The sequence below is a fragment of the Neomonachus schauinslandi genome, chromosome 7 (assembly GCF_002201575.2).
Source record: "Neomonachus schauinslandi chromosome 7, ASM220157v2, whole genome shotgun sequence".
Taxonomy (NCBI): domain Eukaryota; kingdom Metazoa; phylum Chordata; class Mammalia; order Carnivora; family Phocidae; genus Neomonachus; species Neomonachus schauinslandi.
The window spans coordinates 109,531,717-109,674,040 of record NC_058409.1 but is presented as its reverse complement, the minus strand read 5'-3'; the positions used below and the strand labels follow the sequence as shown (position 1 = coordinate 109,674,040).

The window sequence follows — 142,324 nt, the reverse complement described above, 5'->3', positions numbered from 1 at the left end:
TGCACTCTGCAGGTCCTTTGGGATTTCACCGGTTGACCTTCCTTGTGTGGTAAACCCTCGAAATCACATGTAAACCTTTCCCTGAAGGTTATGCATGCACACGCAGTCAAAATTCAAGCAGGAAATGTGGATAGTTAAAAGCAAAACCTCCTTATCCATCCCACAGTTGTGTTCTCCTTGCCTGGAGGTAACCATGGTTACCGATCTGTTTTGTGACTTTCCTCTTCCACCTTTTTTTTTTTTAAACTACAAAAGGGAGTCCACATTATACACTGCTCTGCACCTTTTCTCAGTGAACTGTCTTGAAAACTCAGATGAGCACAGATCACTCTGCTCCATCCTTTTTGTCAGCTGCGTAGTGTTCTTTTGTAAGGATATACCGTAACTTGTTTAACTCGTCTCCTGGTTGGTGGAGATTTATGTTGTTTCAACTCTGATTGCTACACTGTGGGGGTCAGTGTCCCGGCACAGGCCTTTGCCTGATCTAAGTGGGTGAGTTTCTAGCAGTGGAATTCTTGGGCCTACAGATACCCGATGTTTCAGTTTAGACAGCTGGTTCCAGATTGCCCTCCACAGGGTTTGGGCTGGTTGATGCTCCCACCAGCAGAAGCTCAATGCCGTCTGTGAGTATATGTGGAATGGGGGAATGAGCAGTTTTCTGGGGAGAAGCCTTCAGCTTTTGTCAGGTTCTCAAAGGAGTCCAGACCTCAAAAGTTACTGAAAGCAGTTGCCCCTGATTCAGGCTGAGGGTGTTGGAAGCTGGGAGCTGAGATGTCATGGAGCATGTGAAGTCCAGCTTCACTCACCTATCTTGGGGTCCTTGCCTTGGCGCTGCAGCTCCTGGGGGCTGACAAGACCCAGCTGGAAAATCGGAGCCTATTGAGCTGGGAAGGGTCTTAGGTCAGGGAAAGTTCTGAGCAGAAAGGCCCTTGGTGACTATCAAGTGCAGCTCTGGGAAAACTGAGGCCCAGAGCAGGGAGGGATTCTCCTGTGGTCACAGAGCAAGTCAGTATTCTGACTTCTGGTCCAGGAGCCTTTTCCTTCTTTCCCACTGCCTGCAAGTTCCCCAGGGCGGCATGAAACATTTAGTAAGCACCTACTGTGTGCTGGGCACGAGAATGTGTTCAGTCCCACATTGTGGCTTCTGCTGACAGGAATCCGACTGGGTTTGAATCCCAGCCCCAGCAGTTAGTGCTTGTGGGTCCTTTAGATCCCTAATATCTCTGATTCAGCTTCCTGGTCCATAAGGTGAAGCTGATAATAGCGGTTATCTCAAAGGCTGTTAAGAGGAGTCCAGCAGATAATGCATGGAGAGCACTTAGAACGGTGCCTGGCACAGCAGTTGCTCAATAAATACTATCTAAGTAATAGTCCTGGCGGTAGTACTACCAAGAGGAATTCTCAGTGTGGGGACTCTGGAGAGCGATCAAACCCCAGAGAGGCAGAGAGCGACCCCTGCTGGCCACAGGGTGTTTCTCTCCCGTGCCTCAGACTGCCTTTCCTCCTACGTCTGTTGAGCACTTCAGGCATTGTGCTAGGTGCACGGGAAACAGACTCACCCTCTAGACTCCCAGCATACCCACAGAGTTCAAAAAGGCCCTGAGAAGTGATCCAGATGCCCAGTTTTCATGGGTCCCAGAGAGTCCACCGGTGGACTGACCAGGACCCATGGACCTCTGTATATCCGTGCGTCTCTCTGAGGTCAGCAGCTTCTGTCTTATCCCTTGAGAAACTCCTGAGTCCAAAACGGTTCATAACTAGTCCTTTAGTGTTCTTGCTGCCATTATGCCAATGGAGAAACCAAGGCCTGGAGAGGGAAAGGACTCGCTCAAGGTCTCATAGTGAGTGGGGCTGAGCTGGGCCAGAACCAGGTCCCTCCCACCGGCTCAAGGATCTTTTGCTGTCCATGTCAGAGAATCACAGAGCTGTGTGTGTTGGTCTGGGGTCTAGGTGGGGTGGTGGGAATCCTCAGCTTCTAAGGGAGTGAGGAGTGGCCTTTTCTCTGGTGCCTGAGCCTTTGGCACTCCTTGCTGGGGTGACCTGGGGGGCATATCCCTTGAGGGAAGATTGGTGCTATAGCAACAACCCATCATGCTTCCCGACTTGTTCTCAGTCTTGCTGGGACAGGATCCCTGGTGGAATTTCCAGGGATGCTCGGCTCCCAGCTCTCTTGCTGGGATGCACCATGCACCTACCCTCTGGGTGCAGAAGTGTAACAGCGTCTCAGCAATTTTTATAGAAAACTTAGAAAAGCTAGACAAACTTTGGTATTCTTCCACCTGTGTAAAAACAGTCAGGTGTGTTGGAGGTGGTACGTACATACATTCTTGTGTGATCGATCCGAAAACCTCAGGATTGGGTCACAAGAAGGTGGTTAATAGTCATTGCCTCTGGGAAGGAAGAAGGGGACACCTCAGGCAGGAGGGAGACTTGCTTCTCATTGTCCACCCCTTAGTATTTGTGGTATATATTTTTACACCATTTACAAGTATTACTTTTTTAATTTAAGAAATTAACTTTTAATGGAACAGTATGAATAAGCAAAAAGAACAAAAGGGAAATCAGCTGGAATCCCATACCAAAGAATCATTGTGGTGCCCGACTTTCCAGATTGTGTGTGTGCACACACGTGTGTACTATAAGTGTATGCAGAGTGTCCCAATAAACTGTTCATGTCATATCTTAACAGTAGAGTGGGAAGACAGTCCCCAAGATCTGTGTGGGTTTCTCAAAGGCACAGGGCGTTAGTAACTCTGAAAACGATTTACATTTTATGGGGATGTTTAGATTGTTAGACAATCTGCTTTCTATACTTAATGTAATGGGAACATATTCATGAAATGCCCTCCCTGTATTCTTACCATAGTTCTGTGATGACCCGGGGTCAGGGCGTGCGCCATCCCAAGAAGCTGCTAGCTCTGGGCTCAGACTTCTCCCCGAGCCACGTTTCTCCGTGTCCCCCAGCAGAGCACAGCCCCAGCTCCTCTCCTCTCTGCTTCTCCCACAGCTGCAGAAACTCCTCCTCGCCACGTCCTACCCGACCTCAAGCTCCGATACCCAGAAGGAAGGGACCGCCTGGCGCCAGGCAGGCCTCAGGTCTAGGAATCAGCGGCCCTGTGTCAAGGTATTTGTGCACGTGTCCCCAAATCCACCCAGGCCCCCAGGTGGCCTCTGAGGGGTGCAACCTTCAGCTCTTATTAGGGGGTATTGAGTTCAGTCACCTTCCATTTACCCTCCTTGTGCCTCACATAGCCCTTGTAGCTGGTGCGCTGGGTACTTCTTGAGGCCCAGGCCAGTTTGGGGTTCTGGAAAGAGCATTGGACTTTCTCCTACATCTCAGTGTTTGAGGCACCGTGTTAGACATTGGGTTAGAGCAGGGACAGGAAGATGTGGCCTGCTCTTAGCGAGCTTATTCTAATGGGTGACACACAGAAACCTCAGATCCTCGCTGGAGACCACAGTAAAGAGTTTGGATTTCTTCAGGGTGGAAGCCATGGGAGAGTCCCAGGCTCTGTTGTGAACACCAAGGAGCGAAGCAAATCCCTTTTCCTCCTTGGACTCCATCTTCCAAGATTTTCAAAGAGGTTTCACTGGTGATTCCTGGCATTCCCGTGACTCAGAGCCTGCACTCGGTCCTTCGCCTTGGGTCCCTGGACACTCCTGCAGGACACTATTGCACACAATCCCATGCCCTCGGGGCAGAAACAGGGTTTTTTTTTTGTTTGTTTTTTTAACAGTTTTATGGAGGTTTCACTTATATATCATAAAAGGTACTTATTTCGAAAGAACAATTCGATGATTTGTAGTAAAGGGACAGGGTTGTGCAGCCATGACCACAATTTAGTTTTAGAACATTGCCGTCATCCCAGAAAGCTCCCCAGCACCCCCATGTACAGTTAATCCCTCTCCCCACACCCAGGCGACCACTAATGTGCTTCCTGGTGCCATTACTGAAGGGTATAGTGCAGGGGAGCGGGGTGGTCACAGCAGGGCTGCGGCAGTGAACCGGGAAGGGGTGAAATCCGTGGCTGGGAGGCCTGTTAGGAGGCTGGTCATTCCTTTGCTCCTCATGACCTGAGCGCTGCTAGATGCCACGTGGGCCCCAGCCGGTGGCCACAGGCGTGGGGCAGAGTGGATGGGGGCAGTGCGGGCCTCCCTCCTCATTCGGCCTTCTTTCTCTCTCTAGGTGGACGGCACCCAAGACAAGAAGGCCCCCACGATGCAGTCTCAGAGTCGGAGTTGTACAGAGCTGCATAAGCACCTCACTTCGGGGCCATCCTGCCCCCAGACTAAAGCCCGCTCCCCAGACAGGGGCTTGCAGCCACCACCCTCCCTGAGTCCCCAGCTCCCAGCCAAGGAGGAGGAGGAAGCTGGTGAGGACTGCCCGAGCCCCCAGCCGGCTCCAGCCTCGCCCCAGGACTCCCCAGCCCCGGGCAGGGCAGGCCCCGGCGCCCAGGGGTCCCAGGAGGACATGCAGGAGATAGTGAAGCTCATTCGCTACATGCACACCTACTGCCTTCCCCAGAGGAAGCTGCCCCCACAGGCCCCAGAGCCAGCCCCCCAGCCCTGCGGCAGCCCCTCCAAGCAGGTCAAACCCCGGCCCCGGTCCCAACACCCTTCCAAAGGCTCCTGGGCTGAGTTCTCCATCCTGAGGGAACTTCTGGCTCAAGATGTCCTCTGTGATGTCAGCAAACCTTACCGCCTGGCCACACCTGTCTACGCCTCCCTCACACCCCGGCCCAGGCCCAGGCCCCCCAAAGACAGCCAGGCCTCCCCTGGCCACCCGTCCCCCGTGGAGGAGGTGAGGATCACAGCTTCGCCCAGGAGCACCGGGCCCAGACCCAGCCTGCGCCCACTGCGGCTTGAGGTGAAAGGACATGCCGGCCGGTCAGCCAGGCTGCAGCGGGAGGAGGAAGAGGAGGAGGAGGAAGAGGAGGAGGAGGAAGAGGAGGAGGAGGAGGAGGAGTGGGGCCGGAAAAGACCGGGCCGAGGCCTGCCGTGGACCAAGCTGGGGAGGAAGCTGGAGAACGCGGTGTGCCCCGTGCGGCGTTCCAGGAGACTGAACCCGGAGCTGGGTCCCTGGCTGGCATTATCCGATGAGTCTCTGGTCCCTGCGGAGCCCCAAGGAGCTCTGCCCTCGCTGCGCCTGGCTCCCGAGGCCTACGACATGGCGGGGGCACTGGGCAGCCCCACGGATGAGGACAGTGGCCAAGACCAGCAGCTCCCACGGGGACCCCAGATCCCGGCTCTGGAGAGCCCCTGTGAGAGTGGGTGTGGGGACACAGATGAGGACCCCAGCTGCCCACGGCTCCCTTCCAGAGGTAGTCGGAGTTGGTGGTCTGCAAGAGAGGGGGCAGGGATGGGGCGTGGCGTACCCCACTGCGCTGGGAGCCAGGAGCCCTGTGCTGGGCAAGTCCCTTCCCCTCTCCAGCTCTCAACTTCCCTTTCTGTGCAATGGGCTAGTTGGGCGGATCTTCAGGAATCACCCACCCATCTCTGAGTTTCTCATCACGCATGGGCCAGGCACCACTTAATGAACACGGAGCGAGATGCCTGCCTTCGTGGGGCTTATGTGTCAGTGGGGCAGACAGGCAATCACAAAGTAAATAAAAAAGGAAGATAATTACAAATTGTGCTAAGTGCTCTAAAGAAGACGTCCTGGGTGATGATGTGACGAAAGGAGTGAGTCTGTAAATCCAGCTCCCTAATGACGTTGAATTTTAAATGGTAACAGTAGTGGTGGTGATTATAACAGGTATCTATCGTATGCTTGCTGTGCCAGGCGCTGGTCTAAAACTTGACACAGCTTAACCCCACTGACTCCCCACGGGGGCCTGTGTGGTAGGTGTGGGCATAATCTCCATCGTCAGACACAGAAACTGAGGCACAGAGGTATCGAGCGACCCGTCCAGCTAGTGAGTCCGTCCATCTGTCCACCTGTGCCTGGGCCCCCCAGCCCCTGGCCCTCCCCGGGGCCCCCCCCCCCCCCCCCCGCCCCGCACTGTACTACACTGTTTGGCCAGAAGGGGTCACCTGCTCTTTCCGAAACCTCCCGTAGCCCTCCCGCTGCTAATGTTGCTGAGACCCTGGGAAGGAAGGTGGCTTTGAGTTGTCCCTGCCCTTCCCTAAAAATGACAGAGGCTTTTGGGTCACATGCCTGCAGGGAGCCCTGCTTGGCACCAGTGGGAGTTCGGGGTTTCCTCCAGAGGGAAACGTCTGCTAGTGATGCCGTGTTGGGGAATCTTATTTTTTTCTTTTTCATCTTCTTTTCAGACTCTCCCAGGTGCCTCATGCTGGCCTTGTCACAAAGGTAGATTTTTGGAAATCACTGGTTTATTATTCCATGAGTCTTTGTCCTGTTGGGTATGTGTATCGGGGGTGGGGGCTTGAGTGGGTGGTCAGCCTCTGTGCCTGCCCCGTCCCATGCCCCCACCCTCATTGCCATGTGGGGCCCTCGGTAGCTGGGGTCCCTTAGAAGGGAGGTCTCTGCAGGCCCAGGAAAAGTGGGGAATTAAGGTTTCAGGCCATTTCATAAGCTGTCCTCTCCAGGACGGGGGAGGGGGGTGGAATTCTTTTCTCCGCAGGGGAAAGCTGATAATGCTGTGTGGCTTTGGCAAGTCTCCTCCCCACTCTGGGCCTCAGGTGCTCCTTCTGTAAAATAAGGAGGGTGTTGGAGGGTGATGATGCTTGCCCTCTCTCCATCCTCCAGAAAATGTCTCCTGTGTCTCCTGCCAGAGCTGTAGGCTGCTTTGAATTCCTCTAAGCCAGGATGGGGGTTTCCCAGAAAATTCTCCCCGGGACCCACGTCTGTGGGCAGCAGAACCAGGGTCTATCACAGTGTCCCGTTGCCCTCCTTGCATGGTGGGGAAGTGGAGCCTGCTGCTGATTGGCCTCTTTCCTTTCTGTCCTCCCCGCCCCCACCAGTGACCCTCCTTTCGGCAGGAAGAGCTTTGAGCAGAACTTGACGGTGGAGCTCTGTGGCACCGCAGGTGAGCCCGGGGCTCGGCTGGTAGGGTGCCCTTGGGGGAGCCGACACGACTCCTGGCCACGAGTCCCCACACGGAGCGGCCCCCTCGAGCCCTCCCTGCCACTGCTACGCAGGCTGCAGGGCCCCGAAGGTGCACAGTGAGGGTGTCGTAAGGGATCGGCTGCAAACGATCCGCACATGAGCTGAGGGCGGGGTTAGGAAAGGGACACACATCTCCCCCCGAAGGAGCCCGCCATCTTCTGTAGGAGACAGACTCACGCCATGACGAGTCCTGTTCCAGGCACATGCGTTCAAAGTGTGTGCCAGAGCTCTGGGAGCACGCAGGAGGGGGCGGGCGGGGACCGGAGTGTGGCCCGGGAAGATTTGCAAGGCCTCCAGAGCAGGGGGCTTATGAGCCGGGCTTGCCGGAGGAGCAGAAGCTGGGGAGATGAAGGAGGCGGGCAGGAGGTCCCTGGTGGGCAGGATTGATGGGAGCAGAGGCACGTGGGGTGAAATCACAGGTGCCCCTGGGAAGGCTGGTCACCTGGAGTCGCTGCGTAACAAAAGGGGGGCGGGCAGGAAGGAGCCATCACAGAAGGCCGAGAGGAATGCCGGGCTGAGGGTTTGATCTCCATCCTGGAGGCTTCAGGAGCCCCTGAAAGGGAGAGATCGCGGGTGTTCAGCAAGTGCCCTTGGGTGCACTGGGGAGGAGGGAGGCCAAGGTCAGATGCGGGAAGCATTGATGGCACTGTGGCGGCCCGGTCCAGGTGGGAGGTTTGACCTGTGGCGCCTGCCTCCTTCCCACTCAGGGGACCTCGGAGCCAGTTGAGAGAGCTTGTTGAGTGACTGGATGTAGAACAGGAGGGGATATCTCAAATGACCTGAAGGTTTGGGCTTCTGTGCTCAGGCTACAGAGGGATGGCAGGGGGATTTCGTCACATGCCCACTCAAGATTGGCCGTGGACTGTGTGCGGAGTCCCGGGCCACATTCAGGCTCAGCCAGCCGTGCAGCGATTGGTTAGTGACGCCTGCCATTCGTTGGGCTGGGAGAATGGTGGTACCTGGTCTGCTTATTTGCCATCCCAGACTAGAGTCTCTGTCCATTGGAGAAGTGATCTGTCTCCGCCTCACAGGGTTCTCCTCTTGCTTGGCTAGGACTCACCCCACCCACCACACCTCCCTACAAGCCCACAGAGGAGGACCCCTTCAAGCCAGACATCAAACACAGCCCGGGCGAGGACAGAGCTCCCAGCCTCCCCAGCTTGGAGGGCCTCCAGCTCGGGGCCGCCCCCGTGGCTGCCCACAAGCTGCCAAAGAAGCACCCAGAACGGAGCGAGCTCCTGTCCCACCTGCGGCATGGTACAGCCCAGCCAGCCTCCCAGACTGGTCAGAAGCGCCCCTTCTCCTGTTCCTTCGGAGACCATGATTACTGCCAGGTGCTCAAGCCAGAAGGTGCCCTGCAGAGGAAGGTGCTGAGGTCCTGGGAGCCGTCTGGGGTCCACCTTGAGGACTGGCCCCAACAAGGGGCCCCACGGGCTGCGGGGCAGGCCTCCGACAGGGAGGAAGACAGAAGCTGTGACGGTGGTGCCCCCACCAAGGACAGCATGCTCCTGAGAGACCACGAGATCCGCGCCAGCCTCACCAAGCACTTCGGGCTCCTGGAGACCGCCCTGGAGGACGAAGACCTGGCCTCCTGTAAGAGTGCTGAGTATGACACAGTCTTTGAGGACAGCAACAGTAGTAGTGGTGAGAGCAGCTTCCTCCTGGAGGAGGACGAGGACGAGGACGATGAAGAGGACGACTCAGGGCTCAGCCCCCCTCGCTCTGACCACTGCCCCTACCAGAGACCCCCAAGCAAGGCCAGTCGGCAGCCCTGCTCCCGCAGCCGCTCCAGCTCTGGCTCCACCTGCTGCTCCTGGTCACCAGCCACCCGGAGGACCTTCAGGTATGGATGGGTGGCCTCAAGAGGGACAGTGGGCAGCTGAGGACCGCAGTTCCCAGGGTGCCAAGGGAGGGAGGAGCCCTGAAGCCGGGGCTGTGTCTCCCCATGTGGCCCACGTCTGGTCCGAGGCCCTGGAGGTTCTCCCTGGGGGAGTTGTGGGCAAGTTCTGGAAGCAAGCAAGGCCTGCTATGTGATGGTCAGGAGCCACCCAAATCTCTTGGCCCTGGGAGAGGAAGAAAGCCCACTTCCTGGCCATTCGTGGCCTTTATGTCTAAATGAACGTGTCCGTTACTCATCTGTGTTTTCTGCTTTTATATTTGTAAATCGGACCCAGTTTAGTATCTATGTGACATCTACACGTGAAAGAAAGATTAGCAGAATTCTAATCTGCGTTCTAAAAAAAAAAATAATACCTGGACTTAAAGCAGGGATAAGGTTTATTCCCATTTCTTGGTGCTGCTGAGCTGTGCAGGACTTCTAGCAGCCAGCCGTCCCCCTGGTTGCTGCTGACCTTTAGGGATAGATGGTGTATCATGAGCCTGTGTGTTCCTACCATCTTGGCTCACTGAACTGGTCTGAAAGAAGGTGCCGGTCCAAAAGTCCACGGGGAGCTGGGCAGAAAGAATGGAGGTTTGGCATATGTTGGTGGAGACAGGTTGCTTCTCTCCCTGATCACACCAGGACCTGATTCTTCACCTGAGGGAGGCCTGAGGAGGGTCAGTGCAGGTCCCAAACCCTCTGCCTGAGATGCACGTGAATGACCACTAGATGGTGCTCTCGGGTCTGGAGCTGGGCAGCGGCCACGCGGCGCTCGTTACCCTGTGATGACTGGACCCCACCCGCCCAGCGTCTGAATCTGTGCGTCTGGGGGTGGTGGTGGAGAATCTGCATTTCTAACTAGTTCCCAGTGATGATGATGTCTCCAGAGTGCCAGACTCTGAGACCCAGAATTCAGGTAATAGAAAAATATCTTTTCTTAGAAAAACTCAGCTTCATATATCTATACCAGTAGCTCTTATCTGTTTGAAAATCTGATTAAAGCAAACACTCCTCTTCCCCTTAAAATGTACATGGACCTCTAACTGGGCATTCAATTTTAGGGGGTTTGTAGACTCCAGACACTAAGGTTAAGAAGCCCTGCACTACCTGTTACTCAAAATGAGTTCCTTCTCGATTTCTCTAAAAGCCCTTCTATGTAATAAGCCAGGATGATTGGTCGGACCTCTCTGAGCCCTCTTTCCGGCTCCAGTCTCCTGGCATGCGCATTAGGCAGTTTCCTCTGCAACATTTCGTACCTCAGAAGCTACTAAGGCTCTTCCTTTAGAAATACATCCCCCAAGGCTGGAACTGGAGCTTCCTGGCCTCCATTCCCTCCTGACCAGTTCAGGGCTGTTGGGGGGAAGGCCTGCATTCATGCACTTGCCTGCAGAGAGTTGGGAGCCTCTCTAGAAACTCCCATGGATTCTCCTTTTCCTCCTCTAGAAACTCCATGGATTCTCCTTTTCCTCCTCTAGAAACTCCATGGATTCTCCTTTTCCTCCTCTAGAAACTCCCATGGATTCTCCTATTCCTCTTCTTGCTTTTGGGCCAAGTTCAGGGCTGGCTTTTTCTGCTCCCTAGAGAAAATTAATTGGTTAATTCAATTCTTGCTCAGCTGACAGAACTTGGCGCCTGGTAAATCTGGTAAACTGGTCATCCGTCTTCTCCAAACCCACATTTTTTCACCCATGCTTCCAATACCAAACATTGGTCCACAAGTGTTTTGTTTTTTTGGTTTTTTTTAAAGATTTTATTTATTTATTTGACAGAGAGAGACACAGCGAGAGAGGGAACACAGGCAGGGGGAGTGGGAGAGGGAGAAGCAGGCTTCCTGCCGAGCAGGGAGCCCGATGCGGGGCTCGATCCCAGGACCCTGGGATCATGACCTGAGCCGAAGGCAGACGCTTAACGACTGAGCCACCCAGGCGCCCTGGTCCACAAGTGTTTTGAGCTGGTTTAAAATAACAAACCCCATAGTACCTTCTGGTCACTCTCAGCTCTTCAGGTGGGAAACTGCCAATCTGTTGCAAAGGGATGATGATACTGTTATTTATAGCACTTCATTTATTTATTTATTTTTCAATTTTTATTTTTATTTTTTTATTGGAGAGAGAGAGGGCAGGGCAGAGGGAGAGAGAGATTCCCAAGCAGGCTCCATGCCCAGTGCGGAGCCTTACTCGGGGTTCAATCTTGTGACTCTGAGATCATGACCTGAGCCAAAATCAAGAGTCGGACGCTTAGATGACTGAACTACCCAGAACGCATTTATAGCACTTTATAGCACTTTAAAGTTTGCAAGTCATATCCCCTTCTGTGACCCTATTTAGCTTCACAGATGCACTTGGAGGGCACATCTGCTTCTTATCCCCATTTTATAGATGAGGTTGCTGAGGCTCTTAAGAGGTGCAACAGAAAAGCAAGCAAGCAATTATTGAGCAGGTCTTGAGCTCAGCATTTTCTAATTTGCGCCTCACAAATGGCCAAGGAGGCTGTACAGTCAGTTCTCCCTGTCTTATAGTCGAAGAACTGGAACTAAAGGGATGTAAATAACTAGCCCAAGGTCACCCAGCAGGGAGGTGGTAGGGCCAGGATTCAAACGCAGGCCGTCTGACCAGAGAGCCGATGTGCTTATCCTATGTGCTGAATTTCCCGAGGACGCAGATGGAACGGGCAGAGCCAGGACTCCTCGCCAGCCGCGCATGCCACGCTCCTTCTACTCCAGCATCTGGCTCCCTGGAGGAGGACAGGCGAGAGGATGCGGGCATGTGGCGCCCAGGAGGGTCCTGGGACTGCGCGCCCGGGCTGAAGAGCCTCATAGCCGGACTGGCCGTGGGGGCTGTGACCGCCGGGCTTGCCTCTTGGCTGGGCACCAAGCGCTAGAGAGCAGTGGGTCTAGGATGAGCAGCTCTCCTTCTAGCTCTGGCTACCCCACGTTCTAGCTTTAGGCACATCCCATACTGAACCTGAGCCTTGGGGTTTTCCTTTGGAAAATGGGGAAACGTAAGACCTCATAGGTTGCTTTTCCCCCATCAGATCAAATGCAGTAATGAAGCGAAAGAGCCCTCATGGCATAAAAAGGCGCTGATTAGCGACACGGTGATTCCCAGCAATCCAGTCCCAGAAGCTGTGGCCAGAGCCATGTGTCCGATGGTGCAGACCCGCACGCAGTCCCGGGCTGTCGCTGCTGGGGGCGAAGCTGGGCTTCTGCAGGCGCCCTTGTGAGCGAGTTCGAAAGAAGCGTCCCTTGCTTCCTGGGGCAGCTGCACCCGCCCACCCTGCCGTGGTCCCTCCTGAGAGTGAGTGCCTCTGCTTTGCTTGTTCACTGACAGATGTGAGAGCAGAGGGCCGTGTTCAGACGGAACGCCAAGCGTCCGGCATGCCAGGAAGCGGCGGGAAAAGGCCATTGTAAGTGATCTGGGGCCCCGGAGCCCGGAGTGAGTGGGGAAGAGCAGGGGCATCAGGATGTGCCAGGACTTCCTAGACCTGAAGCCCTTTGAGGCTGGCTGTGGCCTGCAGAAGATAATTCCATTTCTCTGACTTCAGAAAGCACCAGGGTCCCCAAAGGGCACCAGAGGTGGCATCGTGCAAAGTGTGGCCTAGGGACTGGCTGTGAGGCACGGAGCCGGTGGTGATTTTAGGGCTGAGCATTGGAGGCTCGACAGGGCCAAGAGGGCAGGCTGTGTGTGTGTGTGTGTGTGGTGGGGGGGCAGCGGGGAGCAGAGCTGGGCCAACCAGGCCACAGAGCAGCCCTGCTGCCACCTTCTGTGTGACCTTGGGCAGGTCTCCCAGCTTCCCTGAGCCTCAGTTTACTCATCCATACATAAGGGAGTTGGGCCTTGTCCTTCCTAAGGGTCCCCCAGCTTGATCAGGGCTAAGGGATCAGGAGAGCCTGCTCCCTGCTTCCCACTGACCTCCCTCATCCTCCCCCAGAGTTAGTCTCTGGGCCCAGGCTGTGCCAGGAAGCTGCAGAGGAGAGCTGGAACCAGCCCCTCCACGTCACTAGAAGGAAGGGAAGGGAAAGTAAGACGGGGCGCAGACAGACAGACTTGAGCTTGATTGCTTTCCCCCGTGACGGGTGCTCCGGGGCAGGGACGGCGGGGTGGGTACATGAGGTGTGCACACCCCAGAGGTGCACAGCTGTCAGCAAGCAGGTCCTGACCAGCACGGGCTGTGCCTGGAGCGTCTTTCTGGAATGCATGTGTGACCATTCAGCGGTTGTGACGTGTTTGGCATGAGCGAGACGGACAAGGTTCCCCCCAATTCCTGTGGCTGGGGCAGAAGGGGGAGAAGGGCAGCAGACTCATAAACAAGGAATAATCACTGTAATCAGAGGTGGGGAGGGGCGCGGTGGCAGTAATCATGGCAGGCTAAAGTCTCCGAAATCAACAGTCGTGTGTTGACTGTCGGGGAAGATGTATTCATAGGGCGGTCTGGGAAGGACATCGGCAAGGAGCTAGATGCTGATGGATGAAAGGGGCCACCAGGCAGTTTCAGGAGGACCGTGGGGCCAAAGCAGCAAAGAACCTTACCAGTTGAAGGAGCCGCCAGGAGCCTGGGGGAGGGCGTTCCTTCACTGAGCAGAACCCTGTTCCCCTGCGATTGGCAGCGGAGGCCTACCGTGGCCCCTGGGCTGACCTTCCCTCCCTGTCCTCTGTGAGATGAGAATGGAACGGCTCCAGAATCACTGGCCTGAACCTGTTCCCAGAGAAAGCCTGTCCAAACCAGACCCTGTCGTTTGACCCACCGGAGCACAGGTTTCCAGGAACGCAGCTGGAGTTGACCCAGCAGGTCAAAGCAGCTCTTCCAGCAGCAGGGCCTTGAACTGGATCCAGTCACAGATTGGAGAGGAGAGGAGGGGACATTACAGCCTGGGTTTCTCCCCACCCCTCCCTCTGCTGGGCTGTTCGAGGGACCCAGCTCGCCTGATGTGACCTCTTAAGTCACAGTGTCTCCACGCTGGCCTGGCACAGCTGGGGATGATGGTGGCTCCAAGCCCCATGGCCTGCATCCCTTTGCCCTCCTCCCAGCCCACCGTGACCACAACGACCTGGCTCCCCATCCTTGCCCATGACCATCTTGGCAACTTGCCTTTCTACCACAACCTCCCCCACGACCAGAAAAAGTCCCGGGCTCAGAACACAGCTGTGGAAATAGGCAGTTACATTAATGATGAACCCTTCTCTCGTCTCTGTCCCTTCTCGGCTCCTTTCCTTCAAGCGAGCAGTTGCTTCCTTTGGGAACCATTCCCCATCCGACACTCGGCGGCCCCTCCGGCAACAAGGCAGGTCTTCTGGGATAGGGATCGTCATCGTCCTCTCTGACTCCAGCCCCAGCTGGTGTCACCCACTCAGCCAGGTGTCATGGGCTGAGGACGAGGACTCCACAGAAGCCCACCATCAAGGGGGTCCCAGGAAGCCAGGCAGTGACTGGGTCTTTCTGTGTTTCCCTTCTTGAGCAGGGCGAAGGCCGTGTGGTGTATGTTCGAAATCTCTCCAGTGACATGAGCTCCCGAGAGCTGAAGCGGCGCTTCGAAGTGTTTGGTGAGATTGTGGAGTGCCAGGTGCTGACGAGAAGCAGGAGGTGAGTCAGGTCAAGCTATTGCAGAAGAGGGGAGCGGGGAGGGGCAGAGGTCCCAGTCCGGGGCTGGCCACACAGAAGATGCCCGAGAAGATGTGCAGAACAAATCTGATGAAACCTGCAGCCTGGACCTGGAGAGCCAGGCCCCAGAGAAGGTCCAGTAACAGTTGTGGGGCCTAGCAGTAAGCTGGTGGTTTGCTAAGTGCCAGGCAATTCCTGTGCGTTCTCTTCAGCCTTCAGGCATGCCTGTGACCTCTGCGCTCATTCTAGCGCTCTCCCTTTTGGGAGAGCTCAGACCAGTTAAGTGAGCAGCTAGTTAGTAGCAGAGCTGAATCTGCAGCCCACATGTCCGCTTCAGGTTCTCTACCCTGGGGCTGGTACAGGGCAGCAGACAACCCCCGGGGGCTTAACTGCACACTTGTACTGGAACGTCGCTGACCTGCAAGACCCCCGCTACTCACATCCCTCCGTTCCACTGGACCAGCCAGCTTCAGACCTTTTATTCTGCTGGGTGTCTTGGTTTTTCCTCCCTCACCTGGGGAAGCAGTGTTCATCTGTCAGGGGATCTGCAAGAAGAATGGGTTGTGTGTAAATGCACAACTTAGATGTCAAAACTGTCAGTTTCGAGATAATACTAAAGTATCTCCCATTGTATTTGCCAACTAGGTTATTAAGGTTTTTAAATTCTAATTTAACGATCATTTTTAAAAGCTTCATTGAGAAAATAGTTTCTATATAAGGAATCATTACACACTTCATACCCATTAAGGTGGCTACAGAACATCCCAAGTGTTGACAAGGGTGTGGAGAAATCAGAACCCTCGTGCACGTTGGTGGGAATGCAAACTGGGGCAGCCACCATGGAAACCGGTATGGAGGAGCTTCAAAAAATGAAATAGAGAATTACCGTATGATCCAGCAATCCGCTGCTGGGTATATACTTAAAAGAATCGAAAGCAAGATCTTGAAGAGATACTTGCATGCCCATGTATAGGAGCTTTATTCACAATAACCAAGAAGTAGAAACAACCCAAGTGTCCGTTGACTCATGAACGGATAAACAAAATGTAGTCTCTGCATACAGTGGAATATTACTCAGCCTTAGAAAGGAAGGAAATCCTGTCACATGTCTCAAGCATGGATGGACCTTGATAATCATAACCTCATTATGCTCTATGAAATCAGCAGTCTCAGAAGGACAAAGATGGTATGATTCCATTACATGAGTTATCTGGAGTAGTCCAATGCCAGGAAACAGCAAGCAGCAGAGAGAGTGGAGATCCGTTCCCAGCAGCGGGAATATACTGAACACACTACTGAACTATACACTTGTTCTAAAGATGGTACATTTTATGTTTTGTGTTTTTTACCACAATTAAAACAAAAAAGTCATTACACAAGTAAACTGTTTTTTAAGTTCTGTGCAGTATTCAGGGCATCAAATGGAAAGAGCATGCAAAAACAAAGCGAGCAGTCCTGGACGTTTCAAGAGGTGGAGGGGGCCAACTTTGGCCTGGTTCAGAGAGGAGTCAGGAAATGTGATTCAGCTGAGTGTTTATTAGGCACCTGGTGTTGGTAAGCCCGTCCTGAGCGGTAGGGGGACTCCACCGTGTCTCTGCCCTGAGGATTCTACATAGCAGAGGGACTAGCAGCCAGGATTCTTTTTCTTGCTATTTGTAGAGCTGAAGAGCTGAGGGAAGAACTGACTTTAGGAGCCCCTCGCCTCACATCCTTCTCGTGCAGGCTGCCCTCCGATGGCAAAGCGGCTGCCTCCAGCTCTAAGCTTACCTACCTCCTACCGGGGAAAGGAGGGGTCTCCCTCACAGTTCCAGCCAAGAGCTGGAACAGATTCTTTGGGTTTCTGCTTTGGGCAGCAGGCGCATCCTTGGACGGGTCGCTGCGAACACACGGCACCGTTGTCAGAGGAAGGGGAGTGGATGCTGAGCAGGCAGACACGGCGTTGTCTACCACAAAGGACGAGATGTGTACAGAACACCAGCTGTATTAGGGAAGGGGGAGGCCACATTAGCAGCCAAGGAAGTGGTGGCCGAGGCTGGCTTGGAAGGAGGCAGGAGGGCTAGACTGGGGGTAGAGGTGTGGCAAATAAGCTTTCTTGCTGGGAGGCCTGAATTTGAATACCCTGCCCTACCACTTGCCTTTGGGGCAAATTCTGAGCTCCGCAGAGCCGGTTTCCTCATCCCTGACGGGGAGCAAGGTTGAGGAGCGTGGCAGACGTTCTGTGAATCACCTGCTCTTACTATTATTACACAGTAGAGGCCGGCCTAGCGATGGCCATCATCTGTATTTGGGGGGCCATGCGACATGGTTACTGAATCAGTGTGGCTCTCCGCTCATTATCTCATCATGGGTGGTCTGAGAGTGTTGACCAAGCTGGCTCAGTAACGTGCTCCCCCTGACCTCTCCCCACAGAGGCGAGAAGTATGGCTTCATCACCTACCGGTGTTCGGAGCACGCTGCCCTGTCTCTGAGAAATGGCGCTGCCCTGCGGAAACGCAACGAACCCTCCTTCCAGCTGAGCTATGGAGGACTCCAGCACCTCTGCTGGCCCAGACACACTGACTATGGTGAGTGCACAAGGCCCCGCCACACTCCAGTGAGACCTAAAGCCCGCTCTGACCCAGCTCCCGCCCTAAAGCTCTAACGTGCCTACTGGTCAAACTTCGCAGCCTGGAGGCTGCCATCTTGTTTCTCTTTTGGTCTCCGGTCCGTCTTGTCCTGTCTCAAGACTGGTACCAAGAGAGAGATTCGAGGCCCCTGTGGCCTCTTGGAAGGTCCAGTCTTGTGTTCATAGCCAGTTGGCAGAACCATGATTAACTGTCTGTTCTACCTCCCAGGGGCCAATGGCTGCCCTGCTGCTTTTCGGGGGCATTCCATCGTGGCCCCAACAGGCAGCAGGCAGCCTTGTCTGTCAATGGGCCGCAGCGACATAATACTGTCAGCACGCCCTCGCCACTGGGGGACGAGTTAGTGAAGAAGGACAAAGACGTACCGTTTAGGAGAGAGGGATCTATAGAGGAGAGTCTGACCTGTCTCCGTAGCGCAGGTCCAAGGGTGAGGACACGCAGGAGGGTTCCTGGCCAGGCCGTGTTTCGCCTGGCTGCCTGTCCACGGGGCATCCTAGTTTTGTTGGCCACCTTAGGTGACGTCAGCAGTGGTTTACCAGTGGGCAAGAAGCTCTTAGGGAGACAGCTCTGTAGGATATCGGAGCTAGAAAGGAGCTGTGGGGCACGCTAGTTGGGGCCACCACGTTCTGGAAACAGGGCAGCCCCGAGCCGTTGACGACGGGGCAGAGGTAATGCTTGCTGTCTAGTGCTCTCTGAGGCCTTGGGCCACACGCGCTCCACGGGGCTGACCCTGGTGGCAGGTTTCCTGATGGTCCGGCCTTTCTGAGTTGCTCACCGCCTTCCCCTCTCCTTGACTCCTCCACCCCCTGCCCAGATTCCAATTCAGAAGAGGCCCTTCCTGCGTCAGTGAAAAACAAGTACGAAGCCATGGATTTTGACAGCTTACTGAAGGAGGCCCAGCAGAGCCTGCATTGATAACAGCCTTAACCTTCGAGGAATACCTCAATACCTCAGACAAGGCCCTTCCAATATGTTTACGTTTTCAAAGAAATTAAGTATACGAGAAGGCGAGAGCGCGAGCGCGTGAGAGAGCACACGTGAGAGAGAGAGAGAGAGAGAGACTTGAAACTGCTGTCCTTTTAAAAAAAAATAATCAATGTTTACATTGAACAAAGCTGCTTCTGTCTGTGAGTTTCCATGGTGTTGATGCCCCACACTGTGGCGTCCTCGCTTCTGGCGGGCGGCCCTGGGCGCGCCTCCCGGTGCTGGGCCAGCCCCCGTCCCCTCGCTCCCTGACTGGCTCCCCTCGTAGATGTGCAGCCGTGTGCACCATAACAGTTCTTGTCCGTAGTATGTGATGATGAAATTGTTACTCGTGAATAGAATCAGGATTACACACTTGTTTTTCATTGAAGAAAAAAAAAAGTATATCCTTCAAATAACGTATTTATGGCTCAGACGTACTGTGCCTGGGATTATTGTATCGCTTCCTTGATTTTTTAACTATGCACTGTCGTGAGGTGTTTGCCACTGAGCTGCCGTGCTCCCTGGGCCAGGGCGCCCTAGAGGTGCTGGGTGGCTGGCGGGTTGGTCCCCAGGGGAGCGCGGGCTGCAGCCACAAGTCGGAGCAGTGGAGAAGGGCTTCTGGGACTCGCCTGCCAAACTCTGCCCTGTCTCTCACTGAGCACGTATGGGTCCAGTTCCAGTTGGAACCCTCATCTGGTGCCAGCCGGTGCTCGGAGCTTGGGCCTGGCCTGGAGTGCTCGGATCCTGGCAGAGCCTGTAAAGAAGGTGCGGCGAGCCGCCTGATTCTTGTTTTCCAGGCGAGGTGGGCAGTGCCCCAAGAGGGGATGTGACTTGCCCGAGGTCCCATGGCCAGTGACGGGGCGGAGCAGTGACCCAGCCCAGGCCTCCTGATTCCTGGTCCCATGCTCTTGCAATAGCTGGGGTAAAGATGCACAGTTCCAGGGGCCGGTAGAGGTGAAGCCAGCTACGTTGGGCCACAGGCTAGAGGCCTCTGGGCTTACTTGGAGAGTTAAGTCGAAAGCTGGCTCGCCAGCATTAGGCAAGTTTAGGCTCGGGCATGTGTCTTGATCCAGAGGGTTCTGTGGTTTGCCTATACATGTGGACATGCCATCAGAACCTCAGTGACATACCTGGAGTGGCACAGGCAGGTGATCTGGGAGCAGTCATCCTTCCGGGGCCAGCCACCAACCCATTCTCCTCCTACCAGCTTGTCTTGAGGCAGGGGAAGCAGGAGGGGCATGTGGGGGCCAGGGGTGGAGAAGACAATCTTCAAGGTCCTTTCCAACTTAGACAACATTCTAATTGGGCTTTACTTTAAATTTTATGTTCTTGAGTGATGTCAAAACCATGTCCAGCTTGGATGTTCTGCAGGTGCCTTGGGGGGCCATTCGTGAGGGAAAGCATGGCCAGGCAGGGTATGAGCTCGTTACCTCCAACTTCATCTCGTTCGTATGTCAGGGTTCCTTGGGAAATTTTTGTATTAAGAAGAAAAGAAAGAGAAAAAGTCCTGCTTGCTTTAAAAACTTTTGAAATTAACTCAGTAAACTCAACAAGCTAATTTAATCTATTGCTCCTGCCAGGCTTAGAACTTTGAGAATTGGTATTTGATCATTATTATTATTTTTAAGATGATCAGATACCTGAGTAGGTATCCCATGGGCTTGTCCTGGGAGGTGAGCATACTCCAAGCCCGCGGAGAAGAAGGCTGGAGGAAACGGGCTTTAGAAGGAATAGGGAATTTGAGCTCCTGTGTATCAAGTCACTTCCTTCCACCTCCCTGGGCCCCAACTTCCTTTTCTGTGAAATGGACTGGGGGGGAGAAGTAGGCAAGAAGTAGGGACCCTAAGGTCCCTGCCAGCTCTTAGCTTCTGCAAAGGTGGTCTCTAGCTCAAGATGGCAAATACATGGCACATGTACCACTATTGCCACATCCTTGGCCAGTGGCAGACATAACTAATCGACCACAGCACTCATGTTCTTTGAGCTTGGGAGTTCTTTTAGAATTCTCAACACAGTGCTCTGGGCAGCCATTACTAATGGATCAGAGTTTAACTAAACCATCTGACATCCTGGTCTGATCTTTGAAAGGTTTCCATCATATAGAACTAAATGGTGGCTGGGTTTCATGCTGGCCCATCCCTGTCTATAATGTCCTGGTCTATGAGAGAAAATTCCCCTAAAGCCATTCATTGGCACAGGACTCCCAATACTGTGACACACAACCCCCACTTGGGTTCGGAGGGGAGCAAGCGGAATAGCGGACATGAAATGTTTGAGGGAGGTGGGGTTTATGAGGATGAACCACAAAAAAAGGGACTTTTCCACAGCACAGACCTGAACATTGTAAATTCCTTTTACAGCTGTTCACTGCCTAGCACACAGTAGGCACACAATAAATGGTTGTGGAATGCAATAGAATAGAATTTAAATCTGTCTGCTGCCTCCCCTAAGTCCTGATTTGCACCAAGGAGTACACTTAGGGTTCATCCTGTGGAAACCAGTAGGAAGGAACTTGAGATTCAGAGTCTGGAGAGCTGGGTTGAGTTTTGGCTCCACCAAGAGCTCTGTGACCTTGCGAAGTCACAGAATCCCTCCCCCTCTCCTCTGCTCCAGAAGGAGTTGGACTAGAGGTTCTCTAAGCCCCTCCTACTTGTTTCTTCCTTGGTTTGCCCTAGGTCAGAGATTCTCCCCTGGGCAGGTGGTCCGGGAGGGTAAAGAAAGGCAGATTTTTAGTGGAAGACCAGTCTCTCCCTCCCCTCTTCCTGGGGCAGCTGAGGCTGCCCATCACTTCACATGGCTGCAGGACACTCGAAGGTCCTCAGATACCGCCTGTTGAGCAGAGCAGAGATGCGAGCATGGCATTGGGAGGTCCCGTGCCTAAGGTCAGGGCTGGCTGTGGGGGGACAGGATGCTGGCGAAGAGCACCAAGCAGTTTCTGCTTGCCATCCCATCCCTAACAGGCTACAAGTTGGAACACTGACCGAGCCTGCAGACAACCTCTATCCGGAAGACTCATTCGGTGCTGTGTATCACTAACCGAGGAGACTCCACGGTCTCTCCAGGGAAGCTAGTCCACCTTGGTCCCTCGCCCACCACATTGAGGAGTAACTCACAGGGAGCAGCTGCTGCTAGCGACCATGTCATTGTAGCTCTGTCCCAGTGTGTGCTCTGGACGATGTTTACGTGTGATGCCATAAAAGCTGGCAGTAGACTCTCTTGACAGCCGCCCACGCCGGGCACGTTGTGCTGTCCGTCTGTGTGCCGTGCTGGTGTTTCCAGAAATGTCCAGTCCAAGCGCTAAGTGGAATTCTTCATCTCCTTCCTCAGTCGGTACCAGGCTGAATCAGAATCCTCAGTCTTGGGGGTTCTGGTTACCGAAGGAAAATGCATCAAAGAGGTAAAGAATATGAGTGGATGGAGTGCAGAGAAGGCCCCCACCCGCCCCCGCGTAGCCCATCACACCTTGCTTCCAAGTTTTGAGTCAAAGAGCCACCGAGCAGGTGTCCACATCTGCAGCGGGGCCTTGCAGTGTGGCGTGCTGACCGTGTTGGGGAGCTGGGGTGGGGGCGAGGCAGGGCTTGGGGGCAGGAGGAAGAAGGGAGGAGAGCTCTGAGCTGCAGACACTCAGTACCCAAGTCCTGGTGTAGGGAGAGACGCACTAAGAAGGCTGGCATTGCATAGAGCCTGTGCTGGGGCAAGTTTTGAGAGTGGCTTCTTCTAGGCGTCTGCGGCATGCCCGCCGAGGCCACCGAGCGAGTGCTGGGAGGTGGCGGCAGGGAGAGAGTTGGCATGTGGTCCTTCTGCAGGGACAGGGGAGAACCTCACCCCAGGCCTTGGGCTGCGCTGAAATCACAGCTGAGCCTTCAGCTTGAGAGAGGGGCCGTCCCAGCCGCAAAGCAGAACCAGCCCCGGACGGCGGGTTGATCTGACTCCCTGACATCAAAACTGCAGTCTTTTTCTTACCGTGTGAGAGGTGGCAGTTACCCTCAGATAAGACTAAGGGAGGAAATGGGATGTACAATAGCAAATACGGTGAACCTCATGGTTTCGTTGGCCAAAGAAGAGGGACCCCCTCGTCCCTTCCCACCGGGGCAGGAGTTGGTGCAGTGTTTAAGCTGGCCGCCAGGTCCCGGGGGGTATTTGCCCACAGAGGTGGGCTCCGGGGCTGTGCGCGGAGTCCGGAGGTACAGGGTAAATGGAGGGAGAGCTCGGGGGCTGGGAAACCTACAGAAATGCCCTGGGCTGGCTGGGGGAGGACCCCCGGGAGCCAGCCGCAGGGTATCAGGAAGTAGACAGAGCCTGCCTTCGCATTGAACCAATAAAAGCACTTTGAGAAAACCACAACACTTCAGCCTGGCTCCATGTTTCTACGCTGGCAAATGTGGGTCTCCGGCTGTGTGAGGGACTCTCCTAGGGATTGGGCTGGGGTCGGGAGGGGGGCTGGTCGGCAGGGGTGGGGATCGAGATTCCCTTCCTAAATAGTGGCAGAGCCGATCCTAGGGCTAGCCCTTTGCTGGCCCTTTTGTTGGAGGCCCTAGAGAAAGGGAACAGTGAGTTTAGATCTTGGTGCCTCTTTTTCCATATGTATGAAAAGCTAAAACAGCCCGGCTGTCGGAAATGGGTTTACAGAGCAAGTCACCCAACTATAAGCCATCTCAGTGAGAAGCCTGATGTTTCTCACTTGCTGTGTGATCTGGGGCCTCTGTTCCCTTCACTAATGAAGGAGAGCATTGGACAGAATGAGCACCAAGGTCTCTTTCGACCCTGACAGGCTCAGGTTCCCACCCGGGAGCATCGGGAATCCGTCACTCACCTGTGAAACCAATCTCACCCTCTGGCTGCGCCCAGCTCGAGTCCCGGGTGAGAGATCTCTGCAAGGCCACCAACCAGCAGTGGATTCAAACCCACCTGGTCCTGGCCCAGTTCCCTTGTATGAGGCCAGCTCCCCGAGACAGATCAAAGCCATAGTTTCTCACGGGGATGGTGAGAAGTTCGACCCCAGCTTGGCTAGGTGGCGGTCTCGAATCTCACATTAGCCTTGTCATTGTCCCCACCGAGCAGCTTTTAATCCGACCGTTGTGACCGCTTCGCTGTTTCTCTCTTGCTCTCAGACGATACTAGCAATACACTTGTTTTTGTTTTTTGTTTTTTTCAAAACAGCTTAACTTAGGCACTTTTCACACATTTCCTTCAAGTGATTGTAAAACCTCTGGGGCAACAGGAGGCATTGATCACACTGCCTGTGTTTAGGGCAGCTTTTGCTTTTTGTTTCTTTAATAATCCAGCAGTGGTGGCTGAGGCTTCGAGGTCTTGGGGGACAGGTTTTCAGATATTCCGGTTCTTCCGATGCCTTGCATACCAGAAGCCGCACAGAAATCCACGTCCCCGAACCGGAGGCTTGGAGCATATGGTTTTGTAGGTGGTCCGTCCCTGGGCAGAGCAACACCTCAAAGACGTGTTTCTATGGTTAAACCCCCCTCTGTGCTGTATGTTTTGTCAAAGGATCCTGCAAGGAAGCCTAACAGAGCCTCCTTTCCCACTTGGCCAGCCTTGCTCACGGGTGACTTGTGAAGGGATTGGTCAGCTTCCACCGCAGCCCTTTGCCTTATCAACGTCTGGTCGCCCTCTAGTGGCCAAAGACTGTATCCACCAGCTACCCGGATGGAAGGCAAATAAATCCTTTCGGCCACCTTGCTGTCCAACACCAATCCGGGGAATTAAATGTAATGGCCTGAGTGAACTGTCTATGTGTTTAGAACCCAGTGTAACACCAGTCAGAAGACTCCAGAAGCAACCACTTAGTAGACTGAGAAGCACACTATAGTTATTCTTTGGGCAGAGGAGACAGGAGTGGACCCTGTGTCCAGGTGCCCGGGAGGGGTTTACTCTAACTGCAATACTAGCAGCCCAGCTGCTGACCTTGTTAAGTGAACCTCTGCAAGGTGGCCCGCACTGTACCCTCGGGGCGAGCAAAGAGGTTGGGTGTGAGGATTCGGGAGCGGGGGGAGCTGGGGGGCCTGGCCGTGGCCTTTGGTATGGTCCACTGAATAGCCAAACAGGTCTTTTGGTTTGTTTTTGTATTTTGTATTTAAAAATTCTTGTCAAGTGTTTTTGTGTTAGGAATAAAAAGTCATAAACAATTCCCAACTTTGTTCCTTGAGGGGTGTTCTGATTCCGACGGAAACAGGTTGGCGATCTCAAGGGGTGTGTGGTCAGGGCGGTCAGTGGGACAGGGAGGCGGACCACCCGCATTTCCAGATGGTCTCTGGGGAAGGTGACCGTCCAGAAGTCTGGCTCCGTGCAGTCTGCTCTGGAAATTCACCCCCACCTCCTCGTGCCACGGTGTTAATATTGGCTTGGAGCGTCTGCTTCCTCCAGAGGCGGCTGCAAAGGGTGAAACCGACACAAGATCCCTCTCCCCAACCCCAGGTTTCTAAAGAGATGGTGTCTGTAGCTAGCCTTAATCGACTGGGCGAGGTGGTCCCTATGGTCCCTTCCAGCGTTTCCAAATCTTGGACTCAAATCCTTTTCTCTTGGTGTGACCATGCAGCCTAGAGAATTCTGAGCAATAGAGAGCCGGGGCTTTCCCCGGCTCTGTGACAGGGTCAAACCAGGGAGTGGCTGAACTTGTCAGGTTTGGGCATCCCCAGGGGTACTACTGTAGGGGGCATTATCTATTGGGAAGCTCAACAAGGTAACTACAGCCTGGGGTGCATGAGCGCAAGGCTGTGTATGTGTGTGTGTGTGCGCGCACGCCTGTGTTTGTGTATGTGGACTTACATTGATGCATTTCTTGAGAAAGGTGCAAGAATTTCACCTACACAGAGGGACACATCTGCTTTGTTATTTATAATAGAAAGCTAAATTTTAATTTTTTAAAGGACACTGCTAATGATTGAGAATCGAGTTTTTAGTTTTGCTATTTTTTTTAATTGGTAGAGGATTTTTATATATTTTTTCCATTTTGTTGGGTTGTGTCCTTATTTATATAAATACTTTATCTGTAAGAGGCAAGGAAGACACCTTCTTTGCTTTTAATTATTGTGGTTGTCATCGTCCCTATTTTATTTCCGGTGTGATTTATCTGTCTTACCTTCTAAATGAGAAACCGTTTTCCTGTATTTGTACATTGTCAGATTCTATAGTTTCATAGGTAATTTAACCAAATTGCTCTATGTATTATTATTCTGTGAGTATAAAGTTCTATTTTAACGTCTGTAAATACTTCAGAACTGGCTTCTTTCCTCAGACTCCCACTGTGGGGTTATTGTTTACATCACAAAAACTGTAGAATCTCTATGCTCATGTACTGTAAATAGTGAAGTGATCTGCTTATACATAAACTTAACAAATACACTATGGAGATTAAAAAAGAAAATACCACCCACAGCCCCATCTAGGTGTGACTTTATTTGTCGGCGTGCTTGCTGTGAGGGACACCCCGCCCGCTAAGTGGGAAAAGGATTCTGGTTTCGGGGTCACTTTGCCGGAGAAGAGCCTGGTCAAGGTGGGCCCCGCAGCCGCCCCACCCCCAGCCCTCTAAGCTGTCACATTGTCACATTGCATGGCGACCGTGATCGTGAACCAGTCACACTCAGCCTCCCCCAACAGCCATTCCGTGACCAGCTTTTCGCCATGACTTTTCGAAAGTTCTCCTGCTTTCTGCACAAGGACTTCTTTGTCTGGCTACAGCTCCTTTTTCACACGAGCACACTAAATAAACATGCGGAAAGTGATATTTTGACATGTTTTTAAGCAAAAACACCAACTGACAACTGCAAAACAGTTTCTGGTCCAAAAAAAAAAAAAAAAAAAAAAACCACAGACACACAGAAAAAACCGTTTCTGGCCAGAGGATCGGAAGAGCAGACTTGAGCTGTGTGCTGCATGTGGGTGACTGAACGGTTTTCCTTTGCTCACTTAGCCCCAGCGGGAGCAGTGGAGACATGACTCTCTGTCTTGGACGTGTGTGTCATTTCCTTTCAAGCTCTCACGGATTTAGCCTGTATTTTGCCTTAAAGCTGCTTTAGCTTTATTTTCTAGGTGCAGTTGGAGTGCCAGAGCCCCATGGATTCCCCATGTGCCCCCAGAGGGTGGAAACATTGGTGAAGAAAATCATAGATCCATGAGAACAAGTAAAACAAGCCGTTCCATTTTAAGTTCTGTGCAAGCTATTTCCAAGTTGTTGATTTCCTATGTAAACTAGCTCTCGTTTTCAGATGATTTATTTTCGCAGTCTGGAAACGGTTTGGATTTCTGCAGTTGGAGAGAAGCCCATCATGAAATTTCCCGTGCAGATGAATGGGGATGTTTCCGCTGTGCAGCGGGGTACTGCGACTTGAGTTGGTCTTTAGCGAGGTTATCCATGGGACTGATCACTCAGTATCTGTCGCCCCCTTGCTTGATGGTAAAGTCCAGGAAAGCAGGGCTGCTTCTCTATTCATGGCAGGGTGCCCAGCCCAATTGCTCAGGAATTCCTGAATGGACGAGTGAATGGATCCTATCCGTGGCCTGATGACACAGCTAAGGAGGCAGCCAAGCCATGGAGTCACAGAAATCCCTTCAAAGATGCACTCAATGGTGTGGGAGATGTAGAGGCTCAAGACCTGTGTTTGAGACCCAACTCTGCCACTTCTGTATTGTGCAAACTTGCACAAGCCACCCCTTCGGCCCCTGGTTTCCCTGAGTATGAAACAAAATGATCTGCTTAGATGAACTCAGAGGTCCCTTGTGTTCTAAAAAGGCTGATTCTCAGAAGCAGTATGGTGCAGGGAAAATGGTTACAAGCCAGGAGTCTGGTGCCAGGCTGTTTGGCTTTGAGTCTTGACTCCACCACTTACCAGCTGGGTGTCCTCGGGCAGGTTTCTTAACCTCTCTGAGTCTCGTCCTCATGTGATAAATGAGGCTAAGTGATAGTTTCTAACCCGTAGGGTTGTGAGGGTGAAATTAGGTCGTGAACAGTAGTACCTAGGACATCATAGGAGGTGCTTAATCAACAGAAGCTGCTATCCTCATGCACCGTCTTATTGGTGCTAACCATAGCCCTGTGAGAGGCATGGCGGGGACTGGGACTCTCATGTGACAGATGGGGAAGGCTGAGGACTGGGGAGAGCAGAGGCAACCTGCCCAAGGAATGGAGCCAGGACCAGCATCTGTGTGTTCCTGAGTGACACCTCTCCTCTTTACCCTGCCACTTAACCACTAAATGTGGCGTGCTTGGGGACATGTCGCTGTTGAAACGCTCTGAGAGTGTCAATTTCGGGAGAGTTAAAAGATGAGGGTTCCAGACCCAGCTCCCTAGTGACATCCCGACCTGCGAACGTGGGCAAGGCTCCTGCGCCAGGAGCCAGGAGTGATCCTCTATGGCAGTCACAGGGCCATGTGCTCTGTTCTCTGCGACTCGGGGCATCTGGAGGGAAGCGAGGGAACAGTGCCACGAACTTGGCCCAGCTCATGCCTTCACTGGCCTTCATTCCTCATTTATGCAAAAAGGGAGGTTGGAGGAGATCCCTGGTTTACACAGAGTTTGGAGAAACCCTCTGGTCCCCTCCTCCAAGCAAATGCTTTAATACGTTAGCCGCTGCTTTAATACATTCTCTCTGGGAGGAAGAGAAGTTCTAGAGCTATCATCCACCTTGAGAACCAGGGACAGCGGAGCATGAGGCGAACAGGTAAATCCAGACTATGGGACAACTGACAGTGTTTCTGCAACAAGTCGTTGGCAAAGGAAAAAGTGGAAGGAGCGCTTTTGTAGATTAAAAGAGGCTTAAGAGACATAACAGTTAAAGTGTGAAACTCGTTTGGATCAGAGTCAAGCAAACCAACTAATTAGGACACTTTTGCAACATTGGGGGCGAGGCGACGAAGGATAGGCTGGGCTCCCCAGAAGGCAGCTGGGCTCCCCAGAAGGCAGCCTCTGCAGTGGTCTTGGTCTGCAAGGTGCTTATTAAGGAATGCCCATAGGACCAACACCTGCGGAAGGGAAGGGAGTAGGAATGGGCAGAGGGAGAAGCTGAGCTGTGATGGAGCTCCGGGGGCAGCCTTGGTGATCCCAGCAGGAATCCTGGAGCTAGAAGGGCCCTTTGGAATTGTCCCATGAGGGGCCAAGGTGGCTGTGCCTTAACAGGCATGGGTCCATCATTGTGTGTAGGCCATCCTGGGAAAGGGCGTGACCTTGGACAAAGTGTCTCCTTGCAGCTGAGGTCATGTGTGTGGGACAGCACTGAGAGCAGCAGGGACCGCAGGTCCTTTACTCTTCAGGAAAGTGTCTGTGCAGCTCATCACGGCCTCTACCACAACTGGATGTGAGGTGTTAATTTGCTGCATGTGATAATAATGTGGTTATATTAGAAAACACCCAGATGTTTTTAAAGACGTGTAATGGAGGAGTGAAATGGTATGTCTGAAAGGTGCTTGTAAATACTTCAGCTAAAGAGCCTGGGTGGCTCTTTTGGGGAAGAGCATGCAACTCTTGATCTTGGGGTTGTGAGTTCGAGCCCCATGTTGGGTGTAGAGATTACTTCAATCAATAAATACACTTAAAAAAAAAGAAAAAAGACCATCAATTTAATAAAGAAAATACTTCAGCTAAGAGAAAAAAATGCAAAAGAAATGTAAAAGGATGGATGAGCAAATGTGGCAAAATCTTGATATTGGAATCTGGGTGATGAGGAAGGAGGGAGGGATTCGTTGTACAATTCTCTACTTTTGAGGATGCTTGACAATTGTTAAAAGAAAACAAACAATGAAAGTATAAGAACAAAAATGATTCTAAGCAAGCAGGTGAATCTGGCCTTAATGAAATGTTTAATTGATATCTATGCAAGCTAGAATGTTGGTTTTAGCTCAGTAAAATACTCAAAACAAAAAATGTTTGAACACCACTAGATAGGATGTAAGCTAAACTCTCTTTCAGCTTTCAAATCCTATTACTCTTTTACTTCTCAGGCAGGCTTTTGGTTTTCTGCTGGCTTGGGTAGTCTCTTTCCACGAAGGGTGGTGCCATTCCGTTCAGCGGATGCTGGTCAGCATTACTGGATGCAACAGGACTTGGATGCAGGGGCGCCCCCTGCTTGGCCGGAGCTGCCCCCCGGCTGATTTCCTGCCGCTCCTGCAATCAGACAGAAAGAGGACCTGCTAGGTGAGAGGAGGCTACCATGCACTTCCCCTTTGCCCCAGTTTAGACCAAGAGTTGCAAACTCAGGGGCTTTCCACGGCTGACAGATAGTCACACATGTAGAAGGCAAGCCAAGAGAAACCAAGAATGGGAAATAGGGTAAGAATAAGGAAAAGAGCGGCACAATCGTGATGATAAATGGCAACCAGCACTTGTCACCACTGTCTGAGAGACAACAGGGAGTGGTGGAGACTGGGGCAAACTGGAGAGATCCCCTGTCCTGTCTAAAGGGGGCAGTTAAAAGGTGAAAGCCACTCAGCTCCAGCTCACTGTTGTCCTATAAAAATGCAGACTGATGTGGCTGAATACTGATCTTTTATTTTATTTATTTATTTAAATGTTATTTATTTGTTTGTCAGAGAGAGAGAGCACAAGCAGGGGAAGCAGCAGGCAGAGGGAGAAGACTCCCTGCTAAGTGGGGAGCCTGATGTGGTGGGGCTCGATCCCCGGACCCTAGGATCATGACCTGAGCTAAAAGCAGACACTTAACTGACTGAGCCACCCAAGCATCCCGAATTCTGACCTTTGAAAAAAGAAATGCTGGAGATCTGGATTTTTAAAATCTGAAATATCCCAATTTTAAAACATGGACAGCAAATTCACATAAAGAGAATGCAGGCCAAACAAAACATATCTGCAGGCTACACGTTTGCACAGACCTGCCACTAGCCCCAAAGACAATTTGCAAATTAGAAAAGGATTCATCTTCCTCAGGACACTTTACTGCCATTTCTGGAAAATTGTAATAACCATACAAAGCTATGATGACTAGGGGCGCCTGGGTGGCGCAGTCGGTTAAGCCTCTGACTCTTGGTATAGGGCTCAGGTCGTGATCTCAGGAACATGAGATCGAGCCCCACATTGGGCTCCACGCTCAGCGAGGAGTCTGCTTGGGATTCTCTCACCCCCTTTCCCTCTGCCCCTCCCCCTGCTTGCACTCTCTCTCTCTCTTTAAAATAAAATAAATAAATCTTAAAAAAAAAAAAAAACAAAACAAAAAACCAAAAAACCCAAATCTGTGGTGAGTGTCATGTACGGGACACCTCCTGGAGCTTTGCAAAAAGCAGCCCTTGCGAAATACAAACGGTAGCCCCACGTTTGCAGCCACTGGTTTAGAATCTCCCCGTGATGCCAGAGCCGAGCTGGAGCCATGACGGGGTCCATGATAAGAACACGGGTAGAGGGGCAGGTGTGCAGAGGTGGATTTAAAAATCCAGTCTGAGTGGGGTCTGGACTACAAGTCATGTCCTGTGAGGGAACTGGGCTCACACAGCCCGCAAAAGAAATGACCCGAGGGAGGGAGAGAGTGCTGTCAATCGGGAAGAGCTGGAGCAAACAAATCGCATCTGATTCCTGAAGGCGGGACTGTGGCCGCTAGGTGGACATTTCAACAAGGAGAAGAACTGCAGCTCAGGGAAGAGCCTTCTAATAGTGGTACTGAAAGAGGATGTCATGTACGGTAGTGAGCCCCCCGTCACTGGTAGTGTGCAAGCAAAGGCTCACAATGGTATAGCGAGCATTCAAACGCCAGACAGAAGGCCAGAAACACAGCCCCTCAAATTCCTTCAGCCTGTAATTCTAGGTTTTCTCATTGGCCCCTGGGTAGGGCCCTATGTGCCCAGCCTTGGAATTGGAATCTGTCCTGCATCGGCTGGGGGACAGTCGGGAATCCTAACTGGGAGGCTCAGTCCTGGGAACGAGGCTCTTCCACTGACTGTGCCTTGGCCACAGTACTTCCTCTCAGTGAGCCTCAGCACGCCACCGTGTGCAGAATGAGGGCACTCACGGGCTGGGGAGGACTGCGTGGGACCACACGGCTAGGGGCTCTGAGACCAGGCCAGGCACGCTGTGAGTGCTCCGTGTGTCCACACACCTTGCTTGGCTGCCTTTTGCTTCTCCTCCTCCAGGGTCTTCATCTTGGCATCGTATTCATCGGCGAGCGCCTTCCACTCCTTGCGGTTGTTGGTGATCCCATCCAGCATGGGAGTGATCTCCTCGTGGAAGCGGGAGAATTCCTGGAAGAGAGAGAGCCTCTGGCACAGGGGCCACACCCCAGGGTCCAGTGCAGGGGAGAGGCTGGGCTGAGCACGCCCACCACAGGAACAAGCTGCCTGGGGCGGCGGGCTTCCCGTCACCCAGTGGTCTGCGTGCTGATGCTGTGGCGCCTGCAGTCAGCAAGAGCCCATCCATCCCTCTCTTGCTTAAAACCCTCCTGTGGCAGCCCCTTGTCCTTCAGGACGAAGTGCAAACTTCTTCACACAGCTTCCGAACCCCTCCAGGACTGCTGCCCTCGCCCCTTGACCATTTTGAACCCTCTGGGTAAGTAGAGTCCTCTATTAGAAGCTCGCAAAGCCTCTCTTCCACCTCTCACTTCATCGTAATGACTCCCTTTGCCTGTGTCCCCCAGGGGCTGTGGCCTTGGAGAGGGCAGGGACAGCGGCGCCTTGTTCACAGAGGTGGCCCTGGCGCAGCACAGGGTCTGGGGCATAAAGACACCAGGAAACACTTGCTGAGAGAAACTGGGGTTTGTGAAGGGGATTCTTAAGGCCCCTTAACTCCAAGAATAAAAATAATGCCTTGGAGCATAGCACGTTAGAGTTTATGAAGCGCTTTCTCGCCTTTGATCTCCAGAAACTCCTGGGAGGTGGGAAAACAGGATGCCTCCCTCCTAGATTTTCAGGGGAGGAAATCAAGATGCAGGTTGATGGAGTCGATTGGCTCAAGGTGAGAACGGCAAATCTAGGGCCCACTGCGGAGTTCCAGCCAGATCCAGCTGTGCTCAGAGCTCCTGGGTTTGGATCCAGCTCTGCCACAAGCTGTGTAACCGTGGGGCGGTGACCTACAGAGCTCAGCATCAGCCATAAAGTCAGGACAGTACAGTACCTACCTCACAGGGCTGTGATAGCGCATGCAGGGCGTTCAGCCTCGCCTACCTGGTTTCGTAATCCTGCTGATGATAGTGGGGAGCACGGTTACACTGCCCTGTTGCTCTGAGGACCCCAGTTAGCCAAGGTATAACAGAGAAGCACTTGTCCTCCCCAGCACAGCAGAAAGAGCCTAGGACTAGGGATCAGGTACCCTGGCTCTAGTCCTGGCTCAGGGCTGACTCCGGCGATGCTGGCCCTGTCATTTCTTATGTCTGGCCTCTGCCTCCTCAGGTTACACATGACCAAAATAAAAATAACAAACGGGAGGCAGATGGTGGCACAAATCACACGGAGTTGGGAGCAGTGGGTTTTCAGTGGGTTTTCTCCAAGCAAGAGCTCAAAGAAATTCCAGACAATCTTTTGACAACTGGTTTACCTTGATCTATCACATTTCCACCAGCAAGGGAAGTTAGGAGGGTGTGTGTCTGATACGCCTCCCCCTTTCCTGTCTGAAACCACATGTAGTCATCTGTCCCTATGGCATTGAGCAAGTAGAGTGGGTGAAGCTCCAGGCTCCGGCCTGGGTAGATAATCACTCAGGACCCCATAGGGCTGGACTGAGGACCAAATGCCAATGCAGATGAGAAGCTCTTTGTAAACACCCACCGGTCACTTGCCAGGGTTTATGATTCCTGATGGTGTTTGGGAATTCCTGGGTTTAACAAAGACACCTCGCTGGGCCTGAGAAAGCCAAGGACCTACCTTGTAGACAAAGGTGCAAACAAAGTCAATGAAGCCGACCTGAAGCTTGGGGAGTTCATCCGCCTTGTTTCTGTCCATCATGGGCTGTCATGGAGGAGAAAAGGTTAACTGTACCGGGCTCCTCCTGGCATGGTGCATTAAAAGGGACCCACCCTACCTAGGAAGCTTTCTTGTTCAAAACAAAACAAAACAAAAAACCCAACTAAACCTGAACTCATCAAGTTTCCAGATCTGACTAGCGGTTTGCAGGAAACATGGGGATAAAGGAACATATTAAATAACACCATGAGAGTGCAATCAACCCAGTCCAGACTGTGGGAAACTACACAACAGAAGACCCACGGTCTTCAACAAGCAAACACATGGCAAATAAAAAGAAAAAAACAAAAACCAGGAGAAAATCTGCTCTGTCTTGAAAGAGACTCAAGAGACAGGACAACCAGAGGGAGTGTGGTCTGTGACTGGATCCGGATTCGAAAAAATCAAACCTAACTATTTTTCTCACTCAATCAGGGAAAATGAACAGAGATTAGATGATAATACAGCATTATTTCTAATTTTGTGAGCGTCACAATGATATTGGGGTGTATGCGTGCCTGCGCGCCCCACGGGCTTTTCTTATCTCTTAGAGACCCGCACTAAAGTCTTTATGGAAAAAATGATAACATCTGGAATTTACTTTAAAATACTTCAACCAAAAGATAAGAAAATGCCTGAGGGTGGAGGGATAGATAAAACAAGAATGGCTGTCTCTAGTGGTGGTGGTTGAACCTGGCTGATGGGTCTCTGGAGTTCGTTCACTAGACCCTCTACGTGTTAAAATGCAGAGAAGAAAGAAGAGAGATCCAAATCCGTGGCCCCGTGCTACTCAGGTCGGGACGCTCCCTGCTCAGTTGCACTCGGCTTGCACACCCCCCACTGCCTGTGCTCTCCCTTCGGCCCTGCCCAAGCCTCACGTGGGTGCCCCCGCATCCTCAGCACTGCCCCAGGCTTCACCCATCCCCATCTCCATCAATGGCTCTGTCCTCAGAATGTCAGCTCCCTCCTACCCCGCCTCTGCTTCCCAGCCCTGCCCTTGCTCAAGGCCTTAGTGAACCTCTCACTGGGCTCTTCGTCTCGGTGACTGTCCTAGCCAAGCCTACTTTCAGTGTTGATGGGTGCTCAGCTTGCCAAGGTCTTCCCCTTGTACGCTCTGTACTGTTAACACAGGGCCTGGGGAGGTGGCCTCCTAGACTGTTGGAACCGGGAGGAAATCTGTTTTGGGGTCCCCTTGTCCACCTCTACTTAGCTGAGGGAGCCAAGGATACGTACCCAAACTTGAGGAGGGCTTATGATTTAGGACGGCACACATTTGCCGAGCCCACTTCCAGAGTCGCTGCTTAGGTGGGTCTAGGAGGGGGCCTGTGAATTCTCATCTCTAATGTGTTCCCAAGTAATGAGGTTGATGGTGGTATGGGGACCATACTTTGAGAACCAGTGCATTAGGAAAAGGTCATCTCTACGGTAAGATCACACATGCCTATGTCAGGGGGAACATCTGTCTATCAGGATAAGATCATACACACTCAACATCAGGCTGACATCCCCCCCCAACCCCTACTCACAATGGGGTTCTGTTGCAGCACACTGCGCTCAAGGTCACCTTGTTCCCAGAATTCGGCGGCAACCAGCAGAGCTACCTGCAATAGGCAGATCCCGCCCCCCGCCGACAAAGTCAAGCCCCAGCCCAGATCCTCCTACCCCTGCTCCCACCCTTCCTAGGTTTCCAGCTCAGCGAAACTTAACCCCCACCCCTGCCTCGCCTCCCCCTTTGTCGTCATCACTGGAGAGGCACTAAAGTGGTTTCCGTGTCTTGGCGGATGAGGCGAAGGTGGGCTGCTTCTGGAACTGGGAGTCCAAGCCACATCGGCTGCTGTCATGATGCCGGGACTCCCCTCCTCTCAGGTCAGGAGGGCTCCATACCTTACTCTGCACCTCCCAGGGCTTGGTGATGGCTGAGAGATCACAGGCGGTCATCATCATGGCCCTGCACACAAGGACACCATCCATCAGCCCAGAGCTAATTAAGGCTGCAGGTGCTGGTTAATTCCAACTTTCTGTCCTTTTTCTGCACCACATTGCAAGGATGGGGTCACTGCTGCATTGCATCTGGAGGTCGGACTTTGAAGCCAGACAGAGGTTAAAATCCTGCCTCTGTCAATTACCAGCAGATTGGCATGGGGCAATTAAACCAACCTCTGTAAGCCTCAGTTTCCTTATCTGTAATAATAATGGTACTTTCCTCATAAAATGGGTGCAAGATTAGATGAGATAAGGTGTATAAAAAATCTTAGCAGAAGGCCCGGACATAGTATGTGCACAATAAATACTGGCGATAATCGTGAACATCTATTGGGTTTTTCTTACGTGACACGCACTGTTCTAGGTACTTTGAAACATCGATTTCATTTCAGTCTCAGCACCTCTTCAGAGTTCTTTCTCTCCTGTCTAGTGGAGACCAGTGTTTCTCAAGCTTTATCTCATCATCTTCCACCTTCCACATCAAACAGCCTCTATACACATTTTTTCTGTAATCACTCCACCATGAAATCTTAATACCATAGACACACTGTGTATCTGTTTGGAGGGCCACAGGTCACCTTAACACCGAAGGCTTTTTTTTATTTTTGAAAGATTTTATTTATTTATTTGACAGAGAGAGACACAGTGAGAGAGGGAACACAGCAGGGGGAGTGGGAGAGGGAGAAGCAGGCTTCCCGCTGAGCAGGCAGCCCGATGCGGGGCTCGGTCCCAGGACCCTGGGACCATGACCTGAGCTGAAGGCAGATGCTTAACGACTGAGCCACCGAGGCGCCCCTACCTAAGGCTTTTTGCTTCACCTCCAGGAACTGCTTTTTGCCCGGGGTGGGCAGTGATAGCACCCCCATTAAAAATGCATGGTATAAGAAGTACCACGTCAGTCATTTCAGGAAGCCTTGCATGAAGAAGTAGAGGGAGGGATTGGGGACAGAAAGAATGGAAAGATAAACTCTTAAAGCAGTTTCACAATAATAGGAAGAAGGTAAGACAGGTATTATTACCTAGGTAGGTAGAGTAGAAGACAGAGAAGGAGGGGACAGAGACAAAGAACTGGAGGAAGGGGGGAGTTGGAGAGGGTGTTTCAGAGCTGGGGGCACAGCAACATGCACATACGGGGTGGGGATCCAGGCTCGTGTGGTGTGGACATTGCTGGGAAATGGAAACTGTATCCGAGAAGCAGTGGAGAGCTATTGAAGGTCAAGGACCAGGTCATGACCTCTTTCAAGCTGTGCTGCAGGAAAGCAGGCTGGCAGCACCTGGAGGATGGTGCAGAATGGAGGGCGTGGGGAGGAAGGAGAGGATTTGCTGTGGTGATTCCGGGGAGGGCAGCAGGGCCTGACCTGCCGCTGTGTCTGCTGGTCAAGCCGCCTTGGTGGGCTCCACCTGATTTGGTGAGACTTGGTGAGGCAGGTGGGCAGGGGCTGGGGAGAGGGGCTAGTTGGAGAAGGCTGGGGGTCTTGCTATTTGGATGATTTTACAGTTAACCAGCTGTATCTGGCATAATTTATATAAGCTGGTCTGGGAAGCCTTCAGAATTACTCATGGAACAAACTGGTGGTCACCAGAAGAGAGGGGGCTGAGGGAATGTGCAAAAGGGGGGAAGGCGAATGGGAAGCCAGGCTTCTAGTGAGGGATGAATACGTCAGGAGGACGAAAGGCACAGCATAGGGAAGTATTGTCACAGTGTCGGATGGTGACAGACGGGAGCTACGCTTGTGGGGAGCACAGCATGACCTACAGAATGGTCCAATCACTATGGTGGACACCTGAAACCAATGTAGCATTGTGTGTCGACTACACTTCAGTAAAGAGTTATTCATGAAATACTAACAGGTTTAGTTATCTCTCATCAAGTTAACCCTCGAAAATTCGTAGGATTAAGTAAATAAGCTTTCAGAACTGCATACATTTCTTTTGAAACACCTTCATGCTTTGTAATAGCTTCAAAATATGTGCCTCTGCTTCCTCTCAAGTGTCGGAGACCTGCTACCCTCAAATAAACTAAGCAAATGAATGTCTGGCCGTGCACACCGGAGTCCCCGGCTTCCTGTTACCCGTCAGTGTCCACACTTTCAGTCCACGGGTAGGTGTGGCTTCAGGAGAACACTGGATGTTTACTTTCCTTGGCGGGAGAGTTGGTGTGAAAATGACTCCCACAGCTGGGGAAACACACCCGGTGTTTTACAGACAGAGTCTGTGGGCCTGGGAATGGGGGAGCAGGAGAGTGAGGACCTCTGGGCACCAGAAAAGCAAATCCAAAGCCTCGTGCCCTAAAGACAAGGCACTGCATTCACTTCAGCACCATCTCCTTAGGTGCTGTGGGGCCAAGGTGCTACGCTAGGTCTTGGGCATCCAGAGAGTCTGGCAGAGAGCTCACAGGCACTCAGAGAATAGACAGCAAAAAGTTGTCATCACAATATGCTAAGGGAGATGGCAGAAAGAAGTACAAGTTTTAAGAGGGAAAAAAAAAATCCGAAGGTGAGAGCAACTAGCTCAGGTCAGGGGGCATGCAAGAGATGACAGTGGAGCGGGGTCCTGAGGGGTGCATAGGAGTTCTCCGAGAAAGGGTACAGTAAGCAGAGATGCAGTGGAGAGTACGCAGGATGGCCCAGGGCAGAAGGTTGTCCAGGAAGGGACTGTAGGGAGCCTCCATCTCTCCACCCTGTACCCATATGCAGACGACAGGCAAGAGCTGGTTCACAGGCTCCCTGCTGTCAGAGAGCTTACCCACGCACTGGGGAGTCACGCATTTACCACACTAATGGATGTGAATGTGTAAACATTCTCTGGGGGAAAGGAATTCGATTCTCGGAGAACAGGTCTGAACCGTCAGGGAGGGCTCCCTCACCGAAGTGACCGGGACCTGAGGTCTGGAGACAGTGTAGCTGTCCATTTGGTATAGGAGTGGGTGGGCAAACACATTCCCAGCAGAGGGAACATCCAGTGCAAAGGCCCTGGTGGAAGGAAGCCTGGCACATTCAAAGAGCTAGAAGGTTGGAGGAGCTCAGGAAGCAGCAGGAAATGGGGGGAAGACGAGGCCCAGGGGACAGCCAGGGCAGGCCCGCAGAGCCGGGGCGGTACCGGGGGACCGTCTTCATGCCAAGAACAACAGGAAAAGCCTCCGAAGGAGAGTTGCTTCAGAAGCCTGAAGCAATCAGATTTGCATTTTACAGGGTCACCATGGCTTTAGTGGGGAGGGAACAGGAACACCAGCAGTGAGCCCAGCCAGGAAGCCATTGCAGGACCGGGACAAGTGTCCGGATAAGCAAGGTGTTTAAGAAGTAAACTCAACAGGGCGTGGGGATAGATGAGACGTGCATAGTCAGGAAGAGGGAGGTGGTGGCATGGGGGAGGGCAAAAGACAACGGGCTTACCAGGCAGAAGAGAGCAAAAGTCACAAAGACTTTGTATGTGGAGACATGTGAACCTTAGCCTCTGGGTAAGCAAGAGACATCAAGAGGAGGAGGGCATGGAATGAATGGAGAACAGTCTATAAAATGCCATGCAGGGGGGTACCTGGGTGGCTCAATTGGTTAAGCATCTGCCTTCGGCTCAGGTCATGATCCCAAGGCTCTGCACTCAGCTTCTCCCTCTCCTTCCTGCTTCTGCTGTCTCTCGCTATCTCTGTCTCTCTCTCTCTCCAATAAATAAATAAAATCTTAAAAAAAAAAGTTCCAGGCAGGGCTTTGGAATCAGAGCAACTAGATCTCTGCTCTTCTCCTTACTTGCTGTGTCAGGGCAAGTGACTTCATGTCTTTGAGCCTCTGTCTGTTGCTTTGTAAAAGGAGATAATCATATTAGATTGCATCATGAAATTCTGATTTTGTGGGTCAAAAACAATCAAAAGTCAACAATTTCATACGGTTCGATGTAATACATGCGTCCTACGGGCTACTGTGACCATCTCATAAGATGATCCTGTGAGTGCGCACATTGTCCTCATTTTCTTTATCATCACCTTCATCACGTTAACCACGGTCGCCCAGGTGCGCAGGGCTTGCTGATGGAAGCAAGCTGAGCTCCTGCTCACCTGGCCGATCGTCAAGGCAGATCTCTCTTCTGCAAGGCTGTGCGGCTCAGTGGCGCTTCTCCCCGACCACTGGCTGGCCTCTGAAAGCATCCCAGCCCACCCGGCAGGGCATTTAGACACTCCTGGAATTGCACTGGGCCTGGAGGGTGTGGCCTGCCAGGGAGGGCCTAGGGAAGCCTGAGAAAGCTGTGGGTGTGCAGGAGAGGGAGAGGGTGAAGGTTTCCAGTTCCTGATGCTCCAGTTATGCGCATGTGACACTAGGTAAGTCCTCACTCTCTCATTTGCAAAACACTAGGCCAGGGCTGGCAAACTTAATCTATAAAGGGCCAGACAGTAAATAATTTCAGTTTTGCGGACCATGTGGGTTCTGTTTCAACTACTCGACTCTGGCATCGTGACGTGAAAGCAGCCGGAGGTAAGTAAAGGCAGAGGGCCCAGGGCGCAGGATACTTTTAGGGGCCTGTGACAATATTTGAATTTTAATTTATTTTCAAGTCAGAAGAAAAAAATAATATAATAATGATGGAGATGTAAGAGTGAATTCAGCCCGCATTAATTTGTCTTTATACCAGCACAATCATAAAATACCATTTTATTTATTTATTTATTTTAATGGAGGAAGAAGCCACAGAGGCAAAAGTGTCTAGGACCCACCAAAATCATAATGTGACCATCTGTAGAAAAGTAAAATGTTACTTATGGGTATTGAAATGTGAACTTCTTATACTTTTTGTCAGGAAATCTTTTTTTTTTTTTTTAAGAGCTTATTTATTTATTTGACAGAGAGAGACACAGTGAGAGAGGGAACACAAGCAGGGGGAGCGGGAGAGGGAGAAGCAGGCTGCCCACCAAGCAGGGAGCCCGATGCGGGGGCTCGATCCCAGGACCCCGGGATCATGACCTGAGCCGAAGGCAGACGCCTAATGACTGAGCCACCCAGGCGCCCCAGGAAATCTTTTTTTGATTATTTCCCACCCAATCATTTAAAAATGGAATAGGCATTTTCGCTCATGGGTGGTACAAACGCAGGTGGCAGGCCTCACACCCCAGCGCTGGAGGATCCCGAAGCCCCTCCAACTCATGGTCTGGTCAGACTGTGAGGAGCGAAACTGGAAATTAAGTGGAGACGTGTGGGCTTTCGTGAGGAATGGGCAGTCACACCCTCCTTCGAGAGTTACTTTCACACCTCAGCCTGAAGTCACCATCCTGAAGTAGGGTCACCTAAGAACTAGCTATGCAGCTAGAAAAGGCCGGTTGGTTTAGGTTGTGTCAAGGGGTTAGGTGTGGACCTCAGACTGGATGAGGCTCACTGACAGGAGCCCTCCAAGTTCATCGAAGCACGGGGCGGGGGAGGGGAGTGTTGAGTGTTTTCCTAACAGCAACCAATTCTGACACCAACTTCGTGTCCTAGGATTCAATTCTGACACCAACTGTCAGATTCCACAGGCTTAAGGGCTCAGTCCCCACAAGACTGCCCTCACTTCAGACGTCAGTCACAAATACCAGGTCCTCCGGTTACCCACACTCTTGTCCAACTTGGCTACAAAGTCGGGGGTTCCCACAAACATTGCCTTCGGATTCAAAAATTTGCTAGGACAGCTCACAACACTCAGGGAAACGCTTTACTTACAGGATACACTTCAGGAATAGCCAATGGACAAGAGGCACAGGAGAAGGGATGGGGTGGGAGTGGGGCATATGCAGAGTTTCCACGCCCTCTTCAGACGTGTCACATTCCCAGCACCTCGATGTGTTCACCAACCCAGTAGCTCTTCGCACTCTGTTGTTTAGAGATTTCGATTATGTAAGCATGATTGATTAAATCACTGGCCATTGGTGACTAACTCAGTTTCCAGCCCCTCTGTTCTGCACAGAGATTGAGGGTGGGGCTGAAAGTTCCAAGCTTCTAATCATGGCTTGGTCTTCCTGGTGATCAGCCCCCATCCTGAAGCCTTCCAGGAACCCACCCAGAGTCACCTCATTAGAACAAAAGACACTCCTATCACTCCTACCGCTTGGAACATTCCAAGGGTTTTAGAGCTCTGTGTCTGGGAACTGGGCACAAAGAACAAACACATCTTATTAAAGCCCAGTAAGCTCCCAACACCACTATGTGCTGTGAGCAATACTGCACAGCACTCCATGCCCCAGCTCAAATCCCATGATAATCCATCAGGTAGAATTAGGAGGTAGGATCTTTCATGCTCTTTGAGCAGATGAGGAAACTGAGGCACGGAGAGGTGAATTAACCTGCTCAAGGTCACACCAAGCAGTAAGTGAGAGAGCAGGGACTTGAACCCAGGCTGTGGGTGCCAAAGCCCTTCATTGTGTAATAGCCACACTCTCTACCCACGTGGGAAGGTCTAATTATATGTCATTGATGGACCCCAAGACTGCTTTACAGCAGTGGTTTTCAGTCAGGGACTATATTTTGCCCCTAGGGGATATTTGGCAATGTCTGGAGATATTTTTGATTGTCACAACTAAAGAGGAGGCTGCTACTGGCATCTTGTAGGGAGAGACCAGGGATGCTATTAAACATCCTACAATGCACAGGACAGCTCTCCACAGCAGAGTTGTCCCCAGATTTCAGCAGTATAAACACTAACCTTAAGGTTGAGAAACCTGATTTACAGGCATTCAAATGGTCAATGAGTGCCTACGTGAAGAATTTTGAGAAATATTTACACTCTTATGTGTTTTTAAGTTGACATCTTGACAATTTCATCATATGCTTAAATATTTGCAAAGGATCTAATTTATAGCACATTATAAACATTGGCATTTAAAAATGAAATTGTTACATCATTCTCTATATACAAAGGAATCTAAATGGCATAGCAGTTTCATGCCAACCTTTGGCCCATCAACCATTTAAAAATACATAAACAAGCTTTTCTTTTTTTTTAATTAATTAATTAATTAATTAATTATTTGACAGAGAGAGACATAGTGAGAGCAGGAACACAAGCAGGGGGAGTGGGAGAGGGAGAAGCAGGCTTCCCGCAGAGCAGGGAGCCCGACGTGGGGCTCAATCCCAGGACCCTGGGATCATGACCTGAGCCACCCAGGTGCCCCAACAAGCTTTTCTTTAAGAGTTTAAAATTTTACATCCTTCCTTTTATCCATAAGCTTGTATCTCCACTTGACTTCACCCACAGATTTTATCCTAATTTTTTTTTAAAGATTTATTTATTTATATGGGAGAGAGAGAGAGAGGGAGTGTTGGGGGGAAGCAGAGGGAGAGGGAGAGAGAGAATCCCAAGCAGACTCCCCACCGAGCATGGAGTCCAACATGGGGCTTGATCTCATGACCATGAGGTCATGACATGAGCTGAAACCAAGAGTCAGACACTTAACCAACTGAGCCACCCGGGCGCCCCATCCTAATGTTTTATATTTGTGTGTGTGTGTTTACATGTGTATATATGCAAGTACATATATGTATATCAATGATCATTGATCGCCATTTCACACTTACCTGCAACCAAATACGCCCATTAACTGAAATGATATAACTAAAGATTTTTTTCTTTGACCATAGGCCTCCAAGTACTGAAAACTTTTGGGGGGGGCACTTTTTATTATTACACAGTTAACCAATACAACAAAGATATATTGCCTGTTTTTAGAAATAATTATTAAATGCTCAAGGTAAATTTTTTTGGAAATTCATCTCTTAATGAGACAGGATGAGGCTTATTTAAAAAATCAGTTAATGGGCACCTGGGTGGCTCAGTCGGTTAAGCAACTGCCTTTGGCTCAGGTCATGATCCCAGGGTCCTGGGATTGAGCCCCACATGGGGCTCCCTGCTCAGTGGGGAGTCTGCTTCTCCCTCTCCCTCTGTCCCTCCCCCTGCTTGTGTGCTCGCTCTCTCTGTCAGTTGAATAAGTATAATCTTTAAAAAAAAATCAGTTAATGAATGAATATTTCTTATTGCTAGATTAAGATAGGGTTTAGCATGTGTTTTATGCCAGTTTTTTCTTTTTATAGATGCAAGTAATTACAAGCCTTGGGAATGGAAGTTTTGTTACAGCAATGTCACTCAATTCTTCCAAATTAACTGTTAAAAAGTATACTGCGATCATTCTTCTGAATGATTATCAGCTGACAATTCCATTAGGTTCTCCTTCAATTTTGTTTAAGCAAACCTTTGAATCACTCACTTCCTCAATTTTCTGGAAGCATACCATAAAGATTTCACCAAGGCTTCTAATATGACTATTAATTACACCCTGGACACTTTCTCTGTGGCATTCTGGTTTAAGCCAAGATCCTCAGAATGGGTGAGGTCAGTTAAGACATTACTAATTTAAACATATCTTCCAGTGTTATATTTTTTATAAAGTGCTTTCTAACAAGTTTTAACTTTTCATCAAAACTTTGCAGTTGCAGATTTGACTCGTTTAATTTACGGAAATGTTTGCCATGTAACATAATTGGAAATGCCTGTCTGTTACTGTCCAGTAAAGCAAGCAGATCAGACGTGTTTTTGTCAGAAAGAATCCAATTTTATTTTCCAATTCAAATAAGCATGTTAGAATGTATTCCAGTGTCATCCATCTTATTTTTTTATTCTCAGTTCTAAGAAAGGTAGACGCAGGTAGATAGATTGGTATGTAGGTAGAACAGATACATGGTAGCCAGATAGATAGATAGATAGATAGATAGATAGATAGATAGATAGATAGATAATAGATAGATAGATAGATAGATAGATAGATAGATAGATAGATAGATAGACAGATGATAGAAAATGGCACAGATTAAATGTGTGTTGCTACTCTCAGTACTTACTTTGATGCCCCTTTGCCCTGATATCAGGTGGGCATCCCTGGACAATGGTACATTCTCTGAAGGAAGTAAGATTGTTAAATAAAAAATGCCTTAGCTCCTGTTGCCCCACTGTACAATCCAGTACAGAACTCTCTTTCTCTAATGCCTTGTTATGCCTTTTATATATATATACATATATATATATAGAGAGAGAGAGAGAGAGAGAGAGAGAGAAGGCCTGAGTAAGACTTTATTTTGTAAGGAGGGAGAAGAGTAAGGGGACTGACGATGCTTCACCTCCTGGGCTGGGAGTGGGGGTGGGAGGGGTATGTGTACCTCAGTTTGAAGACTTCCAGTTAAAACTCCCTTGGCTTTTGCAGGGATTGAAGTCCTGCCTCTGCCCTTTTTTCTTTCTTTCTTTCTTTTTTTTAAATTAAACATCGTATCTGGGAAATCCTCCCTATCATTCTCTGGAAAGCCTGCCTCACATCCTGTTGTATGAACGTCCTGTGACATAGCTGACCTGTTCCCCCATCAGTGGATACTGGTTTTCAGTCTGTTTGGCGATTACAAATAAGGCTGCGTCAACTAGTGGTGGATACAATTGTACCTCGTTGGCACACGTTGGGGACAGTAGCTGGAGGGCGAATCCTGCCCGTGGGATTGCTGGGTCAGAGGATGGGTATTTACAGCTGGACCCGAACCGCCACCCACAGAGGCTGCATCTATTGACCCTCCCGCTGCAGTGGACGCGATTAGATTACTGCTGCCCCTCATTCTGCCCAGCACCGTGTGCTTGCAAACGTTTTCATCTTGGCTGATTGGAGGGGTGAAAAAATTCTATCTCGCTGCGGTTTTATTTTGCATTTCTCTGATTGTGAGTCAGGTCATCGTCTTTTCATATGTTTGCTTCCCTCTGTAATTCCTCTTCTGGGAAATGTCTGGGAAAAATGAGCCTTTTGCCCATTTTTCTACTGGATTAGTCTTTTTCTTGAATTGTATTAACACTTTATTTACTAAAGAAATGGGCTCTTTTTCTGTCAAAAGTTCTGTTGGATACATTTCCCAGCTTATCACCTGCTTTCTGACTTTAGCTATGCATTCTTACATGTGTTGTGCAGAAATCCCTAATTTTTATGTAGTTAAATTTATCAATCTATTTATGACTTTTGAATTTTATGTCACACTTAGAAAAGCTCCCTCTGAATTTATTCTTTTTAATTCTACTATGCCTTTTTCCCTCTCTTCCTTTTTTTTGGTTTGTTTTCTCATTATTTTAAGATCCTTGATTCATCTGGAACTTATTTTGCTATAGGAGTAAGATAGCGACCCGGCTTTGTGATCACCTATCGTATCATACAAAATATCATTGGTCTTTGTTTCTGGTTCCTGGAACAAAGCTTCTCAAACCCTTGGAATTTCCTGAGTGACAGCAGTGTCCTTCCTAGAAAGCCCACTATGGGTTTAGGCTAATGACCATGATTTAGTGTGGGGTCCCTAGAAAGGCTCAGGGTGGGACTGGACACCAGAAAATCCAAGGAAATTGAGGGCTGGAACTTTCAGCCCCACCCATCAACCTCTGTGAAAGGGTGTGGGTGGGGGAAACTGTAGATTAAGTTCTGTAATGCTCAAACAATGGCGATTTGATGAGCTTCCAGGTTAGTGGAGCACCCACTTGCAGGGAAGGTGGAGCACCCCAGTTCCACAGGGACAGATGCTCCCATGCTAGTGACCCTTCTGAACCTCGCTCTACGTATCTCTTTACTGGGCTGTTCTTCTGCATCCTTTATAATAAACTGGTAGATACTAGGGAATGTTTCTCTGAGTTCTGTGAGCCACTCTAGCAAATTAATAGAACCCAAGGATGGGGTTGTGGAAACCTCCAATTTATAGCCAGGTGGTCAGAAGCAGAAGTAGCAACCTTGACTTGCATTTGGTGTCTGCAGTGTGGCAGTCTTGTGGGACTAGCCCTTAACCTGTGCGTTCTAATGCTATCTCCATATAGACAGTGTCCGAATGGGGTTAAATTTGTAGGACACCCAGTCTGGGTCCACCAAGAAATGGAGGAAAAAAAACCCATCAGACTACCTCACGGTCCCAACATCATTTATGCACTTATCCCTTTCTTCACTGGTATAAAATCCACTTTTTAAAAAAAGTTTTATTTATATCTCTACACCCCACGGGGGCCAAACACACAGCCCCGAGATCAAAAGTTGCATGCTCTTCCGACTGAGCTAGCCAGGTGCCTACAAAATCCACTTTTAACACAGGCATAGTCTTTCGAGCTGCCCCCATTGACCTGTCCTACTCATGTCTAGGACTAAACTGCCTTTAGTTCTGCTCTTCCTACCATTACTCTTGTATTTCAGAATTTTCGGCTATTCTTGCTTACATATTCCTCATAAGAATTTTGGCATTGCTTCCTAATGATCCCTGAAATAAAGTTGATGTTTTCCTTGGACTCACCTTGAATGAATCATTAATTAGGGAGAATAGACAACATTTAATACTAAGTGCCCTTATCCAAGAATAGGGTGTGCTTCTCACTTGTTCGATTTTTCCGCTGCTCCATTTTGAAATGTCCAGTCAGGCAGCGCCTGGTGCTCTTGGGAACAGCCATAGCCTGAGTGCACCCCCTTGCTCAGTGGGGGCAGGTCGCACAGCTCCTCAAGATCAGGGGGTCTGCTTGGTTGGACAACCGCAAGGCTGAGGGAAGGGCAGCTTGCCATTTGCCCCTCTTCCCAGAGCCTGTCCCGGCAGCCACCTCTTCTCTGTTGCAGAGACTTGCAACATTTGTGGTTTAATCACACCTCATCTCCACAGAAGCATCTGGAGATAAAACCTGATAACTTCCTTTGGAATGGGGTCAAGCCTTCTCTTCCCTGACCGTCGATACCTAGGACTCATCACAGGGGAGCCAGGAGACCATTTGGCTTGGGCCACCTAGTCACAAAGGGCCTCAAATTTACACTTCTCACCCCATCATCATTTGAGGTGAATCACACTGAGGCAACTGGAAGAACATATTCATTAAAAACTCAAATGTGAGTCCCATTACCAGACCTCATGCCAGCAAGGCACTAGAAATTTAATATAAATCATGTACCTGATTTGTGAATAGCAGAGCTATATTGTAGGACATTGCCACATATAAAGGAATGCTAAAAAAAATTAAGCCTACATATTTTGAGTGACACATAGGTATCACTCAAATCATAACTGGTGTAATGCTTTGTGTTTTATCAAAATCTTTAAAGCCGTATCACGTTACCACCCAAATTCTGAATCTTATGATAGAAATACTTCAAGTACAGTGCTTTTTGTATCCAGAGAAATAAAACAATATTATCTTACGTTTTAGTGTTAAAATAAAAATTAAACATATACCATAGTTTCTGCAATTCCGTTTGGGCATAACTTCATTGTTTTCAGATGTTGGCAGCCTCTAAAATGGCAAGTGTCCCAGGGCTCCCTTGAGGACAGCAAGGCCTGTCAGCGCAGCATCTCACCTCAGGGACCCCCGGCTTAGGGAAATCAGGGGTTAAGCCCTGTCTTACTCACATAACGATTTCCTTTCGTGTCTGCTCCAGCATCATGTACTGCGTCCACTCCTGTTGGGTTTCATATGTCTTAGACTGATCCACGATCTTTTGGAACATTGTCCTCTTCCTGCAAAACACACCAGTTCGTTAAAGGAGCTCGTCTTAGAATAAGGCAAACCCCGGGGCTTCTAACATTGGCTGTTTCAGACAGAGGCTTCTGAAAACAACATAATTAACAAAACAAGGTGGAAAGAACCAAGGCCCAGGAGTGAAGACCTAGGTTCTCACCTAGACTCTGTCACCAATGTATTACCTGGATCTTACTTAGCCAATTTTCTCCCTGGATTTCAGCGTCTCATGGATACAATGGGAGTGAGAATATCTAACTCCCAGGATTGCAGTGAGAGTTACTGTTTCATAGCACAAGAGCTGTGCCTGGCACACAGAACATATTAAATCAATTGGATCTATGGTGTTTATTATTATAGTCATTGTTATTGTTATTCTTGTTCTTAAAACGAAAAGAAATACCAACTTGAAATACAGGGCGAGGTCTGTGGCAATGATTGCTATATCCATCATGTGGATTGCATGCTCATGCTGTCTGCGATTGAGATTTTGGAAGATATTCAGGCTCTAAAGAGAAAACCGTAGAAGAGATGTGAGAAGTGATGCTGGCAGGATAGTCACGCAACTACCGATGGTGACCCCCTATGGTGGGAGAGGCAGCCCAGGCAGATGGGAAGAGTGCTGCCCGGCCACACTCAGGCTTCTTGTGAGATGGGGGCTCCCGGCAGGCAATGCAGAGGGCCCTCCACCCATCCTACCTCATCTCTCAGCAATGTTTTGCCGAACTCCAAGTGGTGTCTTTCCAAGATGGAGGACCCATGGAGCTTGGCCAGTGGGTTCTGGGATCTGAATGGGAGACACACACACACAATCAGTATGGAATGGCCAAGAGGAAGGTTAAAGACGTCATCCAGTCCTGCCCCCTCCTAATTCTGCAGGCAGAGAGGCTGACGGCCAGCACTGAGAAGGAGCTTGTCACACGGTGAGATAGTGGGAAAGAAGACTAGACATCAGGTCTCCTGAATCTCAGGCTTTAGCTTTCTCCACAGCTGATTCCGAGCCTCTCTGGGCTCATGGACTCCTTAGAGAGGCCGTTGAATAGCGTGTGCCCCAAAGGCACACACACATACAACGCCACAGGCAATTTTAGAGATTTCTGGGTTCCCTGTACTCATTCATGGACATTGGCCCTGGGCCATACTTTAAGGATCACAAGGCCTTGATGAAATACTTGAGTCTCAGGAGAAGCTACGAATTCCCACAAGTGGTGTGTTTATTCATGTCTTTATTCAATATATATTTGTTGAGCACTTACTGTGTGCCAAGCACTGAGCTCAATATTTAGCTTCCCATAAGGTAAAGTGTAAACACGACCTCTAGCCTCAGAGCAGCATGTTCTAGGGCTTGTTTATGACTTACAGGCTGTGGGCCCTGGGCAGAGGCCTCAGTTTCCTCCTCCACAATATGAGTATAACACTAGTCCCTGATCTACCCAGCCTACAAGGTGGTTATGAAGGTCCGCCAAGACCATGGTGCAAGGACCATGTTTCAGAGGCTGTCTGGAATGTAAGCTGTGTGAGGACAGGGACTGTGTCTGCTACCATGGTACCTCCTTTGTCTAGCACAGGACCTACCACACTTATATTAGGAGCATTACAAATACAAGGTGAGTGAGTGAGCCAGTGTCAGTTACTAACATTTGGCTTAAATTCATTCAGCAGGTAGGGAGGCAGAGAGGGAGGGAGTTTCATATATTGCTGTGATAGCAAATTACCACAAACTTAATAGCTTAAAACAGTAAAGATTTATTATCTTATAGCTCTGGAGTTCAGAGTCTAAAATGGGTCCACAGAGCTGCTTTCCTTCTGGAGGCTCTAGGGGACAATCTGTTCCCTTGCCTCCTAGCTTCTAGAGGCCACCTATCTTCCTTGGCTTGTAGCCCATCCTTCATCTTCAGCGCCAACAGTGCGGTATCCTCTCTCCTCTCTAACCTCTTGCCTCCCTCTTAGAAGGACACTTCTAACTATATGGGGCCCACTTGGATAACCCAGGATAATCCCTATATTTCAAGATCTTTAATCACATCTTTGAAGTCCCTTTTGAATATAAGGCAACATATTCCCAGGTTCCAGGCATGGTGCCATGGACATATTTGGGGGTCATTATTCTGTCTGTCACTGGAGTTTACCCAGACGCACAGGGCAGGAGGAAGTAAGAAGCTGTGGACCGTGGGACTTTCCCTTGGCCAGTGAATCTGCCTGAGAGCCTTTCAGGTCTGGGTAATGAATCCTGGGAGCGGGAGGCAGAGAAGGGGGACAGTGAGGGCCGACTCACTTCATCTGGTAGAGGTTGTTGGTGCCTCTGTGGTCAATGTCATGGCAGAAGGCAGCGGTGACCATGGCCAAGGCCTCCAGGTCCGTGAAGTATCGCTTCAGCTTTCCAGTCTGGAAGAGCAATCAGAGGTGCCACTCATTCCTTCCTTACAGGGGTTGGAAGCGGAGCAGATGTGAGGGGGAGGCCTGGAGCTTGGGAACACAGGGCTGACCTTGGCTCTGTCCCTGGCACAATAGTTTGACCAGATGTTTGTCTGGGACTGGGGGTTTTTTCAAGGATATGGGACTTGCCATACTAGAAGTGGAACAGTCCCAGGCAAACGGGGATGGTTGGTCACCCTAGTTCTGAGCGATCTTAACTGGTCCAGCCTCCCTCTGGGCCTCAGTATCCCAATCTGCCTACTGGAGGTAGGGTGCACTGGACTAGACAGATAGTTGAGAAATTGCAGCTGTCAGGTTTTAGGATCTGGAGGGCTTTTGAACATGCCCAGACTGGCAAAACAGACCCTCCCCTGGTTTAAGCACAGCCCAGAAGAATCTTTCCCTGAGCCTCCTTCAAATACTTCTAGTTTATGCTGGGTGTTGGAGAATGGGTTGGGGAAGAGCTCTGGAGAGGTGATGCTGACTCTGTGACTCTAAGAAATAAATCAAGTCTCAGCGGTGTCACTGTCATCTTCTGTGGTGGCCTGGCCAGAATTCCTGCCTTGAGGCCCTAGTGCCCATCCTGCCCCACCATTCCAGCCATGAGGGAAGACCTGAGGAGGAGGGGGGCTGGACAAGGCCAGAGACTTGCATCATAATCTGGATGGGAAACATTCTACATGAAATATGAATCTCTGAACTCTCTGAGCCGAAAAGACTGACACAAATACACACAGGTATATCCATCCAAGGACACCGTGGCAGTGTTTGTAACAGCGAAAGGTCGACAACGAGCCCTGTGTCTAACAGTAGGGGGCTTGGCAAAGATATCCTGGTGTATTTGAACAATGCAGAATACTATGCGGCCATAACACGATATCATGGATAAGCCTCGAAAGCATCATGCTGAGTGAAAGAAGTCAGATGCAGAAGGGCTGATACTGTCCGAGGTACTTAGGGTACATGCGGTACTTAGGGTAGTCAAATTCATAGAAACAGAAAGGGGAGAGTGATCACCAGGGCTGGACAGAGGGAAAAGGGGGAATTGTTGTTTGATGGGGACAGAGTTTCTATTGGGGAAGATGAAAAAGTTCTAGGGGCGGATAGCCGTGATGGTAGCACAACATGGTGAACAACGTACTTAATACCCCTGACTGAACCATACACCTGAAAACGGTTAAAACAGGGCATCTTCTGGGCGCCTGGGTGGCTCAGTCATTAAGCGTCTGCCTTCAGCTCAGGTCATGATCCCAGGGTCCTGGGATCGAGTCCCACATCGGGCTCCCTGCTCAGCGGGAAGCCTGCTTCTCCCTCTCCCACTCCCCCTGCTTGTGTTCCTGCTCTCGCTGTCTCTCTGTCAAATAAATAAATAAAGTCTTAAAAAAAAAAAACAACAGGGAGTCTTCTGTGATGTATATTTAACCACAATAAAAAATTAAATATATGGAGAATGTGATTGGTATAGTTTTTCAAATGAAGAAACATGTTCTAGGATATAACTATTCAGTTGGATATAAACAGACACTCTGTGTGTCTGCGTGTGTAAAAATAGGTCTCGATGCTTCTAGAAGAGGATTTGGAAGGAGCTGTGCCATGGTTATCTCTAAATAACCGCACTGGCGTTGTGGGCAGCCTGCGCTTTCCTTCACTTTTTATTTTATACAACTCTGCTCGGAAGTCACGTAGGCTAAGCGTGTGCTCCTCTCGCGCCATTTTTTTTTTAAAGCACCGAAGCCAGAGCAAAGCGACTACTTCCGGGCGCTGGTGGGAGGTCATCCGGTGGGGCCGGAAGCGCCCGCCGCCGTCCCCTGCCGTCCCCCGCCGTACCACCAGCAAGGAGAACATGGTCTGTCCCACGTTGAAGCCGTGCCGCCAGTTGTGGTAGGTGATCCTGCGATAGCCCTTGCTCAGCGAGTACATGAACCGCACCAGGGCCTGCGAACACGGGCGCGGGAGTGAGGCCTGGGAGGCCCTGCCCCCCCGCCCCCCGACCCGGGGCCGAGCGGGTGAGCAACAGCTGCGGGAACGCTGGCAGAGTACTTTGCAAACGGCTAAATACGAGCAAAATGGACGTTGTTGGGAAACCAGGTGCGTGTGAGACCCTCCACTAACCCCGCTAATGGAGCGTCATCGGTGTTTCCCAAACTGGGTCCCGGAGAGCTACCGGGGAGGAAAACAAAAGGGGCCTTTAAGTCAGTGGTTCTCCAACGTGAGTGCCCATCAGAATCACCGGGAGGGCTTGTTAAAACACACACTTTCTGATTCACTAGAGCTAGGAGAATGCATGTTTGTGTGTGTGTGTGTGTGTGCGCGCACGCGTGCACAACGGAGACTTTGTGCTTCTGATACATTCGCAGGTAGTGCTGTTGTGGTTTGGGGCAGCACTTGGAGAACCGCTGCTTGAATCAAACAAGTCTGGGAAATTCTGAGCTTAACCCCCACCCCCACCCCAGCCCCCCCTTCCCCGTCGTCCGTCCCCAGGCCCCTAGATTCACAGTAGGCTGTAAGGAATCCTGCAGGGGAAAAGTCCTGTCTAAATTGACCCACAATTCCCACCCTTGTTTCGCTATTAGTTCCCATTCATGCCTTGGGAACTCAGTGCCTCACAAGCCACCTTGAGAATCCAGCACGCCCAGAACACCACAGTTCAGAGGAACTGGGTGTCTCTTTCCTGATAAATGACTCACCTGTGCAACATGACTAATGCTTTATAGCCTCAAAGCTGAGGGTGCACTGTTTACAGATTGAGTTAAAAAAAAAAAAAAAAGCAAGCAAGAAGAAAAAAGGAATCAGAAGAGGTTTATTTTGACCTTACCTCCTGAGGAATGTGAAATTTGTCCACCACTTTGAGCTCATAGTACATCTGTATCCCACATTTCACCAGCTCCAGTTCCGTGAGGGGCAAGTCGCTGAAGTGAAACTTACTGATCTCGAACTTCTCTGCATCTGGCAGCTCTCCTTGCTGTATAAGGAGGGGCGTCCAGGGGTTGGGGCACCTGAAGGTTCGTGGGCCCCTCCCCGGCAGCCCCCAGCCTTGGCCCCATCCCAGGTCTGCCAGGAGGATCAGAGCAGGGTGGGCAAGGGGCGTGCTTTGCGAGGCAGCCCCCTGCCCTGCGCATGCTCAGGGCGCAGCCTGCGAGGTTCTGCCCTGCTCACCAGGATCTCAGCGAGTTCCTCTTCCTCGCATTCCCAAGGCTCCTTCCCGTACACCTCTCTGGTTTTCTGCCAGTGCCCAAAATAGCAGAGAGAGAGAAAAAAAATCGGTTACTACATCTGAGGTCTGAATATGGCTCCACTTTTCCATTTCCATTCTCCTCCTTCCTCCAAAGTGCTTGCAGCGGGGGCCACCAACTCAGAGAGGCTGCCCTTCACCATTCATTGATGGGCAAAATCAAAGTCCTGGGCTTCCGGCCGTGGGGACCTGCCTGCAAGTTCAGCTTTGCCACTTAGTAGCAGAGCTGCTTAACGCCCCTCCATTTTCTCACCTGTAAAATGGGGATAATAAAAGTACTTAACTGGTGAATTAAGATTAGATTTATGCCAAGTCATTTTGAAAAAACATGTATACAGCTAGATGAAATAATGCACGTAAGTCCCTCAGTGCAGTTCTTGGCACATAGCAAACACTAGAATTAAATAATGTTGCTGATATTCTTATTGTTTCTATTACTGACTGGAGTCAGAAGGTCTTGCTCATGGTCCTGGCTCTTCCTCTCACTTACTGTGTGACTTGGGGCAAGTTTCTTCCTTCCCCGGGCCTATTGTACCATGCATGTGCCAGAGGAGGGGGGACCTGGACCCAGTTTCTTGCTTCTGATTTCTTGACCCAGAGCATAATCTATTCACTTTTCACTGGTTCCCTGAGGCTATGCTGCCAGAGGGCCCACATATCCATCACTTGGCTGAAATCATGGACTGAGACAAGCAAACCATGAGTCAATTCATCCAAACTAGATGATTTCTCCTTTGAATTTATCAGTGATTGGGATGAAATGATCAAATTTGTTGTGATATCTTCCGAGCTTAAGAAATCACTTCTGAAAACATTGGCCTGTATTGTTTCAACTTGTGAGATCTATAAGCAAGGTCTTGGGAGCTCAGCTGGACATCTTATCCAATGCCATTTGGCTAACTCAATTGACTTCTAAGATCATGATCTCTTTGAGAACAAAATTCCAGGAATGATGAGTCACTAATCACCATATATCTTTCAAAGTACCTCATCCAGTTTCCTACCCCAGGTAGGACTCTCCTCTGTAGCATCCCTGATAAATGATCACCCAGCCTCTACTTGGATACCTCTCTTGACAGGGTGCTCACTACCCCATGAGGCAGCCCCTGTTCATAAGAATAGTAGAGAATTTGCTCATTATCCTGATAAAGGTTAAACGAGAACTATTTAATGAGCTGGGTGATTAGGGGACAAGGTACTTCCCCCTTCTGGACCTCAGTTTCTTCATATCTACAACAGGGATAGAAACACTTACCCTGCCCACCTTAGTGTGCTGTTGTGAGCATCAAACAATACACTGTGAAATTGCCTTATAAACTGTAAAGTGATGAAACTATGTGAGGACTCCCTACTAACATCTAACTCCTTCTGTCATACTTCTTTGCTCACCAAACTCCTCTGTGATCTGATTGGGTTTCTGAGTGAGCTGGCCCCATGGAGGGAGTCTCTGAGAAACTGACCATTGTCCATCGGGCTATCAGAGAGAGCTTCCTCTCAGAGTAGGTGCTGTGGTTGGGTGACTCCATCTCTACTACCAAGTCAGCCCTCAGCACAGTGAAAAATGGAGTTTCCAGAGCTGTTAAGCCAAGATCTGGCCCTAAGACTGAGGTGGCATGCAAAGGACAGCTGTCGCCAAGCCACACAGATCAGCCATTATGTATGAGTCGCTGGTACTCGTGGAGCCATCCATCCATCCGTTGAATGTGAGGGGCCCGGGATATCCCTGTGCAAGGCCAGCCCACTCGTGTCTGCCTTCATGGAGCTTGAGTATTGCTCTGGCCACGTACCAAGGGTGTTTCTGCTAGAGCAGAAACAGTAAAAGAACTTTACCCACCAGGATTTTCTGGATTTCTTCATTGTCACACTTCACATGGTATTTTACCATGTCCTGGAAAATATCCTTCCTGTTTTCAAGTCTGTTCATTGACTCATAGGTGTCAGGGTTTAAGACGGACCAGCCCAGGAATTGAGCCAAAGACTGAAAGGAAAGAAAAGAAGAACATCCAGAGGCAGAACATCCAGGCTTGATCCTGTCTTTGCAACTTAGGGCAAGACTCCAGGATTCCATTTCCTCAGCTGTACGATGGGTTTGATCAGCTGGGTGTTGCCCTCCTCGAAGAGATGGTGTGAGGATGAAGATCAAACAATGGATGGGAATGCACTTTAAAATAAAGTTCCAACACACATAAAGCATCATTCTTATCTGTAATAACTTTACCCAAGTATGTGTACCCATGTGGGAACAGGAGGCATATGGGAACTCTGTACTTTCTGCTCATTTTTGCCATGATCCTAAAAATGCTAAGAGGTAAAGTTTATTAAGTAAAATTTGTTTCAAAGAGAATGTGGATTTCTCTGACAGCACATGGTAGTGCAGAAGTGGGAGCAAAGAGAGCGGACATTTAGGCTGAGTCAGAGTCGCATCGAAAAGGTAAGCTCCCACCCCTTCCCAAGTGAGGGCCCCCCACATGCTGGCAACAAGCCAATGCTGCAACCCAATGGCAAAGGCCTGCTCCCAAACCATACCTCCATGAGGGTCTCGTCCATCTCATCAAAGGGCTTCCCATCTTTGCGATTGTAAAACGTGGCCACCCCAACAATTTCTTCCTTCTTGTTCACAATTGGCATAGAAAGGACATTCTTAATCATCCATCCGGACTCATCCAGAGGCTCTTTCTACAGGAGAAGCCAGAGTAGGTTACAAATCTGTTACTGTTCAGGAGGACCTTTCATTCAGAAGTCTGGCCAGAACTGGCCCTAGAAATAGCAGTCAGAAAAGGACAAAGGAACAATAATTCTGTCTGCTTGTTATCAACAACATATGCAACAACAGAGGAGGAGCAGAGGGGTTCCAATGAGTTTAAATACCATATAGTTCACCAGCCTCTGTGAGTCAGAACTTTCAGACTTTCTGCCATGCCAGCTATTTAGGTCTGTTTAAAAAGTGCCTGTGCTTTCCAGGTAATATCTATAAAATGAAAACTGCAAAACAACTAGGGTCTGTGGATAGGTGGTAAACAAAGCAGATTGTGGCTATGTCAACAAAACCTTTGGCTTAATGATGGGCTCTGTGCTTTGTTTTCCACCTGCCTGCTCTGAGAAGAGGTTAAGGTAATCTGGAGTGTTTCACCTGCTTCTGATCGTTCAGAGTCTCTCATTCACGGTGTCTCCCACACGCTACCAGTGCTGGAAAGGGCTTAACAAAGCCATCATTAAAGATCTTGTTTGTGGGCGCCTGGGTGGCTCAGATGGTTAAGCGTCTGCCTTCGGCTCAGGTCATGATCCCAGGGTCCTGGGATTGAGTCCCACATCGGGCTCCCGGCTCAGCGGGGAGCCTGCTTCTCCCTCTGACCCTCTCCCCTCTCATGCTGTTTCTCTCTCGCTCGCTCTCTAAAAAATAAATAAAATCTTTAAAAAAAAAAAAAAAAGATCTTGTTTGTTTGTTTCTTGACTCTGTTTTTTTTTTTTTTTTAAGATTTTATTTATTTATTCATAAGAGACAGAGGCAGAGGGAGAAGCAGGGAGCCTGATGCGGGACTCGATCCCAGGACCCCAGGATCATGACCTGAGCCGAAGGCAGACGCTTAACCATCTGAGCCACCCAGGTGTCCCTGTCTCTTGACTCTTGACGTGACTTCCTGGGTTACTTTTGGCCTGTCATTTTATCTCAGTGGGCCTCAATTGTCTCATCTGTAGATGGGGATGGTAGCAAGAATCTCTGGCTCACGGAACAAATGAGACAAGGGAGCTGAAATATCTCGGTCAGTCGTAAGGTGTCCCTTTGTGAGTCATTTCCCCTCTGTCTGAGCCTCTCACTTTTATCATTTATAACATGGCAATGACTGGACTAGGTCATTTCTAGGCTCTTTTCTCATGGATTCGTAAAATATTAAACGTTTAACTGAGCTAGAAATCGAAAAAACCAAGGCAAATGAGGCACAAAAGTTATCCTCAGGTTGCTCATAATCTGGAAGGTAAGCGAGCAACTGCACAGCAGGTGGGGAGTTTCTTATCGTTCTGGGGGAGCCAGAGGAGGGAAGGAAATCAAGGAAGGCTTCCTGTACTTGGAGAGTCTTCCAATTCCAAAGTTCTAAGATTCTTAAGGTGGTGAGATGGTGATGAGGATAATGATGATTTCAGTAACACTGGAACTCAGCACCTGGTGGGAAAGTGACTCCAGGAGGATGCAGATTACAGCCCAAAGAGCAAGGGGCTGTTGGTCAGGGAACAGGAGTTCCAGCTCTGCCTTCCCCCCAAGTCTCTACCTAACCTTCGGGGAACCCCTTCCTTCTGAAGGCCATGATAAGGAGACAGGTTTTATTGAAAGCCAAACAAGAAAGCATTAAGGATTTTTAAGCAGAGAAGTTACTTGATGCAGCCTGAGTTTCGAAAAATTACTCAGGCTACTTTATAGAGGATGAGTTGGAGGAAGAAGCCTAGAATCTAAAAACAAGATCAGATTTGATTTTTTTAATGTGGGTAAATGGAATTAATTGGGTAGGGACCAAGTTCTGTATGGTTATAGTCAGGTTAGCCGCTCTCGGCAACAATTGGAGCTCGTCACATGGATACGATCAAAATCCCAACACAAGACACAACGTTAACTTTGGAAGGATATCCTTGCTAAGCTCTTTCATGATGTTCCTCAAAGAGTAAAAAAATAATTCACTAATTTTTCTAAGAGTCATTATTTTCTTCTTAATTATTTCCTAATTGCTAATGCTTTTTCTTCCATCTGGCAGGCTAACCTCAACAAATATTGATAGGCCACCTGGAGCTGAAGATATTAAGAAAGATAAGGCCCAACCTTTGACCAAAGGAAGCTGATATTCTGCTGAGAGGAATTAATCTGAAAGCAAAGAAGGGTAATAAAAGATAAAGTAAGGGGAATATAGTATGGAGAACTCCAGGCCACGTGTCATCTGTCCTCGCCGTGTGTCATCTGGCTTTGGTCTACTTCTCTAGAATCTCCTCCTGCCACTCTCCATGCTACCTCTCACTTAGATTCATAGGGCTACTCTAGGTCCTTCCAATAAGCTCTCTCTTTCCTGTAGTCTTCTCTCCTTTCTTTGCTGCCCCAACATAATTGCTCAGGGACATTCCTTGATTCCTTCCAGATTAAGTCAGGTCCCCAGAAAGATTCCCTCCTCTATCCTTCTGTCCTTTTTTGACCAGCACTCCATGGCCTTTCTCCCCATGGAGATAAAGACCATGTCTGTCTGGTCCACCATTGCGGCCAGTGTAGCCCTGTGTCAAATCCTGGCACAGAGAACGCCCTCCATAAACACTTGTGAAAAAGACAGATAAAATCAAATGGAGTGCTAAACAGTATTCCGTGAAAATCCCAAAGAGACAGAAATGATATTAGCCAGAGGAAACAGAATAAGACTTCATAGAAGTTTCATAGCATTTGAGGTTGTACTGAAGGGCAGAGAGTATTTGGGCAGGACAGGATGGTTCCGGGGCAGGGGAACAACATAAGCAAAGGTCCAGAGGCCAGAAAGCAAAGCGTGTGAACATTAAAACCAAATGGAATCTTGGAATTTACCAAAGTAACTCCCTCCCCACTTCCATGGGCACATGGTTTTTTTTCCATCCGTGTTTTTTTTTTTTTTTAAAGATTTTATTTATTTATTTGAGAGAGAGAATGAGAGACAGAGAGCATGAGAGGGAGGAGGGTCAGAGGGAGAAACAGACTCCCTGCTGAGCAGGGAGCCCGATGCGGGACTCGATCCCGGGACTCCAGGATCATGACCTGAGCCGAAGGCAGTCGCTTAACCAACTGAGCCACCCAGGCGCCCCTCCATCCGTGTTTTTACTTTGTTGAGACTGCTTCCCAATAAATAGATGGATTTTAATGTATTCAAACCCTCTTTGGGGGTATTCAAACCCTCTTTGAGGGAAAAAATATCAGACGACTAAGAGACCAAAGAAATAATGACTTACCTGGAATGTAAAAAAGTCCTCCTCAGGCGCATTCATGATGTTGCAAATCTGAAAGCCATGAAGAGAAATAATGGAGCCGTGATTAGACTCGATAGCATTCCCAGTGAGCCCTGTGTGCTATCTTCAGAAACGCTACGTCCTTGCCCAAGGCGTTCACATTCTTTTCCTCAGGTAGACATGCCCAAGATGGCTTTCAATGATTAACTGAGGCTACTGAACAGAAAAGCTACCTTATGAACATTATTTCTTGCCATTTGCTTCACTCCTTAGTCATTTCCAAGCTTTGAAAAAATTGAGGCTATAGTTTGTCATTTTTAATAGCCGTATGGTATCTCATTTTGTTGTTTCTCTTTTGTTAAATATTTGGATTGTATCCAATTTTTGTCATTATTAGTGTAAATAATGCCACTCCAAGCATCTTTAAACCAATTACACTTAGGTTTGGTATTGTTTGTTTTGTAAAGAAGGAGTTTTTTCTTGGGGTATAAACCCCGAAGGAGAATGAGAAATAAAAGGTGTTGTAGCTCTGGTTTTATGTTGCCAGACTCCTCTCCTAAAAATTGAACCAGTTTACCCTACCATACATAGGGGACTTAGCTGACACTCCAGAGCCCTGCCCATGGGACCTCTGTGTACAGTTGCATAGTGTGTGTACTGCACAAAAACATCTCACTGAGGGGCTGACTGGGAGCTGAAATCCAGCCTGTTCTTGACTCAGCCTGTTTGCAGAGCCATGCTCCTCGTCTTTCTCTTTTTGTCCACTGAGAAGTGGTACTTTTTTCTAGTTCTCAAAAAGGCACCAATATGAGCTTGAAGTAACCCAGCCAGTCCCACTGGCCCTGACCATCCTGTGGTCTCAGAGGGTAAGCTGTCTCTGCTCCTGTTCCAGAACTGGCCTCTCTTTAGACCAATTCCATTAGTTGCCATTGTTCCCTCCTGATCTCCGACCTCTCCGAGGGCTCTTTCCCTTCAGCCATGAGCTTGCTTGAGTCTTTCCCATCCTGGAAAATGAAATCCTCCCTCAACCCAAACATGGTCCCAGTAGCAACCATCCAGGCTTTCTCCTGTTCTTTTCTTTTGCGATTCTCTACCTCCTCATTACACATTCACACCTTGGCAGACCACATGCTGGTCTCCACATCCACCTCACCACCAAATATGCTCTCATCGGGGCCACCAGTGATCTAACTGCCAAACTCAATAGGGTTTTCAGTTCTTATCTTGCTAGATCATTTTTGCTGCATTTGGCCATCTCTCTACTTCCTTGGTTTCCATGACACTACTCGCTCCCGGATCTCCAGATACCTCTGAGCCCTCCTTCTGTCCTCCCTCACACATTCCTCTTTCTCCACCTAATCTTTAAATGCTGGCATCCAACAGTATCCCACCCCAGGTCCCTCTCACTCTCCCTGGTTGACTTCATTCACACACCTGGTTTCAGGTACCATCTGGTCCTGATATCTTCCAAATCCCTATCTCCGTCCCTCCTCTCTCCCACAGCTTCAGAGTCATCTCTTCAGCTGCCTACTGGACATTTGCTGCTGAAAAATGTCTCAGTGTCACCTTGTCTGCAACTTACCTCCTCATCTTGCATCCAAACCTGATGGCAGCACTACTTATCCAACCCAGAAGCCCGAAATTGGCTCTGACTCTTCTTTCTCCCTCCCTCTCTGCTCACAATCGCAAAGTCCTGCCAGTTTTACCCTCCCGGTATTAGATCTGATCCCTGATCTCCCTCTCTCCATCTTGTCTCTGTCAGACTTGTGTGAGTATCAAACGAGCAAATTTATTTACTGCGTGGCTCCTAGGCACTCAATGGCTGTGTGCCATGCTGGTACTCTTCACTGTCTGTGCCCTTGCTGAGATGCTCCTTTTCTCTTGCTTGTAAGGATATATTTTGTGCTCTGCCTCTTAATCCCTTCAGATCTCTCCGAGTTATCTTTTTAAAATGAAAATTGACTATGCCAATCTCTTGCTTAAAAGCTCATTGTCTACAGATTAACGTCCCACCCCCACGACCTGGCATCCAAGGTCACTGCTATCTGGCGCTCCCCTCCCCCTCAAGCCTCATCTCTTGACCTCTTCCTCTCTCAAACCTAATATTCCAGCCACACTGGACTGTACACACCATGCCAGTCAAACCTCCAGGCCTGGGTTTGCTCACGTTGTTGCCTTCATCTTGAATCCCCTTTCCTGTTCCTGCCCGCCTAATAACCTATTTATTTTAAAACCACTCAGACTAACACTCTAGGAAGAAAAGCCTGGTTTATATGCCTCCTACTTTGTGTTCCTAGAATATACCCAGTATATCTCTCTTGTGTCCTCATCACATTGTATATAAGAATCTGTTTAAAATATCTCCCCCTTCGATTATGAGCTTCAGAACAGAAGTTGTATCTGGTACATCTATCTGTCTATCCCCAAAGCCAATGACAGTGCCTGGTACCTAGAAAATATTCACTATATAAACTTCTGGCTATGTGAGCAGCATTGAGTAGTGTGTGCCTGGGGAAGGATAAAGGGGTGACTGGGCTCAAATATGGGGGTGATGTGCAGCTAACAGACAAGACCTTTCTCTCTAGGGCAGGGGATGCTTACTCCATTTTTGACCCCGAGTGGGTGGGGCGTGGTGGGAGATGGAGCATTTGAGCTCTGCTATACATGGTACAGCTGGAAATATGGCAGGGATGAGGGGTAAAGAGTGGCAACTGAGTCTCTGGAATGAGAGGCTGGGACTGGGTCTGTGGTGAGCCTGGGAGACCAGTCTGCCATTTGCTTTTGTCCCTGACACACGAGCAAGTATCTTTAATTGTCAGTGAGACTAAGCACCTTCCCATCTAAGGATTATTTCTCTGTGTATTTCATATTTCCTCAGATGTCAATTCTCTGTTCATGTCCTTCGACCAAGTGTCAAGTGAGTTGAGAAATGAGAGAGTCAGGCTTTGAGAGACCCACACTTCCCATCGTGTTTCCCACTCTCTCGATCTGAAATCCTTTTACTCTTCCAACTGATTCAAGACTCTCCCTCTTCCAAGTTGTGTTACTTACCAGGCCATTCTGGGCAACATAAGTGGGCAGACCACTTACTAAAGCCCAATGATCAGGAGGTGGATTCCTGTAAAGGCCAAAGACAACTGGTAACTTTTGATGTAGGGACAGTTGGACTAAAACCTTGAATCTGGGTCTTTGCCCCTCTCTACTCTCATGGCTCTCAAGTCCTGCTTACATTCCCTATGCCTGAATGAGCCCCAAATCTTGTCTAAGCATCTTAATGTTTCAAATTTAGACATGGAAAAAAAAGCATGATGAATACATTTTATGATGGCACACTGAGTGTGATTATCCAAGAAAAGGGACAACATTGATTGCTGAACAAAAGCAGGCACCATCTTTTCCCTCCATTAATACACAGAGAGAGGTAGCTTAATTCCATAGAGAGACTGAGGGAACTCATCTACCGTGAACTCCTACCACGCACCGAGCACTAAGCTGGGTGCTTTACGTATTTATTTATCCCTCACGACAATATTACAATTTTTGGTATTATTATCTTTTATTTATTGTAAGATTATACTTTTTTGTTGTGAGAAAAGATATAAATGTGGAAAGATGCATTAAGATCTTCATGAATCGTTCATTTGTCTTTTTCTGTTTTAATTTCTGGGCTTATGTTTATTCTTTGGGCTTATTTTTTTGCTGATTTGTTAATTTCTTTTTTTAAAAATATTTTTATTTATTTTTTGACAGAGAGAGACACATCGAGAGAGGGAACACAAGCAGGGGGAGTGGGAGAGGAAGAAGCAGGCTTCCCATGGAGCAGGGAGCCTGATGCGGGGCTCGATCCCAGGACCCTGGGATCACGACCTGAGCCAGACGCTTAACGACTGAGCCACCCAGGCGCCCTTTGTTGTTAATTTCTTGAGATGATGTGATAGACCGCTCTTGTCTGTCCCTCCAGATCGACTCTTGAACCCTCCCCTCCCTGTGCCAGGAGGCCAATCTGTATAGACTACATCCACAGGGCTCCTGGCTTTCTAGCTTCTAGTTGCATATGAAGACTATTCTAGTTAGTTTTTTGTTATTGGTTTCTAGGATAATTTCATTGTGACCAGGGGACATTCTATGTATTATTTCAGTCTTTTGAAATATATGAAGTTTACTTTGTGGCCCATTTATCACCAGTTATTATAAATGTCACACATATGCTTGAAAAGACTGAGTGTCCTCTGGTTTTGGGGATGGAGTGCTGTGTTCTCTCTATATCCATTCAATTAAGTTTAATTGTGTTATTTAAATATTCTATATTATGTTTTAGTCTGCTCCTCCTATCAATTAGCAAACATGGATCTGCCTATATCTTCTTATATTGCTGTCACCTTTTGCTTTTTTTTTTTGAGGCCATGTTATGAAGTGTATACAGATTTAGAATTGTAATATCTTCCAGTAATAGCCAGGTGAATTAACCCCTTTATCATTAAGAATTGACTATATCTCTACTTGTGCTCTTTGTTGTATTATCTAATTTTATCTGATATCTGATATTAACATAGTTATATTAGTTTTTTCTATTAGCATCTGCATGTATATATTTTTTTTCTTTCTTTTACTGCCAACCTCTCTGCATTCTTGTCTTTTAGATAGGTCTCTTATAAACAGGATGTACAGTATTTCTTCATACCTAGAAAGTCAACTGTTCCTAGACAGACCATTTCCTACATGTAACTAGAAAGATAAAATGCTGCCAGTTCATCTGTGATGCAATGTTTTTTGAACTTGTAATTATTACCTTATTAATATCAACAGGGATCTTTTAGAATTTAGAAATAGATTTTTTTTTTAAGAAAATCAGCCATTAATAGTCTTTTTTTTTTTTAAGATTTTATTTATTTATTTGAGAGAGAGAATGAGATAGAGCATGAGAGGGTCAGAGGGAGAAGCAGACTCCCTGCCAAGCAGGGAGCCCGATGTGGGACTCGATCCCGGGACTCCAGGATCATGACCTGAGCCGAAGGCAGTCACTTAACCAACTGAGCCACCCAGGTGCCCTAGAAATAGATTTTTATATTCCACACTTTTCCTATCTTTTTGTGCCACTCAAAGCAACTTTCTGTTTCAGTGCTGCATTATGGTATATAATCTCTTCAAGTTACTTAAAAAAAATAAAAAGATTATTTATTTGAGAAAGAGAGAGAGCGCAGAGTGAGAGGGAGAGTTTTAAGAGTTTTAAGCGGACTCTGAGCTGAGTGAGGAACCCCATCGGGGTTCAATCTCATGACCCTGAGATCACAACCTGAGCCAAAACCAAGAGTTGGATGCTTAACTGACTGCACCGCCCAGGCGCCCCTCTTTAAGTAACTTTATATGGCAATTAAATTCAATGTGGGTACAACCAATAGTGCACATAACTCAACTGAAGTCCTAATATCAATGGTCATGGCCAAGTTCATACGTAAACAGGCAATAATAGTTACATCATAACTGCCATCTGGCTGACAGCAATCATACAGTGTCATTGATTCTATTCCAGAAATGTCAAAAAGGGGGCGCCTGGGTGGCTCAGTCGTTGGGCGTCTGCCTTCGGCTCAGGTCATGATCCCAGGGTCCTGGGATCGAACCCCGCATCGGGCTCCCTGCTCGGCGGGAAGCCTGCTTCTCCCTCTCCCACTCCTCCTGCCTGTGCTCTCTCTCTCGCTGTGTCTCTCTCTGTCAAATAAATAAAATCTTAAAAAAAAAAATGTCAAAAAGTAGAAAATGATGCATCTTAGAATCAATGAAATGTGATAGATTTCTTTCTTTCCGGCCGGCAATCTTTGTCATTTAATTGGAACATTTAGTTGATTTACATTTAAAGTAATTATCAATATATTTTGGTTTAAATATTACCTTAATGTGCACTTTTTATTTTTTCCACCTGCTCTATGTTCTCTCTAAACCTTACTTTGTCTTCTTTTGGTTTGATTAACCATTTATTTAGTATTCGTACAGATGGCGTATACTTTGGCAGTCATTTAGGATAGCTGCGAATATTCTGGCTCTCACTCCTGGCACATGAGAGGGTTGCATTCTCTGTCCACTTGAGGTTGGGTGCGGCCATATACTAACTCTGGCCAGTGAAACGTGAGAAGTGAAGCGCGCCACCTCCAGAGGGATGTTTAAGAGCCAGTGTGTGTTTTGTTGTGTTCTCGCTTTCCCTCTGGCAAGTTAGTCAACCTCGCAAGGTTCAAAATGGTGGCTGCTCCACCAGCTGTGGTCCCTGCCTGGCTACCGTCCATGCAGGATACTCCAGCCACACCCACCAACCAGCGATTTGCAGGCAGTGGGGTGATAAATAAGTTTTTACTGTTTATACCACTAAGGTCTTAAGGTTTTGTTACCATAATGTAGCCTGGCCTGCTTTGGCCGATACAAAAATTGCTCTCAGAAACAGGGTGCTGGCATAACAAAGAACCTAAAATAGGTGATATAGCTTCGGGACTCTGTGGAAGGTAGCAAAGTGAGTGTGTGTTATCAGAAGCTAGAAGGATATGATGCTTGATAAACAGTGGTAAAACACTGTGGAAAACTGTGACCTGTGGTAACTAGTAACAACAGATAAAGAGTTTAATAAACTTATATCTCTAGAAAAGAAGTTAGAATGGTTAAAGAGTATGCATTTGACAAGGTTAAAAAAAAAAAACATGGGTGCCTCAGTGGCTCAGTTGGTTAAGCGTCTGACGCTTGATCTCAGCTCAGGTCTTGATCTCAGGGTCATGAGTTCAAGCCCGGCATTGAGCTCCATGCTGGGTGTGGAGCCTACTTAAAAAAGAAAGAAAGGAAGGAAGGGAGAGAGAGAAGGAGGGAGGGAGGGAGGGAGGCAGGGATAAGCTTAGAAAAGAATCCGTTTTCATGCAAACAGGAATGAACAGAGAGAACCCAGAAACTAAGGACCTTGAAGCAACTTCTCAGCCCCAACCAGTTACAGATAAACCTGTGAACTGGATTGTCTGTGTGACAGGATTATCATCCTTCAGTCCAGTGATGACCAAGATCAACTCCCATTGTGGCCTCTCATACCCACTGTTTAAAGATTAAGGTGACCGAAGGTAAATCCCACAGTCTGATTTTGGCCTGGAGGTGTCTGCAAGTCAGTTCAGAAAGTGAGCCAGTTTCAAGGCAGAACTGTGAGTGTCCTGTTAGCACAGAGAAGATTTCAAATAGATAGCAAGGCAGCTAGGTTTCTGACAGTGATCTACTGACCGAAAAAAGTACAAAAAAGTACAAGCTTCTACTAAAGAAGGTTCTTGACTGTTAGAATCTTAAAATGGCCTTGGAGTCCTTACCACGTAGAGGGAGGTGGAAGCCTCGCCCTCTGGGAATTCTTTCCTTTCCATCCTCCATGGTCCGTTAAGAAGAGGACAACAGAGAATGAGCTTTCCTTGCACCAGCTTCTTGCCTTTGCCTCACCTCCCTGGCTGGGCCCCAGATGTGCCTCCACAGGAAACCACTGGAAAGCCCTAATCAGATCCCACCGTCTCGTTCTGTAGACGGGGAACTGAGGCCTGAGACCGGAACTCCCAGGAGCTGACTCAACAACATGCAGCGTCTTTTCCCAACTCGTATGGTCTTTCTACTCTTCCACACTGTCTCCTTACTGCTCTTCCTGTCTCTGACCAAGTGTGTGGCCCTCTTGGGTTTGCTTAGTGTTGATCTTGGAATGAGTATCAATGGACATCCATAACATGCTTACCATTCTACCTGTTTTGAGGAGAAACTTACGGGATTACTTTGATGTCTTCTTTGCCATGTAGGATGTAGTCAATGACCTTGTAAAAGTTGATTTCCTAGACAAAGGAGATAAAGAAATCTATAACATGAGAGCCAGAGACAGAACTTCAGCACAAGGGTGTCCATGAGACAGGGCTTGTTCTTTACTGAATACCCTGTGGTTTTCCAGAAACACCAGCCTGGCCCTCTCAGGGCGTATCCCGGCTGCCTCTGGAGCTCACTGTCCTCAGCTGACTCATGATTCAGCGTGCTTAACCTTCAAACCAGCCCACCGTGGCCAGGCAGGGGCTGGGATCTGGGAAAGAGGGATAGGAAGTGTTCCAAGGGGAGCTGGGGGTTGAGCACAAGGAGAAAGAGAGAAAGACTGCTTTCTGGAGTCCAGGGAGAGAGGGAGGTGGAAAGGATACTCCTGTCCATTTAGAGTTGTGGTCAACTCAGCCATCCCTGCAGAGCTCAGCTCCATCGTTCCAGCCCCCCTTTCTCCTTGACTCCCATCACTCAGCTGCTCTCTTTGCTGTGTCAGCTCTTCCAGACTTGTCCTTCCAAACTTACTTCATGCCCCCCAACCCACTTTCCACCTCTTCCATCCTTCCCACCTCCTTGCACCATCAAAACTCCCATCTTCTAAAGTAGATCTGTTCAGTTACATGACTTCCTAACGTGAAGTGGGATATTGGCAGTGGGATACTGGATATTCCCCTAACCAGGGAAAATTCTATCACCTTATTAGATCGTCTGAACACCCAGCTGCGATGGGCAGGTTAAAAACCATTTTACAAATGGGAAAAATGAAACCCAGAGAGAGGAAGAAAGGGACTCATTTTATAGTAGACAGTGAGTCAGGACAGGAGTGAAACCCTTGACTCTTACTCTCAGGGCTCTTTCTGTGACACCACTTAAGGTTAACCTTATGTTAACCTAAGATAGTGTTTTACTCTCTGCATCACTCTCACCCTGAACAGGGCTATTCAAAGCATGGACCCTGGACTGGGACTATCATTTGGTACCATTCCATGACGAGATAAAAACAGAAATTGAGAGTCAGTGTTTAGAAACTTGTATATAGCCGTTTGACTGAGTTAAGTTAGGTCTGTTGAGACTGATAAAAAAAAGAGGAGGGGATTTACGATTTGCATGTCTTTGAAATTTTTAATTTTTCTGGTTATATAGTGTGATCCCATTTTGAAAAGTATCAGTCCAAAGTGGATTGGAAATTAAAAAAAACAAACCAACAAAGCTGTTCCTTGAGTGCAGTATTTTGAGAAGTACTGCTCTAGAGATGTAAATGTAGATACCTGAACCCCATCTGGTCTCCTGACTCACAACCTCCACAAAGAGAAACTCCTGATTCAGTCAGAGGTGTCTGAATGTCCATTTGGTTGCAGGTGATCACGACTTTCTTCAAGTTCCAGAGGCTCTGCTCCTTCTGACTAGCAGCCACTAAGACTCATGCTCTAGTCTTGGTTTTACTGTGTGCACTCCTGGGGGCTCAGTTTCCCCAGCTGGAAAACTGGTGGTATGTGTTTGTTTGAGCTGCCCTAATGGGGCAGAGCTGGGCACATGGAGATCCTGTGTCTCTCTTTGTTCTCTCTCACTCCGTTTCCTGTCGTACCTTCCTTGTTAGTCTGGCCAAGGCAAGCACTGTGGACGTGGAGGGGTCCAAAGACAATCAGAAAAGAGATAATACCCAAACTAGATAATCCCCAAAGGTCTTCCCAGCTATGATTCTAAGATTGTGGTTGAATGATTAGCCATATCCCTCGTAGATTAAAATGCATATCTCCTTTGACACGGCGATTCCATGTGTGGTCATGAATCCTAGAGACACACTTCTAAATGTGGGTAAAATCATCCTTTGCCCCAGCCAGGGGTCTCAGCCAGACTGCTTTCAGAAGTCTGGAGCCACCGTAATGCTGTCATCAGGAGGGTGGCCGCCCAGCGCCTGCATCCAGTGGATACTCTGCATGTCTCCAGAACAATGTAGTTGTATGTGTGCTGAGAGAGGAAGGGGCCGAAGTCTCGTCAAGCTGGGAAAGTCAGGCACAAACCAGAAGCATCCCATTTGTTGGGGGTGATGCTGGTGGTGGAATTCTAGGAATATCTGGGCATCTGTAGATGTTCCTGAAAGGACAGACTGCTCCCACTGGCTGCCTCAGGGGAGGCTGGACTTCCATGGTCTATCCTTTTGTACAGTGTGAGCTTTTCACAGGCTCATGTATCGCCTTTTCAGTAAATGTAAACAAATCGTGCTGTGGACATTTTTGAAAGGGAAGTTGTATCCTGTAGGCAGTTCCTGAAAGCAAAGGTGGCGGTCGGCATTGTCGGCAGGGACCTGGTAGAGCTGAGTGGCCCTCTGTGGGGCAAGGGAGGCCGGCTTCTCTGACCTTCTCCGCCCTCCTCGGGTCTTTGTTTTAGCTCATCTGTCCTCGGGTCTGGGCTGCTCCCTGAGACCAGCTGCTGGCTCCCTGGGCCGCCCTCCCCCGCCCGCCCCCCCTCGCCAGGCTTCCACCTCCAGGGGTCTCTATGAGACTCCTTCAGAAAGGTTAGAAATGGATTTTTGTCTTCTTTCTGAAGCCCACAGGAGAATCAGTTTACTTTCACAGAAAGCAACAAAAAAATCAGTGTACTTTAGGTAAATAGGGCTTTTCCATACACTGCAGCTCAGCCCAGTTGACTTCAAGGCCATATTCACGTTAAGAATTTACCAGCCTTTGGGGGCGCCTGGGTGGCTCAGTTGGTTAAGCGACTGCCTTCGGCTCGGGTCATGATCCTGGAGTTCCGGGATCGAGTCCCGCATCGGGCTCCCTGCTCGGCGGGGAGTCTGCTTCTCCCTCTGACCCTCCCCACTCTCATGTGCTCTCTCTCATTCTCTCTCTGTCAAATAAATAAATAAAATCTTTAAAAAAAAAAAAAAAAAGAATTTACCAGCCTTTGGAAAGTCAAAACTGAGCCATCAATGAGCTCCTTTGTTACCTTCCACCTGAGCAGCTGAGACTACAACACAAGGGGCTTTGAAAGAGCCAAAAACACAGCCATAGCAAAATTATCCTGCAGAGAAATATACCAGTTTTTAAACAAGTGCTGTTTTTTGGTTTTTTTCCACAAAGCCTAATCAGCCTGTGTAACCTTTTAATAATGAAAACACACACACGTACAACGTTTTACTTTTTAAAAGGAGATGAGGGGCTCAGTCGTTAAGCGTCTGCCTTCGGCTCAGGTCATGGTCCCAGGGTCCTGGGATCGAGTCCCATATCGGGCTCCCTGCTCCGCGGGAGGCCTGCTTCTCCCTCTCCCATTCCCCCTGCTTCTGTTCCCTCTCTCGCTGTGTCTCTCTCTGTCAAATAAATAAATTAAAAAAATAAATAAATAAAAGGAGATGAAGTGAGGTGTAGCTGCTGTTGGTGATCTTTAGACTCACGATTTGGAGAGGCTAATTGGTCAAAGTCCAGACCAAAGCTGTATTTCTCACGTGAATGTGGCACTTAAAGTGTGAGGCTGTTAGATGGCCAGAGGGAATGCTAAAAAGCAGGACTGTAATGAGTTACCGGAAAGAAAAGCATCCTGCATTTAAATTTGTGCAAATGAATTGACCCCTCATAACCTCAATCTCCTCAACCATGAAATGGAAATCATGAGGATACTTCCTTTATGAACCTGTTGAGAAGAGTAAATAACATAGTCCAGGTAAAGTGCCAGCAGATAATGAGATTCAACGTTGGAAGCCATGATGATTGTTTGCCTATTACATGTCAGCGTGTGGTTTGTTACAGCTATCATGGCCTGGCCAGGCCATCTTGATTATCCAGGCATTACAGATGAGGAAGGTGAGGTTAAGAGAGGTTGTCCAAGGCCACGTAATTGGCTGGCGAAGCGGGGATCTGAACTGAGGCTTGCTCTTTCCAAGCCCAGTCTTTCTAAAAGATCCACTTTGGGCCAATCCTGTCATGCTGGGTCTGGGCCCCAGCTCAAGCCTATGTGTGTCTCCTCCCTAGCTGTGTCCTAGACTTAGAACTGACCTTGGAGATGAGTTCAGTGACAGATAGATGAGAAAATTGAGTTCACCCCACAGGTTAGCAACCAAACCAAACCAAAGTCCTTTGCCCTCTGGCCTTCACCATCACAACCTAATGCCTCATACTGTTGCAAGGACAGAGCCCTTGCTACCTGAGATGTAGAAAGGTTTCTGGAAAGGACAGTCTTAACCATAAGTGCGCTAGTCACCTCGGGGAAACCGATCAAATGGTGGGCAGCATTTCCTGGACTGGCGCTCAGTAAGAAAATGTTCCATTCAGCTCCATCTTGAAGAGCCGGATAATTCAGAGCCCAGCATTTCTCTGGCCATCCTGGAGTTGGAGATGACCTCTGACCTCAGGGCTTCGCTCAGAGAGCTGAATATTAAAAGCAGCCTAGGAAGTTGAAGTTAACTGAAGTCGGTGGTGTCTGAAACCAATGGTGACCTCTATTCCAGTTCTTCTCCTTCTGCATTTCCAGAAGATACAGACCCAGCTCTTCCATGAATTGGAGAGAAAGCTCCGTGAGAACACATCAATCAGACCAACACGAAAAGCCGTGCTTAAAGAGAAAAGCATCCCCGAGTTGCTTTCCAACAGTAGCACGTGATGCAGTGCTTGAAGACTCCGTCTTCCCAAATGAAATCATGGAATTGTGGGGGTGGAACAGTAGTTTGAAGCATAACGAGAGCAGGTTAAAAAGTTACTTTGGATAAAGCACAGCAGATGATGTAGATTTCCAGAGTGAACTCTTCCTGGTGTGTTCATGAAGCTCACAGGCAAGGGTGTTAATTTTGAATTCTTGGAGTTTGAATTAAGACTAAATAAACTCTATCATACACACATATTCACCCACGGGAGCATGCACGCACACATTAATTTGGGGTAGGGTTAGGGTTGGCTGGGTGGAATGAGGCCTCCTAGCAGAAACTGACACACAATTTCAGACAGGCTAAAAGATCTTGTGGGGCAAGCACAAGACTGAAATTCAATTCTGGGCATGACTCTGCTGCTTACTTGTCCTATGTGGCCTCAGCTACGGTCATTCAGTCATTCTACAGGTTCCCTAGGCTGTTTGAGTGACAGATCTGATTACCCCGCCTCATCTTTTCCTCCCCACAGATATCATTTCAGCTTCTCTAAGGTGTTGATGCCTCATCTTTTAAAATAAAGCAATGTGGGGCGCCTGGGTGGCTCAGTCGGTTAAGTGTCTGCCTTTGGTTCAGGTCAGATCTCAGGATCCTGGGATGGAGCCCGCTGAGTCAGTGGGGAGTCTGCCTCTCACTCTGCCCCTCCCCCCACTCATGTTTTTTTCCCCCTCTCTCTCAAATAAACGAATAAAAATTTTTAAGAATAAAATCTTTTTTTTTTAAAAGGTTTTATTTATTTATTTGACAGAGAGAGACACAGCGAGAGAGGGAACACAAGCAGGGGGAGTGGGAGAGGGAGAAGCAGGCTTCCCGCCGAGCAGGGAGCCCGATGCGGGGCTCGATCCCAGGACTCTGGGATCATGACTTGAGCCGAAGGCAGACGCTTAACGACTGAGCCACCCAGGCGCCCCAAGAATAAAATCTTAAAAAAATAAAATAAAATAAAGCAGTGCTATGAAAGCAGAGGTCACAAACTCTAGTGCCTGGAGAGATCTGATAGAACCATAAGTGAAAGAGGGGGCTGGGGGCAGGGGGATACAAGGGGAATGGAGGGGACTTTGGCAAACTAGAGAGCTCAGACCAGGTTCTAAGAAGGTACCTGCCACTCCGCTCCCACCAAATTTATTCTGTTGGAGCGCCTGGCTGGCTCAATCGGCAGACTATGTGACTCTTGATCTTGGGGTTGTGAGTTTAAGCCTCCCATTGGGTGTAGGGATTACTTAAAAATAAAATCTTAAAAAAAAAAAATTTACCCTGTGGGACTGTGGGTCCAGTTTCGACTGATCTTCCACTTTTAAAAAAGAAACTGAGAATCTAGATATTTATGGGAAATATCTTGATTTTTTAATGTTAAGCTACAAATTAAAAAAAAAATTTAAAAAGAAACAATTTTAAATGTATGCAGCCAAACAGGTTTATCTATTGGCTGGAATTGACCTTCTGGCTATCAATTTATACAATTAAATATTAAGGTTATTTCTAGCTCTAATTGCCTGCAATTCTAAACATTTGCTGGGTGAATCTTTGAGCAGATAGCTTTGACCTTTCTGGGGCTCTCTCCTTATCTGTGGAATGAGAATATTAATTTTTCTTTAGTCAATCCCACCACATTACTCTGAAACTCTATCAAGATATTAAAAATACCTTGCAAATTACAAGGCATGGCAATTATGAACAATTACCAGACCTTCAAGGGAAATGACCCAACCCAGAGAAGATAAATATCTAAGTGAAAAAGAAATGTCAGCAAGGTCTACAGGGCCTTACATGTGCATTCCAATAAACATTAGATCATACAAGCCAGAGAGAGACCTACCCTTCCATCCGGAGTCCTGGGACCAGAATAGGGTGGAGCCTCCCCCATCAGGACTGGCCAGACATCAAAAAATTCCTAGGAATGAGAAAGACAGTAATTACATGTCTTGAAAATAGGTCAAAGAAAGGAGATTAAGAAAAGAAGACCCACCTATATGAGTGACCTATCACTGAAATTTGGAAGGTGGGAAGAACTCACTGAAAACTAAGCTTGGAAGGGAGGCAAAGTTCATTAGCATTAGAGGATGTTGTTAGAGGATGTTGATCATGTCTGTGCTTCAAGATATTGATGAACTAAGCCTGTCTAATCATGCAGCAACAAATAGGAGCTGAGGTGGAAAACCCTCACGCTCCCCATACTGTGGGAGGGGACATGAGAAGGAAACTGGGCTCTCTTATGTCTAAGAAATTGACCTTAAGGACATGCTAAGCATGTGACAGAAGGTTTAGCTAAAACGATGTTCTCTGCAGCATCATTTATAGTAGTGAAAAGTTAGGCACAACCTAAGTGTCCAACTAAGAGGGGACATATTAGACAATTATGGTCTATCTATTAACAGTAATGCTACAGACATCTATATGTTGGTTAAAAAGAAGCCCTTGTCGCACTGATGAGTGAGAAATGTGAGGTGACAAAAAATATAGATCACGTAACCCCAATGCTTAACTATACACAGAAAATGCTCTCAAAGAATTCACAACAAAGTATCAAAAACTGGTTTTCTCTGGGTAATTGCAGTGAGACTCTATTTAGCAATTTTTTGTAATAAAATTAATCGCTTTTGGAATCAGGGAAAAAAATATCTTGCCTAAATAAGAAAGAAAAAACGATGGTGCCAAATATGGACATATAGACCCACATCTGGGCTCCAACAAGAAAGGATGACACCCTTGAGACAACTTTTAAAGATACAGGCAGGAAAGAGAAAGGGCCAGCTAAGGCATTGTATGGGCACACAGCCTCAGAAGAAGAAACTCACTGGGACACCGCACGAGCTCTTCCCTGCCACTTGTCTACTGGTTTTCCTGGGCCTGGCAGAAGAGGCCTCCATGCTTCATTGCCCTCTCTGTTCATTCATCTGTTGCTATTTAGGGATAGTGATCCATTCGTGCTGGGTCACTGTGGGTAGGATGCTAACTTCTGCTCTTGGCCTCTTTCTCATTTGGTTGGGTTACCCATTCCAACATGCAGAGCACAAGCAGAAGAAAGTCCACATGAAATTCAAACTCCATGTCCTCAAGCTTCTGTGCAGTTGGACTCTTTGTCTTGACTACACAACAGGAAGAAATTCAGTTCTGGGGAAAAATGTGCATAGGGAGCCTACCTGAGCCCCACAACATGTTTGCTGCTAGATATACAGAGACGAATAAGGCAGAGTTCACACCCTGGGGGATCTTGCTGTCTCTTGGAGGAGACAACTCAAGTAACTATAGTTAGGTAGGGTAAGACAGGGTAAGAACCAAACAGTAATGGAAAAAGAACACAAATGTTAGAGGAGCCCAGAAGAAAGACAAATACATTGGGCTGACACCCTGTGTCAAACACTGAGTGGCTTTGAAGATTGTCCCAGAGAGAAGCAGTGGGCTGGGTGGAAAGTGGGGCATATTTATGCTTGCCTTGCTCGCTCTCAATCTCTCTCTTCTTTCTTCTATTTTTAAACATCTTTATTGACAGGTAATTCATGTGCCATATAATTCACCCAGTTAAAATGTACAATTCAGTGGTTTTATTGACTTCTTTCATGTCAATAGCTCAGATAAGAGCTCTGCCTACCTTGGACCTACCTGGCAGGTCGTTAGAATGATTGTGTGCAGACCAGCCCATTTCTAACTGCTAGATTGTTCCATCTTTTGGGGATGACTAGGCAGAATATTCTTGTTTAAATGTGACTTTCCTTTTTGAGAGGGAGTTCAGAAGAAATAGAGCAGAATACAACAACACACAGCAGCCTGCACCTGAGGTCAAATTCTTTAAGGTGTGAACTGGGCACTTTTTGAATTCAACTACTCGGAAATTCTTTTGATTATGAAAGAACCATTCATTTGTATGAATTCATTCATTTGCTACTTCCTGAAGGTGTGTCAAAGGACTTATTCCTGGACTTTGTGATATTTGGCAAAATATTTGGTTCAGAAGTATGCAAAAGTCAAATGGACATCTGCACTAGAATCAGAGGTTCCCTAACATCAGTAGATAGCCCACCTGCACCAAAATCACATAAAGAACTATATTAAAAGCAAAAATCAGAAAAATTGACCCATGAGTATATGGAAATCTGGTATATGATAAAATAGCCTATCTAAATGGTGGCATTTTAAAACAGTGAAGAAAGGATAGACTATTCTTTAACTGGAGAAAAATGAGTGAGGGATAAAATTTATCCCTACCTCAAACCATACACATTCATAATTTCAAGATGAATGAAAGATTAAAATCAGAGCACATCAGATTATTTCAGATTATCTTCATCATATTAAGGCTGGGGAAGTCCTTCTTAAACAAAATCCAAAACTCGAGTGTCCAATATATACGGACACTTGATGATAGAGGTATGTTAGGGAAAGATGGTATTTTCAATAGGACAGTGGAGAAAGAATGGTCTTTTCAGTAAATGGTGCTGGGTCAATTGGATATCCATATGGAAAAAAGTTAATATTAACCCTACCTCACACTGTACATTTAAAAAATTCCAGGTAGATTATAGAGCTACATGTGAAAGTTAAAACAATGAAATTTTAGAGTTAACATAGATGAATATCTTTAATACCTTGGGGCCAGCAAAGATTTCTTAAATAGGGCACAAAAATCAATAACCATTAAAAAAAATCAATAAATTGAACTACCTTATAATTCAGAATTTACATTCACTGAAACATACTATTAAGAGAATGAATGCACAGAGTGGGAGAAGGTATTTGCAATGTGTGTATTCCACAAGGAACCCATATCTAGAATATATAAAGAATGCCTACAAATCCTAAGATTTATTTTTTTTAAATCCTAAGATTTAAAAAGACAAAAGATTTTTTAAAAATGGAGAAGAGACTTGAATAGGTACTTCTTTTGAAGATATCCACATGGTCAATAAATGAGAAAAAATGTTCAACTTCATCAGTCATTAGGGGAATTCATGTTAATACCCAGTGAGATATCACCACATGCCCACCTGTATGGCTAAGATTAACAAGACTGGCCATACCAAGTATTATAAGGAAACCCTCATACATTGCTAGTGGGAGTGTAAAATCATTTTGAAAATCAGATGGGCAATATCTATTAAAACCAATACCCAGAAATTCTACTCCTAGGTAAACATCTAACAGAAATGGGTACAACTGTGTATCAAAAGATATGTACTATAATATTTGTAATAGCAATATTCATAATAACCCAAACCTTAAAACTCAAATGCCCATCAACAGTAGAATGAATAAATACTTTGAGGATTATTTATATAATGGAACATTCCACAAGAATGAAGATGAATGAATGAACGCTATGTGAAGCAATAAAGACGGATCTTACAACCAAAATGTTGAGCAAAAGGAGCTAGATACAAAAGAGTATATATTTGTATGATTTTGTTTATAGGAACTTCAACAATAGGCAAAACTAACATGGCGTTAAAGGTGAGTGCTAAAGAAGTTCTATGAAGGGTGAAAGCCAGAAAGAAGAAAGTTGCCAACTTCAGGGAATTCTCAGAAAATGCTCTCGAAGGTGGGCAGAAACCTTCCCCATGTTTGTCAAGCCTACAGCCCACCTGGGACTTCTTTAATGAACTCCCCCCTTCAGGGAGGAGGGTATGGAAGTTAACGGAAAGGGGTAAGCAAGGGGCTCCTGAGGTGTTAGTACTGTTCTATCTCTTAATCTTGGTGGTAGTTACATGGGGATGTTCACGCTGTACAAATCATTGACCTATTCACTTGCAATTAGTGCTTGCCTCTGTGTATATGTTCTATTTCAACACAAAGGCTTATTAAAAAGAATCCACATGTACTGATGTGGAGAGATGTTCACAAAACATTAAGTAAAAAAAAAGCGACTATCAGGAAATATGGTCTAACATCTATTAAACAGTTCCTCAGAAGATTCTGATTCAAATCTAGGAGCCTCTGGACTAGACCCAAGGTCTTTTCCAACTCCAGATTCTGCAATTCTTTAATCATTAAACCAAATATTTGGAGGGTCTGCATTGGTCAGTGCACCACACTCAGCACAAGGCCCTACAAAATGAAACCGACAGGAATCCTGGATCTTGGCTCTTTGGGGTGAGAAATCACAAATCTAGATAACTCTAGAACTCTATTCCAAGGCAGAAAATGATTAGTTGCAGGAAGCGGAGACAGGTAGAGAAAGAAAAATGGGGGGAATTGGTTGGGGAAAACCTGGCTGAAAAATACTGCAGGGGGCTGTATTTGTCTGTGTGTCCTTTGCCTCTGCAGATCTGCCCCCTGAGCATCCAAAGGGACCAGATTCAAACATCTGCCTCCACTTTAACTGCCCAGATGGGCCGTGGGCTTGACAGACCATGAGGAAGGTTTATGCCCACCTTTGAGTGCATTTTCTGAGAATTCCTGAAGTTTTGGCAACTTTCTTCTTTCTGGCTTGCACCCTACATAGAACCTCTTTATCACTCACCTTCACCACCTCATCAAGCCTTCTCACATATGCTTTTTTCTTTTCCCACGGACCAGCGAAGACCAGGTTGTTTTCACTCACTTGTGCCCTAGGTCGACTTTTCCCCTTTAAAGGTTGGTACTCCACTCTTCAGTATGAAAGACCTGTGAAGACCTTTCGCAACCAGCCACATCCTCCCTGCCTCTTCCCTGTGAACTGAATGTGCGACACAAGTCCGGGTTCCACTGTATGTTTAACCTGTTCTTGGAGAGGTCTGTTTCTGAAGCCTTCTTACCTTCTGCTTGGTCATGTCTAAGAGCCCCACAGAATATCTGTCACAGTTGAGGAAGGCTCGGACCGTGTATAGGGCTTTGTGGAACTGCCTCTCGATGTCCGTAAGCTCTTCAAAGACTTTGCTCCCAGACCACAGCAGTATCTTAACAAAACACAAAAACAGAGCCAAAGTTTCTAAGGCACAAAGCAGCGGCTCAACAATAACCCAGAGACAGAGACAGGATAATTATCCCCATTTTACAGATGGAGAAACTGAGGCCCCAGAGAGCTGAAGTAACTGACCAGCTTATATTGGGTCCAACTCCTTCCATTTCTTTCATTTCATAAATTGTTAACAAGAATAATAATAACGAACATTGATTGAACACAAGTGCATTATCTCATTTGCTATTGACAATAATTTTTTTGAGGGTGGAACCAATCAATAATAGCCTCACTTTTCAAATGGGGGACACTGAGGCTCAGACAGAGGAAGTGATTTGCCCAGGGTCGTAGAGTTGGTAAATGACTTAATGTTGGTAAACAACTTAATCTAAATTGCCTGACTTGAAAACTGTGCATATAATCCCTCTGGGATACAGCTTTACAAACATGGCTACCTCATTAACACTGGGATGCTGGGCAGAGACTCCATGATGGTTCCCAGACACTTTTATCAACCACTGCCTTTCCAACCTGCATCAATGCATCAATAAAAAGACATGCCCAGTCCATTCCCTTGAGCCAAGCCCCTTACCTGGCCACGCCGAGTCTCACAGTTGTGCAGGTAACTCAGGTGGTATACCTTCATGATTAGATTTGCAAAATTGAGGTACTTGAGAAGAATCTAGAAATCAAACAGCATGAGGGGAAATAGATGAGAAGGAGAAATCCCTCCTCTGGCCACTTCTGCCATCAGCAAATATTTGAATATTTTAAAAGCAGCAGAGGCGATTTGAGCAGATGGATCATGGAATGCTGACTCATAAAATGGTGCATTGTAAGAGTGTAAAACTCATAGAATGTAGAATGTCAATATTCATAGGACGTATTAATGAAAAATTGCTACTATTTATTGAGTTTGCGGTCCCTGTGATAAGTCATTTAGGTATGTTATCTTATCTGATCATCACAAGTACCCTGAGAGATGGATACTGTAAAATTAGGCCCATTTTACAGATAAGAAAACTGAGGCTTAGAGGTGCCTGGCTGGCTCAGTTGGTAGAGCATCTGACTCTTGATCTCAGGGTCCTGAGTTCCAACCCCACGTTGGGTGTGGAGCCTACTTAAAACAAAAACAAACAAACAAACAAACAAAAAACCCCTGAGGTTTAAAGAAATTATGTAACTTTCCCAAGTCAAACATTTAGGTATTAGCAGAGCCAGGACAATTATCCCTGTAATCCTGGCTCCAGAGCCCCACATCCTAACCATTACCCTGTCCTGTCTCCCTCAGAGAGCATCACACTAATACCCTTATCTTACAGATGGGGAAGTCAAGGCCAGACCAAGTAACAAGGTTCAGGGGACTTCTTGAGCTGGGACACCTGCTGGCATGACCACCCCAGCAGTTTCTAAAGCATTCTTACCTCCTCATCTGTCTTGGTGAAGTGGGGCCCGTCCACTTTATTCACAGCCATGATTATGGCCACCACATCCTTCCCATTCATTATGGGGGAAGCCAAGATGTTCTTGGTCTGGTACTCTGTGAGGGTGTCCACGAAGTCACAGAAATGCTCATCCTGAAGGAAGGCAGAGACAGGCATGGGTGAGCAGAGGAAGAGCAAAGATAGTAAAACAGCCCAGAGCCCCATGTGCCCCTGGTAGGAGGTGGGAGGAGGGGACACGCTATTATCTTTTGAAAAGAGAATGAAGTCATTTCCATCGACTTCCATTCAGCAAGGGCAATGCAATCAGGGGTGATTTCTGCCCTGGAAGCCTCCAAAATCCAGGAGGAGAAAGTCTGATTTACAACTTACTAAGGACTGTGGAGGAGATGCAAGCAAAGCTCTGTGGGGGCCTGAGGATGGGGGGGCTGACTTTGAATGGGGAGGGGGTTTAGAAATAGAAACTTGAGTGAAGAAAAGACTTTAGTGAGTATAATAATTACAATTGCTAGCAGGTTTCACGTGTGGTGCTTTACTTATATCAGCTCACTTTAATCCTATGAGATGGGGACTGCTGGTAGCCCATTCTCTGCAAAGGGAAACTGAGACTCCAGAATGTTAACGTGACTTGCTACGTGTATGTGTGTGTGTGTGTATGTATGACTCCAGAACCTGCCCTCAGCTCTGCTGCCTTTAAGGGAAGCCTTGGTAAGGTTAGACCTGAGTTCAGGTCATCCAACAAAAGAACTTGGTACTTCCAGCTTTTTGAGCAATTCGGTTCTAGCACCACACAATCAGTCCAATGGATATCCCTCTCTCACAGGTCTTAATGGAAGCCCCATTGTGTGTCAGGCCTTACGCTGAGTGCTAGGGATACAAGGGAGACTAAGGCTCAGGCCAACTCATAGACAAATCAATAATAGTAATACAGGACCTAAGGCTCGGCTCAAAGCTGTGGGAGTACAGAGGAGTACACATCCCGGCACCCCACCCCTAAAGCAGCCTGGGAGGCCAGCCCAGGGCAGAAAGAGGAGACAGAGCCTGAATTGTTGTCTTAAATCCGAAAGAATCCACCTTTCTGTTTCTTGGTAGCACTATGAGTTTTCCCAACCATCGGCATTGCTTGGGACACAAGCCAGCCCAGATATGCACAGTTCATGCTGTTCTGAGAAAGGAAGTGTATTTCATAGAGGCGATTCACACAGCTTTTCTAGAATTGAGTGTGCAGAACCTTTCCCACGATAGAGAAATGCAGAGCATGATGCTCCGAATCTATGGATTTCTTCTAGTCAGGGTAGGATTAGACAGGCAACAACACTGTTGTCAGTGAAGGTGTCTCAAACCAGGTGAAGGGTACAGGAATTAAGAGAAGCCTGTAGAGCTCTACTTGAACTAGCATCTGAGGATTAAGCAAAATCTCTGAAGAGGCATTAGTCATGAAGCGTTTCTATGTCATTCTCTAAGGACATTGATAAATCCCTAAACCCAGGCCTGGGTGGGGCATGCTTGGATTCATTTCATTAAGCCGTTCTGTCTTGCAATATTCACTTCTATCAAGGAAGACAATACTTGGGCCTTACCTGCCTCTGAAACAGATGTTACTAAATCCACCAGAACCCTCTTTTCCACTGAGAAGCCCCAGAACTCTCTCACAAATAATACAGCTGCCGGCTGACTGGTGTTCGCACAATCATTGCCATCCTCATACTTTCAGCATAGAAAGTATTCTATACAGCCATGTCACAGAACCTCAGGTTATCAGAAGCAGGGGGGCCTTAGAAGCTATTTAGCTCAAACTGTTTATTTTAAAGTCCTGGGAATCAGATGCCCCACTTAGGGAAAGCCCAGAGTCATTCATTCATCCAGTGAGCATTCATGGAGTGCCTTATGCCAGGCACTGTTCTAGACCCTGAGGCTGCAGCAGTGAACAAGGGAGGCTTCTCTGTAGAGGTGATGCTGAGAGCTGAAGTTTCAGGGGAGCCAGGTGGGTGGAATGCATTCTAAGCAGGGAGCACAGCGAGTGCAAAGCCCAGGAGGGGGCAGTAAGTTGGCCCATCTGAGAAACAGAAAGACCAGTGTAGCTGAAGCAGAGTGAGGGAGAGGGAGATTGGAGGGCAAGGAAGTCCAACAGGTGGGCAGGAGCCCCATCTGGCTGAGCCTCGGAGGCCACTGTGAACAGGTTAGATTCTATTCCAATGCAACGTAAGACAGCTTCTCATTCTTGGAAATCCCAGTTCCTCTTTTCAAACCTTCATGGTGTCAAGCTCCGCTGTGTCCCATGGTGAGATTTACTGTTTATGGAGCAATAATGATATACGCAGCCCCGAGCCTGATGACTTAATCTGTTATCTCATTAACTCTCACATCAGCCCTGTCACATAGAACCTTCCCTCTTCTGTAGACAACTCCCTTGCTGACAAGTGGGACAGCCATTCATTCACTGGTTTATATACTGATACACTGATTGATTGATTGATTCATTGATTCATTGATTCATTCATATTTACTGAACACAGGCTCTGTGAAAAGCACTGGATATGCCAAGACCAATAAGAAGGAAGAGGCTGTCCTCACTGGGTTCTCACAGGATAGTGGGAACATCATGTAAAACATGAACCCACAATTCAAATCATAATGTGAAGGATGTCCCCACAGGATGGGTGAATGGGAGGGAGGGACTTGTTCTCTGAGGCTTCAGGGGGTCAATCAGTATATTATCAGTAGTTGAAGATTCTCTGAGCCTCAGTTTGCCCTTTGGTAAAATCAGAGTGTTGGACCGAGTCCTCCTTGAGGCTTCCTTCCGGTCTAGCATGCTAGGTTCCGGGTCTCACGTACAGGGAAGGACAACAGCTGTGAGAGTCTCTGGAAATGTGCTCTCAGGTTCAGTCTTCAGAAATGGGAATTGTCATGTGTTGGAAAAACTCCCTGTTCTCCTTTCCTCTCACACTAGTAACACACTCACGTCACTCTGACACCAGATATTAGGTGTCTCTCCCACACTGACCACTTCTCTGACACCAGCTGACCATCCAACAGTTCAGCTGAGTTCTGACACCATCTGTCGAGAGTCAGCGTCAGACCCTGCAGGTAAGAGTTCAATCCCACAAGACTGTCCCCACTTCAGATGCCAATCACAAGTCCCAGTTGGTCACCTATACTTCTGACAGGCTGGCTAGAGCAGGATCCCAAGACCCCCCCTCCTTAGGTTCAATAATTGGCCAGAACAGCTAACAGAACTCAGGGAAATGCTTACATTTATAGGTTTATTGTATGATAAAGGACATAATAAAAGATACAGATAAACTGTCATGTGAAGAGATACATAGGGTGAGATCCAAAAGGGTCTTGAGAGCAGGCACTTCTGGCCCCTAGAGTTGAGGTGTGCCGCCCTCCTGGCACGTGCCTGTGCTCACCAACCCAGAAACTCTCTGAACCCTGTCCTTTTGGGGATTTTTATGGAGCCTTCATCACATCTGCATGATTGATTACTAGCTCCATTTCCAGCCCATCTCCTGTTGTCAGAGAATGGGGAGGTGGGCTGGAAGTTCCAAGTTTCTAATCATGGCTTCATCTTTCTGGTGATTGGCTCCATCGAGGAGCCCACCAAAAGTCATCTCACGAGAACAAAAAACCATCTACCAGACAGGAAATTCCAAAGAATTTAGCAGCTCTGTGTCAGATGCTCCTATCACTTAGGAAATGGTAAGAGTCTTAAGAGTTCTGTGTCAGGAACCAGGACAAAGACCAAATAAATATTTCTTTTTATAAATCACAATATCACAGCCAACTGGCAAGGGTCATCATTTATTAATTCATGCAATAATCTGTAATGAGGACCCACTCTGTCCCAGGTGAATAAACCAGACAGGAACAGGCAGGCTTTGTGGGCTTTCCTAAGGAGAAAGGATAAAGAATAAAACACACACAAATATTGAAGGGCTAGTAGGGTTGCCAGATTTAGCAAATAAACACAAGACGCCTAGTTAAACTTGAATTCCAAGTAAATAAATACTTTTTAAAGTACAAGTATATCCTAAATATTGCATGGGACATACTTATACTAAAATATTGTTCTTTGTTTACCTAAAGTTTAAATTTTACTGGGAATCCTGGCTCCTAATGGCAAGTCTCCCTGAGGCGATCCCAAGGTTGAGCAGGAATTTGCTAGGACATGGGGAGTTATATTTCAACCCTGGGAAACTTCTTCATTCATGGTTTCACATTTCAAAAATCCAGTGACTGTAACCATGGCCCAAGTGTTTTGAGGGTGCTGAAGGCTATCACTTGTTGATGGTGCAGGGTCAACCCAGACCTCAGTCTATACCATCTTCCTCGTCCTTCCCCCAGCCTCCAGTCACTATCCAGAGTCCCAAGTAGAGCAAGATTCCTCAAGGAAAGTCAAACACAGGCAGATGCTGATTACCAGGGCTTGCCGGCCTGGATGAACTTCACCCTGGCCTGAGTCACCAGCCAGAGAGACTGACCCAGGCTTGAAAGCTTCCAGGGAAGCTCAGGCATTCCTTCCAGAGTGAACTTTGGGTTTGAGTAGGAAATAGCAGGTGTTCCCTTAGCACAGAGGCTCAGCAAACTCTTAGACCAGGGTACGTCAGCATCAGAGCACCTGCCTACATCCTCAGTCCCTCAACACCAGGATCGACAGAAACTCTTAGCACCTCTCTTTTGTTTTTCCCACCAACAAATTCTAAACTGAAAGCTCCAGAAGGGCAGGACTGGATTCTTCTCCAAATCCTACACTGACCTGGTACAGCAGCCATCCCTTAGAAAAGATCCTTAACAACAGAAGAGTAATAATAACAACAAGGAGTGGGAGCGGCCAATAGCAGTCACTACAATGTGCCAAGAACCTTGCTAGACGGGAAATAATTTGCTCTTTTGATCCTACAACAACACTGCGCAGTAGGTATTCTCGCCCCATTTTATAAATTAGGAAGTGAGCCCAGGCAGACTCAACAATACACCAAGGCACTATTCTTAGAAAGTCACAGAGTCATGATTCACACCCAGATGTGACCTCAAAGCTTAACCTCTTCATTCTCTGCTATATGATTTGGAATGACCACTAGGAAACAGCATCCAGTCCAATGCCCTCATTTTGTAGATAAGGCAGAAGTACAGAATAACAGAGCAGTGAAAAGTATGGGCACAAGGCCAGAGTGCCTGGGTTCAAATCCCTGCTCTGTCACTTTCTGTCAGAGTGGCTCTGAGCAAGTTATTAACCTTTCTGGGTTTTAGTTTCACCATCTGTGAAACAGGGATAATCTGTTACGTTATAAGACTGTGGCGATCCATGTGGGCTACAATTAAAGTCTAGAGAGAGTTGAAGGGAGAACAGACTCCAGTCTAGTTGAAAGCCCCCTGAATGCACAACCATCCTCCTACCCTTGGATGTCCAAGGGGAAACAGGGAAAGATGAGCCCCATGGGAGATCCAACCCAGTGGATTTAGAGAAAACCATCTCCCACAGAGGTCGAAGTCTGTGCTTCTTATCTTGCCAAGGAACCCAAGTCAAAAAGACAATCCGTTCAAGTTCCTGCGTTTGTGGTTTGGAAGTCCTGGCCTTGCCCTAATTCCTTGGTCACTTTGGGCAAGCCCCTTCTCGAGCTCTCCTGACTCTAGGCTCCTCAGCCATTAAATAAGGCAGATGGATGAGATAATTTCTGGAGCCTCCTCTCTCCCCTTTTAACCTTATGACTCTTAATCTGAAATAAGGCCAGAGGTAAGGCGAGCATAGTCACAAAATGTCCAGGCTGCATCTTGGAAATGCCTGAACACAGGCTCCTGGTTTGGTCAGTGCTGCTGACCAGGCTTGGGCCCTGCTATCATGGGGCAAACATTCTTTTGGGCAAGACAGGGGTTAAAGGAATTGAGTATAATTACCTGATGGTGAGTCTTTTATGCCGAGTATTGACAGAGCTTCTGCTTTGTGCCACACATTTGCTAGGATAAAGTGGAGAATAAGGCAGGCATGGTCCCTGGCCCCCAGGCTTATTATGATAAATGGTTTTAGGAAGGAAACTGTGACAGAGGGATCTGGGAGGGCCTCCCGGAAGAAGTGACCTATAAGTTGAGATCCAAAGGATAACTAGGAGTTGGCCCCAGGGGCAGAGAGCCTTGGGGGGATCTGTATGAAGTGTTTTGTCCTGGTGATCAAAGAGGTCTTTATCAGAGCTGCCAGTAGAATCCCATGGAAAGCTGGACTCAGAAACAAGAGCCAAGCGCTTAACCAAGTGGTCCTATTAACATTTCCAGTAATGAAACACACCGCCATCATATATCTTCTGATGTAATGCACAAAGATAAACACACCATCACCTCTAGGATACTCCTGATAGAAACGCACGACCTGAATCTAATCATGAAGACACAGACAAAGCCCAAATGGAGGGACACTTCTGCAAAGTATTTGGCCTGCTCTCTTCAAAAACCTCAGCATCGTGGAAAACAAGACAGGCTGAGGAACTGTTTCAGATTTGAGGGGACTAAAGAGATAGTGCTATCTGGGTGTAATTGAGGCGAATGGCAAAAACTGAATCTGCACTGTTTATCAGGTAATAGTATTGCATCAATGCTACATTTCCTGAATATGTATCCACAGTGGTGGCTACATAAGAAATGTCCTTGTTCTGGAAATACACAGCACATTGTCTACTCTTGACTCCCAAATGGGCCAGAAAAAATGGAGAGATAAAACAAATGTGGCAAGGAGTGAACAACTGGTGAATCTGGATGAAAGATACATAGTTGTTTGTACTATTTTTAAACCCTTCTGTTAGGTTTGGATTTTTTCCCCAAATAAAATGTTATAAGTAAATAAATTAAGAGAAGTGCCAAACTGTGACCAGCCCAGTATTAATGGCCAGCAGCTCCCCACCCCACTTGCACCCCCCAAGACCCCAGGAATAATGCCTCCCTGCCCCCCATTCTTATGGGGAAGAGGATACCTCTTCTGTGTTGAGGACGTTGGTGACCTTTTTAGAGTACGCGACGTGACCCACCACACCCATGTCCAGGGGGAACACAATCTCCGAGTCGGGCACCACCAGGCATTCCTCAAGAACAGCATCCTTGTGGACGTTGAAGAGCCGGGTGGCTAGCTCTGCGATGCCATTTCGGGCCCTGTACATGAACAGGCTCATGCGATCTGCCCGCAGGAGGAAGCACAGCTTCTTCATGACGTTGAAGATGCATCTCTCCATCTGCAGATTTTCCTGGAAGTCCCGCAGGAGGTCGAAGATGATTTCACTCTCCTCCACGCTGCTCAGCGAGTGGTAGTTGCTGAAGTCCACGGCTGCCTCCTTGGCCCCCAGCAGGTCTGAGATGACCTTGGCCCGGTAGCGGAGGTTGTAGTACTGTTTGGCAAACATGATATTCGAGTCCAGGAACTTCTCCACCTGCTCCGCCGTCACCTCGCCCATGGCTGGAATCCTACTGGCTACTTCGGTGGAGAAGTAGCTCCAGCTGGCCTTCCCAGGGAAGGTTTATAGTTCGTGGCAAGACGGAGTCGGGAGGTGTTTCGTGTCAAGCTGGGCTTCTATGGGTCTGGCCTGTGGATCTCGCCGCTATGGCTGCAGAGGGGAAGGAGAGAGCTCGGGAGATTAAATCATTAATATTTCCCGAGAGCAAGGATTATGAGGATCAGAAGGTTCCAGATGCCGCCAGGCCCCAGATGGGAGAAGGTGAGAGTTTCCTTTTCACCTTGGCCTGAGAGCTGAGAAGGGATTTCTAGACAGAGCAGGAGGTGGGCAAAACTAAAAACAACCCCCAAGCAGAGACTGCCAAACAGGCAGCGCAGGGACGACCCGCTACTGTAGGTGTGTTTTTCTTCAACGTTTGACACAGAAGACTACCTACGCTGTTTAGATTTGTTCAGCTGCTCTTGGAGAATCGGAAGATCTAACAACTCTGGGCCCACTTTCCTCCCTGGCAGGCATGGCTAGAGCTGAGAGGGACGGCCTGCCCGGCTCCCATCCCCCTGCCCCTCCCCCCACCCTTCTGTGCCCCCTTTCCCAGGGCCTCCCCAGAACGGCCTCACCGCGCATGCTCACCATTCAGCCTGCTTCCCTGTGTGCATTACAGGTCTGCACCTACCGGCCCGATTTCAGGATCTGCCTCAAAGTCTTTCCCAGCTTTATAAGTCAACGACCCTTTAATTTTAGAATTCCAGCGGCCCTCCTAAAAATAACACCGTTGGGGCGCCTGGGTGGCTCAGTCGTTAAGCGTCTGCCTTCGGCTCAGATCATGATCTCAGGGTCCTGGGATCGAGCCCCGCATCGGGCTCCCTGCTCGGCGGGAAGCCTGCTTCTCCCTCTCCCACTCCCCCTGCTTGTGTTCCCTCTCTCGCTGTGTCTCTTTCTGTCAAATAAATAAATAAAAATCTTAAAACAACAACAACACTGTTCACATTTTTTCTTTTATGACAAAAATACATGTTCACTGTAGAAAATACACAAAGATCATTAAAATCACCCATAATCTTGCTACTCAGAGGTAACCTTTAAGGAACATTTTTGTTTCTGTCCTTTCTGTAGAGGCTTGCTTTTAAAATCTGTTTCCCTTAAACCTCCCTCCCCCACCGCCCCGATCTTTCTCTTGGCACTTTAATGTGGTTTTTTCTGGATACAATCTGTATCTTTTTGGATTGTCAGTCAGAAATGCACACATAGTGTAGCTGCTATCGGCTCTTTTTGAATCTTGAAATACCAGAATCTTCCCTGAAGTACCCTCTAGTACACTAGGGGAGGAGAACATTTTCTTTCTGATGAAATGTACTTTTCATTTCCGTGAATATACCTGTGAAAGCCTGGTGTCTCTATGTTGTAAATACTGTGGAATGCAGGCTAATAGACTGTTGCCGGCACCCTGAAATTTGCAAATGAACTTCAACGGAAAGTAGATTACTTCCTTTATTGTAGTGTGTCCTAAAGTCTTAAGAGTATTGTGCCCAATCAGCACCGTGTACACAGGTGACTCCTTGGCCTGGCAGGCCATGCAGCAACCTGAATTTCTACATTCTCACCATAAATAACGTGAGCCCTCTGTCTGGAATGCTCTTCCCCAGCTCTCTGCACACCAGCTCCCTCTCAACCTCAAGGTCGCAGCTCAAGCTAGTAATCAGTTGTCACCTTATCCGGAGTAGTACCCTCTCCAGGTCCTGCCTGTCACATCATCCTATTTATTTCTTCTGTTGCATTTATTACTATTAGAAATGATCTTGTTTGTTTTTCGTTTCTTTGTCTGTTGTTTGTCTTCACATCTGTACTGTGAGTTGCATGAGGTGGGGACCTGCCAGGGCTGATTCCCTAGGCCTTGCAGTGCTGCCTGGCACATTCTTGATGCTCAGTAAAATAATTGTCTTAATTATAAGTCTGGAATGGTTAATTTCATATGCCAACTTGACAGGGTAAGGGATACGCAGATAGCTGGTAAAACATTACTTCCTGGTGTGTCTATGAGGGTGTTTTTATAAGGGACTGTCATTTGAATCAGTAGGGTAAATAACGCAGATCACCCTCATTAGCGTAGGTGGGCCTCATCCAATCAGTAGAAGGCCTCACTAGAATAGAAAGGTGGAGGAAGGGTGAATGTGCCCTCTGCCTAAACTGGGACATCCCATCTTCTCCTGCCCTTGGATGTTGGCACCCCTGGTCCTCAGATTCAGACCAGGACTTACACCTTTGGCCCCCCTGGTTCTCAGGCCTTTGGACGCAGACTGAATTATACCAGTGGATTTCCTGCTTCTCCAGTTTGCAGACGGCAGATTGTGGGACTTCTCCATAACCACGTGAGCCAATTCTCTAGAGAACCCTGACTCATACAAAATAAAAACCCCTATATATTCTTGAGTACAATTTAGAAAAGACAAGAAGACATAAAGGAAAGATATTGAAATTAAATGTAATCCCAGATATTACCATTGCAATATTTTTTGGATATTTTTAAATATATGGAATATATAAATATATATTCTCCAGGAAAATATTAAAATATATATTATTTGTAAGATTTAATATATATTTTAAAGATTTAGGTATAAATATAAAGAATACATACATATTGTCAACCTTGACACTGTCAACATTTTGGGCCCAGTAACTCTTTGTCGTGGAGACTGTCTTCTATATTGTAGCATGTTCAGCAACATCCCTGGCCTCCACCTACTAGACTAGAATTCTTCAAGTTGTGACAACCAAAAATGAATCCAGACATTTCCAAATGTCCCCTGGGGTCAAAACCACCTCTGTTGAGAACCACTGCTCTACAGTTAGACATGTAGGTTGTTTGTAATTTTCTAGTATTATAAACAATGCTGTAATGAACATCATTATATTTCTTAGTAAAAATACCTAGAAGTGGGATCCTGGGCCAAAGAGCTCACAGCTCTCTAATCATTTGGATAAATAATGCTACTTTTGCTCTCCAAGGCTATACCAGAGTATATGAGACTGTTCTTACCCCCACTCCTCCCCTCAGAAGGTAAGCAATTTTTCTTAATCCTGGCATTAACACAGAATGTGGCCCTAATACTCTTTCTGCCGTGTTTTTCACAATTTTTCAACAAGAACTCTAAGCTCCACTCTAGAGGATCCAGGGAGGAGGACAGAAGTATAGGTTATTATAAGAAAGGCATACCCAGGGACGCCTGGGTGGCTCAGTCGTTAAGCGTCTGCCTTCGGCTCAGGTCATGATCCCAGGGTCCTGGGATCAAGCCCCGCATCAAGCTCCCTGCTCAGCGGGAAGCCTGTTCTCCCTCTCCCACTCCCCTTGCTTGTGTTCTCTCTCTCACTGTGTCTCTCTCTCTGTCAAAAAAATAAATGTTCATTCTTTCTGGTTTTTGCACCTTCATTCTTGCTGTGCCTCTGCCTGTCCCTTCCACCCAGTCCAAATGCCATTCCTTCCATGGATTCTTCGATGCCCCAACTAAACTCTTTTCCTATTTGGAACCCACAAGCTACTGGTTTCCTTCCATTTCAATGGGAGTTTCTACATTCTAGGCTATATTACTTCTGCACATCTGTTCTCTCATCAAACTCAAGCTCTTTGAAGATAGAAGTAAAACTTTATTTTTTCTTAAAATCTCCAAAAAAGCCCAGCCGAGGTGCTTTCTCATAATATACCAACTAGGCTTAGTTGCAACTGGCTTAGGAAGCAACTGTTCTGCAAGAAATCTACTTTTACCTCATTTTTCAGTATGCCAGAATGAGGAAATCAAGCCTGTTGAAAAATTTCAGTTCTAATTGTTGGGTAGGTACAGATCAGCTTATATTTGCAGCAGGTGACTTCCTAACTTGCTTGTAGGCCTGATTTCAGATATCAGCGGAAGGAAATCTGAAGTTTCTTTCACTGGGAACAGGGGCTATTAGTAGGGTTAGGAAAAATTTTTCTCTGTAGTCTAGTCTAAAAAAGAAACACATACTAGAAAGAAGAAAACAGGACTCTAGGCCCAGAATGCCACTGATTCATTCTGTGACCTTGAAAAAGTCCTGTCTTCTCTCAAGGTTTTGTTGATTTCCCTATCCATAAAACATCTAATAATGTGTCCCAAATGCTCCAGGATCCATGACTCCAGATGGGCTCAGAGTGAGGGAGGACTGGCCAGGAATGGCTGATCGATCCATTCCTGACCACAAGCCTTGCTAGAGGATTCTTCTGAAACAATAGCTGGAACTATTTACTTAGAATAATCTCTACTCCAAGATCCACATTTCATGGGGGAAGAAAGTGAAAAGTTTTGAAAGGTTAGGTGACTCGTCATAGGTGACTTAAAATTTTTTGAAATTGAGATATAATTCATAAAAATTCACCATTTTAAAGTGTACAATTCAGTGGTTTTTAGTATATTTGTTATGGTATGCCATGGCTAATCTACTTTCTCATCTCTTGGTGACCACTAAGCTATTTTCTCTAATGGTTTGTCTCTTCTGGACATTTTATATAAATGGAATTATACAATATGTGACCCTTTGTGTCCAACTACTTTCACTTAGCATAATGTTTTCAAGGTTCAACCATGGTATAGCGTGTATCAGAACTCCATTTCTCTTTACGGCTAAATAATGTTCCACTGTATAGATATACATATACATATATATATATATATATATATATATATATATATTTTGTTTATCCATTTATTAGGTTTTTTTAAAATCTATTTATTAGTTGATGGACATTGGGGTTATTTTCACTTTGTGGCTGTTATGAACATCCACGCACAAGTCTTTATAGGGACATATATTTTCAATTCTATTGGGTATATACTCAGGAGTATAATTGCTGGGTCCATAGGTGATTTTAAGACTCTGAGTTTGGAGGTAAAAGGGGGGAATAAGGAACGAAATAGGACAAAGCAAGGAACCAACTGGGTCAAGAAGAGGCATTTCTGGAAAGGTGTTTTGTGAGGCACTTTTTTGGAGAGACTAGGACTCTGAAATTCAGGACCTACTTGAACGGGGATGGTTGGCATATTCGTGCCACAAATTCCAGTGCTGGGTGAAAGGTCTCCACAGGCTCCCCACCATTCATCCCTCTTGTACATAGCAAGAGTGAAGGAACCATGGATATTCCATTGAGAGGAAGCTCTGAAAGACTGTTGGGAGTGGAGAGTGTGCCAGTTTGTTCAGAGAGGATCCAGTTAGTAGGACAGAAGTATAGGTTATTATAAGAAGGCCATACCCAGGGACGCCTGGATGGCTCAGTCGTTGAGCGTCTGCCTTCGGCTCAGGTCATGATCCCAGGGTCCTGGGATCAAGCCCCGTATCGAGCTCCCTGCTCCGCGGGAGGCCTGCTTCTCCCTCTCCCGCTCCCCCTGCTTGTGTTCCCTCTCTCACTGTGTCTCTCTCTGTCAAAAAAATAAATAAAATCTTAAAAAAAAAAAAAAAAGAAAAGGAAGGCAATACCCAGAGTGCTTAAGAGTTGGAGCTCAGGAGTCAGATCTGGGACTGACCCCTGGGCCTGTCATTTACTATTTGTGTAAATGATTCAATTTCTCCTGGACCTCACTTTGCTTATCTGTAAAATTAGAATGCTTTTACATGGCTGTTGTGGAGATTGAGAAAGTTTATAGTACAGTGCCAAGCTATGTATTAACCAGTGCATATTAAATTGAACCCTATGAAATTGCTGTTTGTGCAGGACAAAAATAGTCAAATAGGGGCAATTTCATAGGGTTCAATTTAATAGTAGTTATCCAACCCCCATTAGTTGTCATAATGTCCAGAGATGGATTACCTTGAAGATAGTGCACTCCCTTGTCATTGAAGGTATGCACGCTGAGGACTTGGCAAAGAGGTTTCAAACACCAGCATTAGGAAGATGAGTCTGGGGCTAGCAAGTCAGTAGGGAAGCTGTTGCAATCCTCCCAGAGGAAAGGAACGAGTCTAGGATGGGGGTTGAGAGAGTAAAAAGAAGGGAGTGGGCATAGAAGCAAGAAGAAGAGTGTAGAAGACATCCTGACTGACTAGGAAAGAGAGACACGGGAAAGAGTAGGGTAGGCCAGGGTAATTCGTGTGCTATTGGGGCCCTGTAAGAAATTTGGCACTGAGTGGCCCCCCTTCAGCACATGTCACTGGTGTCCAGCGTTGACTTAGTCTCCATTTCCTGGTTGAAGGCCTTTCCTCTCCTGGCTTGCCAAACCCCATGTCCTAGGTGAAGCCACAAAAGAGAAGGCAGTTCCTTGGCTCCATCCTTATAATTGCTGAAACAGTCTGGTTGGTTTCCACCCTCGTTTATACTTACCTTGGCTCACTCCCTTGTTTCACTTGTACTTACCCTTGACCTACAGTTGTTATCGGTTCCTAACTGTCCAGTCATCTGCTGACTAAATAACTTTATTCAACTACTTGGGTTACCTGTTGATCTGTCTCCGAAACTTGGCTAGTCTGTGATGTTCTCCTTGTTTGACTTTGAGGGTCTAATATGGGTCAATGGATGAGCCTGGTAGAAGTTTGTCCTAAGTGCATTTTAAACTTCTGTGCATTTTCCTAGAGCTCAGATTCTGAAAGGGATCTGTAACTCAAAAATACTTAGGAACTCTGGGGAATCCTGAAAAGAGAGGTAAAATTAAGTCCTAAATACCTGCCCTGTGACCACAGCAGTAGAAAGGCAATCGGCAGGAGAATACACCTGGGCTTTGGATCCAGAATGGGTTGAGTTTGAATCCTCATCCTATCATTCACAAACTTTGACATTTGGCAGATTACTTAATCTCTGGTCCCAATATTCTCATTTGCAGTTTGTGGATAACAATGATACCTACAGAGCTGTTGTGAGGATTGGAGGCGGTGATCCTACTGAACTTGGTTAATGGCCAGTTCCCAATAAATGTAACCTTTAATAATGACAATGTAAGTGGAGTATGAGGCAGTGGTTTTTGTAGAAAGCAGAAGTAATGCAAATATACCTATTTTCCTATTTTTTTTTTAAAACAAAAACTCTTATTTTTCTCTTTATAAAGTTATACATCTTGGTGTTATAGGAAATTGAGAAAATACAGGCAAATAAAAAGAAGAGAATGGTTACCACCCAGAGAGACATTTTGATGTACATCCTTCTTTTCTAATCATAAGTTTTATAACAGAACTGTGACGATGTAATATGCATTTTGTTTGTTTAATAATATACGTAAACATCTTTCTGTGGCATTAAATATTCTTCTTTAATGACCTCCTTGACTTCCACTGAGTGGCTGAATCGTAACTTGTTTAACATATTTCTAGCTGTTGGTTATTTAGGTTGTTCCTAATTTTTTGGTACTCTCAATGAATATTTGTGTAGTGAAATCGTTCTGTCTTTTGAGGCAAGTTTTTTAATAACAGGGTAAGAAAATAACCAAGTAAGTATGCAAAGATTTCACTACTAATCTTTGAAGATGTTGCCTTGGCTATCCCAAAATACAAGAGTTTAAGAAATGAAATAATGGGAAAGTCAATATTTTTTTTTAAAGATTTTATTTATTTATTTGAGAGAGAGAGAATGAGAGAGAGCACATGAGAGGGGGGAGGGTCAGAGGGAGAAGCAGACTCCCTGCCGAGCAGGGAGCCCGATGCGGGACTCAATCCAGGGACTCCAGGATCATGACCTGAGCCGAAGGCAGTCGCTTAACCAACTGAGCCACCCAGGTGCCCCTGGGAAAGTCAATATTTTAATGCTAAGATCATGTTCTATTTTGAATGACTGTCTCCCATAGCACCTGGCACATACTCATGAAGGAACAAATCTGGGAATCTGGAGCTTGTAATTGCTGGGACAAGTCAAATAACAGATCACTTTCTGTACCTAAATATTTGTAGGAAAAGTGACTTGTGTTCCTTCACCCTGGTTAAGAGTCACATGCTTTTTCTTTCTCCAAATTAAATGTTCTATGTTCCAAGCCTCCATCCCACAGTGCTGGCAAGATAATTGAGACTTGTGCCCCACCCCAGGTTCATGTGAAGGCCTTTTGGTGTAACTCAGTGCAGCCGGGGAATAGCCCTCTGGCCTTTCGTTCACACTGATACCATAAATGTGCCCCTCATTCAGGTTGGTATGGCCCCTGAAAGGCCAACCGTTCTGCTCTTCACAGGGGTTCAGAGGTCTTCCAGCCTCCCAGGGCAACCCATATGGTTGCCTGCCCAGGGCAGAGAGAGGCCCAGATCCTCGCCACTCAAACGTCCTGCAAAGCCTTGCCCATGGCTCAACCTTGGGGAGGTTTTTAAAAATCTCCTTTCCTCCTGACTATTTGGCTCTCCATTCTTTCCTCATCTGGGACAGTTCAGCATAATTTCCCTCAAAGGCCCAAAGTGGAAGGGGATCTCTTCTTGAGCCTGAGAATGGTTACTTCCAGTCCTGCCACACAGTGGCCCTGAGGGGTGAGTGATCAAAAGACCAAGCCCCTTCTAAGGAGTGGGGAAAGGGGGCAGAGGGAAAACATCTATAAAATTTCAAAGCATCCTTTGTAATATGAAAAGAATGGAAACAACATAAATGTCCCCCAGTGCTTACATAAATGACAGTGCACCCAAACGTTGGAATACTATTCAGCTGCTGTGACCAAAGATGACCACAATATTTCCCATCCCACAGGTCCTTCTTACAATGTGACTTTGAAACCTCTGCCATGGAGATTTGGGGTCTATTGCCCTCCCCTTGAAATCAGTCAGGCTTTTTCTCTTTCTTTTCTTTTTTCTTTCTTTCTTTTTCTTTCTTCCTTCCTTCCTTCCTTTCCTTCTTTCTTTCTTTCCTTTCTTTCTCTTTCCTTCCTTCCTTCCTTCCCTTCCCTTCTTTCTTTTCTTTTCTTTTCTTTTCTTTCTTTCTCTTTCTTTCCTTTCTTTCTTTCTTTCTTTCTTTCTTTCTTTCTTTCTTTCTTTCTTTTCTTTCTTTCTTTCCTTTCTTTCTTTCTTGTAGGCACCATGCCCAGCATGGAGCGCAATGTGGGGTTTGAACTCAAGACCCTGAGATCAAGACCTGAGCTGAAATCAAAAGTCTGATGAACTGACTGAGCCACCCAGGTGGGACCCCTTGGTCAGGCATTTATGACTTTCAACCAACTAAGTGCAATAGAAGTGAAACTATGTGCCTTTCGAGGCTAGATTGTAAAAGACTTTACAGGGTCCTCTTTGTTTGCTGGAACACTGGCTCTTGAAGTCCTTAGCTGGCATTTAAGCACAGACTGCTCTGAGACTGCCATGGTGTGAGGAAGCCCAAACTAGCCCACACAGAGAGTCACGAGGAGAGGGCCAGACAGCCTTCAGCTGTTTCATTCCCATGCCCTGTCCCCACCCTGGCCACTCTCTGACTGTAGGTCTATGAGACACCACCCAGTCAAGCTCTTAGCAAATTCCTACCCACAGAAACTGCAAATTAGCAAAATGATAACTGTTGTTTTAAGCCACTGAGTTTTGGAGTGATTTGTTACTCAGTAATAGATAGCCAGAAAGGAGCTCTTTATGCACTGATATGGAACAGCCTTCAACTGTTCATTTTTAAAAAATGTAAAATAGTGTATATTGTATGTCCCTTTTGTTTAAAGAGATATAGTCTTGTATCTGCATAGATCACTGGTTTGCCAACCCTCTGTGTGCATTAGAATCTCCTGGGGGGCTTTTAAAAATATCAATGCCTGAGCCCACTCTACTCGAATTCAATCGATCATAATATCTGGGAAGGGGACCCAAACATTGTTATCTTTTAAAAGTTCTCCAGGAGATTCTGGTGGGTAGCCAGGACTGAGAACTGTTGGTATAGAATAACCAGAAGGTAACACAAGAAACTGGTGCTGTGTTTGCTTCCAGAAGGAACAATGGGGTAAGAATGGATAGTGTGGGAGAAAGACTTACTTTTCATCCTAAACTTTTTGATCTTTTAAATTTACTTGTACATGTTACCAGTTTTCAAGAACAATCAAATTAAAAAAAAAAAAAGAAAAAAAGTAAAACACCCATAGCAGTGAAAATAAATCAGAATAGCAAATCGGGAATAGTCTATTCAATAATGGGAGTCAGCCTGGGACCCACTAGAGCAAGGCCTCAGAGCAAGTGACCTGTCCTACCTGGGAAGTGTGGCTGGTCAGCAAGTGCTGCAGAGGTAATTCCTCAAGTGGCCTCTCACCTGAAATGACTTACTTCTTGGCCCACAACACCCCCACTTTAGTTACTCTTTGGAAAGTGGTTGGGGACAGAGTAATGGCTATAATATGCGACCCTCCAGCTACCAGCGCCTCTGTGAACTCTGAGACCAACAGGAGGGAAAATGCCCAGGCTTACATGGCTTCTGGCTGGCTGGGCGGCTGACCTGCTGTTATTGAGGAAAAGCAGATTAGCAGGGATTTGGTTATCTGTTTCACCTCTTAGATTCCTGCAGCAGGGGCCTAGAGCATTGATGAAGGTAAGTAGGAATGGCAGACCCAAGTCTGCTTCCAGGGGCCCCTTGGGATGTGTGTGTGGGGAGGCAGAGAGGCCCACTGCATTAAATAGCAGTTGGAGATGCTGAACTGGGAGGGAGAGAGGCACCAATGACTTGCCTAAAGCTCCTCTCTAGCACCTTCCCCTTGCATTGGGTCAGTGCCACAGGTTCTTGGGTTTTGGCATCTGGCAGCTCTCAGTTTGAAAATTCACCTCTGTCCCACCTCAAAATCCACTTCTGGCTAGTTGCATGACCTCTTAAGTAACTTAATATTCTGACCCTCAGCTTCCTCATCTGTAATGTGGATTGAAAAGCATGAAATAAGAGAAAGAAAATCATAGCCATTATTAAATTATTAAATAGACACCAGTTTTTATTGGTGTCTATTACATGCAAGGATGCAAGGTGGATTCTTACATTTGACCAACACAATGGGTGTAGTGGTTAAGAGTGGGCTTTGCCATCAGATGTAACCGGGTTAAAATCATATTACTGTCACTTACTAACTGGGACCTTGGGCAAGTCACCTAACATCTCTGAGTCTCATTTCCTCACCTATAAAGGGAGCATCATAACATAGCACCTCCTTGAAAGCTGCTATTAGGATTAAATTAAATAATGAATGTGAACAGTTTTGTGCATCCAGAAATATACATCCAGAAATCAGCATCTGTTGCCACTGTATGTTTTGCAGGCCTACAGGGAGTTGGCAAAGTACTTTACGCTCATTGTCTTACTTGACCATCTCCAGGTCTAGGAGGGAGGGGCACATTAGGTGTGGGGGGTGGGGGTGGGGCATCAACTACCTTTGGAGAAATGAGAACACTGATGGCTACTGACTTATCTCCAGTCACAAGGGACAGCATCAGGAGTAGAACCCAGGTGTTCTGATTCCCAATATGGCTTGTGACTTCTGGAAGCTCTGGATCTGATGGTTAACAGAAACTTGATCATCTCTAGACAAGAAATGGAATTCCTTAAAATTACTGTGAAGAGGTTCACTGGAAAGGGAAGGAAAGGAAGTTAACCATTTTGCTTCTTTCACAGGTGCTCTTGACCTTCCACTCCCATCCCTTCCCCGCTCCCACCCGCTATAAACAAGAGGAAGAAAGGATGAATAAACATGTATTCAATATCAGAGAGGGCCCAGTTAGGGGGCAGATCATTAAAGCAGGATGACACGGTAGGATGTGACTGGCAGGGTAGGTAGGCCTCTGTGGGGAGAGAGAATGGGCTTTTAGTTTACGACCTGAGACTAGAAAGAAACCAGGCATTAGGAACCAGTGTTCGGGTCCCAAAAGAGAACAAGCTTGGCGGGCAAAGGAGTCCAGGATGGGTGGAGAGCAGAGAGGGAAAGACAGATGTCCGGTGAGGAGAAAGGCGCCAGGGCCCAGAGCATTCAGGGCCTCAAAAGAATAGCGAGGAATTTGATTTTATCTATATATAAATGTCAAGACAACCCACTGATGATTTTAAATGAGGTTGGAATTATATTTCATATTTATTCTTACATTTTTATTCACATGTTAAAAGGCAACTCTGGCTATTGGGACCTTCAGTGGAGAGTAGGTTACACTGAGGGCAAAATCCCCTAATTTCCCAGCTGACCTTTTCCCATTCTGGGCCTTCATTCCCCATCTACAAGGCGGGGGTGGGAGGGAATGGGGTTCCAAGGAATCAGCGATCAAGACCTTGCCCTCACGCAAACGCAGAACACTTAACAGCCCTAGACAGAACGCTTCCGGATTTCTCCTGACACTTTTTCCTCCGTACGCTTTCAGAGTTAAAGCGGAAAACCGGCAATAACTCCTCGCGGCTGCGATCGGAGGAGGAATCGCCCTAAGAATCTGGGACTCGTGGCTCCGCTGCCCAGGGCAGCCAATGGTGAGGAGGAGAGCAGCCAGGGGGGCGGTACCCCCGCGGGCCGGGCCGAGTCATTGGCTGGCGGCCGCGTCGCTCGCCGGCGGGGCCACGTGACTGCCACCTCCTGAATGGTTATACTGGTTGGGTCTTCCGCACCTCTCGGTCGGGGGCTCCTGGCCGCTCCCCGCGATCCCGCCCGGGCCCCGCCTTTTTCGGGGGCTGGGCGATGGGCGGAGAAGGGGACGGGCGGGTTAAAGGGAGGCCGGCCCGGGACCAGGCTACCTCTGCTCGCGCCGCGGTGTCCGCTCAGTCCCGCCACGGCGGAGGACGTGCCGCGAGCCCTCGTTGAGCGGGGAGGCCCAACACTGAGAGGTGAGAAGTGGGGAGGGGACGCGAGAAGGGAGAAGGGAGCGGTGCCGGCATGCGTGCGGTCAGCCGGCCCCTCTTGGCGGCATCCTGGCCTGTGTCCGAGGCGTGGTGGGAAGAAGCCCCGGCGTCGTGGCCAGGCCGTGGTAGGTGGGCGTGCGTCGGGGTTGTACCCTCGGTCAGCAGGGGCGGGAGCTGGAGCCAGGCCCCCCTCTCCCACCGCTGCCGTCCCGACCCTGCTTCTCCGCTACCCACCCTCTACCCCACATCTCGTCGGGGCCCCCGCACCTCGTAGACAACGGTGCTGTTCTTCTCCCTGAGTCCTCATCTAACCGTCTCGAACCCAGATAACTGGGAGAAAGACCGAGGAGATCGGAGCCGCCACCACCACCCGGCCTCCCACCCTTGGACAGATGGGGAAACTGAGGCTTGGACACGCGAGAGAACTTCATTATCTTGGTTTTTAAAACCACACACCTGGTTAGGTACACATCAGGAACTGTACTTCTTCGTAGACTAAGTTGAAATGCTTTCGCTGGATAGATAGGGACACTGAAAGGACACAGAGCGGGCCAGATCTTTGCCTGACATTATACAGTAAGTCATTTGCAGAGCTAGGACTTGTACCCAGCTGTCCCAGACTCACAGAATATCAGCCTGGGCCCTTTCTTTGCACAGATTGGGGACCACGTGAGTTAGAAATATACAGGCGTCCATTAAACTTTCTGGCACCCATTCCAGTTCCTTTTTTCCATTTCCTTATTTCTAGGGCTCTTTATATAAAATCTGGAAATAATGTGATATCCAATATTGGGGAAAGCAGAAATTCTTGTTTTTGAAAATCGAGTGAGTAAGAAATGGAGAGCCAGTCCTGTTGGAAGAAATAAGCCCATTTTTTCCCTTCAAGAATCTCAAAGGACAGACTAGTAGCTGTTGTTTATTGAACAAATGCCATGTGCCAGGCACTGTGTTAAGTACTTGTGTTAGCTTTATACAACTTGTAAGTTAGATAGTGTTATTTCCATTTTATAGGTGAGAAATTGATGCTGAGTAAAATGAGGTTTTTCACCAGTGCCATACAGTTGTTGAATAGTCTAGCTGGGATCTGAATAGAGATCTTTCTGACTCCAGTACATACCCAGTGATTCTCCTAGTATGGCCCTCACCTCACTGGCTCTGAGTCACCCAGGGTGCAGTCTTGGATCTCATTCCTGAATTTGCCTGAGAATCTGAATTTTAAAAGATCTCTGCATTTGAATATCACTGTACTATATAATATGCTGCCTCCCAGGGGAAGATCGAGATTTACATATTCTGGGCTTTGGAGAAGTCTAGATTAGATTTATGAGGGGTGAGCATTTTGAGCATTGACATTACTTTTAGTGAGCATAAACCCCCAAGCAGATGGTTGCCAAACTGTAATTTCTTGACTTAGCTTAGTTATGGTGAATGGAGGTGGAGAGAGAGGGGTCACTGCTTTTTCTTTTTTTTTTTTTAAAGATTTTATTTATTTATTTGAGAGAGAATGAGAGACAGAGAGCACGAGAGGGAAGAGGGCAGAGGGAGAAGCAGAGCCCCCGCTGAGCAGGGAGCCCGATGCGGGACTCGATCCCAGGACTCCAGGATCATGACCTGAGCCGAAGGCAGTCGCTTAACCAACTGAGCCACCCAGGCGCCCGGTCACTGCTTTTTCTTTACTCCATAGCTGTTAAGCTATCATTCATCCATTCACTCAACAAATATTTGTTAAGCACTTACTAGGTGCTGTACATGGTTCAAGGCATAGGAGATAACAACTGTCAACAAAACAGAGCAAGTTCCTGTCCTCATGAGAAAGACAATTAACCATAAATGAATGAATGAATGAATGAATGAATGTAGTGGGAGATGGTGAGAAAGGCCATGGAGAAAAATAAAGCCAAGTAAGTGCGATAGGAGTGCAGGGCAGGGATGGGCCCAGGAGGGAGGCATGGCGGCAGCAATGGTGCTATTTTAGAAGTTGTGTCTGGGAAGGAACTGATTAGGACAGTAGTTGAACAGAAACCTAAAAGAAGCAAGAGACAAAGCCATGAACATAGCCCCAAGCAGCATTCCAGTTAGAGGGCCAGCAAAAGTAGATGGAGGTAGGAACCTGCTTGGCTTGTTTGACTCTTGGCTGGGATATGGATTATTCTAACCAAAGTGTAGTTACAGAGGTAAATTTTACATTGTTTCTCCTGATAGAGAAGGAAAATGAAAATGTTACCAATGCCTGTGTGTCATATGAAAGATAAGTAATTTTATTCTTAATCCTTTACCAAACCTGCTTCACTAATGTTGTGTAAACTGCTTCAAGCAGTTTGTTACCTTCACTTATTAAAATTAATAAGATTCAGAAATGAGTTGAGCACTTAACCACGAAATATTGATTTGAGCTAGCTCTTAAAACTTCTTAGCAAGGAAACAAATTTGGGGGTGAGGTGGTATTTTAGAAAGAGAGGGAACCTTGGAAATGGGAAAATGAGGGTTGAGAATCTGGTCCTACTAGTTGAGCAGGTGACGGGAGGAGAGGATTCATAATCGGTTCTCAGATTTATTGAGGAGTCAAATGGGAGGTGTATGTGAAATATTTTTGAAAACATTGAATTACTGTTAAGGAACTATTTAATAATTCGATCGTGGTTTTACGTTAAGTTATTTCCCTCTTGGGTATTTTACTTTTCTGTCTTACATTGGGCTTTATGCCAGAATAATACATCATAGCGCTTGTACTACTGCTATATGGTGGTTCTTCTTTTTGCCTCACGGACATAAATGAACATTGTTAATCATTTGTGATGACTGGAAGATAGGAAGACTTTTTTGTCTTTATTACATTTACTTGAAACTTCACCTGTTCGTTCATTTCAATAAATATAGGTATACCACTGTATACACCAATGGGAGGCATTGGGTAAGGTGTTGGGTTATGTAGGAATGAGGATGACTTGATGTTTGCCTTTAAATGAATACTGTAGTTTGAAAGACATGTAACTTTAAGTGCTAAGTAGTTATATGGAATATGTCAGGGCAGCATAGCCAAAGGAGTTTCAGCCCCCTTGCCCTGTGGCATTTGAGGTGGGCCTTTAAGGATTAGGAAAAGGACCAAGATAGATGGCGATAGAAGGAAAAGGCATTCCAGATGAACAAACAACATGAACGAAGACCCAGAGGAACAAAGGATGCTTAATATTTTCATGGATGCACCAGTGCATGGAAGCAAGCAAAAGAAAGGCAGGTTCAGCTCATTTATGGAGAGAAGCCTATACTAAGCTTTTTAGGTTATATGCAGTAGAAGGTGGGGAACCATTGCAGATTTTTGAAGAGTGTATCCAAATGGTTTGATCTCATGTTGTTAATGAATGTTTCTCTTGAAGAAGAGGGAGCATAGCATGGTGGTTCAAAAATGTTGGTTCCGGGATGCCTGGGTGGCTCCGTTGGTGGCGTCTGCCTTCAGCTCAGGTCATGATCCCGTGGTCCTGGGATCGAGCACCGGGCTCCCTGCTCAGCGGGGAGCCTGCTTCTCCCTCTGCCTGCAGCTCCCCCTGCTTGTGCTCTCTTTCTCTCTGGCAAATAAATAAATAAATAAAATCTTTAAAAAAAAAAGTTCCCGTTAAGTGTTTAAGGCTAAAATATGTCTGTGATTTTCAAGTAGTTGAACGGAAAAAACCCCAAACAAGTATGTTTGGAGAGTGCAGAAGTGCAGATGTAGCAAAACATTAACAATTGGTGAATTGTTAAGTTGTGTAATAGGTGAATTGTGAATAGCCAGTGTTCCATGTATCATTCTTTTAACTTTTCTGAAGATTTGGAAAGTTTCAAAATAAGCAGTCCAGAGACAGAGTAGGTGTGAATCAGACAGGCTTTGGCTCCAGTCAAAATTATTTGCAAACTACACAGTCCACACCAATTACAGCCTAGTTTAACTGAGATTTTCCCACATAAGTGAAGAGAGTCTCTTGTAGAGGACTTGTTCACCTCAATAATAGGTTCATGTTAAGACTGCAAGTTTTCCACAAACTTTAGATCTAGTTTATTTTATAGGGTTGCTATTTATTTCCCCTTCTCTGTCTGCTTTTGGATTATTCAGTATTTTCTGTGATTCCATTTTATCTCCTTTGTTGGTTTATTAGCCATAACTCTTTGTGATTAATGGAATTGCATTAGGGTTTATAGTAGGAATCCTTAATTTATCACAGCCTACCTTCAGTGATATCAGACCATTTTGTGTATAGCATAAGAACCTTATAGTACTATGCTTCCTCTCCTCCTGCTTTTGTTTATGTTAAAATATATATTTGACATAAAATTGGGGGCGCCTGGGTGGCTCAATTGGTTAAGCAACTGCCTTTGGCTCAGGTCACGATCCCAGGAACATTGCGCTCCCTGCTCAGTGGGGAGCCTGCTTCTCCCTCTCCCTCTGCCGCTGCCCCCCCCCCCCCCCCCCCCGCCTGCCGTTTGTGCTTGCCTGCTCTTTCTCTGTCAAATAAAGAAATAAAATCTTTTTAAAAAACCATAAAATTGGCCATTTTAACCATTTTAAATTTACAGTTCAGTACATTAAGTACAATTCCACAATGTTTTGTAACTATCTATAGTCGTTATTTTTAAAACTTAAACCAGAGACTGTAACCATTAAGCAAGAAATCATTCCCTGCAGTCCCTGGTAATCTCGAATCTATTTTCTGTCTCTAAAAATTTGCCTGTTGTAGATATCTCTTGTAAGTGGAATCATGCAGTGTTTGTCCTTTTGTGCCTGGCTTCTTTCACTTAGCATCACGGGTTCAGAGTTCATCCATGATGTAGATAAAGAATATCAGAACTACATTCGTTTTTAGTGGCTAAACAATATTCCATTGTATGGCTTGTACCACGGTGTTTATCCATTCATCTGTGGGTGGATACACAGGTTGTTTCCACCTTTGGGCTGTTGTGAATAATGCTATTCTGAACAGTGGTATACAGGTATTTCAGTCCCTGTTTTTAATTTTTATTTTGGGGGGGTTATATAGTGATTCTCTCTGTTTGAGGAACTACCAGACTGTTTTCCACCAGGGGTTGTACCACTGTACATTCCCACCAGCAGTGTATCAATTATCTTTCAGAGAAACAAAAGTCAGATTTTAACAGTCAAAGGTAATTCTTTTTGGAATTTTTTTTTGTTAAACCAGCTTTTTAAAAATAGAAACCAGTCCATTAACAAAATATTTATTAAATGCCTTCTGTGTGCCAAATTTTATGCTAGGTATTGTGAGAGTTTACAAAAAATGTAAAATATCTCCTTGAACAATTTTTAATCCAGTTGAGGAGGTAAAGCATATATTCAGTGCGTTTATTGAACATCGAAACAACGGGAATTCAGAGAAAAATGAGATAGCATTTATGTGCTAATGACCAATATACTCCTCCTCTCTTCATTTATTTTTCCAGTTTCGGCTTCTCTCTTGTGCTTGATGCCCCATTTCTAAGTGCTCACTGGACATCCTCATTTGGACATCTAATAGAAATGTCAAACCTATGAAACCTAAGTCAAACTTCTTGTTGTCTCCTTTCTTTCCATTTCCTCCTGCATATTCCTATATGTCATTCTTCCTTTTGTGTGATCCACCTCACGATTCGTCTTAGATTTGTCCTCCTTTACTGTCTCTTGTCTGGTTGTACCGCTGAAATGTCAAACCTCTTGCACCCCTGCCCTGCCTTGGAGTTTATGCCTTTGTCAGCCGTAGCCTACAGGATGAAGTCCAGGCTTCTTGGGATCAAATGAGAAACTAATCTTTCAGTCTAGTCTTAATCTCCTGCTGCTTCACCCCAGGAATCTGGCGTTCTGGGTGACTTTTCCCTGGGTCTTAGATTATACTAGGACTTTCAACTGCCCTGAGTTTCCTTTCCTTTCTTATTTACAACTTCCTCACATTGGCCTATACCCTATTCTCCACTCTCAGAATACGACAAACCTCTGTTAATGGCACTTAGAGTGTTATAGCTTATCTGTTTATAATTGTCTTAACCCTTTGATTGTGGGTAAAAACTGGGTTTCTTATTCATTTTAGCAAGAACTTATTGATCTGTTATGTGCTAAGCATTGTTTTTGGTACTGGGGTTACAGTATGTGTGAGAAAGACTGTAATAGTTTCTTTAATGTAAAAATACATAATGGAATTTCAAAAGTTACTGTGAAAGTGCTATGAAGAAATAAAGCCAGGTAAGGGTTTAGAGAATAATGGGGTGGAGTATTATTTCATTTGGAATGTTCAAGGAAGGTCTCTCTAAGGAGATGATACATCAGCTGAGACCTGAAGGATGAGAAAAAACCTGCAAAGATCTGGGGTGTGATTGTTCCAGGCAAAGAGAACTTGAGCAAGTGCAAAGACCCTGAAAAGGGAATCAGCTTGGCATGTTCCAGCAAGAAGGCTGTAGGAAATGAGGGTGGAGAGGTAGGCAGGGTTCAGATTTCGTAGGCTATTAGAGTAGCCCAGATAAGATGTGATGGTGGAGGGGAGTGAAAAGTGGTTAGATTCCAGGTCCTTTGGGCAGTAGGGAGAAGAGCAGCCAGGACTTACTGATGGATCATATATAGGATTCGTGGGGTAGGGAAAAGAAAGATTGACCCCTCCGTTTGGGGTCTAGGTTCTGATGCATTGTGTCTAGCACAGTGGTTCGCTTATAGTAGCTGCTTAGTAAATATTTATGATGTGATGAAGACCAGTACCCAATCTCTAGGAGCTCCCATAGAAAAGTTAACCAATCCAACCTTGGAGGGCTTGTTGGCACTAATGAACATTTGTGGAGTAAGCAAGGGTTGCAAACCCACAGAACAAGGATGGGTCTGAATTTTCATCCAATGGGCAGCAGTCCTTCCTTTTCTTCCAGGAGGCCTGCCCTCTCACAGTGCTAACTTCTCAGTCTTGGGCAAGGGCCTGGAACAGTTGCCTAGGCTCCAATCATCCTGACTGCAGTTACCTGTGAATGGGATGGAGATGGGTATGGAAGCTATGATCTTCCCTGGATTTGTTGGGCAACAGTGAGTTGGAGGATCAGATGGTACTGTGTAAATGGAGACTCTGCCTTAGTTGTACCTGTTTATGGTTTAGTTTTCTTTATCTTAAGCTATTTCTTTATTCATGAAAGGCAAAAAAGGTAAAATATTAATTGCTTAGTAGGAAAAGAAATATTAGCATAACAGATCAGAAGATGTAATAAGATAATATATAATTATTTATCAAATGAGTGATATTTTAAACCCTTCTCAGAAACCTTCAGGGACTCTGTACTGTCTGCAGATCAAAGTCTACCTTTTTTAATCTGGCATACAGGATCCTCCAGAATCTCCCCCAGGTACCTTTGCAAAAGCTTCCTCTTAAACCAATTTCCCATGTGCATCTGGTGCTGTAAACATTCTAATTTCTTTTCTAACAACCCCAGAACTATCTCTGAGTTTTCTTCTCCCCCATACATTTTCCAAGTCCTCTCTTATTCTTTCAACTCTGACCCAGACTTTAGAGCCCAGGTGAGACATGAGACCGGTTCTTCCCTTGAAGCCTTTCTAAACTATTCCAGCTCTTGGAGATTTCTCCCCTGTGCAGATGCTGTGATCATGGTAGTTGGCAGCTTCGGTTTTATGTAGCAGTGAGTTGTGGTGGCACGTACATCCAGGTCGAACAAAACATGACTATGGAACCGTTATGTTTCAGAGGCCAACTTTACCGTCCTCCTCTGAAAACGATTGCCCTCTGAAGAGGCATTTCAGTTTCACAAATTGCAAAACTGTTATATAAGCACTGTTAGCTAAAATTATATGCTGTAATTACCAAAAGTAGACATTGTTTTGCTTATATCCAAATCTTCAAATACAAGTTGGCTGACCACTATCGGGCATATGTAGAAGAGACGTAAGCTCTCTTCTAGTCCAGGGCTCTAGCCTCTCGGTAATTCACACGGGAATTGTGCCAGTGCTGCTGATTACTCATCTGGATCCAGACTGCCCTCTAGGTGGTCACAGCTGCATGTGTGCAGTTGAAGAAGAAAGTACAGAAATGTCTTTCCTTTGGTGTTGCCTGAACTCCTGTTGTTTAATGCATGCCTGTGTAAATGTACTTTTCAAACGTTTTATTGTTTTTCCTTCTGATTCCTGCAAAGTAATGTGGACAGTTCGAGTGTTTTCCTCTTGAACCTTTTCTTTTCTCACTCTTAGTGAGTAAAGTTAGTAAAGGGAGAAACTAGCCTCGACGCTACAGTAGAATCATGTTTTATTGATCTTCATGCAATGTACAGTTTGTATTTCAACTTCCTTAAAATGGCTGTCTGGCTGTAGGCTCTATTCCAAGGATAAACACTGTCATCTCTTAATTTTCATGAAGCAGTTGATGAATACTATAATTGAAAGCAGTAATTGCCTTGGGGAAATGAGAGGATTTTGGTGCAAAAAGGGATATTTGAAAAATATATCCCAAAGGAGGTATTTCCACTTGAAAAGAAATATTGCTTTGCATCCTACTTTTTTTTCTGTATTTGAGTTATTTGCTTAGCAAATGTTGTAGTTCCTATTTTTAGAAAGCATATACCTGGACATTTTGGAGGATACAAAGATGAATTAGAGTGGAGCTTGCTTTCAAGGAGTTTAGTTTGTATGAAGGTCATACCTACAATTTAGTTTTAAGACAATTTTTTTTTTTTAAGATTTTATTTATTTATTTGACAGAGAGAGGCACAGCGAGAGAGGGAACACAAGCAGGGGGAGTGGGAGAGGGAGACGCAGGCTTCCCACTGAGCAGGGAGCCCAATGTGGGGCTCGATGCCAGGACCCTGGGATCATGACCTGAGCCGAAGGCAGACGCTTAACGACTGAGCCACCCAGGCGCCCCAGTTTTAAGACAATTTTTAAAGTAGCTTTATGTTGCCTTGAGTTTTAATATACGTATGAAAAAGAAAAAAATATAGTGTTGAGGAGAATTTTAGGAGGTGAGTAGGACAGATAAAGGAGACTATAGAGGGCTTTTGGATTCAGACTGATGGCTCTGTCAGTTCCACTGCGAGGACTGTGAATGAATGCCTAAATTTTTGAGAGCTAGAGCTGAAAAAGGACCATGGCCAAGAGTATAGCGAACGGGGAATGGGGTACAAGTTTGTAGTTGTCAGTGCTAGGTAGCAGGTAGGTGAAAGTGTAGGGTGCAGGTAGGTGAAAGTGTAGTTGTCAGTGCTAGGTAGCAGGTAGGATGTGTAGGGTAGCTGAATTCTATTAGCAATAATCGCGCCTCGGATAAACCTCATTGGCTACGATACTGCCACTGCGCAAAGCTTAGGGTAGATGAATTCTAACGTGTTTGGAAGTATCTGAGGTTAGAGAAAGCTAATTAGATAGGTGATAGGAATAGCGTCATGCTCAAAAAGAGCTATGCTTAGAGTCCTAAAATCTGGATTTTATTACCTGGCTCAGTCACGTACAAGCTAAATAAATGACTACATTGGGCAAGTGCTTTCTATATATATATATATTATAATCTATTTATATTTAAAGTAGGTTTCTTGGGGCGCCTGGGTGGCTCAGTTGGTTAAGTGTCTGACTCTTGATCTCAGCTCAGGTCATGACGTCAGGGTCCTGAGATCTAGCCCTGTGTCAGGCTCCATGCTGGGCGTGGAGTCTGCTTAAGATTCTCTCTCTCCCTCTGCCTCTCCCCCCACCCTTCCTGTCATGCTCTCTCTCAAATATAAGTAAGTAAGTAAGTAAATAAATAAATAAATATTGGGTTTCTTATAGATAGCATATAGTTGGGTTTTATTTTTTTAATCTAATCTGACACTCACTACCTTTTAATTGACACCTTTAGACCATTCACAGTTGTAATTATTTCCGTTTGTTTTAAACTCTACCATCTTGTATGGTACTGGCACAAAAATAGACACATAGATCACTGGAACAGACTAGATAGCCCAGAAATGGACCCTCAACTCTATGGTCAACTAATCTTCGACAAAGCAGGAAAGAATGTCCAATGGAAAAAAGACAGTCTCTTCAACAGATGATGTTGGGAAAATTGGACAGCCACATGCGGAAGAATGAAACTGGACCATTTCCTTACACCGCACACAAAAATAGACTCAAAATGGTTAGAAGACTAAATGTGAGACAGGAGTCCATCAAAATCCTAAAGGAGAACACAGGCAGCAACCTCTTAGACCTCTTCACAGCAACTTCTTCCTAGAAACATCGCCAAAGGCAAGGGAAGCAATGGCGAAAATTGGGACTTCATCAAGATAAAAAGCTTTTGCACAGCAAAACAGTCAACAAAACCAAAAGACAACCGACAGAATGGGAGAAGATATTTGCAAATGACATATCAGATAAAGGGCTAGTATCCAAAATCTATAAAGAACTTATTAAACTCAACACCCAAAGAACAAATGATCCAATCAAGAAATGGGCAGAAGACATGAACAGACATTTTTCCAAAGAAGACATCCAAATGGCCAACAGACACATGAAAAAGTGCTCAACATCGTTCGGCATCAGGGAAATCCAAATCAAAACCTCAATGAGATATCACCTCACACCAGTCAGAATGGCTAAAATTAACAAGTCAGGAAATGACAGATGTTGGCAGGGATGCGGAGAAAGGGGAACCATCCTACACTGTTGGTGGGAATGCAAGCTGGTGCAGCCACTGTGGAAAACAGTATGGAGGTTCCTCAAAAAGTTGAAAATAGAGCTACCATGTGATCCAGCAATTGCACTGGGATCCGAAGGGGTACATGCACCCCAATGTTTATAGCAGCAATGTCCACAATAGTCAAACTGTGGAAAGAGCCAAGATGTCCATCAACAGATGAATGGATAAAGAAGTTATGGTGTGTATACACACACACACACACACACACACACACACAATGGAATATTATGCAGCCATCAAAAGGAATGAAATCTTGCCATTTGCAACGACGAGGATGGAACTGGAGGGTATTATGCTGAGCGAAATAAGTCAATCAGAAAAAGACATGTATCATATGACCTCACTGATATGAGGAATTCTTAATATCAGGAAACAAACTGAGGGTTGCTGGAGTGGTTGGGGGTGGGAGGGATGGGGTGGCGGGGTGATAGACATTGGGGAGGGTATGTGCTATAGTGAGTGCTGTGAATTGTGTAAGACTGTTGAATCACAGACCTGTACCTCTGAAATAAATAATATATTATATGTTAAAAAAAAAAAAGAAGAAGAAGAAGATAGCAGGAGGGGAAGAATGAAGGCGGGGAAATCAGAGGGGCAGACGAACCATGAGAGACTATGGACTCTGAAAAACAAGCTGAGGGTTCTAGAGGGGAGGGGCGTGGGGGGGTGGGTTAGCCTGGTGATGGGTATTAAAGAGGGCACATTCTGCATGGAGCACTGTGTGTTATATGCAAACAATGAATCATGGGACATTACATCAAAAACTAATGATGTAATGTGTGGTGATTAACATAACATAAAAAAAAAAGATAAACTCTACCATCTTGCAAGCTGTTTTCAATGTGTTCTATCTACTTTTGGTCCCCTTTTCCCTCTTTCTTTGCTTTCTTTTGGATTGAGAATTTTTTATGATCCCATTTTATCTCTACAATTGACTTATTATTTATACCTTTAAAAAAATTTAGTGGTTACTCTTGGGTTTGTAATATACATCTATAATCAGAGTCTACCTTCAAATAATAATGTATCACTTCACATCTAGCTTAAGACCCTACAATTCCCATTTCCTCTACCCATTTTTTGTGCTATTTTTATACATTTTATTTTGCATATGCTATAAACAAAATACATTCCTATTGTTGCTTAGATGTTTATCTTTTAGAGCAATTAAAGATATTTTAAATTAAAAAATTATTTTATTTTCATATGTTCCATTCCTGGACTTTATTTCTTTGTTGTGTATTGTGTAGACGTACTTTCTGTCAGCTATATGTATATATAGTAGTGCTGGTCTACTGGAAATTCTCTTAGTGTTTGTCTGAGAAAGTTTTTACTTCTCCATCTTTTAAAAGATATTTTCTCTGGGTATAGAATTCTGGGTTGGCAGCTGTTTTTCTGTGGTAAAGGCATTACTCTTTTATCTTCTGATGTTTCAAATGAGAAGTCGGCTATAATTTTTGTCTTTGTTCCAGTGTGTTTAATGTGTGTTTTTAATTTGGCTGTCATCAGGCTGTTCTTTGTCTTCAGGATTTTATCTTTGTTTTCAGCAGCTTGAATATGATATATGTAGGTGTAGAGTTTTGTTTTTGTTTCTGTATTTGTTCTTTTTGGTATTCTCTGAGATTCTTGGATCTATAGTTTGGTGTCTGTCTTTAATTTTGGAAAATTCTTGGCTACTATGTCTTCAAATATTTTTTCTGCCCGTTCTTTGTCCTCTCCTTTTGAGATTCCAATTGTACATAAGTTAGATTGCTTAATATGTCCCATAGCTCTTGGATGTTCTCTTACATTATTGTTATTGATTTAAAAAAAAAAATTCTGTTTTTCTCTTTCTTTTTCAGTTTGGGTAATTTCTATTGACCTGTCCTCAATTTCATGGATTCTTTCTTTGGCTCTGTCAAGTATGTTGATGACCCTGTCAGAGGCATTCCTTCTCCATCTGTTACTTTGTTTTTCACTTTTAGTATTTCAATTCAATTCTTTCTTACAGTTTCTATCACTCTGTTGCATTTTCTAGTATTAACTTTTATCTTTTTCCTTCCCAGATAGCAGCCATATAAGGCAAGATTTAGATTTTCTTAGTTTTTTCTTATGCCTCTTTTGCATTTCTTAGGTTTGGAAAAGCCTTTTGACCCAGGAATCACCAAGAGCTGTTCCAAAATAGAAGGACATAAGAAATTTATTCAAACTAGCTTGGCCTGAGTAGGAAGTAAGAAGAGAGTTATAGACGGGTTGCATTGAGGAATGAAGAGCTGCTGTGTGTATCCACAAATCTGATTGACTTGCTCAGGGTAAGTGGTCGTCTAAATCTGTTCTTTTCTTCTTTATCTACTTAATAAGACCATCAAGTAACTATTATTTCACTCTTGTTAAGTGGGATGACCAGCTATAGCCCCTTCATCCAAAAAAAATTAATGTGTGTTACTTTTACAATAAAGGATATGTTTTTCTGTCAGTTCCAAAACAGGAAATTTTCTGAGTCTTCCATCTAGTATATTTTATCTCTGTTTGGCCACAGTCATAAAGTTGTGTGTTCATATGTTCTTTGATTCATTCAAACATTTTGTAAGCCTACTGTCTCAGAGTTGCTATGCATTTGTTGGTGATTACAATGATGAACAAGATATCCTTTCCTCCAGGAGCTAGAGAGACTCTTACTTAACTAACAGAAGAGTGTGATTAGTACTATAATGAAGGTGCAAAATGCTATGGGACACAGAGGGTATAGTGATTCACTTGAGCTAGGGAATTGGTCGGTGTAGAAGAGGTAGCATTTTAACTGGGTATAAAAATGATTAGAATCTTGATGGGCAGAGAGGTCAATGGCCATTCTAAGCTAAGCAAACAGCTAACTCAAAGACATTGATTTGTGAAGTATCTGGTAAACAGTTTATGGTCTACTCCAAGAAAAAGACCATCTTATGTTTCAGGGACTTGCAGGTAGCAGTGAAGGTTTGAGACTAGATCCTGTTTTGCGGTACACCTGGAAGTGAAAAACTTGGAAAGAAGACAGTGATAGCAGGACGAGACAGACCACCCTGAAACCTTTTCTAGAGGAAAAAACTGCAGGGGGAACCACGCAGAGATGGAGAAGAATTCTTGATGGTTTATACTTTTGGGAAGTCCTATACCCAATGACTTATTTGCTTTGACTTGGCTATTTGTAGTCTGTTTTTTGTTTTTGTTTTCCCTGATCAAGACATATGAAGCTCAACTAAAGAAAGTGAATATAAGATACCTATCCCCAAACTGAACTCCTTAACTCTCATGAATGACAAATAGAACTGTTAAAATGTGTGAGCACCGAGAATTACTTAATCCATTAATTCTGGTGTTTTCTTCACTGTAGGAGGCTAAAGCATCTATCTCCAGAAATGTCTTTGGAGAGTAAAGAGCAATATGATCTGTCACCCAAGAATTCAGTTGAAGGAAATCACCAACACAGTCCTCTGTCTGATATGCATCCGGAGCTTGAAAAGGAATCAAGTACCGACTTGAAGCAATTTGAAGCCAGTGATCAATGCACACCTTATCGTAGGATCCATATGGAGCCTCAAGAGAAACCAAGTACTAACTTCAAGCAATTTGTCACTAAAAAACTGCAGAAGAGTTGCCAGTGCAGTTCAGCCAAAGCCAAAAATATGATTTTGGGTTTCCTTCCTGTTTTGCAATGGCTCCCAAAATATGATCTGAAGAAAAACATTTTAGGGGATGTGATGTCTGGCCTGATTGTGGGCATCTTATTAGTACCCCAGTCCATTGCCTATTCCCTCTTGGCTGGTCAAGAGCCTATCTATGGTCTGTACACGTCTTTTTTTGCCAGCATCATTTATTTCCTGTCGGGCACCTCCCGTCACATCTCTGTGGGCATTTTTGGAATCTTGTGCCTTATGATTGGTGAGGTAGTTGACCGAGAACTACACAAAGCTGGCTATGACACTGCCGAAAACGCGCCTTCTACTTTAGGAATGGTTTCAAATGGGAGCACGTTATTAAACCAGACATCAGACTGGGTGTGTGACAGAAGTTGCTATGCAATTACTGTTGGCAGCACTGTGACCTTTATGGCTGGAGTTTATCAGGTAAGAAACAGTGGAGGAAGTGGTTACTTCTAGCAAAAGAAATCACTGTACCTGAAATGTCAGATCTGTAAAGGATCTCACAGATCATGATGATTAAAGCTGTCATTCGTTGAATGCTGCTTAGGATATGTGAGGGATAGAGCCAAAATTCAAACCCTGGTCTGACTCCCCAGGTAAGTTAAGTCTGCTTCTCTTTTCTCAACCTTAGGCTGCCCTCTTAACCAATGAGTTTCAGTCAGCCAGATTGTCATTATTTGGTCATAAAAATGTTGACCAGAAAGGGACCTGAGATCACTCAGTACAACTCCTTCATTTTATATGTTGAGAAACAATGAGTTTGCTTGAGATGGTGTGTGGTTGGTTGTTGGCAGAGTCGGCATTAACAAGCAGGAGGAGGATGACAGGCTGAGGGTTGGCAAAAGGAAGAGGGCAGGAGGTTTCAAATTATAGATGCCTCCCCTCCCCACCTTTAGATTTGCTGCTCTAGTGAGTGACTCTCACCCCAGATAGCAATTTTCTTGGACTTCTGGGGAACAAGTTGAGAACCACTATTTCATGTTATTAGCCAGAAGAAAGGATTAGAAAATGAGATTCTCTTCGGGTCTCCCATAGAATCTACTGACCCACCGTTATCATCATGACCCTGTCTTTTGGCATCCAGGAGTTAATACCAGCATTAAACCTCTTCTCCCTTATAGGCATTTGGTTCCAATATGGGCAGGGGGAGAGTAGCTCTCTTCATGTTGTTCCTGGTGTGAAGAGGAGAGGGAGAAGTGGATAATGTGCAGAAGAGTGATGCTCTGCAGGGTCTGTTTTTGCTTTTTTATTAGTATGTCTCACCAATGAGAAAGGGCTCCGTAGAATTCTGAGGAATCATTGGGAAGAGGAAAAAATAAAGAAATAAAAAAGTTTTGTCTTTGAGGATGCAGATTTTTTTTTTAAAGATTTTATTTATTTATTATTTGAGAGAGAGAGAATGAAAGACAGCATGAGAGGGAGGAGGGTCAGAGGCAGAAGCAGACTCCCCGCTGAGCAGGGAGCCCGATGCGGGACTCGATCCTGGGACTCCAGGATCATGACCTGAGCCGAAGGCAGTCGCTTAACCAACTGAGCCACCCAGGCGCCCCGAGGATGCAGATTTAGTATGGGGAGCAGTTTGGCATAAGCACATATACACTGAATGAGAATAGTTTCTCAGCATGAGGTTAAAGAGTGTGTTCTATAATGATTTTAAATGTGATTCTTTGATGTGAATCCAGTGTTTTGTTTTATCAGTTAAAACTTCACTTTTATTGTAATGATTTGTAATTTAATGAAAACACATGGTTTTTTAATTGGGAGAATTGTTCCAGTTTGAGTTTTTATAATTTCTTGTGGATCCTTAAGAATTTTTTCTTTTTCAAAGAGGTCTGAGCTTATTCGTGTTTAAGAAACATTGTAGAGGGCGCCTGGGTGGCTCAGTTGGTTAGGCGACTGCCTTCGGCTCAGATCATGATCCTGGAGTCCCGGGATCGAGTCCCACATTGGGCTCCCTGCTCAGTGGGGAGTCTGCTTCTCCCTCTGACCCTCCTCCCTCTCATTCTCTCTGTCTCAAATAAATAAAATAAAATCTTTTAAAAAAAAAAAGAAAAAAGAAACATTGTAGAAGAAGGCGAATCCTAAGTTCTTGTCTCATCTGGGCTGAGTAACAGTGTGACTTTGGGCTAGTTGCTTAGCCCTCTGAGTGTCAGTAAAATGAGCCCTCTCTTTGTAAAACAAGAGGACTGATGTACAATTGCGTTTTTTTCTACCTCTGACATTTTGTGATGCCCCAGTGGTATGTCTCCATGCAAAGCAATGCCAGGGTATTTATTGGAGGGCTTAGAAGCTCTTTGACACTTACATGTAACACTTGTATATCCTTCCTTCCAGGTAGCGATGGGCTTCTTCCAAGTGGGCTTTGTTTCTGTCTACCTCTCAGATGCCTTGCTGAGTGGATTTGTCACTGGTGCCTCCTTCACTATTCTTACATCTCAGGCCAAGTATCTCCTTGGGCTCAGCCTTCCTCGGAGTAATGGTGTGGGCTCGCTCATCACTACTTGGATACAAATCTTCAGAAACATCCATAAGACCAATCTCTGTGATCTCATCACCAGCCTTTTGTGCCTTTTGGTTCTTTTGCCAACCAAAGAACTCAATGAGCACTTCAAGTCCAAGCTTAAGGCACCGATTCCTACTGAACTCATTGTCGTCGTGGCAGCCACATTAGCCTCTCATTTTGGAAAACTAAATGAGAAATACAATACCAGCATTGCTGGGCCTATTCCCACGGGGTTTATGCCACCGAAAGCACCAGACTGGAATCTAATTCCTAGTTTGGCTGTAGATGCAATAGCTATTTCGATCATTGGTTTTGCTATCACTGTATCACTTTCTGAGATGTTTGCCAAGAAACATGGCTACACGGTCAAAGCCAATCAGGAAATGTATGCCATTGGCTTTTGCAATATCATCCCCTCCTTCTTCCACTGCTTTACTACCAGCGCAGCTCTTGCAAAGACCTTGGTTAAAGAATCAACAGGCTGCCAAACTCAGCTTTCTGGTGTGGTGACAGCCTTGGTTCTTTTGTTGGTCCTCCTGGTAATAGCTCCTTTATTCTATTCCCTTCAGAAAAGTGTCCTTGGTGTAATCACCATTGTAAATCTCCGGGGAGCCCTACGCAAATTTAAGGATCTGCCCAACATGTGGAAGGTTAGCAGAATGGATACAGTTATCTGGTTTGTTACCATGCTGTCCTCTGCACTGATAAGTACTGAAATAGGCCTGCTAATTGGGGTTTGTTTTTCTATGTTTTGTGTCATTCTCCGCACTCAGAAGCCAAAGACTTCATTGCTTGGTTTGGTGGAAGAGTCTGAAATCTTTGAATCCGTGTCTGCTTATAAAAATCTTCAGACTAAGCCGGGCATCAAGATATTCCGTTTTGTAGCCCCTCTCTACTACATAAACAAAGAATGTTTTAAATCTGCTTTATACAAAAAAACTCTCAACCCAGTCTTAGTAAAGGCAGCTCAGAAGAAGGCCGCAAAGAGAAAGATCACAAAGGAAACAGTGATTCTCAGTGGAATCCAGGACGAAGTTTCAGTGCAACTTTCCTGTGATCCCTTGGAGCTTCATACCATAGTGATTGACTGCAGCACAATACAGTTTTTAGATACAGCAGGGATCCATACACTGAAAGAAGTTCGTAGAGATTATGAAGCCATTGGCATCCAGGTTCTGCTGGCTCAATGCAATCCCTCTGTGAGGGATTCCCTGGCCTCCGGAGAGTATTTCAAAGAGGAAGAAGGAAACCTTCTCTTTTATAGTGTGTATGAAGCAGTGGCCTTTGCAGAATATCAGAATCAGAAAGGAGTATGTATTCCCAATGGTCTGAGCCTTTCCAGTGATTGACTGAGAAAGTGGATGGAAAGGAGAATGATGTCCAGCCAGTAGGTTAAGGTTTGAAGTATATAACATTTTCTAGTTCCACAGTGGAAACTGTTGCACTTGAAATTTTAACCTGGGACGCCTGGGTGGCTCAGTCGGTTAAGCATCTGCCTTCGGCTCAGGTCATGATCCCAGGGTGTGGGATCGAGCCCCATATCGGGCTCCCTGCTCAGTGGGGAGTCTGCTTCTCCCTCTCCCTCTGTGTGCTCACCCTCGCTCTCTCTCTCTAATAAACAAATAAACCTTTAAAAAAATTGTTTTAACCTGTTGGTTAGACATTATTCCGTTGACGCCGATGGCCTCTGTAGGTAGACAAATGCAGCAGAGTTTATAGTTGGGCAGAATCACAAAGAAGAAAATATTGTAGTTTCAGGTTTTCTTGCAGATATGAGGTATTCTTGGAATTAAATAAACATCTATTGAATTGAACTGTAAAGTAGCCCCCAAACTCAGTTACCATGCTGTTGAAGATAAGCTTTTGGACTCTTCCTTGAGAACCAGGAGGTAAAGCTGACGTTGACGTGGCAAGTGCTGGAGCCCACTTGCTGTGACACTTTGGAGAGGGAGTAGAAAGGAGCAAGACGACAGTGTTGTGCCTTCTCTGATACCAGCAGGCCAGGAGACTTCTGGGGCAAAAGGTTTGTTCTTACTTGTACTTCTCTGTTCCCAGTCTTTGCTCCCTAGACGGCAGTAGGATCTCTGTCTTTGAGTAGGAGAGCACCATCCCTTAAGGCAGGGAACCACAGGCAGTCTTATCGGGGGTGGGGTGGCTGAGCAGGCTGGTGAAATCCTACCACCGGCCTCATGTTACCTAGAGCATTCTTTGTAATACATTTGATGTTTTATTCCTGCCTTTTTATTTAAGGTAAGTAGGTAAGTGAAGAGCTCTTCTTCATAATCAGCCAAAATAATAGGAATCCTCCCTGTCTTTTCTGTGATCTCAATCTGTCCCTGTTTCTGAGTATTTCTCTACCATTAAGCTCTATTGTAGCTTTCATTCATTTAGTGTTTCTCGTGGAATCTGTCTTATACTGCTGTGGATTACCAGCGACAAGCTTGCTAGGTAAAAGGCACAATGCTGACTCCACAATTCTAGACAGCATTTTAAATGAGCTTGAGGCAACTGTTAAGGATGGATTGAAAAAAGGAATGATTGACGGTTTCCCTTAAGAATTTGTTTACTTAGCAGTGGATTTTTTTTTCCTTCCCATGGCATTTTAGCAAGGGTCCCCTGGGGATTGACAGTCTTCCTCAAATAGAAGGTACTATTCATCTTTACTCTTGCAGGAATATTTTATTGTAACCAATGGAAAGGAGTGCATGGACGTGACAAAGTGCTTCCAAAAGAACATCAATAATTAATTGGTAGATGTTTTAGTGAAAACAAAACTGATGCTTACTGCCGTGCACCCTATTGATGTACAATAAATACGGATGACAGCGACAGCTTTTACTCTTTAGGTCACCTAAAACTGTCATGCAAGAGGATTTAGAAACATCACATTCATACATCCCAAGTTCTGTGTATATATTATTTCTGATGGCTGGCCACAGGTTGTGGCCACAGGAATAGTTCCTTTTTAAAAGCAAGAATGTCCAACATTAAAAGCTTTTCATTCTGTATGTGGACCTTGATAGGCAACAACAACAACAAAAAAACAGGTTTTCCAAAGTTAGGACTAGGAGACTAATTGATGTGAGATTGAAACATTCAGCCACACTATTTAAAGCAAGCAAAATAATTACAGAAATGCAAATCATTTTTAACCTGTTACTACATTCTAAACAACTTAAATTTATTTATGAGAAGCAAACCCTATGTGTAGGGCATCTGTTGGAGTGGGACACTTTTAAACATATGTAGCCTCCTTGTTGGCTCCAGAAACTCCAAGTGTTGCGTTTCTATTGGTAGAGCTCTGTCCATCTGTTTACATGGAAACTGCCTTTCTATTAAAACGAAACTGTTTCTCAATAAAAAAAAAAAAAAAAAAAAAGCTGGATTTCTGTCTTGGAAGTGATTGACTTCATGATTAAATGTAATAGTACTAAATTTTGACATCCATTTACAACTTAAGTCTAGAAATACTAACTGCTGTTTGTTATGTGGGGTTTTTTCTTTTGTTGGTTTTTAGCCACTATTTGCCCTTTCTGTCCAGTTTTAGGAATAGTAATAATAAAATCACCGTGTCTTGGTTAGTTGTTTGTTTTTAATCCCTCTTAACCACCCCTCCCAAGCCAGGTTTGAATCCAGACCATTATAGATGTCTAATGCCATGTGAGAGAGTAAATGAGTACATGTTCAAGATGACCCTATCATTTAGCAAACACAAGCAAAAAAAAAAGTGTCCAAAGAATTTGGAAAATGGAGTAACAGGATCTGACTTTACCTGACACTTCTGTCCATATGTGGATATAAACAATTCTGAAGCTTTATGCAATTAGCAGATTCCTGAATTATGTTCTGGTTTGTTCCTCTTCTACCCAAACAAACAAACAAACAAGAGATTCTACTTTTGGCAGCCACTGGTAAAAACATTTAAGATTTCACTAGAATTTGTACCTCACTTCTCTGCTTGAGTTGAGGTCCACCTCTACTGACACATTGTTGATTGCTAGTATTTAAAGAAATCAAACCTGAAACTAAAATCTAATTCACCAACAAAACTATTCTTTCCATTTTCTTTCTTGCTCAAGGCTTGGATTTTAGTTCAGTAGCTGATACTTTTACACACTTTATTGATACAAAAATATCTCGCTTACCCTAAACTTTAGAGTCTAAAGGAAGCATTTTCTCATTGCTTAATAACAAATGTATAAAATTCTAAATATCTTAAAATGGTCATTTAATTGAAACACAGTGTATACATTCTTGATGGTTAAAACTTTACAGTTGGAGGGGTGGAGTATGCCAATGCACAGAAAGAGTAAGGATAACATTCAAGAGGAGTGAAGGGAATACACCGTTGAAAAAAACTCTTGGGGGCGCCTGGGTGGCTCAGTCGTTAAGCGTCTGCCTTCGGCTCAGGTCGTGATCCCGGGGTCCTGGGATCGAGCCCCACATCGGTCTCTCTATTCGGCAGGAAGCCTGCTTCTCCCTCTTCTATGCCCCCTACTTGTGTTCCCTCTCTTGCTGTGTCTCTCTCTGTCAAATAAAACAAAACAAAACAAAACAAAAAAAGCCTCTTGGACCGAATGGGGAAGAAAGGAGAGGGACTCAGTTGAATAGGATCCAATCCCTGGTTAGCCCCACTCAACAGTAGGGAGATCAGGAATAGGAGCCACGCCTTAGTTTGACAGCAGGGTCAGAACTGGGTTCTGTTTCTAGAAAGGGAGGGCAGATTCACCAAAGCTGAAAGAGCTGAAGAGCCTGTGGTACCCCAGAGGTGGGGCAAAGGCCCAACTGACTGACTCTGGAGCATAGACTGAGGGACTGTAGCCTCCGATGGTGGTAAAAGTGACAAATGTCTCCTTGACAATTTTTTTTTTAATGGGACCAAAGGAAAACAAATTTGGATAGTCCAACTTAGCTTTTAAACAATAGTAGTCATTGAAACCAAAATTCGGGTTACAGTATGATAAATGGTGATCTTTAAACATGTATCAAGATGTTAGAGAGTTCATTAGACTATTCTAATGCTAATGAATATGTTTTAACAAGAACAGTTATTCTCTGCAGGTGTATTTTCTTAATGGTTTGTCACCAAAGAACACATTATCTGGGTGTTAGCCCTACTCTTAATATATAAGTGAGAAAAAGGCAGTGAATTTCTTGGGAACTTAAATGGAGTCTAGAAGTTACAATGATAAATTTGAGCTCTGATCTTTGTTGATGTTCTTTTTTTTTTTTTTTTTAAAGATTTTATTTATTTATTTGAGAGAGAGAATGAGAGAGAGAGAGCACATGAGAGGGGGGAGGGTCAGAGGGAGAAGCAGACTCCCTGCTGAGCAGGGAGCCCGATGTGGGACTCGATCCCGGGACTCCAGGATCATGACCCGAGCCGAAGGCAGTCGCTCAACCAACTGAGCCACCCAGGCGCCCGATCTTTGTTGATGTTCTTAATGAATTGTTTTCCTCTCTCCGTTGCTATAGATGAGCTATAGGTTCTTTTTGCACCAATGTAAATAAAACCTCAATACTTGGGGTGCCTGGGTGGCTCAGTCATTGAGCATCTGCCTTCGGCTCAGGTCATGATCCCAGGGTCCTGGCATCGAGCCCCGCATCGGGCTCCCTGCTCAGCAGGAAGCCTGCTTCTCCCTCTCCCACTCCCCCTGCTTGTGTTCCCACTCTCACTGTGTCTCTCTCCGTCAAATAAATAAATAAAATCTTAAAAAAAAAACCAACCCTCAATACTTACTGAGGACCCGTGCAGGGGTCTAGGGCCCTGGGCCAGGTGCTGGGACTATGGTACTAAATCTAGTAGGTGGGCTATACAGTAACTCTCCTAGGTTAACACCTGGGGCACTTAGGAGGTGCTTTATGGAGGGGCTTAGCTGAGCCTGGACCGAGGTCTGAACAGGAGACAGGCAACTGAGGCAAACGAGGCATGGATGCCCCGGTCTATTCAGGGAATGATTCCACAGTGAGATGGCAAAAACCCAATCAACAGGGTTTAGGCTTTGTTTAGTTTTTCTGTTCTTTGAGGTTTCTCTTTTCCCCCTCTGTTTTCTTTATCTGTTCTAGTGGTGCCTTAATTTGAAACTGGATTTTAAAAACTGAAAGGAGGAGGAAATTAGATCTAGAAGGCTTTTAGGCTTTGAACTAATTTGGCTTTTCTTTTGTATTAAGATTTTATTAGATAATCAAGATAAGAATCATCAAGTGTTAATACAAGAATGAAAAGTATAATGGGGGTGGTGCCTGGGTGGCTCAGTTGGTTAAGTGTCTGCCTTTGGCTCAGGTCCTGATCACAGGGCCCTGGGATCGAGGCCTGCATCGGGCTCCTTGCTCAGTGGGGAGCCCGCTTCTCCCTCTCCCTCCTGCTCATTCTCTCTCTCTCTCTCTAAAATAAATAAAATCTTAAAAAAAAAAAAAAGAGTGAAGTATAATGGAACAGGCCAAAATAATGAACCTACTGCTTTGTTATCATAGCCTATTATTATTAAAGTAAAATACTATCGAAATATTGTAAGTTAAAGGTACATTTTAGTTTTTTAGAAAAATGTTAGTAACTTTAGTGAAGGAGAATTTAGATCTGGGAGTAGGGAAAGATTTATTTTTATAAGGTAATTTTTATCCTGACAAGGACTATTATTTTTAAAAATGTTTGGCACCTAGAATTTTTTTTTTAATATTTTATTAATTTATTTGACAGAGAGAGACACAGCGAGAGAGGGAATACAAGCAGGAGGAGTGGGAGAGGGAGAAGCAGGCTTCCTGCCGAGCAGGGAGCCCGATGCGGGACTCGATCCCAGGACCCTGGGATCATGACCTGAGCCGAAGGCAGACACTTAACGACTGAGCCACCCAGGCGCCCCGGCACCTAGAATTTTTAAGTAAACATGTTAAATACAATTGGGAGAGTTAAATAAGCAATATACTAAATAGTGGATTTTTTTGGTGTGTATTCTGTTTTTCTCTTTGTGATATAAAATAAGGAGAAATTGAATTGTGAAAACTAGAATACTAAATGCCTTTATTTGAGATACCACGTTTGCAAGCCTACACTGGAACCTTGTACCTTTCTTAGACTGAATTATGGCTCTGAAAAAGGCCAAATAATTATAATCTTATTACAAAATACCAATGACAAAATTTCTAACTGAAGGCTTTTTAGTTGGCAAATAGACAAGCAGCCTTAGCCAGAAAGGATTTTTAACTGCAGCTTTAATAAACATATTTTAGGGAAGTTCTCTCCACCTCTTCCTCGTCCCCCATCCCTAAAATAATAAGATACTGGGAATCAAAAAGCTCTTGCCCTTTCCATTCAGATCAGTTGGGAAATTACTATTTGAGATCTGATGCTGCTGTGATTTCTCAAAAATTAGTGGGAACAAACCAATCTACATAAAATGCTACCTTTTTTGTCTCCTTTGCAATTTTATATACAAATCAAGACAATACCAGGGTGACAGGTGAATGAACATAAATTCTCAGTTTTGTCTATCCCCTAAAAAGTAAACTGCCCTTTTTTTTTTTTCCAATTATTCACAGCTAGTGACTTTTAGGAACACATTTTATACCACATATATCTTTTTTAATTAAAGCAAGTGCCTTGATGCCATTCCATATAAATCAGGCTTAACCCTCTATGGGATGAGGATGAGTTGATGGATTGCAGCCTGTTGCAGGAGAGGGGGAGTTGGTTAATAGCAAATCTTTTTCTTTTGGAAAGATATGTTCATGTTGTTTATTATGTAAGTACTATATGTGTTGAGATCTAGAGGTGTCATTTCATTTCTACTAATAAATTGTTAATGCTAATAAAATTTTACTTTGTGTCTAAATTATTTAAGTGCAACTAAGAAACACATGTAGGTCACCAGTGAGCTTTGGAATACCATCTCTTTACATTTGGAAAGTGATGCGGTCATTAATTTTTCCCAACTACAGCAAGAAGATCTGTTTTTATAGAAAGACATAATGCATAAAGAAATGCATTTCTTTGCTTTTTTGCTTTGTGGTCCTGAGGGTGCACATTAACCTTTGGGGACTCAGTTTTTTCATCGATGAAGAGGGGAGGAGCACTAGATTGCTGAGGACCTTTCCAGCTCTCATGTTGCATGACTACTATTCTGTACCATGATGGAATCAGAAAACCGGAAACTGGCTCATGTTTAACTACTCCTACCTCTAAATTTTGGTAAGTGAATTTTGAGCCACATTTTCCCATATAACACCTTATATGCAGAATGAAGGAGTTAGACTGAATGGTCTTCGAAGGGCCCTTCCAATTTTACCATCCTGTATACTCATTCATGTGCACGCAGCACGTGGGATCCAGAGCCTTGTGAAGTGCCTCACACACTCATTCTCTGGCATCTCTCCAGCTACCTTGGAGGGCTCTGCTTCCCATCTGTCCTTTCAGTGCTTGTGTCCTTGGCCTCTTCTCTCCTCATTTAGCATCATTGCTTAAGGTTTGCCTTTTCAGATCTGATTGAGACTGATGGAAGTATGGCTCTTCTTGGAGAAATACCACATGCGCATGTGTACATACACACGATTTATAAAAAGGCTGGCTCATGGACCCCCATGTCATGAATACTTCGCGTTATAAGCTCTCTTCAGATGACTACATCCACATCCATGGCTTCAAATGCTTTATTATCTGTGTGCTGATGGCAGCCAAACATGATTTCTAGCCTTTCCAGAACACCAGCCAGCATATCTGTCTATATATAAATCTCCAGAGCTGTCCAATAACAGCTGGATGCCCAGAGGCACCTCACATAGAACACATCCTCACAAACTCATCTTCTCTTCCCCTGTTAACCTGTCTTGATCATAGCATGACCCAGCAACTCAAGCCAGAAACCTGGAAAATTTTAAAATATTCCTCTTCAAATCCATCTACCTGGTAAGAGTCTCAAATCCAACAACTCTTTCTTGCCTTCAGTGTTCATTTATCTTCAGGACTATGCCACGCCTACCTAGTTAATCTGTTTCTCTACAACTTAGCCTCCACACTAGTTATCAATTATTTTCTTAAAAAAAAAAAAAAAGACCTTTGTTACTTCTAAGTGGTTCTTTAGTGTTTTCAGAATAAGTTCAGAATCAATGCTATAGCCAACAAGACCTTAAAAACTTTGCCCTTGCTTTCATCTTCAACCTCTTGTCCTGTCACACATCCCTTTGCTTGACCAATAAACCTCTGACCTTAAGTGATCCCAAAAGGACCATTTTAAAATACCCCAGGCCTTTATATATGTTGTTCCTTCTGCCAGGAGTAGCCTCCCAGCCCCATATGCATAACTTTTTACTACTCTTTCCAAATACTTCTTACTAAAAATCCCTTGCTCTTGGCAATATTTCCTATTGAATTCCTCTTCTGTCATGCTGTCTCCTTTGGACCTCATCTCTGCCTCTAAAATGGCATTTACCATTCTATTATTTTTTCTTCCCTATCTGCTAACTGGACTCCCTGAGGATAGGGCCGTGTATTTCATCCTTAGAGCCCCTATGGCCAGCAGTGGGTATAATGTCCAAGCATGGATGTATTTGGTGGATAGTTACTTCTCTAGCATTGGTTCATTTGCAGAGCATGTCTGTCTGTCTCAGGTCAATTACATGACCTTTCCAATAGGTTGGAAAAAGTCCCTGGTGAAGGGATAGGTGTGTAATGGGGTTGGTTTAGGTGGCCCAAGGCACAGTTATTTCTAAGTTAGTTGCCTGAACAAGTATTACATCCTATGTCTTTTCTATCTTTCCTTGTCTCCCTTTTCAATCAGAGAAATTAAACATGGCTGCTTCTAAGGGTTCTTGAGTTGGCCAAATTATCTCTATTGTGTAGTCTCCCTCTGCCCTCTGGTGGCCAGAATATGCAACCACGTTTCACTTCAAAGAACTATGGCTTCTGGTAGCATGAACAGTTCTTTAATAGGCAAATTTGGAATACATTATCTGAGCCTATTTGTCTTTTTGCACTACAATTTATTGGAAAGATCAAATGACAAGGAGTAAAACGGTGCTTGGAATGTAATAGGCAACAATTCTTAGCTTCCTCCCTTTTTAATGAAAGAGCCCATCTTAAGAACAGGGCAAAGAAAACTTGAGTTTTATCTAATGATCACTCTTGGTGGTTCTGGAACACTAAACTCCAAGATCTGTTAGTGAAAGGAAGGTCTGGTAAGGGAGGTCCCTGCCTCTAGATAGTACCTGTAAAGTTCCAAATAAGGATGGATAGTAATGACATAGCATTTATAGAACTTAGTCTGTGTCAGATATACATTTTTATCCTCATAACAGCTCAATTGAGGTAAGCACCTAGTTTCAGAATGTTGGCCTACAGAGTGGATTGGTGAACTGGGGCAAACTAATCCTCAATTGGGGCAGGAGGGACCAGAGAGTCAGGGAGAAGCCATGGAGGGCCTGATGAAGACAGCCAACTCAGAAGGGATATCTTCTTCTAGTTTAAAAAAACAAAAGTATCAAACAAACAAAACCCTAATGTCCCAACAGACTCGAAGGTTTAACCAATGTAAACCAGACTGCAAAAGCTCTCTCTTTTGGATATGATTTCCATCTGTAAGGATCTAATTCATTATGATACATTAAATGAGTCAAGAATATGAAATTTTTTTTAAAGCAAGTTTAAGCACATATTTACTGAATACTACTATGTGCAAGGCACTTAAAGCTTTTCATACCAAAGTCTTGTGTGTGTAAATCCTACAATGACTTTATGTGGAAGGAAATGGCTTAACTTTATATATTGGAATTCCTCATTATCAAAGAACAGATGATAACCTGGACTGGAATACTATTTGAGGCAATAATATTCATAGAAAAATTTGCAAATTCTTTTAAATAGCGGACAGCCCTATCCTATCCTCAAGTCATATTCTAGTAGAATCAATGCTTCATACAGCTTTAAAAAAAAAAAAAGTGGCACTGACACATTACATGTATATATCAATTTATACACAAATGTTTATTGAAGTGCCTATGATGTGCCCAGCACAGTGCTAGGCATCATTAAGGTTACAAAGTTCCCTGCTCCCACGGAGCTTACAGTCTAGTCAAAGAGCCACAGAACATTAACAAAAATGTAGGTGCTTAAGTGAGTGGTAGAGACAAAAAGTGCCAAGGAGTTGAGAGAAGGGTGGAGCAGGTGCTGAAGTCTTTCAAACAAGGCTGGCAAAAGAGGACTCCAGTTAGTTCCTGGAGGGCCTTATGTGCAGGGCCCACCTCGGTAGCGAGCAGGGTGAGGCATTCAAGTAAAGGCGTGCCAGCCCTCGGGTACAGAGTGAAAGAAAACGGCCTATTGGGGCGCCTAGGTGGCTCAGTCGTTAAGCATCTGCCTTCGGCTCAGGTCATGATCCCAGGGTCCTGGGATCGAGCCCCGCATCAGGCTCCCTGCTCCGCGGGAAGCCTGCTTCTCCCTCTCCCACTCCCCCTGCTTGTGTTCCTCTCTCGCTGTATCTCTCTCTGTCAAATAAATAAAATCTTAAAAAAAAAAAAAAAAAAAGAAAACAGCCTATCCAGGGGCAGCACACACGCTCAATGGTACTGAGCAAGCAAGCTGCAAATGTGGGTTGAACCAACTCTAGAGGGGGCTAACACTCAACGGAATAATCCAGTCTTTTATATTTTTAGGCATTTGGGAGCCACCACAGACACTTGGGCAGGGGAAATGGCATGATTTCAATAGCTCTAACATTATGTGCCAAATGGACTTCAGGGGAAGAAAGGTGAGCAAAGGAATTCAAAATTGTGTCAGTAATCCTGACACAAAATGACAGCAGTAAATGTGCTGACAATGAGCAGAACCACAGGACTTAGCCAGAAGACAGTTTTCCTCCCCTATGTGTTAAGGATTTAAAATATGTACAGTACTTTTAATTCAAAATATACTAGTTTGTTAAGAAGAAAAATATACAAAATAAGATTGCAAAAATCCATTTAAATATCTGCTGTTTTTTGTGACTGTCGTTTTGTTCAACTTGGAAGCAGTCTGTGATTAATCTGTTTTACATGTGTCTCAGTTAAATGATTACACAACTGAATTGCTATGGGTTTCTGAAATAACCAAAAAATTAACCTGTATGGGGGCGGAAAACTACACTACAACACTGACAGGTATTGTATGTACCTTCTAAAAATGAAACGGACACTTATCTCGCATATTAGGAACAGATACTAGGGTTATGAAGGATATTAAAAATGTCTTCTTTATAGGAGAAAAACTTTAATATAAATCTGATTATAAATTTATTTAGTTCTAGATAATTTAAAATCAACTCTGCTCTAGCAGATGTCTCTGCCAAACAAACATAAAGGAATAAAGGTGAAGTAATTTTAGCAAAGGCAAACAGTGTGCCTTCATCTTAATCACAAAGTCCAGGCTGGATTATCCACAGGTGGAATAATCCAAAGCGGGAACGATCCAAATCCTGTCACACGTGTCCTCTCTCCCACAAACTTCCCTCCCACCTTGTCTGGAAAGTGAGAGGTACACTGGGCTGTATGGTCTCTCCCGGGATTCTCTGATATATAAGGCCTCCTCCATTGCATTATATCTCCTCTTTTAATGCTCCTCGTATTCCCCGGTGCCCCAGCTCCCTCTGACTAATAGGCATTACAAGCTGTGTTCACATCCTAGGCGGTTCCTGTTAATTCTTTGGGCACAGACAGATGTACCTCTACTCACTACTTGGCTAGCTGGTGCAGCATTCAAGAGAAAAGCTAAGATTCTAGAGTTACCAAATCAGCAGAAAGGAGTTAACAGATCTGGAATAAGAACTGCTAATGTTTTGGGTTTTTTTTCCTTTTCTTTTTTGCTAGTGAGTGGGAGTATTCGGATGGCTGGCTGAAGAGAGAAGTACTAGACTCCAGCTAGACCAGTGGTTCTCAAAGTAAGGATCCTGGACCACATTAGCATCAGCATGACCTGGGAACTTGTTAGAAATGCAAATTTTGGGGCCCCACCTAAGATCCACTGAATCAGAAAACTGCAGGTGACGCGCAGCTATCCGGGTTTTAGCAAGCCTTCCAAGTGATTCTGAAGTGAGCCAACATTTGGAAACCACTGAGCTAGACTTATTGGGAAGAAGTTGGCTCCAGACCCACAGTGTGCTTGATTTTCCTGTGGTCAATCCAGTAATTCCCAAACTTCCCTGCACATTGGAATCACCTGGGCAGTTTCACAAACTACTAATGCCCGTGCCCCATCACCATAGATTGTGATTTAATTGGTCTGGGATAAGGCCTGGGCTTTAGAAATTTATTTAAAGGTCCTCAAGAGAGCCTAAGGTGCAGACAACTTTGGAAACCATTTGATTAATCAAAAGATAACATACATATTGGTCAAATTTCATTTCCAAATTCCATTCAAGGAAGTTTCCTGATTATTTCAGAGGACTGGAATGTTGTCATTATAATATTGCTTAAAACTTAAGTTCAATATCCTATCTAAAAAAAAAAACAAGCTTTGTCCTTGTAAACTACATTTTCTAAATTAAAAGAGGCAGTTAATGCCTACATTATTTTGTTTGGAGGAAATCTGTAATTTTGGAGTCAACAAGAGTTTGTGTCACTTTTCTCATTAAATATTCATCTATGCCATTTAGCTGTCCAAAAACGGCGTCAGGAACACCTACACAAGTGGAAAGGAACTGTCTAAGTTTCTGTACACTTGAGATGGCCTCTGTGATGGTGATTTTTGGCTGCTGTGGTAAAGATGCCTCCCCCTCCTCTTCGCTTCCAGCTTCATCTGTATTTTCACCAGCCTCCATGCCCTGGATGACCTCTGTGTCTATCTGCTCCTGAGAGATGATGAGATCATCATCTGCGGTGACGAAGTCCTGGAAATTTATTTCATTGGGGACACAGGTGGCAAGCGCCACGGAGTGCCACAACTTTTCACTGGCTGCCTCTGGCTCACTGGCTGCCACTTCCGTGTCCGAATCTGTCAGTTCCAGAGGGATGATGCCTGCCTTCTGCCAGCATCTCACCACTGTGGACTGCTTGACTGACCACCATGCTGCAGCAATCATGTCGATGGCCTGCCTGATGTCCACTTTTTCTTGGTCCTCACTGCTGTGGAGCTTGAGGAGGATCTGTTTCAGGAGGTGGCTTCGGTACAGCACTTTCATGGTGCGAATTATGCCGAGATTCAGTGGCTGCAGGACGGCAGTACAGTTAGAGGGCAGGTAGCCCACCTGGATCCTTTCCAAGCGTGGCAGCATGTTGTGAGCGGAGCAGTTGTCGATCAGCAGGAGGATGCGGCGTTCCGCCCGCTTCATCCTGGCATCTACTTGCATCAGCCACTCATTAAACAGCTCCTGCGTCATCCATGCCCCCTGGTTGGCTCGGTAATCACAAGGGAGGGAATGGACGTTCTTGAGACAGTGTGGGTTGGCTGACCTACCAACAATCAATGGTCTCATTTTTTCAGTCCCTGAAGCGTTGCAACAAAAGAGTGCTGTCAACCGCTGCTTTGCTTTCTTGCCCCCTCTACAATGGTCCCCTTTAGCAGCAAGCGTGTGCTGGGGAAGCAACTGGAAAAACACTCCTGTCTCGTCAGCATTAAAGATATCATCTGGGCTGTAGTCAGCAATCAGTTTTATAATTTCCCCTGCATGCCACTCGTTAACCTTATCTATTCCTAGACCATTCATTAATCTGTCACTATCCTCTCTACAGACTGCTTTCAAAGCAATTCCGTGGCGATCCCTAAATCTGTTCAGCCAGCCCACGCTTGCTTGAAAATTGTCATAGCCAAGCATGTTGGCCAAGTTTAGTGCTTTTTTCCGAATGACAGAACCAGTCACAAGAATGTTTTTGGCATGGATTTCTTGAAACCAAGCAAAAACAGCCTTATCGATGTCGTCATAGAGAGCGTTCCTCATCCTTTTCCGCTGGGGTCCTACAGATGCCTCCCGTACCTTCTCTTCAAATTTGGCACGATCCTTTAAGAATGTAGACAAGGTAGAAGGAGTGATACCAAATTCTTTTGCCACATCACCTTTCCTCTTTCCTGAGTCTACAGCTTCCACCACCTTCATTTTCTCCTCCAGGGAGAACTGTCGACGCTTCTTGTTCCCCTTGTTTGCCATATTCACAGAATGAGTGCTGGGCCACAATTACCGGGGCTGAGTGTGTTCCTCCTCTCAGCTTGTTTTGCCACAGTTGTAGAAAACTGAGGAGACAAAATGTGGAGTACCTGTCAGGAACCAGAGATAATGGATTCCCCCTAAAAGATGGGTCAGATTTTTCAAAATTCTACTAGGAAATGATAATATAAGGCCAAAGTCAAGAGAAAATAGGATTCATACTACTGACTTTTTGTAGGGATTGCTTATACAGACTCATAGAGTGTTTGAAAAAGAGATCTTACAGAGAATCTAGTTCACTTAAACTTTCCGAGCTTCTGTAAAAATAATGTCTGTTCTGTCTACCGTGGGAATAGACTGAAAAAATAAATGGTGAAAGAGGTTTGCAAATAGCAGTGCACTGTATAAATTCAAAGGATTATTATCTGGCTCTTTTTATAACAGAAACTGAGGCTCAGAGAAGGGGCCTACCCAAGTTCATACAGCTCGGATTTCTTGGCTCAGAATTAGTGCCATTTCTGCAACTCCATACTCCTCCTGGATATTCCACCAAAGTGAGATCTTAAAGCTCTATCACTATTTGGCCTGGAAGGATTTTCACTGTGGGAATACGTTTCTGATAGCCACAATAGCCACACGTTCATTTAGTGTTTATAAGTGTCAAGTGGTAAGGATACAGCGATGAACAACACCGTCAAGGTCCCTGCCCTTATGAATATACAATATGGTGGAGGAAGATAAACAAAAAGAGAACAGATAAATAAGATAATTATAGAGTGTGATATGTCTGTGAAGGAAATAAACATGATCAGACAGTAGCAGTTTTGGTAACTGCCTGAGAAGACATTTTATCATGAGAGTCCTCACAGGAGAGGAGACGCTGCTGTGACCTTATGCTGTGACTGCCCCTTTGCAAGGGCTGACTCCTACTACCACATCCACACATTTATCTATCCATTCTTGCCATCCTCTATGTGCTAAGCACTGTGCTCGATGCCAGCCATCCAGAGATGGATGGAGCATAGTGCCCACCACTCAGAAACCTATCGTGGGGGGGGGAGGGGAAAGAAGCCTACTGGGGAAGCAGGGAAGACAAACACTAGAGTGCATGAAAACTATAAAAGAGGTTACAGAGTACTACGAACTAGAATATAGAAGTGGGGATGATCAACCGGGTGGGACATGGATGGGCAGTGCACTTCAAAGAGGAAACAGTATTGATGTTGGGCCTTAAAGTATAAACAACTAGAAGTTCATGAGACAGAAGGAAATATGTGTAAAGGCAATAAAATGCTATAGAAAACATGATGGCATGGTCAGGAAAAAAATCTTTGGATAAGAAAACAAGAGCCAAATCGTAGAGATTTTAGCTTGATCCTGGGACAAAAAGAGGCCATAGAGGTCTGTTTATTTGAAATATGTGATCAGATTTGCACTTCAGAAAGAGTCCTTTGGTTGCAAAATGGAGAACCTAAGGGGTAAAATCCAACTTCCTAAGAGGTGGCCCTAAATCTGTAGATAAAAAAGGCCATAGCCAGTTGAGGTATGTTAATTTGAATGCAAAGGGAAGCTACTGAAGGATTTTAATCGAGGAGAAAGATGACTACTATGTAAAGAATGGAATTGAAGGGTGTCAGAGAAATAGCAGGAGACTAGTTAGGAGGCTGCTGCAGGAGTCCAGATGTGAGATAATGGTGGCTTGGATTAGAGTAATAGTGGCTATGGTAAGAAGTAGTCAGTTTGGGGCTATGTTTTTGCAGATCTTGCTGATGGACTGGATGTCAGGTGCAAGAGGAGTTAAGGATAACTCCCAGATTTCTGGTGGGAGCACTGACCAATCCAATGGATGGTTGTGCCATGTAGTGAGATGGGAACCAATCGAGGAGATGGAAACCAATTACTGAAGATCTACTCCATAAACTTGTTACTTTACATGCTTAATACAGCTTAAATATGGCAGGACTTGGAATCAAATCCAGGGAACTCAGCACAAAGCCAGTGTTCTGAACGCTATAGTGTACTATATACCTTGTTCTGGGAACTACCAGTATTAAGAGGCGACATGGAAAGAGAATGAAGAGCCAAGCCATAAAAAAAAAAAAAAAAAAAAAGATATTGCCATTTGCAAAAAAATGAAAGGAAAAAGAAAAAAAAGCCAAAAAAAAAAAAAAAAAAAAAAAAAAAAAGATCTTGCCATTTGCAGTCAAATGCTCTACCACTGAGCTATACCCCCTTAATCTTGCCATTTGCAACGATGTGGATGGATCTAGAGGGTATTACGCTAAGCGAAATAGGTCAATCAGAGAAACACAAGTATCATATGATCTCACGGATATGAGGAATGTGAGAAACAAGACAGAGGATCATAGGGGAAGGGAGGGAAAAATGAAACAAGACAAAACCATAGAGGGAGACAAACCTTAAGAGACTTTTAATCTCAGGAAACAAACTGAGGGTTGCTGGAGAGGTGGGGGTGGGAGGGATGGGGTGGCTGGGTGATAGACATTGGGGAGGGTATGTGCTATGGTGAGGGCTGTGAATTGTGTAAGACTGATGAATCACAGACCTGTACCCCTGAAACAGATAATACATTATATGTTAATTAAAAAAATTTTTAAAAAGTTTAAGAAAATGAACCAAGCCAAAGTCTTGTAGGTCAAGCTAAGTTGGAATTTTATTCTAACTGAACGAAAAGAGACTAGAAGGTTTTAAGCAGGGAGTGACTGATTCAGTTACAGTGCAAAAAGATCAATCTGCCTGTTGTGTGGAGAATAGATTGCAGAGCGACAAGAGGGGAGGTGGGAAAAACGGCATCAGTCCAAGAGGAGATAATGGTGACTAGGAGGTTGGTGACAGTGGTACATGGAGAAAAGTATGCAGATTGGAAATACATCTGCAAGACAGTGAGGATCGTGCAAGGACTTGTACAAATGTGGAACAATCTGTGACACTGGCGGGAAAAAGTATACTATTCTTGTCCGATTCCAGAGCCTCTCCACTTGGTCATTCAGCTCAGTTTGAATCACTCCAGGAACTCACTACCATAACTGTGTGGGGGACGGTGGGAAGGACGCATTGGGTGAGGAGAACGGCTTGATGCGGCACTAAGAAGAACCCTATCCTGAACAAGCGGGGACAGACTGGGCAGGGCTGGGGTCAGGCCTTGAACACTGTGCTGAGAGGGTGGTGCTGGGGCTCCCCAGGGCCCGACGTGGCTTTGAGAGTTCAGGCGGGGCCTCGACCTCTCACGCTCGGCACAGCCCCGCCCCAGTTACCTGAGCGCCCTACGGCAATGCCCCGGGGCTAAGCGGCCCGGGCGTCCCACCGCGGGCGGCCGCAGCTTCCTCCTCCTCCCGGAACCTCTAGCCGGAAACAGTCCGTCCGCCTTATCAGCCCCCTCTAAGCATCTAAGCTGTTCCTATGAGCCCGCCCCTCGACCAGGGCTGGACTGTTGCGCATGCGCAGAGAGACGCACGCAGTCACGCGCAGCCGGCCGCTTCCGGTGCGCCGCGAGGGCCGCCGGGAAGGGTCTCCCTGGCGATCTGAGGTGTGCTGGTGCTGCTGCTGCCGCCGCCGCCGCCGCCGAACCGGTGCTGCGGCGACGGGAACCGCGTCCCTTCTGTCTTCTTCGGGCTCCCCGGGGCTTGACCCCCGGGGCCCTCGGCAGGCGTCGGTGAAGAGCCTGCGGAGCGAACCTGTGCTCCCATACCCGCCCTCCACGACCCTATATCGCGACTCCGAAAAGGGGGAGCGAGAGGAGCTGTCGCGACTCCGCGCCGTGTGTCGCCGGGCGGGGCCGCGGGGCCGGGGCTCCTCCAGCCCCCGGGATGCGCGCGCGAGCCCTCGCCTCCACTTCCTTGTTGCCGCTGTTACGACTGGAGCCGCCTCTCGCCGACAGCGGGGAGCGCGAGTGCGCCGGCCAGCCCCCTCGTCGAGCCCCCGGCCCGGGCGCCTCCGGGAATGTGAGCCGCGCGGCTCGCGCTCTCCTCCGGGTAAGTCCCGCCCTCGAGCGCCTCGCTGCACCGTGCCGCGGACATGCTGGGCGACCTCGAGCCGAGTGCTGGGGCTCTCTGAGCCCTGTTGTCCCTTCCACAAAGTAGGACCAGTAAGCCTTAGTCTTCTACTCCCGCCTTCGGTACGTTTGGGACATCTGAAAGCGAGAGAGGGGAATGAACTAGCCTAAAGGCAAGCCAGGGCCCCTAGCCGAACTGTCAAAGGCCATCTCATGAGGTTTTGAGGAGCATCTGATGGAACAGTGAAAGTGGCTCAGATTTCAAGTACTGCCCTTAATCCTGTTTTACAGATGAGAAAACTGAGGCTTAGAGTAAGTAGGTTGCTCAAGGTCATAGAGCTCTATGCGGGTGCTATAAAAATGTGTAACTTGGTCCTGATCTTTTGCTTTCCACAAAAGCCCTTGGTTTTAACCTTTATATTATTCTGCATTTTTTGGCATTGCTGTACTGAGGCCTAGGGTCTGAAAATAATCTTGGACCCAGGCTTAAAATGGGGTATTCAAGCGAGCAAAAACCCTGGGTAGTCTCTTCCTGCCCCACCCCAAGGTGGTTGTAATGGCTCTGCTTCCTAAATTGTTTTGCTCTGGGTGCTAAAGCCCTATATGTCGTTCTTTACAGATCCTCTTCTTGCAGTTACTGCTTCTCTGCAAGACTCTCAAGGACTGAGAAGTCAATTATTAAGGGTAAAAAAAGCATAGTACCCATATAGTCTTGATTTTAATTCTAGCTACCCTTATTCTGTGAAGGTGCTGGCCTATTACCCAATCAAGTTGTGGGTTATGTTCTCTTGGTTGTGCTGTGACAGAATGCAGGGTTTATTTGTTTTAATGGGAAGGGAAATCATTAGAGATGACACAGAACAAGAAACCTTAGGAATAAAGTGTTTTTAACTGGGGAATATCTTTAAAATTATAGGTGACATATTGCTTGTCTGCGTTTTTTAGGGGAGGGGTTTTTAGCTTTCACAACATTCTCAAAGGTATTCTTGCCTCCCCCAAATTTAGGAGCTACTGATTTCAGCCTTTTCATCTCACGTGAGGAACAATTGAAATTCAGGATGTAGTATAGACTTGTCTGAGATCACATGGTTAGAGTTGAGCCTTGGAGCCAGATCTCCTGACTTGATCTTTTTCTCATTATACCTTAACCAGATACCTCATCAGTTGTAGAGTGAGGTTTAAATGAGATGTGAGTGGGTCTGTAATACAAAGATCTGTCTTCCCAGAATCCTAAGTTCTTTTCTGACAAATTTTCAAGAGCAACTACAGTATATCATTTCTGTCTCATAAAATTGAAGTGGTTTCTGGAAACCTTTCGTCCTCCAAGGATTGAGTCTTTTGGGTAAAACTCCAACTAAGAACGTGGTCACAAATAGTGGCCGCTTCTCTTGAACTAGTCATTCAGGTTTTTTTATGCCTTCCTTTTCCTAGGAAAAGCTGTTAATAGATTTTCTGTTTTTTAGGCCAGGGAGTTAATGTTGGTCTGTCAGATTACTGTTCAGACCTAAGCTGTCCAATACCATAGCCACTAGCCATATATGGCTAATTTAAATTAATTACAATTAAACAAAACAAAATTCGGTTCCTCAATCACACTAGCCATATTTCAGGTGCTTAATAGCCATATTGGAGAGTGCACATATAGAACGTTTCCATCATTGCAGAAAGTTCATTGAACAGTGCTGGGGAAATGGGGAGTAAAAAAAAGTTGGCTTTTTGAATGAAAAAAATCTTTCAAGTCCCTGTTTGGTTGTGGTCGTTGTGGTTAGGCTGATCATTAAGCATTTCAGCTGTAGATCTTTAATCTTTACTAATAAACCCTTTCCTTTGCGTAGCACTTGACTATTCTCAAATAGAGTTGTATCTGTGGTATTCTTTGAGCCTTATCACTGTAAATCTGTAGTAAGGTGGGTGAGACATCTATCTTTTCATATGTGAAAAAATTTGAACCTGAAATAGCTAAAGGACCTGCTCAAAGTCACAGAAGCTAGCAGGGTGTAAAAAAATCTCTTACATACAGGCATTTACTGTGTGTCTGAATGAATAACTGAATGAATCAATTAAGCAGTTCGCTTAAGGTACTGAAACATGAGAGAAGGTCCAGAACTTATGACTGCTGGCCAAATATTCTTTTCACTTTTTACCATATGGAATTGTTGTAATGTGGGGCTGATCTTTTGAGTTGAAGAATTATATCCCAGGAGTGTATATAAGCAAATGAGTTGTCAAAGCTAGTGATCCTAAGTTTGCTGGGTCAGAGGAATCACCTGGGGCACTTGTTAAGCATACAGATTTCCATACCCTCTGGAGATTCTGATTCAGAAGAGCTGAGGTGGAACCCTGGGATCTGTATATTTATTAAGTACCCCCAGTGCTGCTTAGGATCTGCTGAGTTTGGGAAATGACTGAACCTTGAGGCCCTGGCAGAGATAGGGGATCATTGGATCAAGTGGCTTCCGTCCTCTTTAGGATAGATTCTTGAAACCTGTTTGTGTTTGACTTTCCTCTAGCCATGGATGCATCATATGATGGTACTGAGGTAACTGTCGTGATGGAGGAAATTGAGGAAGCCTACTGTTATACCTCCCCTGGGCCACCCAAGAAGAAGAAAAAGTATAAAATACATGGAGAGAAGGCCAAGAAACCCAGGTTAGCTAACACCTTTCGGTAGCTGGCATTTAGAAACACAAACTGCTTGGGAAACTGTTGAGGAAGATTTTAGGCTGCGTCCAGATTCATTGAGAGTGTCGTGTCTATTGTTGAAGTCTCTGGATGGGCAGTGGTGTTGTGGGGAGAGGGAGATGGGGAATAGGAAGTGGTAGGTTGATACTAGCAGTTGCCATTCCTGGCTGGATCTTGATCATGTTTTCAGGCTGTCATACGAGATTGTACCATACAAATAGTGGAAGCTATGTACAAATGAAGTATGTTATTTATTATTAACATTATCGATATTTAATCATTTAAAATAGGGAATTAATAAAAAGATAGAATTATAATAGTACTAATGATATCTATAAAGATTATCCATGTTATAGCTCTAATCTCCCCCTTACTGAACACTCCAAAACTTCTTGCTGAGGTTACCACTTTTGGGTTACTTTGGTAGTTAATTTACTTCCCTTTCTCAGCTCTGGGGAGATGCTGTTGGCCAATGAGATGACCAGAGGCTGTGTGGAGGAGTAAAGCATGTGGGTGATAACCAGACTGTGATTGGCCCCCTAAGTAACCTTTCCCTGAGAGTGGGATGACAGTGCACCTATAGATCTTTGCTCATATTTGCCTATAGAGCCAATCCTTCTTATAGAAAAAGTGGTCCATGGAAAAGTAAGTCAGACAAGCTTTTGCTTCCAGGTTTCTGGAGGGAGAAACCTGTACATCATCTGGGGCTGTTATTTATGTATATATGTATTTATGTTTTAAAAATTTTATTAGAGTGTGCGAGAGAGCGATCACAAACGGGGGAGGGTAGAGGGAGAAGCAGACTCCCTGCTGAACAGGGAGTTCAGCCCGATGAGGGATTCGATCATCCTGGGACGGTCTGGGACCGAAGATCATGCAGATGCTTAACCGATTGAGCCACCCAGGTGCCCTGGGGCTGTTTTTTAAATGTTTGTTTGCTTCAGTTCCTATTTAGATAAATGCTTTGAAATGAAAAGCTCGGTTTTTGCCTTTTTACTCTCAAACCCTGACGCTGTACTATTTACTGGTTGAATGAGGGAAAACCTTAAGAAGTCAATTGCTTCCTTTAGGTCGGCTTACCTTCTATACTATTACGACATCTACTTGAAAGTGCAGCAGGAACTCCCCCACCTCCCTCAGTCTGAGATCAATAAGAAGATTAGTGAAAGTTGGAGGCTCCTCAGCGTGGCCGAGAGGAGTTACTACCTGGAGAAAGCCAAATTAGAGAAAGAAGGTTTGGATCCTGTAAGTAATTTTTTTCCCCAACTAATTTCTCCATTGCGTCAGTGGTGAAGGCCTTGGGAAGACCCCACACCCTGTTCTCCTGTTTCCTTTTCTTTTCTTACGAAAACTTTTGAGTTGAGTCAGTTTTATCATTCTTAATGTAGTAGTTTGTAAGGCATTTCTCGTGCACCCCATCAGTTTTCACCTTACTAATGGAAGGTAATGAATACGTGTTATACTGATTGCTGTCAGTTATAACATAATCAGCAATTGGGCTGGTGAGTTTGGAAGTATATACAGCTGCCTTGTATAATGTCACATTCTTCTGTTAACACTGGTGCTTGTGCACTATGCCAGAAGCAGAACATGATGGAGGAGACAGGCTTGAATTAAAGAATGCATAAGGACGTGTTCTAGTTTGTGTCTGTCAGCCATTTTGTATTTCTAGTTCACAATAACAGAACACTGACACCTGTTAATACTCCTGGTTTTTTGTTAAACTGAAATTCCTGCAGGAAAAATAACCTTGTTATTGCAAGGTTAACCTTAACTCCTTTTTTCAATTGAAACATTGTCTCTGATTTCTTCTTTGATAATGTAGAGCAAAGGTTCTTCAGGAATACAACAGCTATGTTACAGCAGAAGAGGTTGTGTTTTCCTTAGTGGAGGCCATCTGCCACTGCCATTTAGATTATTTTGCCCTTATTGGCTTGGCATTCCTCTTTCCGGAAGAGTTTTGTGTTATCTAAAGTCTTGGAGATACCAGTCTGTACCCCCTCCTTTTTAAATTTTTTTTATTTTTTAATTTTTTTCAAAGGTTATTTATTTGTCAGAGAGAGAGAGCCACGCACAAGCAGGGGGAGCGGCAGGCAGAGGGAGAAGCAGGCTCCCTGCTGAGCAAGGAGCCCGATACAGGACTTGATCCCAGGACCCTGGGATCATGACCTGAGCCGAAGGCAGACGCTTAAGTGACTGAGCCACCCAGGTGTCCCTGTACCCCCTCCTTTAGATGATTTGTTTGTAAACTGAATCTGGGAGACAGTTCCTGGGGGGAAGGGGAAGTGGAGTCTAGGAAAAGTGTGTGTATATATATATATATATATATATATATATATATATGTATACTCCCTGTGGTTTCCCCATCATAAAGTCAGCAACCTTTTGCCCTGATACAGGAAAATTTTACCTATTCCCAGAGTGATGATGGTTTTTAAAGCTACACACTAATGTAGGTCCTTATTAAGACTTTTAAAACTTTTTTTTTTTTTTTAAGATTGTATTTATTTGACAGAGCGCAAGCAGAGGGAGAGAGGGGGAGCAGGTTCCCTGCTGAGCAAGGAGCCCGATGTGGGACTCGATCCCAGGACCCTGGGATCATGACCTGGGCCGAAGGCAGCCAGCCGCTTAACCAACTGAGCCACCCAGGCGTCCCAAAACATTTTTTAAATAAATCATTCTCAATGATTTTTTTCTTATCCATGTGGGACTTTATATCTACCATCATCTCTACTATTACTATCAAGAACATGAACGGATTAGCTCTGATATTAACTAGCTGTGACCTTGGAAGAATCACTTAACCTTTGAGTCTTGGTTTCCTCGTTCATAAAGCGGGGAATAATAGTATCTACTCATAGTGTTTAAATTAGATAATATAAAGCATCTAGCTGAGTCATTGGCACATACTGCCTTGGTCAGTAAATATCACTCTTCAGTAGGTTAAGTGTCTAGTGACCACATAATAAGAAAAGGTGGTATTTAATGAGCATCTGAATGTGCCAAGACTGAGTAAGGCTTTGGGTGCTGTGTTTGACCTCTCCGAGATTGCCTGGTATGAAAGCAAGACCCTCCTGCCTTCATACTTTGGGAGCCTGTCAGAGACCTTGTGGCATTCTGGCTTCTCGGCAGCCCTTCCAGTCTCTTGCTAAGTGGCAAGGCCCGTGGTTCCAGTGTCATTCAGCTCTCCCTGGTGTCTAGATGCCTGGATTTGTTGATTAAGTCCAGATCATTCTATGCATTTACTACATTTAATCTTGTTTTAACCTGTCTGCTTCAAAGGGTGACTTGAGAATGTCATTTCTCCATTATCTCTCCAGTAAAGGCTCCATAAAGGATTTGGCCTGCTTTTATGTTTCATCTGAGTGCTTCTTTCAACTTTCATCTCTGAGTGCTTCCTGTGTACCTTAAGTAGTCTCATTGACTTCTTGCTTTTGATGTATTTAAGGATCCTTTTGTAATGGACTTAGTGTTCCTTTTAAAAGATGCATCTGAAATTATTTCCATTTAATTTCAGTTCTCACTTAACTGTTGACTTTGAACTTTTCTGTTTTTCTTATTAGGTAACTTGCAGTTTAATTTGAAAAAATAAAACAAAAGTACCTTTTTCTTGGCCATGAACAGTTTTGCTTCTAGTACCTGGTTTCCTTGCTCCTTGGAAGACCTGGCTTGGAGTCTTTACTACTTACTAGTTTTATGTTTGGGGGAAGTTTACCTCCCTGAGCTTCAGTAGG

At 46.0% G+C, this 142,324-nt stretch overlaps 5 protein-coding genes and 1 pseudogene across 8 annotated transcripts in view; 3 read left to right on the top strand and 3 right to left on the bottom strand.

The window, feature by feature from the left end:
- Nucleotides 1–18,327, top strand: part of PPARGC1B (PPARG coactivator 1 beta) — a 103,727-nt gene extending 85,400 nt beyond the window's left edge. Inside the window, exons 4-12 of one of the 2 annotated variants that reach the window (XM_021695493.2) lie at nt 3,008–3,124; nt 4,187–5,321; nt 6,274–6,310; nt 6,925–6,989; nt 8,123–8,912; nt 12,278–12,353; nt 14,407–14,528; nt 16,956–17,110; nt 17,985–18,327. In XM_021695493.2, the coding sequence (XP_021551168.1) occupies nt 3,008–3,124; nt 4,187–5,321; nt 6,274–6,310; nt 6,925–6,989; nt 8,123–8,912; nt 12,278–12,353; nt 14,407–14,528; nt 16,956–17,110; nt 17,985–18,085 (2,598 nt within the window). In that variant the 3' untranslated portion in view covers nt 18,086–18,327. The remainder of the gene's footprint in view (nt 1–3,007; nt 3,125–4,186; nt 5,322–6,273; nt 6,311–6,924; nt 6,990–8,122; nt 8,913–12,277; nt 12,354–14,406; nt 14,529–16,955; nt 17,111–17,984) is intronic. The other variant, XM_044916904.1, reaches the window with a different exon arrangement.
- Nucleotides 18,328–29,052: 10,725 nt separating this feature from the next.
- PDE6A (phosphodiesterase 6A) lies at nt 29,053–87,384 on the bottom strand. The gene is made up of 22 exons (XM_021697017.1): nt 86,793–87,384; nt 79,813–79,965; nt 78,981–79,070; nt 78,246–78,386; nt 73,334–73,408; nt 66,849–66,913; nt 62,142–62,208; nt 59,094–59,141; nt 55,674–55,823; nt 54,982–55,125; nt 53,072–53,137; nt 52,731–52,877; nt 51,743–51,850; nt 49,776–49,885; nt 48,200–48,287; nt 47,908–48,008; nt 47,392–47,499; nt 34,904–34,967; nt 34,546–34,620; nt 32,942–33,025; nt 31,186–31,327; nt 29,053–29,246 (listed from the first exon to the last, which is right to left on the bottom strand). The coding sequence occupies exons 1-22, from the start codon at nt 87,264–87,266 to the stop codon at nt 29,167–29,169; spliced, it is 2,580 nt and encodes an 859-aa protein (XP_021552692.1). The 5' UTR covers nt 87,267–87,384; the 3' UTR covers nt 29,053–29,166.
- A 12,360-nt stretch (nt 87,385–99,744) lies between these two features.
- Nucleotides 99,745–118,334, top strand: SLC26A2 (solute carrier family 26 member 2). Its single transcript, XM_021697026.2, has 4 exons — nt 99,745–99,963; nt 112,753–112,930; nt 113,989–114,721; nt 116,633–118,334. Exons 3-4 carry the CDS (start codon nt 114,014–114,016, stop codon nt 118,148–118,150), a joined length of 2,226 nt encoding a protein of 741 aa, XP_021552701.1. The 5' UTR covers nt 99,745–99,963; nt 112,753–112,930; nt 113,989–114,013; the 3' UTR covers nt 118,151–118,334.
- Nucleotides 109,187–109,271, bottom strand: LOC123325326 (annotated as a pseudogene).
- An 11,848-nt stretch (nt 118,335–130,182) lies between the features above and the next one.
- Nucleotides 130,183–131,899, bottom strand: TIGD6 (tigger transposable element derived 6). The gene has a single exon (XM_021697035.1). It carries the CDS (start codon nt 131,897–131,899, stop codon nt 130,325–130,327), a length of 1,575 nt encoding a protein of 524 aa, XP_021552710.1. The 3' UTR covers nt 130,183–130,324.
- A 3,692-nt stretch (nt 131,900–135,591) lies between these two features.
- The window catches only part of HMGXB3 (HMG-box containing 3), a 45,894-nt gene continuing 39,161 nt past the window's right edge, over nt 135,592–142,324 (top strand). For 2 of the 3 annotated variants that reach the window (XM_044917145.1, XM_044917146.1), the window contains exons 1-3: nt 135,832–135,888; nt 138,419–138,557; nt 139,661–139,835. In XM_044917145.1, coding sequence (XP_044773080.1) covers nt 138,421–138,557; nt 139,661–139,835 — 312 coding nt within the window. In that variant the 5' untranslated portion in view covers nt 135,832–135,888; nt 138,419–138,420. Of the gene's footprint in view, nt 135,889–138,418; nt 138,558–139,660; nt 139,836–142,324 lie in introns of all 3 variants that reach the window. The other variant, XM_021700822.1, reaches the window with a different exon arrangement.

Coding starts and splice junctions, on each gene's coding strand:
- PDE6A (XM_021697017.1), bottom strand. CDS start 87,266: ATGGGCGAGGTGACGGCGGAGCAGGTGGAGAAGTTCCTGGACTCGAAT. Junction 73,409..78,245: donor TAGACATGACCAAGCAGAAG/GTAAGAAGGCTT, acceptor TCTCATTCCTAG/GAATTTTTTGATGTCTGGCC. Junction 33,026..34,545: donor TGCTGCAACAGAACCCCATT/GTGAGTAGGGGT, acceptor CCTCCATGACAG/CCCATGATGGACAGAAACAA.
- SLC26A2 (XM_021697026.2), top strand. CDS start 114,014: ATGTCTTTGGAGAGTAAAGAGCAATATGATCTGTCACCCAAGAATTCA. Junction 114,722..116,632: donor TTATGGCTGGAGTTTATCAG/GTAAGAAACAGT, acceptor CCTTCCTTCCAG/GTAGCGATGGGCTTCTTCCA.
- TIGD6 (XM_021697035.1), bottom strand. CDS start 131,899: ATGGCAAACAAGGGGAACAAGAAGCGTCGACAGTTCTCCCTGGAGGAG.